Consider the following 144,179-nt stretch of genomic DNA (forward strand, 5'->3'; position numbering starts at 1 on the left):
CTTTTCTGGAGTTGTTCTATTCTGTTGCGAAAACTTGTTCTCACAATATTTTCTGTTGTTCTATTCTGCACTTTCTTGACTGATGCATCAGGAGTTATTCTATTCTGTTGTGAAAACTTGAAATTTCTGGGATGAATATGCTTGTTGAAAGCTTGAAACTATGAAATATGAATAATGTTGTTCTGTTGATTTGTTCTGTGTTGAATATGCTTGTTGAAAAATGGATGAATTTGTAGCTGTTATGACTAATGTTTTTATGTTGTCTGTTCTGTTATGAATATGCTTGTGGCCTTGTGCTGTGAATTTAACTATTTAAGAGGTTGCTGTGAATTTAACTATTTAAGCCTTTAAAGTTGCTGTCTTGCTGAATAGGGAATAGGAATTAGGGAATTTAGGATTGCTATTTTTTATTTTTTATTTATATAGGACCGGGTCAACCGGTTCAACCAGTAATCCAGCGGTTGAACCAATAACCCAGTGACCCAGTGACCTGACCGGTTCGATTATCGGTTCGGTTCTGACAACTATGCTAACTGCATCCTCCTGTGCCAGATCTAGCATTCCAAACTCCAAAGCGCCGTTTCAATCTCATCGAGCTCCAGAGCGCCCCTCACCTCCGTCCACCGCCTCGCCGTCGTTCCTTCGAACAGCCACCGTCTGCGCGCTCACTTCCCCTCCATCGCGCAGCAGCCATCGCAACCTTTGAAGCCTCCCTCGCGCAGCAGCCATCGCAAACTTCGAAGCCACCGTCTACTCTACCACTCTTGCATGCTCTGTCTCCCTCGGTGTCTCTCGGTGTCTCTGTCTCCGTTGGTCACTCGGTGTCTCTGTCTCTGTCTCTCGGTGTCCCTGTCCCTCTCCGCAACCACAGTGTCTTGCATGTTCTCTAGGTATAGTGTGAACTGATATAGTGATATAGTGTGAAGTGTGAACTGATATAGTGATATAGTGATTGAATAATTGATTGAATAATTGTTTGCCTGTTTCAACTGAACTAAGTTACTGATTCAGAACTGTGAACTTTGTATTGTTATTGGATTGGATTGTATTGTTATTGGAATGGATTGTTATTGCCTGTTTGCCTATTTCAATTGAATAATTGGATTGGATTGTATTGTTATTGGATTGCTGGTAATGTTTAGGTATGTATTGTTATTGTATTGTTATTGGATTGCTGGTAATGTGTAGGTATGAATGAATAATTATTGTTAGTTAATTATTGTTGTTCCCCCTCTTCTTCAGGATCTGCTCTGCTCTGTTCTAGGCTTCTAGATTTCTTTGTTATTGGAATTTGATTTTATTTCTGGTTAGGATTGGTGATCTGAATCTTTTATTTGAAAATTATTTTTTGGTTCTTTGATTTTCAAGTTGCTTGCTGCTTCAATTTGAGGGGATTCTGAATTTTGGTTTAAACTGTGATTGAAGGTTCTTTGGTTTGGGTATTCTTCACTTTCCTGGAAGCTTAGTTTTTAATTCGTTGAGATCAAATTATTGTTTTCAACCTTGGTGATTTTTCGATATTCTTTTTGGTTGCTTTCTTTTTAAATGTTTCAATTGGTGTTATTGTGTTGTTGCTGTGATTTAAATGTTCTTTTTGATTCTTTCTTTTTCTCGAATGCCCAGTCAATGCTTGATTGATTGGCTTTGCTCACTGATTATATTTGATGATAAATATTAGATTTATAACTCTATCACTGCTTTATTGTCTGTTTGTATAGTTAAATTTTATTAAAGTTTCTTGAATTTGCACTATGTTACTGATTCAAAGTTTTTTGAGTTCTGTTCATTGTTTGGTTGCACCGTCCCTGCTCTCGATCTCTGCCGACTTGCTGCCCCTCCTCTATGCTGGATTTTTTTTTGTTTCAGCTGTTGTGTTTTTGTTTCAGGTCCTGTTGTGTTTGTTGTGCAATACTATCAATTTGTTTTACTTTTTTGACTCAGCTACATTAAGACAATATTTTCTATCTTTAACTTGTGCAGTCTATATTTATATTAGACTATAATTATGTTTTAATGTGTTTATTTTTTATTTTATTATAAAACGGTTTTTTCGGTTCAACCAGTTGAACCAGCGAATCAGTAACTAGAGCGGTTCGATGACCGGTTCGGTTTTCAGAACCTTGCGCCGCAGACCTCAATACCTTTCCCTACTCTGAACTCTCAACCCTCGTCTTCCACTCTCCTCTGCCATCCTCCAGAGTCCAGACTGCAGCAGCCACGAAGGAGCCTTTCTCCGCCTTATCCCCTCCTTCTCCCTCTCCCTTTCTCGTACCCGCTCTCTCTCCGTCGTCTCCCACACAGTGAAACAACAACAGGAATATTCACCTGTTGTCCATCGACTACGCCTTTCGGCCTGATCTTAGGCCCTGACTCACCCTCCGTGGACGAACCTTGCGGAGGAACCCTTAGGTTTTTGAGGCATTGGATTCTCACCAACATTTGCGTTACTCAAGCCGACATTCTCGCTTCCGCTTCGTCCACCACTGCTCGCGCGGGTCCTTTCCTCTAAGGCGGAACGCTCCCCTACCGATTCATTTTTACATCCCACAGCTTCGGCAGATCGCTTAGCCCCGTTCATCTTCGGCGCAAGAGCGCTCGATCAGTGAGCTATTACGCACTCTTTCAAGGGACAAAGTTCTAGCACCATGCCAAATGTGCCCGAAAAAGAAGAGCAAACGAAGCATGTCCAAAAGTAAACTAACCCCTTGGACTGCTACGAAAAACACCATCTGATTTCAAAGTGGCACGATCTAATTCAAAAATTTCACCCAATTGAGCACGTCTAGCATATTTTTTCACAGTAGCGGGAGTCAGTTATCGTACCAGCAGCCACCGTGTCGCCTTCCGTGAAGCACAGCGCAGCGCAATCCAGCCGCCGTGTCGTCCGTGACGCAGGTTTATTCTTGATTTTCTTCCTGAGTTTTCATTCTCTATCTGCCATTTTTTTTCCTTTTCTATTTTTGTTATAATTTTCTTCTGGTTTAGTATTCTTATTGATTCTAATTTGGGATGAACACTTGATTGGCTTGTTCTTGATTCTATGGCTGAGTTGTTGATTCTGATTTTGTTTTTTAATTCTGAATTTTTTGTTCTGTTTGATTTAGGGTAATTCTTGTTTGAGTACTGCTAGGGAGCCAATGGCCTATGCATACAATATGTACAATGAGCTAAATTTTTGGTCAATGAATAAAATGAACATAACCCATACTATCCAGAATAACCATCTGGATACCTAGGGATAATAAACATCTTATGTCATAAAACCACTCATCCAAAAAGCTTAAGCTGATTTTGGGGTTCACCAAGGATCAAATTCTTGACCTTTTGGATCTAGAACTCTAATACCATGTCATGAAACCACTCATTTCAAAAGCGTAACCTGATAGAATAATGTAACACTAATGGTCATATCTCTGATACTTTCTAAACCTCAATTGTACACATTGTACGCTTAGGCCATTGGCTCCCTATACTTTCTCTAACTTGAATTCTACTGGGTTTCATCCGAACAGGTTCGAATCCCTCTGTCTCTGATTTTCAATCTTCACTTCCTTTTCTCCAAATTAGGGTTAGGGTTTTACAATTTCCCACTATCAACAATCCAAGACACTCGATTGAACTCAGCAGCAACTAAAATGGAAGAGCAATCAGTAGTAAACGGCATCGTTTCAGGTTCAAGCAGTTCCAGAACGACACAGGAGCTTGCAATGGAAGGCCAGAAGTACCTCGAAGAAACCATAGAGTACGCTTTTCAGATCCTATCTTCCATGAACGACGAGCTCTGCAACCCCGTTTTGTGGTCCATTGCTTCTCCGTCTGCAGCTTCCTCAGCTTCCCCGCTTCACCATAACAACGGTCCTTCTTCTCACTCTTCCAACGGTGGTGCCGGAGATGCTGCCTCCGATAACTCCAACCACCATGCTGAGAGTGGTGCCGTTGGTGGAGGAGCTGGCGCTGGTGGCGCACTCGAAGAGGCAAGGTTTCGCTATAAGAACGCTATTGCTTCTCTTCGAAACGTTCTCGAAGCAATTCCCAATTCTCAAAAGGTACATTTTTTTTTTTGTTTTCAGAATTTGAAGACAAACCATTTTTATGTATGTGACAGTTGCATATAAATTAAACTCTTGTTTATTCCATATATTTTAATTTTTGGCACATGCATGGTTTGGATAGGGATTAAGATTTTAGAACTGTCAGAATACTATGGTAATTGTTGTTCATAGAGTACTGAAAATGATCCATCTGGCTGAAGGATTAACGAATGATTATCTCAAGTAAAGTGGTTAGTTAATTCTAAGTGTATGAAATATTCATATGATATCAAGTTAGTTAATCATTGAGTGGTTTCAAATATTTTCTCACAAGAGTTTCAAACTTATGCATTCATGTGTTTTATATATAATTTGTTCCATGACTATGATAAACAATGGTGTGATAGTGATCTTACTAAAGGATAAAACAACAGAACCATAGTTGTAGAACTATAATATATCACCTTCACTGAACTTGTTTCTTGTATATTATCATGTCATCTGCCGCAATTTGAACCATGCAGTGTGAAATGAAGTTTAAAGGATATTGGCATGCAAACTTGCATATTCTTTATTGTGAACTTTACAACTTTTTGTCTAGGGATGTCTTTTTCTCTTTTCCCATCAAACTAAATAGGTCGGTATTACAGGCAAAATCATTTGACACTGGTTCAACTGATAGTCCAATGGAATTGGATGATATGGAAATTGAGAAATTGGAGGAGCGAGCCTCTTCTCTAAGAAAGGTAAGTTGCAGCGAAGTTTTTATACGTTTCTATAAACTTTGATCTATTTTTATGATAAATATTTCAACTCCTGAACATTGAAATTGTCACTTTGGGGGATCCATGTTATGTCAGCTAAGTTTACTGGAAGCTATTTTATTCTTCTAGGGGCTTGCCAATCTAACTGGTTAATACTGCTGAAACAACTTAATTGGGTTATTAAATTTAGCTTGCTGAAACAAGCTATTTTGTTTTTCAAATTATATTTATTGTGTTTAACATTTGAATATCTGTTCGTTAATATAGGAGCTTGCCAACAAGAACATGCACCTAAAGATACTTATTGATCAACTGCGTGATCTTCTCTCTGATATATCAACGTGGCAAAGTCCTTATTCAACCTGAAGATTAGGATGAACTCTTAAATTTGAGGGTAGTATCATGAAATGAAAACCTGAGTTCAGAGTACAGTAAATGCTAATTATGCCTCTTGATATTCTAACACTTGAAGTTGCATAGTGATCACAAAAAAAATAAGAGAAAGAGAGTGTTTCTGCTCAAAGGAAGAAGAAGAAGAAGGAAGGAAAAAAGAAAAAAAAAAAACTGTCCACGATCTATTTCTGTCTCCGCTTCTGCCGTTACCTCCATCGATTTTGGTCCCTAAAATAAAAACGATTTTAAAACTAAGTTAAATTTTAAGGACAATTTTATATGCAAAAAAAGGTTGGAGACAAAAATTTTTGGTATATACCATAAGAGCCAAAATTGTATTTAATCCTAATTTATCTATGCTATATATATTTAAAATTAAAAATGTACATATTGTATATATCTATATATTTAATTATATATCATATTCTATACTTATATGTTTAGATAAATATATATTATATGATCGTATAACTTTTACATTTATATAAAAAAATATATTTTGTATTTTGTGTTGTAAACATGTATAGAATATATTTACGTAAATATAAATACATATTTACACGATATTCAGTGGATCATCAATCTTTCAGCAGTTAAAGTGAGACACCTTACACAATATTTTGTACAAGTGTGTTAGACTCTAAACCCTAAATCCAAAAAAAATCATGAAATAATAGTATAAATTTCCAATGAAGTGCTGAGCCAGATTTATCAGCAAATAATATTAATCCAAACAAGAGTAATCTATGACATTTTATGTACTTCTTAATGGCAATTCGATTATTTAAGTATAATCCGTCTTTTAAATTTCAAATCATTTTGATATAATTTTCTCTATAATTATTGGTCTTCGGTGCAACTCTAAAATAATTAATCAAATTGTTCACAAATCTCAAATTAAATTGTATTAATTAATTTAGTAACGTTGTTTAATTAAATTATGAGTGAATACCCAACTTAATTCTTAATAATTACTTCGAAAGGATTATAAAGTCTTTAACAAAAAAATATCCAATCCGGCTCCTGAATTTATTTTTATAGGATTGATTAGTCTTTGTAAAAAAAAAAAAAAGAACACTGACACAATAGCTAATCAATTCCATAAAAGTAAAGCTCAGGAATCGAGTTAGATATTTTTTTTGTTAAAGATCTCATTGTCTTTTGAAATAATTGTTAGGGACTGTTTAAGATTTTTTTCTTAAATTATTAAACACTAACGCTAAACAAAAGCTAATAAATATTCTCTCTACTATGTATTATCAATAAAATTAACCAATAAACTCAGTACTAATTACTATTATGTTTAAACAAATACATTTAATAAATTTATAGAATTAATCTACTCATTATGCAAATGTTAACTTTATTCTGCACCCACAAAATATTATTTTTAATATAAACTAACTAACTAACTAACTATATATATATATATATATATATATATATATATATATATATATATATAACTAATTTTATATCTACCTAAAATATTATTTTAATACTACCATTTAATCTATAAACATCATTAAATATACAAAATTACTATATTAATATTTAAATTAAGAAAAAATAAAATAAATACTTACATAATATAATTGATTGAAATAGTTAATAATGTAGAATTCAGGATAATCAATTTCTTTAATTTTTTTTTTAGAAATTGTGAAATTTTGGTTAATAAAATGGTGGTTTATAAAGGTACTTGCTGTGCAAAAGATGAAAAAGGGAATAAAACTACGAAAGTAAAAGTTTAGTTCAGCATTGAGGAGGGATACAAGAAAGAGAAGAGAAGCCTCTCACCGATCAGAACGGCTGCATGTACGACACGTGTTGTGCACCTTAAAACTGAGGGTCCGATTTTAGTGTGCTCCTCTCCACCGTCCGATTTTTTCTGCTTTTCACTTTGTCTGTCTGATTGGTCTAAGCCACAAAATCGAGGCTAAATTTTATGGTTCAAATCTCTACTATTCAATTTTTGTAAATTTAAATTTGGTCGGTGGATTGACTTAAATTTAACCCTCCGATTTGAGTCAATATCGAGCCTCCGATTTGTGGCATCCCTAAATTAGATAGTCCAATTTGTTGCTAGCTATCATCCAAAATTTCATACCCCTGATAAAACAAAATGAGCCAATAACAATAGATAGCACTACAGTTTTCTTAATATGTAATTAAAAAGCGGGTGAAGATACCGAAACAAATAAAATTAAGAAAATTATATGGTACAGATCTAAATCTGTATAGATTTAAAGATTTAAAGATATAGCAAAATCTAAATCACACATCCTAAAGTTACACTTTTCACTCAAAACCGTAATTTTTCACAAAGAAAAATGTCACCTAATGGAAAAAAGTAAATTAGAAGATTTAAGAGAAGAAATAATTAAGTTATCAAAATTAATAGATCAAAAATTAATGATTTTAACTAATGTTAATTGTAATGACACCGAATTCCTAAAATCAATACAAAATGATTTTTCTCAAAATCTTTATTTTACTATAAGTTTTATTGAAGGACTTCAAAAACCTGAAAAAAACTTATTTTTCACACGGAATTTCAAAAAAATGTTACCATGGAAATGATTCCCCACATCTTTATCATACCTTCAACCCACAATTAAATTCTATAGTAGATATGCTTGAAGAAATATTAGTATCCATAAAATTTCAAAGAAATAAGAAAAAAGAGAATCCCAAAGAAGAAAAATTTCAAAATATAATTAACATAACAAATTTAAAAGTAAAACCACCACTAAAATTATGAATATTGAAGAAAAATTAGAAGAAGTTACAATGCTTTTTAAACAATTAAAAATGGCTCAAGAAAATAATGTTATGGAACAAGGATTTCAAATAGAAGAAGAATTAGTAAATTCTGAAAATATAGAAAATGAAGAACACATCCTAGATTACTCAAGTGACGAAGAACCAGCAATTCCAATACAAGTAAAAAATGAAGCTGGAACATCTAAGGATAATCAATCTCAATTTAAATGGAAACATGTTTTGATAATTATGCCTTTAAAAAAGGCTTTATAAATAAAGATTCAAAATATACAAAAATACCATCAAAATACATCCCTAAAATCCAGGAAATGGAAGGAGATAGAATGCTCAATTTAGACTGTAAAAAGAATGAAAAAGAAATTTTCGAAAACTGGTTGAATTCCTTCTTATTAGAAGCCTTTACTAATCCAAAACTTAGTGAATTGTCTGGAAGAGACATTTGAAATTACATAGGGTTTCATACTAAAGGAACTATAAGAGATTATATGACATCAATAGAAAACCAAATAATAGAAGAATTAGAAACAAAAACATCAGCTTATGATAAGATATTATATAGAATGATGATTCTATATAAAGAATTTTTTGGAAAAAATATTATAGATCATAGATAAGAAGTTTATAATAAAGAATATCAAGAAGCAAAAAATCATTTAGCTAATATTCAGATATATGATTTATGTAATGTGGAGTCTTATATATGTGAATATAGAATACATTATTACAAATTAAAAGAAGAAGATAAAAATCATTATCTTAGTATGTATATAACAAAACTTCCATATCCTACTAATGAATTTATAATGGGAAGATTTATAAGAGAAATAAATAGAGGAACAATTGAAAATAATTTTGGTGGAGTAACCTCTGCAATAAGAGAGGAAATAAAAGAACGTTGTATGCAAGAAGCAACTCAAAAAAGATTTGCAAATATAATTAGAATTTGCTGTCAGGATAATGAGGAGATACCTCAAAAATATGGTCTTAATAAAAATTTTCAAAGAAAAAGAAAATATCAATTTAGAAAAAGAAAATACTATCCAAACTGGAGAAAAAAGAGATATTTTAGAAAGGAAAATAACAATAAAAATAAAAGACAAAAAAATAACTATTGCCCGAATAAAAAAGAAAATTGTAAATGTTGGTATTGCCAAGAAGAAGGACACTATGCAAATGAATGCCCGAAAAAGAAGGATAAAAAGGATCTTACTAAACAAATAGAAATTGCTAAGTCTTGTTTCATGGAACCATTAGAAGAATCTGATGACAACTTAGACTATATTTTTGAATATGTCTCGGAAACAGACTCAGAGACTGAGTAATAATGCTACATTTATTACTATAAAAATAACAGAAAAGTTTATAAATGTTTTCATAGATTCTGGAGCAACACAATGCTTTGCTAGTTCAAATATAAAACTTGATTGGAAAAAATTAAAGAAACCATTAAGAGTTAGAATAGCTGACAAATCAATACATAAAATTGACCAAAAAGCAGAGATGGTTAAAATTTTTATTCAAAATTATAGGTTCATTGTTCCATCAATATATATGTTAGATTCTGGAATGGATTTTATCGTAGGAAATAACTTTTTAAAGCTATATCATCCATTCATTCAAGAATTAACATATATAGTTTTAAAAGCTCCACACGATTCTTCAATAAATCAAAAATCAAAACGAATAAAAATACCGACTACTACTATAGATAAGATCTTAAAATTTAAAATATTCTCTATATTAGAGACATGTTATTTAAATCTATACTTTCAGATAAATATCCCAAAAAATAATCTTGAAATAAAGATAGAAGAACTTTTGGATGAAATTTGTGCTGAAAATCCTTTCGATATTAAAAATACAAATAACGAATTAGTAAGTATTAAATTAAAAGATCCTACAAAAGAGATAAATGTTCCAAATAAAATTCCTTATTCCGCAAGAGATAGAGAAGAATTTTCATTAGAATGTAGAGATCTGTTGGAAAAAGGAATTATAAGATTAAGTAAAAGTCCTCATGCGGCTCCAGCCTTTTATGTCGAAAACAATAATGAAATTAAAAGGGAAAAACAAAGAATGGTTATTAACTATAAGAAGATGAATGAAGCAACTATTGGTGATGCTCACAAACTTCCAAGAAAAGATTCTATTTTAGAAAAAATCAAAGGAGCAACTTGGTTTTCATCTCTTGATGCAAAATCAGGGTATTGACAACTTCGTTTAGACGAAGAAACAAAGAAATTAACTGCTTTTACTTGCCCAACAAAAGAATCAACAAGTGTATTGCTCTATGAATGGAATGTATTACCATTCGGATTAAAACAAGCCCCAGGTATTTATCAAAGATTTATGGAAGAAAATCTAAAAGAGTTAAATGAATTTGTTTTAGTGTACATTGATGATATACTAATTTTTACAAAACAGGATAAAGAAGATCATCTTCAAAAATTATTAATAGTTTTAGAAAGATGTAAAGAAAAAGGATTAGTTCTTAGCAAAAAGAAAGCAAGAATAGCAAAACAAGAAATAGAGTTTCTTGGGTTAATTCTATCCACTCAAGGAAAGCTGAAACTGCAGCCAAATGTCCTAGAAAAGGTAAATTTATTTCCTAATAAAATAGAAGATAGAAAACAATTACAAAGATTTTTAGGGTGTATAAATAATATTTCTGATCAAGGATTTTTAAAGAACATAACAGAATACACTAAAAGCTTATTTCCAAAAATAAGTACTAAAAAAGAATGGAAATGGGATGAAAAAGACAGTATGCAAATTCAAAGGATTAAAGAATTATGTGAAAAACTTCCAGAACTTTATATTCCAGAAGAAAATGACTACTTAATAGTAGAAACAGATGCTTCAGACATAACTTGGTCAGGATGTCTAAAAGCTAATAAAACTATAAAAAGTTTGGAACAAGAAAAAGAATCACTAGATTCTAAATATTCCTCAAAGGAATTACTTTGCAGGTATATTTCAGGGACTTTTACTCCAACAGAACAGAGATATACCACTCATGAAAAGGAAACTCTAGCAGCCATTAAATCTCTTAAGAAATGGAAAATTGATTTACTACCCAGAGAATTTACATTAAGGACAGATTCAAGTTACCTAACAGGTTTCATACGATATAATTTAAAAGTTGATTATAATCATGGACGATTGGTAAGATGGCAATTATTTTTGTTACAATATCCAATAAAAATTGAATATATTAAGGGTGACAAAAATGTTATTGCAGATACATTAACAAGAGAATAGAGTTTGTCTACAACGCATTAGATCAAGAAATTCAGAAATACGAACAAGAACTCGAAAAATACAAGCATTGTCAGCAAATAAGGACACAGATCCAATCCCTCAAGAAGGCCATCGAAGCAATGAAATCAACACAACAACCAAAAACATCAGAGTTCAGCCAGCTAAGCGTGGTGGACAAATCAGGTGAAGAAAAAATTCCAGAAAATAAAACAATTGCTGAAATTATCAAAAAATCCACCCAAGATAAAAAATATTATGTAATTTATAATGGCCCCATGAAAGGAGTATATGATGCATGGGAAAAAGCAGCACCATTTACACATCAATCAAGGATAATTCATAAAGGAGGGTTTTTAACACTGGAAGAAGCAAATGAATCTTTCAGGGAATATGAAGCTTTTCATCCAGAGCAAACCCTAAAAAGAGCAGATAAAGCTCCAATTCAAACCCAGAGAACAGGAATAATAAGAAACATTCCTACAAGGGCTGAAATCAAGGAAAAGAAAAGGGTCTGTAGATCAAATCTCAGAGAAACCCTTAACATAGTCCTAAATTGGACTGAAGAAAAAAGGGCAATCTTGGGATATTATCCTATTGCCAAAGAACAGTTAACAAAGCTGGTTATATTTTCAGAAGCTTCCCCATCTGACACCTATCAGTTTTTCCAGTATGGATTAATTGATACAATTTTAATTTTTAATGATTTGAAAATTATTAGTGAGTTTCCTGCAGGATTCGTTGATGCAGTAAAGAGATTTAAAAATATGATTGACAACGTAAATCCAAGGGATATATCCCTAAAATTTACGAACAGTCAACCTATTTTTAATGAAGAAGAAGAATGCTTGGTTCCAGCACACCAAGTAATATTCATGTCCGTCTTTCCAGGAAATTTTCAACCAATTGATCAAGTTCAAGATTTAACAATCTACAGTCATGAAGGAAGACTAGCCAGCATACTAGCAAGGGTCTTCGAAAGAACTCAAAAGATAACAAAGGAATCTCACACAAGAATCAATTATAAAAGCAGAAATACTTTGCTTGTGTCCAGTAAAAGGAATGAAATTGAAGAAAGAGAGATGAGACTCTTAGTGGAATTTGAATCAGCATTCTACAACTTATCTGGACTCTTAGAAAAGCTCCCTGAAGGGATAAAGAGGAATCTCTGCTATTTGATAAAAGACAGAGAAGACACCAAGTGCCAGCTATGTGTCTCAGAGTTATCTGAAGAAAGCAATAATGAAACGGAATCAGCCCACATGATAAAGGAAGAAGACAACGCATCTGAAGGTCACATGATGAAAGAGGAGGATAGCACATTTGAAGTATCTCTCAACATTATTGCATAGTGACATAAGCGCTTAGGTCATAGAGCACCAACAATGTAGCTGGTGCAAGATAATAAACAATGACGTAAGCAATGACGTCATAAGAAGGGTAAGGATGGGAATTGTCCATCAGACCCAACCATTATAAATAGGTTACTTAGGCAATTGAAGAGAGCATCAAACAATAGAAAGCAGAAAGCTAAGAGTACTCATATGCTAGGAGAGCAAGGAGGAAGCGGCCGAGGCGATTCTATAGTTTGAAGAAGAATTCTCTTAGGAAAAACCAATTCTAAACTCCCCTCTGGAGTTAGTATCTACAATCTCCCCTCTGGAGATAAAAATATCTTATGTAAAATATTCTAAATAAAGGAAGTTTTTTCCAGAAAGGTACGCCTTTATCTTAATCTCATAGTTATGAATTATTTAGAAAGTTTAGAATTAACGGAAGAATCTGATTATTATAGATTATCTGCCTTATTAGATAATGAAAAACAGGCTGTTCTAAAAACAGAATTAAATCTCAAATCAAATGAAAATTTTAATAAACAAAATCTTTTAAAAGAAGTTTTTAATAGAAAAAATATAATATACTATGGAAAAATTCAACTTGAAGCCCCTATAAAGATAAAATCTGCCAATGGAGAACTTGAAATAGCTTTGATAAATGATGAAGAATTGAGTAAACAGATTGAGAAAATTAAGGATCAACAAAAAAGATCTAAAATTGGATGGATTCATATTAGTACTATACAAGTCTTAATCAAATCTACATATATGAAAGGAATTAATTCACCAATAAGCTTAGCAATCTGTGACAAAAGAATTACTGATGACTCAATAGATCAAATAATTGGAATTGTTCATGGAAACTTGGCAAACGTAAATGTTAAATTCAATGCCCATCTTGGATATGCTATACCTTTATCAACTGAAAATCTTGGAAGATCTATAAGTTTGGCTTATAAATTTCACAGAAAGAATCTAATGGAACAAGACGATGAACCATTTTCAATTACATATGCAATAAATTATGCTTTAACAAATAGCCATCATAGTATAATATTTAAAAACAGAGAAAGAATTTATGTCGATGAATTATTTCAGAAAATTGTAAAAACAGAAATACCAAAATATAAAGCTTTTGAAAACCCAGTTCTTTTACTAAAAGAACCAATCAGGAAAATTAGTTTCATCGAATTTTCAAATAAGAGAATCCAAAATTAATAGCCCTTTAAGTTTATCCAAGTTAAAGATTAAAGAAGAAAATTCTGAAATAAAAGAATTAACAAAAAAGGTCAAAAAATTAAATGAAACCCTAAACACTAAGTTATGACAATAAATAAAGAGAAAATATATGTAACCTATCAAGACAAGAAACAAGAGCTCTTTGCAAGAGAAAATCGGTTGAATTATTTACAGTTTTCTAAAATAAATCAAAGAACATTTGAAGCTCTAAAAATAATCTATGACAAATTGAAAGGAGAAGTTAAAGAGTTAGAAAAATTAATAGAATCTCTAGAAAATAGTGATGAATCGATGATAGAATTTGTAGAAATTCTAAGATAAATAATGAAGTATACAAAGATTGAAAGACCAGAAAACAAAATAAAAAGAAAAAGGGCAAAAAAATTAAAAAGTAAAATAAAGGAGTATAAAAGGGAATTAAATAATCTTCAGTTCGAAATTAATGACCTTATAATAAAAAGGATAGAAATAAGAACAAATATAAACAAGTTGGAGCTAAACTTAAAAAATTTATAAATGCCTGGAACACCAAATTATGACTTAAAAGAATTAAAGCTATTGAAAAAAAAAATGGAGAATGAAGTTGAAAATTTAAAAAGATATTTAGAAACAACAGAAAGTGTAGAACTAAAAGAAGTTTTGGAGGATTTGAAAAATTATATTAAAGAAAAAGACAAACAGATAAAAGATTTTATATACAATAATCAATGCAAAAAAGAATATTATAAACTAAAACAAGATTGAAAAACTATAAAAATGAAATCAGAATTAGTAATAGTAGAAATGCTCAATACTTTTGATTATGAAATTACAAATTATAAAGTACCACCAACCAAATCTATACAAATTATAAACTTATTCGAAGCAAAATATGAAGAGTTAATAATTTTGAAAAAGAAATTATATTTTAAAAAATTGGTATCAGAGCCAAGTTAACGATTAAGGGTAACACTTTTTCTTTAAGCAACACTTTTAGTGATACACTTTTAGATCAATAAAAAACAAAAATCTGTAAATCTGTATCAAAACACATCTGTACACTAGATGGACCCATAAAATTAATGTATTTGTCTATTTGATATTCTAGATATCTAATAACTAAATAACCATGTTATATGTACACAAAAATCAACTACTAAAATTAGTTATTAGTATAAAATATATATTAAAATATAAATACATATTAAAAATAAATTAAATCATACATATATTTATACATAAATATATTAGTGATTAATTTTAGTGTACAACAGTATTTTTTTTTAACTGGATGACTTTTACACTATCATTTCAATTTCTTTGACAATTGAAAAAATGCATCCGGGCATTGTAATATCAGAGCGCATGTGGTGTAGTGGTATCATAGTACCCTCCCACGGTACTGACCGGGGTTCGATTCCACGGATGCTTATTTTTTCTAACAGTTTTCCTTTTTAAAATAAAAAATTTGTGCACAAGTTTATGTAATAAATTAAAAATATATTTTTATTTATTATATTAAAATATTTTTTAAATAAAAAGATTTTTTTTAAAATTATAAATTATAGTTTTTAACAAAAAATTTTAATAATTTTATTTTTATTTTTAAAAAATTGTTAAAATACGCTACTGAAATAAATATTTTTTTAACAAATTAATGGCACTTAATCATTTAATGTAATATAATGACGATGACAGGATTTCTTCTTGTTCTTGGTGTCTTTATGTAACAGGTTTATGAGACAATGACCATGAACGATGACTTAGTAATACTTTTCTTTTTCGAATTAAAACTTCAAAAGACGTTTACACTATGTTTGGATCAATGGAAATTAGAAGAAAAGAAAACTGAAGGAAGGAAAATTGAAGGAAAATGGAATTTTCCCTTGATTGGATCAGAGAAATTGGATGGAAAAGAAAAATAGTAACGTAGCCCCACATCCAAGTTTTCTTTCCCCAACTTGCGAAGAAAACTGAGGGTTTCAAAGTAAAAGCAAAATTACTAACATGCCCATTATTAAAATTAAAAACAAAATTTATAATATTGAATAAAAAATAAAAAAATAAATTTAAAAAATATTATTGTTTATAATAATAATACATTAAAATTCTAAAATATAATTAAAAACACTTTTTTTATTAAAAAAATAATTTAAATATATTAATATATTATCATTTACATATAATATATATAAGGGTATTAATGTAATTTTATACTATTATAATTTTTTTCTTTTTACTTTTCTTTTCATTTAAACAAAAAAAAAATTTCTTTCTATTTTCTTTCCATCTATTTTCTCTTAATCCAAACAATATACAAATAACTTTACTTTTCTTTCTATTTTCTTTCCACTCATTTTCTTTCCTCCCATTTTCTTTCCTTCCACTTTCTTTTCTATATCCAAACAAAGCATTAATGATCCACAATAGGGGGACACTTATCATTTATTTCGGAAAAAGGTACTAATAAGTAATGAAAAAAGTTTGATAACAAAAATTATTTAATTATAATTAGTTAAAATTTTTTATAATTTATTTTATTTAGATCATTTAAAAACAATTTTATTTTTTATTCCACTTTTTTATTATTTTATTTATCATATTTTTATCAAATTTACTTATTAATGATATTAATTATAAAATAATATTCTTTTAAATTATCATTCTTATAATCAATACTTAATATTCCTTTTTATAATTTAATTTTTATATATAAGAATACAATAAAAATTAATAATAATTATAATTAAGAACGGTAATTATAATATCAATTATATTAAATAATTGCAATTAATTCTTTGTCCGATATGGTATTTATCATCAATTATTAGAGATACGAAACATAAAACCTACCCTAATATATACCTTATGTTAATTCAATCATCTTCATTCAAAAATCACAAGAATAACATCGTTACAAGCACAACAGTGTATAAGCAGACCTATGTAATGTTATGGGGGCACTTGCCCCCACTCTTATTTTTTTAAATATATATAATTATATATAATATATCCCCATTTTAAATTTTAAATGATTCCACTACAAATAAATTTATCCCAATTATTTAAAGTCTCAAACCTATTTTATTTTTTTATCATCTTGACTATTAGTTAACTTAATCAAATTTAGTCTTCTTCCATTTTCAAATTCCAGCCGTCACCACTCCTTTATTCTTTTAAACCCTTTTCTTAGTTTTATATTTTTAACTTTTTTTTATTTCTTTTTTAGTGGTCATCTCCTCTTCATCAAAAGGTAAATTTTAAATTCTCTATTTTTTTATAACTCTTTATGACTTTATGTATCTTTCAATTGTATTGTTTCTCTTTTTCATATTTTCAATTGCAAATTTTAATTCAAACAATTATAATTTAGGTATTAATCTAATTTTTTATTCTCTTCATGAATTTATATATTTTATTTTATCCTCAATTTAGTGATCCTTATTATTTATTTGTTTATCTTTCGTTCTATTTTATTATATGTAACTATGTTGTTTATAAATTTCTAAAGTCAATTAATCAATGTACTAATTTAGAATATATATTTTTTTATTTTTAGAAATATTAATAGAAAAATATTTCAAAAAATATCTTTCGTTTTATTTTATTATATGTAATTTTTGGTTTTTTTTTATATTTGAAGAATTAATGTGTATTTTTATTTTTTTAAATTTAAATTAATATATCTTTTGATAGTAATGTAAATTATTTTGCCCCCACAACATAAATTTTTTGGGTTCGTCACTGTGTATAAGCCAAGAAATTTTACAAGAAATTGTCTTTATCATTGTAATTTGTATGGCAATTGATTTCGACCTTAATACAGTTCATATGACAGAAGGTGCTGAAGAATTTGAATAACAGACGGACTCACTCGACGAAATTGTTGTCAGTCAATCAATTTCTAAAAATATAGAAAACTACACTAGTTCTGATGAGGTATGGTAATAACCCAGATTATTTTTTATGTATTTTTTAGTACTTTGGTTATATGCTTAACATTTTTTTTATCATTATTTGTTTGCTATTTATGTAAAGAAAAATAAATATTTATTATTTTTGTTATATTTTTTAATTTTTAAAAATAGTTATATCATGTTGATTTCTAAAATAAGAAGTATTTTTTAGTATTTAATTTTTTTTTGGTAATTAGTATTTAAATCTTTTAATTTTACTCACTATTTTTTTTTTAGTTAAATAGAAAAAATAAACAAATAAGACAACAGGAAAGAAAGACTAAGTACTATAGTTTATTAGTCTAAAATCCTGTCGATTATGGCCTTTTTGTTTATGTTGTTTATTTATTTTTTTTTTTTGGCATATGTGGACGAAGGAAATAATATTTATTTAAATAAATATTTATGTTGTTTTTGATATAATTAATCATACTTTTAATTTCTTTTTCTTATGATTAATTAGTTATCAAATTATAGATTTTTTTATTTTAATTTGCTTAATAACAATAATTTTTTTTAGAAAATTCAAAATAAATAAATATATAAAAATTATTTTATCATGATCAGCCATTAATCCATAAAAAAATTATAAAATTTTTATATTATATTTTTAAAAGATTGGAACATTTTATTTTATTTATCGACAAATTTTTATTAGACAAAAAAAAATTAAAATAGACATATCATGTTTTTATGTTTATATATAAATTATTATTTCTATTGTTATTATTATTTCAACCACCAGCATAATTATACAATGTTCGCTGTATCGAGTATGACACTGATTGTATCTTCAGTTATACTTATATTATACTATTTAGTGAACTGCCAATTTTGACATTTTAGTTATATGCATAACATTTGTGTAAAGTTCATGCTTTATGCAATCAATAAGTTCATACGAATAACATCCATAATTACACAAAGTTAACATCCACGTTAACATACATAATAAAACGAAATTAGCACCTAAAATTACAATAGTGTATTTTATTTGTTATACTCGATAGTGAAATTAGTCACTTTTGTATAGTTAACTATTAGGTAGAGTTTCATTTGTTTTTTTTCTTTTTTTTTTCAAGTCATAAACCAAGCTATTGGTGACGAGAAGTTAGAGCCCGAGAAGGGAATGTGCTTCGGTACATTAGAAGATACGCGTGCATATTATTACCGATATGCGGCTAGGACTTATTTTGTCATCAAAATAAGAACCACCGGCTGAGAGACTAGAAACGGTGAGAGGGTAGTTGTTAATTAGGCTTTGCTTTGTAACAGAGATGAATACCGCACATCCCGTGTAAAAACAACCAAGAGAAGAAAAATAGTAGCCTCAACAAACTACAAAGCCCAAAGCCCATTGCTATTTGGCATTAGATAAGATGACAGGACAGTGGAGGATTTCGTGGGTAGAGGTATCCCACTCACACCCGCTTAATCCGAAGCTATCTGTAATGTTCTCAACAAACCGTCAGCTAAGTATGCATGTGAAGGACCTAATATAGCAAAACGACCAAGCTGACATTAAACCGAGTAAGACATACTAGGCACTAGCCAATGTCGCCGGTGGCCCTGCCAACCTCACCTTTACGGAGAAGGATGTTAGAAATTACATTAGTCATCACTTACGCATTTCCGAGGATGAGACGGATCCAAAAGAGTTACTTAAGCACTTCTCATGGATGAAGGAGCTCAATCCAAACTTTTTCTTTGAAATAGATGTGGACGAAAACCATAGCATTAGAAATGTGTTTTAGGCCGATGCTCGGTGTAGAGCTGCATGGGAATATTTTGGTGATGCCGTGACGTTTGACACTACTTACAAGACTAATAGGTACCAAATTATTATTTTTTTGTTCGACTTAATTAGATTTTTTTTAGCTAAGGCATTTGGAGTTTACACATGTTTTTATATTTCCATTGTTTAGGTACGACATGCCATTCGGGTCTTTTGTAGGTGTCAACCACTATGGTGTAAAACTCACAAAATTAGTAAACAATTAGCTAATAATTTAATTACTAATTAAAAAAATTAGAAAATAGAATTTTATAGTTTAATAAGGTAGATCTAATTAAAATAAGAATTTTGACACTAATTTTAAAGAATTTGGCTCAAAATTGGATCGAACAGGCCAAATCGAATAAATCGGGCCCTTATTGGGCCCAAGCCCGACTCCACTCCACTTAATTAAATGGACACAGCCCATTCTCTCCTCCATACGTGCATGAAACGCTGAAACATTTCAGCAGGGGAGGAAGAACACTCTTCCATTTCCAAAACCCTCATTCAATATTTGATCTCACATAACTTCTCGCTCCGAGCTCCGAGCTTCGATCGTCACACCGTTTGCGGCCATGTGACCGCAGCATCAAGCTCTACAAAATCCAGTCATTTTTTAGGTATGAAATCTGCTTTTTAGTTTCAGTTTCTTCCTCCCTAAATTTTGAAAATGATGAACAAAAATATTAAAAATTGTTTAATTTCGGTGTTTAGGTTTGAATTAACTTGCGGGTATTGTCGGGTTTAGCTCACTGGAGTTGTGGGTCAGGTAAGCACCCTCAAACCCTTTTGAAATGTTGAGTTAGTGAGTTTTACATTGATTGTGGTGGTAATTGTGTTGTTAGATTAAAATTGGTTGTTGATTGGAGTCGATTTGAGGATTTAGAAGCTTGTGATCAAGCTTTGGAGGCTGGGTTTTGCTTGAAGAGGTGCTGGAATTTCAAAGCTTGGGTGGTGGTATATAAGAGAGGTGTTCCGGGGTTATCGGAAAATTTGCCAAAGTATGATTTTGGTTTCTCGTAACTAAAATATAATGTCTTGTGAAAATATAGGCTAGATAACCATAAGATAGGTTGAAGCATGTAGGTATGATTAGTGGTTAGTGACCTAAAAGTAAATATTGCGTTATCTTGAATTTGGGTGATGAATGATGGTATTGGTGATTTGTGTTGCATGATTTTGGGTTGTTGGAAATGTTGAGAATTGACTTTAAGTGTGTGTTGAACAATGACAATTATGATGTTATGTTAATGGTAATGATGGTGATGTATTTTGTAGTATATTGTGTTGGATTGAATGTGAATTGGTTTAGTTGGTTGTCATTTGGTATGAGGAAGTTGATGGTGTTGATGATGTATATATATGTATATGTGGGTTGTTGGTATGGATTATAGTGTGGTTGAGAATGAATTATTGGGTGGAAGTGATTATAGTTGTAAATTGGTTTGATGTGGTTTGGTAAGTTTTAAAATGGTTGGAATTGAAACGTTGTGAAAATGAAAGTTTAGAAACCCTTGTGAATTTTTGTGAAAAACTTGATTTTAACGAACTTTGGCGGTCCATAACTGGAGCCTCAAATTTTGGATTGAAATGAAATTTATTTCAAATAAAAGATGGTATTAAGAAATTTAAAATGGTATAAGTTTTATGGAAAACGGAATTTTGTAGAGGAAGTTATGGACGTCGAAAATTGGGTACAAAAACTGAATTTTCTTAAGTTACAGCAACATGTATTTTGTGATTTTAAACATGATTTGAACTTCTAAACCTCTATTTTCACTCTTTTAGCCCCTAAACCTCAATTGTATGTTAAATGGTGAGTATAAAGTAGGGAGAAGTAGTAACTTGGAGATGAAAAAAGTTTGAGAGGTGGTAAATTACGAATGAGAAGGGTGTAATGTGATATGTAAATGATGAATCTGGTCTTAGTAAATGATTTTAAATGATTATGAATGAATAAGTTATAATGAATTTGATTATGACGTTGCTTTGAGCTTGAAATGGCAAGGTTCGTGGTGGTTTACCGCTTGCCCAGTGTTGAAATGTTATGTGGGGGTTCGTGGTGATTTACCACCCACATGTGTGTGTTGTTTTCCAATTGAATATCTTGCGAGGTTCGTGGTGGTGTACCGCTCGCAATGACGGGGTTCGTGGTGGTATACCGCCCGTCAGGTGGGGTTCATGGTGGTGTACTGCCCACCAATTTTCAAGAAGACAATACCTGGGTTAGCTACCAGATGTGTCGGATTCTGGCAAAGTAACTAACGCGTGAACTCACGCCAATAGAAAAGGCATGCATCATATGCATTTGAGTGGCTTGTTTGGTTTTGCGTTCTTGGGTTGCGTAATTAATATTCATGCTTAACTGCTATATGTCCTATTTGTTGTAATTATAAACTACTTGTGTTTTTTCTGTATGCATTGTTTGTCTGTGTATTGGTGTTTCAGAGGATTGGAGAAAAGGCGATGATCTTAGGGACTTAGGTTAGAACTGTGATAAAAATCAGGAATCCTTAAACTTAGTACCTCTCCTTAATTTATGGTTTTAGATTTCATTTTTAGGTTTGAATCTTTTGTCTGAAGTTCTAGGATTGCCTTCGACTTTTCCGGACCTTATATGTTAGTTATGTGGGCACCATTACCATGTTGAGAACTTTCGGTTCTCATCCCATACATATTTTGTGATTTTCAGATGCAGGACGTGAGGCACCTCGCTGAGGCATGCTGGAAGCTTCTAATAGCAGAGATCCTTATTTTTGGGGCTTTATTTTGGGTATATGTATATATGTAGATACTTTTATCCCTACTGCTCATGTATTTGATGTATTAACTTTCTCTTAGAGGTTGTTTTGGAGAAATAGGTTCTGTAACTCTGTATCTTGGGCATATTTTGGGTTCCTTTATCTATATGTGTGTGTGTGTGTGTGTGTGTGTGTGTGTGTGTGTGTGTGTGTGTGTGTGTGCTTGCTCAAGCTGGTTTATCTTCGCGAGCCGAGTCTTGAGCTTTGATATTTGTACCTTAGAACTCTCTTCCGGTTATATCTCTATTAGCTTCTCTTATCTTGTTCGTTTATCGTTCACGTGTCGTGGATGTTACACTTTTTGTTTTACCGTTTTCGATTTTAACTTTCTTCAAAGGCTCATAGTTATAAATCTTTTTCATTATATTGTATGTATAAGTCCTTTCTTTAGAAGTCGTAGCGCCTCACCACCTCTGTTTTACATCCTAGATGTAAAGCTCTGTGTGGTAGGGTGTTACACATGGGATGTCTACGCTTCTAAAATTATATAAATAATTAGTTACTCTATACATGGTAAAACTTTATATATGATTAAAAAGATGCAAAATCTAAAAAATATTTATACTAGACTACTATTAAAAAGACGCATGTTAGAGCAATAAAATTTTGTAACAAAACTGAAAAATCATTGAATTGCCTTTTTTTTGGAAGGATTTTCATCAAATTTAGCAGGTGATGCATGACTAGTCGGTATGTCGGTCTCATTTTCATCTACCGTGGGAGCTTCTTTACGAGTCTTTCTATTAGACTTTCTTTTTTTCTAATGCATCCTCTCTTTGATACAAGTTTATGTTTTTTCGGTAATCCAGACATCTTCCCAATTAAATTTAAAAGCCTCTACAGTGGATAAAGTATAATTTTTATTTTCATTAGAGCTTAAAAGAAGTGATTTGATTAACATATCTTTCACACTTATCACTATTAAAAGATTATATATCTATCATATGCCTCACCGAGTGAGATGTGCTTTCCGCTTCATCTATCTTCTTCAAATCAGCAAGCGACCAGTCTCTGATCCACAGTTCTCTCCCATTATATCTTCCTAAATCTCCATTCTTGTTAGCATGGAGATATATAATCTGAAAGTTATGGTAATTGCTATAAACAACGTATACTATAGAATAACAAACAACAAATCAAAGGTTAAGGATATACGGCTCACCAGTAATGCGAACATACATCCATCTACTGTCTTCTTTCCTACATCCTGAAATCTCAGAACTCCCTCAATTATAAAATCATAAATGTACCTCGCCTAATATATCTTCCTTGGGTTCGATACATCAATAACAGCCTGTATATGTATGTCTGAAACAGTGGCTTTCGGCGAGGAAAAGAACAAACACTTCGCTATCAACATGATGAACTGTCTCCGGAAGTTGATTCTATCAGCATCAGACTGCATCGAGCATGTGATAACATCCCTTTTTAAATATGCTTGTTTCTTTCCTGTGAAGCTGTTAACAAGTTGGTGCTCTGCTGGTGTTTCTGGAATTTTGAAACTATTCCCTGCCAAATACAAAATTAGTCGATGCAGTCCAAATCTTTAATGGCTAATTTTACCGAAAACATATACTCAACAAGATTATTGTGGATAATTTTTTTTCCTTTTTTCTCTATTTTATTTGGAAAATTGCTTAGCACAGTTCGGTAGTCCAAAACACCGCGCAATGGATTGAACCAATATGAAAATTTTTCTTGTTCCGATGATCAAAGACTTCTCATCCTGACTATATGATGATGCTAATGCCACCATTATATCTTGGTTGACAGCCCATTCAGGCACATATTGCAGCCAGCCAAATCCCACGTTCTGCACCTCTATTATTTTCTCTCTGCTCGTGTCTGAACCTAATTGCTTCATAACTGAAATCACGCAACATGGCAAACACCTAGATACCAGTGTTTTCTACACAAACATTCATAATCAGCACAAAGTGATAACGAAGGAGAATGTTAGTTTTAACATTTACTATTAAAACACAATATCCCGAATTTATAGTTAATTCACCGCAAACCATTCAACTTACCTTTTTTGGTCCACCAATTTTTATTTTGCGGTCCTCTTTCGAGAGTGTTATTCTTATGTGTCTCTTTTATGGTCCTGGTATGAGCCATGCATATTTCTTGTTTTTTGAACACCTGTTCACAAGCTTAAATAACCCACTTAAATTAATCATAACATACCAACATGTTTATCAATAGCATAGTACGCTAACAACTTTGCTTAGTATAACATCTATGATTGAAACATATCTTGCTCTATCATTATACTATCACAATGGCCCCTCAAAATACCATTTACATGTCCAACTTTTTTAGAGTTTACTGTTAATCTCTATAAAATTTTAAATTCGATACCCACCTGAACTAACAACTTTGCTTGCAAATAACTTTGAACAAAAGTATGATATCAAGAGTTTGCATATGAAACTATAATCATCCCTCATATCCCATTATCTATTTCTACTGCGATTGTTGTGAGAACCACACTAATTAAGTTAGTTCAATATAAAAGTATGATTATTTACTACGTATCCATCATTCTCATAATCATTTCACTAAAGTAACTAATCAAAATTGAGTGAATTAATTTGTTTAAGTATATACCACTATTTAAATAGTCATATATGCATGTATGTTCAGTTCTTAGCAGACACCAATTATGTAGGAATGTGTACTAATCCATGCAAAATTCCAACGCAATTTTTACAAAGATAAAGCAATTCACACTAAAAAATATCAAGGCATATAATATCTCTATTGCATCCGTATCTAGAAGTATTTTTTTTCTTTACATGAATAAAAACAAAAATCTAAAAAAAATAATTTGCCACTAACCTTAAGTACTCCTAATGTACTCCCACTATCGTTAACTACCATAATCAGTCAACTATTAAAAGATACATAATCTAAGTGACAAACATGAAAAAATACTTTATTAATAGTTTTTGTCTGTATAATAGTAGAATTGACAAAGAGAAAAAATGAAGGGTACCTGAAGTAACTAGAATGAAAGCGATTTCATTCTTACTCTATTCTTTCACCTCAACTTTATCATCTAGAGACACAATCGCTGCTTTTTCAGTGGAGACGTTCGACGTATGGAGGCAACCTGAACAAAATGGCTACTTTACATTTGTCACACAGTTAATAACTTAAAAGAAAGCACAACATCAGGCACGCAAAATAGCAAATCAATCCACGGTTGAACAGATAAAAAATTAGTGAAATCCTAAAAATCATGGATGTTTATCAAAATGAAAAAAAAATATTTTTTTGATGCCTTCCCTTCATCTCTATCACAAAATGCCATCTTTGCAAGTTTTTTCCTTTTTCCAAACTCATCAACGTGAGATGAAGACCAAAACCTTCATTGTTAACATCAAATCCAACCGCATGCAACAACTGATAATGGAGCCCCAATATGCCAATTAATCGAAACATGAAACTATATAACATACCTATAAGAGTCGGAGACAAGGCTATGTGATGCTCGGCTTTTTTACAGTGGACACCTTCGAAGTATGGAGGTAACTTAAATGAAATGGCTGCTTCATAATTGTCATATTATTAACTACTTGAAAGAAATCACACCACCAAGTACGCAAAATAGTAATTCAAACCATGGTTGAACAGATAAAAAATCAGGGAACCATAACACACTAGACAAATCATGGCTGCTTGTGAAAATGAAAAAAAAAAAATTTTAATGCCTTCCATTCATTTCTACCCCCAAAACGCCATCTTTACAAGCTTTTCCCTTTTTCCAAATTCATCATCGTGAGATAAAAATCAAAACTTTCATCATTAACATTGACTCTAGCCACATGCAACAATAGATAATGAAACCCGAGTATGCCAATTAATCGAAACATGAAACTAGATAACAGACCTATAGGAGTCGGAGATAACGCTATGCGATGCTCCGACGACGAAGCTGCTGGGTTTCCTCCTCTCTACGTTTTTTCGTTTTTCTCGGTTGTGGGGTTATGGATCGAATGAAATGGGGAGAAAAGTCTTGATCTTTCACTCGGGTTAATTTCATAGTATTTTTGGATGTTAATCAACTGCACATGAATTATATTTTAATTGATATAAATGTAGATGAGAGATTTTTAAAGATTTGACTAAGAGGAAACTGAAATTAATTTTAAAAATAAAATTAATTACTTCAGGTATGGAGAAGAAGGTTGAGTGATAAGTATGTTATTGATAAACAGGTGTACTCCACTCGTTTATCATGAGACTCGCATTTATTCTGTACTATATTTATATTATACATTATTTTTTGGCTACCTAACACTTCTCGTAGTAATACATTCCCAACGACTTAAATTAAATCATATGTTTTAAAACTTCAAAACATTAATATTTAATGATATATATTTGTGACTAAAGTTTATATATATATATATATATATATATATATATATATATATATATATATAAGTATCAATATTTTCAAATTTTATTAAGAATTTTCTAAAAAAATTATGTAATATGGTTACTTTTATTTTTTTGTCATATATTTAATATATTCTCTAATTTATATGAAGATAAACATTTTTTTTCTATTTCTATAAAGATGTCTTTATGTAAAGATAGTATTACGAATTGTTAGATGATTCAGTCAAATATATTAAGTCAAATATAAAAATTATCTAATATTACCAAACATTGTATTCAGTCAAATATATTAAGTCATATAACACCCTTTCTAAATTTGGTATTCCCTCACAATTTACTAATATTACCAAACATTGTATTTTCTTCTCTCAACTCTCTATCAATTTGAATGGTCAGAGAACAACTAATTTCTTCCCTTCGAAATACATCAGGCATCGGGATGCAATCTCCTTTTATATTTTTGTTATTTGTATAGATAAATTATCTCACTTGATTTTTAAGGCAGTTGATGATGGTATTAGACTCCTATCAAAGCTGGTAGAAATGGACCTCAAATCTCATATTTAATGTTTGCTGACGATTTAATTTTGTTCCTGGAAACTTCTTCGTAGCAAATGAGTAAAGTCTTAAAGATTTTTGATAAATTTTGTGAAGCCTTTGGACATATGAATAATACCACAAAGACTAATATTTATTTCTCTTAGAATGTCTCTGATTAGTAAAGGCAGAACATTAGAGATATCAGTAATATTTATTTCGCATATTTTTTGCAGGTCACGACCTATGGCAAAAGAGCAAAGCAACCATCCTCCTCCCCTCACTCAAGCCGAACTACTGGCCATCAACGAATCCCTGTGAACAGAGAATAAAAAAATGGTCGATTTATTACATCAGAAGCAAAACAGGCAAAGTAAGGGAGGAGAACATAGGAACACTAAGAACAAAGATGATCAAGACAAACACACATCGAAAGCCAATCCTATAATATCAACCTCTACAAAAATGATAATTAAGAAAACCAATCCTTTTTCGAAAGATATCATGGACTTTCAGATGTCCAAAAATTTCACCCTACCAGTAACACTAAAGTCTTATGAAGGAATAGGCGATCCCAACATACATGTCACTAAATTTTACATGATGATGTTCATGAATAGTGCATCCGATCCAATTATCTGTCAAATATTTCTTACTTTTTTAGATGGTGCTGCCTTGATCTGATTTTCTAATTTACCTGTAAGTTTTGTATCAAGCTTTGATGAGTTGCCGATCTTTTTTGTCAATAATTTTGCTGCATCAAAGATTTATGTGCACGACTCGAATTACCTCAGCACCATAAAGCAAATTCAACATGAGAGTCTTAAAGACTACATGACGAGGTTCGCCAAGGCAATCATGAAAATACCTAATCTCAACCTGGAAGCCCACCTGCATGCCTTGAAGAGTGGACTCTACCCTAGAAATTTCTAGGAGACCATAGTTGTCACGAAGCCAAAGATGTTGGCCGAATTCCGGAAAAAGGCGACAAGCCAGATTAAAATAGAAGAGTTCCGACAAATTTGGAAAGCAAAGAGGCTTAACCCTAATAGAGAGGAGGAAAAGAAGAACAAGTACCTAAGCAACAAAACGAATAAAAAACCATTCAAACTAACACCAAAGTTTCACACGCACACCCCTTTCAATACTAAAAAAGAGGACATCATCAAAGACATCCTACACTCTAAGCTGATCAAACCACCAAACAAAGCAGGGACATACCAGGACCAACGATACATGGACAAGTCCATGTACTGCACTTTCCCTAAAAAATATGGACACACCACAGATGACTGTGCTATAGCAAAATACATACTTAAGAAGCTAGCTCGGCAAGGCATGCTAGACAAATATATTGACAGTCGAGGATAAAGACAAAATACAGAGGACATTGGCCAACATTCTAAATCAAACGACAATCATAGAGATAAAGGGAAGAAGGTAGATGATAACCCTAATCCACCTTGCCAAATTATAAACTGTATCTTTGGTGGTTTTTGCAAGTGGCGAAAGCACCAACTCAGCAAGGAAAATATCCTACAAAACCATGATGTCAGTCACTAACCGATCCGACCTATACCACCCACACAGACGACCAGACGTCACATTCAGTTCTTCAGACTACAAAGCAAGTGACAAAAACCTGGACGACCCTGTAGTCATATCATTACAAGTCGGCGAGCCACTAGTGAAAAAAGTTCTAATGGACCTAGGGAGTAGCGCCGACGTGCTGTTTTACTCCACGTACCGAAAAATGAAACTAAGTGACAAAGCTTTTCAACTATCTTCAGAGGAACTAGTAGGTTTCTCAGGTGAGTGCATTCTAATGTTTAGTAAATGTTTAGTTGTAGACTGCAAAAGCCCATATAACATTGAGTAATTATCCTAATTGTAGAACCCTAGATATTCAATGTTTAGTTGTAAACTGCGAAAGCCCATATAACATCATTCTAGGCAGACCTTCTTTAAATGATTTTTGTGCTATTATTTCCACTTTACATTTGTGTGTTAAGTTTTATTCACAAGACAATAAAATCATCACCACTCATGGCGATAAAAAAGAAGCCAGACAATGCTATAATGCAAGCCTAAAAGCAAATTCTTTAAGACAAGCCAACCAGCAATACGTACAGGCAGTCTATAACTCAGAAAGTATGCCAGCCTTGGCCGGCCTGGATCCATGGGCCAACCAGCAAGACCGAACTATGCCCACAGACAACTTAACAAAAATAAAACTGACAATCAATAATGACAAATATACCTATATCGGAGATTTTTTACAGGGGCAAGAAAAAGAATACCTTAGCAAATTACTGAAGCAAAACATTGACCTATTTGCCTGGACCCCGGCAGATATGTCAAGCATTAACCCAAATGTCCTCTGCCACAGATTTGCCATCAACCCATCCATCTGACCTATAGCTCAAAAAAATACCACCTCGGTACGCACAAGAGGGAAACCTCCTTAGAAGAGACTCAGAAACTACTCAATGTTGGATTTATAAAAGAACTCAGATTCACAACCTGGTTAGCAAATGTGATCATGGTTAAAAAACACAATGGTAAATGGAGGATGTGTGTGGACTACACTAATCTCAACAAGGGATGTCCAAAAGACGCATATCCTCTCCCGTGTATTAACAAATTAGTTGATAGCTCATCTGGTTTTAAATGTCTAAGTTTTATGGATACTTATTCTGGCTTTAACCAAATACTTATATATTCGGCTGACCAGGATAAGACCATTTTTATTACTGACCATGGTAACTTTTGTTATAAGGTTATGTCGTTCGGACTCAAAAATGCAGGTGTAACTTACCAAAGGCTAACTGACAAAATTTTTGCTAACCAAATCGGACGAAATATAGAAGTATATGTCGATGAAATGGTAGCAAAGACAAATTCTAAGAACAATCGCATCAACGACCTAAAGGAAATCTACTAACAACTCCGAATATACACATGAAACTTAACGTGTGCTTTTGGAGTGTACTGTAAAAAATTCTTCGGTTTCATGTTAACCTGCTGAGGTATAGAGGCCAATCTAAAATAATGCCAACCTATATTGAAAATAAGGAGCCTCAAGTCAATCAAAGAAGTTCAACAACTTATTGGATGTTTCTATCATGTTTCCTACCTCGAATAGTAGACCATTTATACCATTTCTTTAAAACATTAAGAAAGCAAAAGCATATGGTCAGAAGAATGTGAACAATCATTCACCGAACTCAAGGCCATACTATCTTCACCACCAATTCTCCAGAAATCAGAACTTGGTAAACCCCTTTATCTATATTTATCTGTCACTAACTATGCTATTAGCTCTATTTTAATAACAGAGATAAGTAAGCAACAATAGCCATTATACCTCGTCAACAGATCTTTACAAAATGTCGAACTCGGGTACTCAAGGCTAGAACAATTAGCCCTGGCTCTTGTCACAATAGCGAGACGTCTGCGATACTATTTTCAAAGACACACCATCATAGTTCGGACAATGCACCCCCTTAGACAAATCCTAACACGACTTGAGCTTGCTGGATGATTAATATTGTCTATAAAGCTCTCATAATATGACATCTAATATCAAGTACGAGGAGCTATCAAGTCACATAGCAGAACTCACACTCGATAAACTCGCATCATGTGAGGAGGTATGGATGTCAGACGTCGACAGAGCTTCAAACATAAAAGGCTCTTGAGCTGGAATATTACTTGAAAATGGCAAAGAAATGACCATAGAACAATCTCTACAATTCACTTTTCATGCCAGCAATAACCAAGCAGAATATGAAGCACTTATAGCTGGTCTCAGATTAGCTAATACTCTTGGAATAACACACATCAATGTTAAATGTGATTCCTTATTGGTCGTACAACAAGTAACAGGTAATTTCCAGGTAAGAGATACATTATTAGAAAAATATAATTCTATTGTCAACAATCTCACCACTTGTTTTCTGAAATTTGAAATCTCCCACATACCTTGAGAGCAAAACAGCCAAACTAATGTTCTATCTAAACTAGCAACTACCAGAAGTATAATCCATCAGCCGAGCTTATCACAATTAACACTGGATGAACCCAGTGTCATGCTAACAAGTGTGATGAGTATTTTACAGGAATAAGATTGACGAAGACAATTCATGTAATATCTACAAATAGCAAGCATACCTGAGAGCATCCAAGACGAGAGGCAATTCAAATGAAGATCTAACTTCTATACCATGATCGGAACCGAGTTATATAGACGAGGTTTTACAAGACTATTATTAAAATGTCTAAACACAGAAGACACCAACCTAGCCATGGACGAAGGCCATGAAGGTGGTTATGGCACACACATAGGAGGAATGAGCCTGACCTCTAAAATACTAAGAGCAGGGTACTATTGACTTACACTACAAATAGACTGCATGAACAAGGCAAATATTAGGATCATTGCTAACGACATGCACCAATCATTCACAACCCAGTCGAGTAATTGCACACATCAGAGGTAAGCTGGTCCTTCAGTAAGTGGGCCTAGATATCCTCAATCCTTTTCCACCACCTCTAGGTCAAGTTAAATTCTTAATTGTCGCTATAGGTTATACCTTTAACAAAAATTAATTCTGAAAAAATGATATCTTTTGTGTGGAAACACATACTATGTTGATTTGGTATACCTCACTACATTATAACTGACAACGGCAGACAATTTATAGATAAAAAATTCACAATTTTTTTTACAAAATTTTAGAATCATTAATCAATTTTCATCTGTAGAACACCCATAAACTAATGATTTAGCTGAGACTGCCAATAAGGTCATATTGCAGGCACTTAAAAAAACTCAAAAATTCTAAAGGACAATGGACCGAGCTCATGCCAGAAGCCCTGTGGAGCTATAACACGACAGAACAATCATCAACAAAAGAGACTCCTTTCCGACTAGTATATGGTTGTGATGCCATATTACCAGTTGAAGTATCTCTCCAGTCTAGTCGAACTTAAAGCATCAAGGACGAAGAAAATACAGAGCTAAGAGCAACCAAACTCAACCTAATCAAAGTAAACCGTGACAAAGCGTTAATCCAACAACACACAACTCAACTTGCTATAGTTCAGAAATACAACAAGAGAATTAAACTAAGGTCATTCCAAGAAGGAGACCTCGTTCTGAGAAAAACAAAAGAAGCACGCAAACCATCAGGACATGGAAAACTAAGCTCCAATTGGGAAGGCCTTTTTCGAGTATCAAAGGTCCTCGGCCAAGGAGCATACGAAATTCAAACATTAGAAGGTAGTAACCTTTCAAGTACTTGGAATATCTCGTCTCTAAAACTCTACTATAGCTAAGTCTATAAGTCGAGACTGGTGATGTATTCTTTTTCCTACTACTAGGTTTTGCCCCTAAGTTGGGTTTTGCTGGAGAGATTTTAACAAGGCACACTCCCTACATCTTCAAAATGTGAAAGTTCTTCTCATTTTTTAACAATATAATTCCTTATTCAAGCAAAGCTCTTTACATGGAAAATTCATTAACCGATTTATATCAACACCCAACATCCCACGATGTCTTCGAATAGTACAAACTTTTGCATAAGAATCGATCAACCACTTTCATATTCCTAAACTTACACAAATAGTTACCAATATCATGAACGATAATCACAAACATATAACAAGTTTATATATGCAAACGCATTCGCAACAAATTACCAACACAATTATTCAAAATACAAAACAAATTTTTTCAAACACATACCAAACGTTGGGCTACATAATACTTTCTTACGTTTAAAAATCCAAGCTAAGTACAAGCAAATTAATAATTAAATAGTATTTTGGTTGAGTTATACTCAAGCCATCAGTTCTCCAAAACACCAACACAAGCAAAATAAAAATAACATAATACCATTACTAGTCATATTCTTTTACAATCTGCCTTCATGGTGCATCAGGATTCTCGCCCTCCCCCTCCTTATATTGATCCTCATCTTCTATCAATTCTCCATTAACCACAACCTTGCATGAGTCCATAACAGTCAAGTCCATCCGGAGCCAGAAACTTCACTTGCTCCACAGCAGCACAGCTCTCTCAAAATCAGCAACGAACATCTCAAGACCATGATCCTCTTTCCGGGTCTCCAGCTCCTTTTTCTCGATCCCTAGCACAACTATCCTAGCTTACAAACTAACTTTCTCCTTCTCCAACTTTATAACCTTTCCATCAACTTCACTTATCTTCTCTTCCAACACCTTAACCTTCTCCAGCACTTCTCAAAACTTATTACTTTTCTTCAAATTCTCTTACATCACCTGATTTATGCTAGCTTTGTCAAAGTCATCACTCGCATGCTTTAGCTTTTGAGTTTGATTAATTGACATTAGTCGCGCTCCCATTACCTACAGAATCAATCAAAACAACATATATAAAAAAAACCAACAAATACAAAACATATACCAGTCAATATTTTTTACTTTGACTGTAAGTACTGCATAACACCAATATCGCCAACGTCATGGACAAACTTAACATCGGTCGGACTCTATCCATACTCATCAGACACTAACACGAAAGGGAAGTGGTCATTCTATATCTATGTAAGGTCTTCGTTATCCTTGTATCCATGTAGTATCCTTTGGTTCTCAGTAAATTTCTTCACCTGCTCCAAATCAGTTTCTTTCTTGCCAAACTTGTTCTTGATCAAATCAATCACCTTGTTTTTATCAACTCTTTCCCTTTTATAATTCACCCTTTTGATAGGAGAAGGCTGATTAACTTCAATCCCTTCGTCAGCCTTCACATGACTGGTTGACCCCTCCTTCTCCACATTCTTTGTTTTAAAAAAAGCGCGCAAGCTACTCGAAGTGATCTTTGGCACCTTTTTCACCTACAACAAAAAACAAAAACCATAAGCAACCATATAAGTACACTGAAACTATTGTTACTAAACAAAAACCCATGCCAATTTACCTAAATATTCAATCACTGCATGTTTATCATTTTTTCACTCAAACTACTCAAAAATAATCAGTAAACTACTTGTCAAAATGTTATTCACCAAAAACTCAACAATCATCTCATTCATATACTCCATCCTCTCCATACCGAGAATATGCCTCGGAATAGGATACCAATATAATGAAAATTTCTCCTTCAAATTCTCATCCACATAAAAAGAAAAATCATTTTCACATGACCTCACTTTCGTATACATAATTTTGAAACCTTTAAACGACAACCTATACAAACAAAATATAGCTCGGTTAGGTATACTAGCTAAGTTCAACCAACACTCCCTTTTCACACCCTTAGCCTGGAACAGTGCAAAGAATGCCTCTAACAAAGATTCTACTTTTAAATATTCTATCAAAATTTCAAACCCTCTCACAAACGCCCAAGAATTAGGATACAGCTGAGATGACACACACCTCAATTGCATCAAAACTCCATGTTCAAACTCAAAAAAAGGAAATCTAACCCGTAGTTTAACAAAAAATACAACTATACATAAAGAAAAACTTAAACCCTCCACCCCTATAGTATACAGGATCAGTAGAAGAGCAGTGCAAAAACTCAACTTTTACAACTTCACCCTCTCTAACCCAACTTTCATGATCACCTAATTGAGCAATGCTATTTTTATCACCAAACACAGAAACTCAACTCTTAACAGACTCCGCAACCCACGTGAATGGGTTATCCGATTTTCAAACAAACACCTCTTCAACAACTTTATCACCTTCTTCGCTCACATTCTCCTTCTTTTTTCCCTTTGCCTTCTTTTTTACTTTCTTCTCCACCTTCTCCATCACCACCTCGCTCTTTACTTTTTTCTGTTTCTTCACCATTTCAAATAAATACGAAAATAATATCATATACAGAAAAAAAATCCACTAACATCTTTCATTGATCTCTAATGACCTTTTAAAAATCACAATAAACCAAAAATGCGAAGCCAAAATTGCAACCTATGCCACGATTATCATACAAAATTCACTCAATCCTATAATCGAAGAACGAAAAGAAAATCTTTTAATATTCCAACCAAATCCACACCGTCAATCATGGTATGAAACACGCAACTGGTCATCAAAACCTTGGTAACTGTAAAGGTCAAGTGAAGGCATTCATTACACACGTCCCTTCTATTACATATTTTTAGTATTTTTTAAATAAAATTTATAATTTCTTTCCCCTCTTACATTTATTTACTTCAAACCACAAAACAACGAAATTTTTATTACAACAGTTGAGTTCAGGGACTCTACTATCTCGATTTCAAGCTATAAATCGGAAGTTCAACCTGTTTACATAAAAAATACCACAGGTTAAATTTGGAGGCTGTGATTCATTAGCTATAACTTGACTCAATCAAATTTATACTTCGGAATCAAAGTCAAATAAATAAATACGTGATCAAAAGCAAGCAACAGATGATGAAAATCTCTCCCAATAAGTCATTAAAAAACAGTTACACAAAAGAAATTGACTTACAAATCTTCAACCGTCTGAGAGATACCAAAAAACCCTGCAACTTAACAAATTTATAAATACATTTACTCCTGACATGAAAAAGGTATATTATTCACTATGAGTAATATCTATATCATCTTGTATTCATTTTAATTTGAATATTGAAGTATTTTTATAAGTATTTATTATCGCCGTTCTTAAATGAGTTGACATATACTTTATCTCTTCCAAAGAAAAACTAGTTTAAGCATTGAGTAGAACGAATTATACTTTAGAATCAACTACTCACGCAAAAACAGATGGTATATGAGATATTTTCAACCATCAATGTCTTTTTCTTTGGGCTATGAATGTGGTCCTCTATATTTACGAAAAGTTTCTGATGGCCTAATACTTTGGTAAATATATAAGCTACAGGCTCATATAATGCTAAAAAGCAAAATGTTAATTAACATTTTAAAGACACTTATTTATTAATAATTTAAAAAATATTTTTTACGAAATTCGATAACATTTATATATTTATTATTACTAGAACTTAAAAAAATTATATAAGAATGTACTATTTTCAAATTTTTAACAAGTGAATTTAACAAAAATTCGCATAAAATATAGGAATAGATGGGTGGTATTCTCTTGTTGCTAGTTCTTACCAACGCACATAAAAGGCCAAATATTTTAATATGTGACTAGCCAGTGAACCACGTGTACCTACATGACCCAAAAAATAAGGAAAAAAAAAAGAAAAGAAAAATGTGTAGTAGGTTTGGCAATGCTAACTACTACTTGTTGCTTTATATAAATGTATACATACATATACGGACTTAATTTGAGAAAGATAGAGAGATAAAAAGATGAATGATTTCCCTTCAATTCCTAGCTTCCTAATGTTTCTTGCTCAAGTGAGTATTCCAATTTCCAACCACAGAGGCATGCAAGTATTGCACTGAGGATTGAGATGCTCACATGAGCAAGCAGTGTTAGAAGGTGGGAGATATATATGTATATTATCCGCCAACAATTCTTAAGGTATTTCTTTTAACATTTACAAACATGTGTATGAGATTTTCCTCCATATAATTATATATTAAAATGGCTTAAACTCATAAGGAAATAAGTTTATTAAGAGATATGTTATATCCGCTGAGAATCATTAAGAATTAAGAGGTGTAATTTGTGAGTCTGGTTAACTGTTGGTTGATAATAGTTATACTAGATTAGTTATTATGATTAATATATGTAACAGATCTTAATTGACTAGAGATGCATTCTACATAACTAAACTATATAAGCTTTGCAGAGACACCAACAAATAAAAAGGCTAAGCTTTGCATATATATATGATAGATTGTTGACAAAACGATAAATTTAGAATATGAAAAATGGAAAATAAATAAAAACAACTCAACGCACGTGTATCTTTTATAAAATGCTATTTAAGTGAAAAAAATGTATAAGATTAAAATTGCTGCAAATAAAATTATTATGAGTAGAAGTATAGAAGTATACATTAACATTATTATTAGAATGTTATATTTACTTGAAACACAAGGACATTTTGTTTGAGTTGTAGTATTTTTGTGTCAAATACATCTTGAACACACTTGAAAATAAAATATAATAAATAAAATAAAGTATTTTTTTGTATCTATTTATATATCTTAATGAAAATAAAATAAAATAAATTTTGCTAAACACACTTGAATACACCAAAAAACAATTAGGTGTTGCATTGGCTTGTTTAATATTATTCTTGATTGATATATTTAAAATGAATTTAGAAATAATATGTATTATTAATATTAATATAAATAGTTATTTTAATTTAAATAATTTATATAATTAAAAAAGACAAACAAATATTTAAAAACTTAATTTAATGAGTGTTCCTATATCTAACAAAAATTTAAAATTAATGTCCTAGCTAGTGTATTCCTATGTTATATATATATATATATATATATATATATATATATATATATATATATATATATCATATTTCCATGCCAATGAGTTACAACTTAAAAAGGACATAGTCTTCCTATACTCACTTAAAAAATTGCGAGTTCGAATTTCTCTATCTTCAGTAAAAAAAAAATTATACATCATATATTATGTCCATATCAATTATGTCCATATCAATGCATCATAGGTTATATCATATATCATATTATGCCATTATTAAAAAAAAGTTTTAATCCCAACTTCAATTTTGTGTGTTGAAATTGGTTTTGGAGTTTAATAGGATTTGATTAATTAACATTTTGACCGAGTTGGTCAGTTGGATTACATTTGTTACTCTGAATACTCTGAATACACCAAAATGAACTAACTTCTTCTAAAATATTAAAATAATATAGTTTACCCTAGGGCTGCACACGAATCCGATCGATTAGATACAACCTAAAATTATATTTGATCCGCACTGCACTCATCGAATCGGATTGGATATGATATCTGCATTTTTTTAGGCTGAATCCGATCCGATTCGATCCATAAGTATGCGGATCGGATCGGATCGGATATCGGATATATCCGCATAATTCAAAAAAATTATTTTAAGATTTTGTTTGACTGTTTTTACAAAAAATATCCAGAAAATTTATTTTTCACCTCTTTAAATCTATTTACTTCTAAAATATTATCAATAAAAGTTGTCTTGAATAATAAAAACAAAATAATAATACAAGGTTTAAGTTTAATTACTCTAAGTTGAAGTACAACATAAAAAATTAAAAACAAGATATCATAAAATAACACACTAAAATTCATATCACATTAGGGTTTATTTTCTTAAAATATGCTATTTATATGAGATGTGCGGATATGCGGATTTGCAAATCGAATTCGCAGATATCACTGCCAAATCCACAATCCGATCCTACTATAGTGCGGATCGAATCTGATGATTCTGCGGATCGAATAATATCCGCAAAATTAAGATCAGATGCGGATAATTACTACAGATATGCATATATTATCCAATCCATGTGCACCCCTAGTTCACACTTAACAAAAGTTATAAAATCAATAATAGTTGATTAAACATCACTTTTTCACTCTATAGGTCTCCCTGTTACTTTAAAAATTTTATCATATTACCATAAATAAATTTGATTATTTATCTATTATTAATTATTTTGAGGTATAAATTTTTATTTCAATATATATATATATATATATATATATATATATATATATATATGTACACATAAAAATACATACAATAAATTATTTAATATTTAATTTTTAATATATATATATATATAATAATTTTTTATATAAATTTATACATATTAATCCACATTTTTTAACTAAATAATTATTTACTAAAATAATCAAATATGTCATAGTAAAATAATTAAATTTGTAATAGAAAAATAATTAAATTTATTACAGTAATATAATAAAAAATTTATGAAGTTTCAAATACATATTTTTATACATAATATGATTCGCAATTTTTTTTACACTGTAATATAATTGTAATGATTTTCATAAGCTTTAAATTTTCTGGGCATTTTTGTGGTCTGCCGTTTGTGTTCTTTTATCTATGTATGTTCCTATCTTGTTATCATATTTTTTTTTTGTCATTATTATCATTATTTCTTTCTTCATTTATGTGACAAAAAAATTCTTTCTTTATTCGGTCATCTTATTGTACACTATTTTGGTGGATTAGTAATACATGAACAGATTTATACTGAGCCCTATGCAGAGAATTCGCCATCTATTCAAAAATGAATGATATGAAAATTAGCTCAAACAAATGAATAATTAATTCAATTTACTTCTGTCTAAAAAGGAAATCAAGAATTTAAACTCAATAAAAAATAAAATTCACAAAAATGAAATACGCGATAAGATGATTTCGATTTAATTTTTGATAGGAATATAAACTTTTGTACATAATTTTCTCATGGAAAAGCCATTATTAGAGGTCGGTGATTCGGGGGAATTTTTTATTTTTATAAATTAAATAAATGTAATAATTATCAAAATAAATAATTTTAAAAATATTTATCAAAATAAATAACTCCGCCTATGTTACACTTGCGGTACATAGCCGGTCCCAAGTCCGGATAAAGGAGGAGGGTTGTGTTAGGTCTTCGGCAACCAACGTAAAAATATAGCCGAACCCCCCATGACATGAATCAAAGACATTATTGCGCTAAAGTTAGGTCGTTACCCGGAAGTAACGCGCCGTATGGCTCGAGTACGGTGTCAAAGCAAGAGCCGCTGCATCGGTGCCCGGATGTAGTGTTAAATGAGCAAGGGTTCTCGCGTTTTCGTGAACGGACGAGGGTAAATAAGCTAGTTCACAAAGGAAAAGGTAAAGGTCGAAGCGACAAAAGGTTGAGATTTGGGACATGGAACATAGGCACTCTAACAGGAAAGTCCATGGAGGTGGTGGATACCATGACAAGGAGAAAGATTAACATTATGTGCCTACAAGAAACGAAATGGGTTGGTGCAAAGGCTAGGGAGTTGGATTCTTCTGGTTTCAAACTTTGGTATACAGGAAAGGTGAAGAATAGGAATGGAGTTGGAATAATTGTGGATAAGCAGTGGAAGAAGGACGTAGTTGATGTCAAGAGGGTGGGAGATCGGATCATCTCTATCAAACTTGTGGTGGAGGGAGGTGCTTTTCATGTGATTAGCGCCTATGCACCGCAAGTGGGTTCGAACGAACAACACAAGATAAGGTTTTGGGAGGATCTAGAGAGTTTAGTTCAAGGCATATCTTTGGGAGATAAGATTTTCTTAGGAGGAGATTTAAATGGCCATGTTGGGAGAGAAGTGACTGGATATGGGAGTATTCACGGAGGCCATGGTTTCGGGGTGATCAATGCTGAGGGTAAAACTATTTTGGACTTTTCCTCAACTTTTGATCTTCTCATCGCAAATACATGTTTTAAAAAGAGAGACGAACATCTTATAACCTATAAGAGTGGCATGACAAGCTCTCAAATCGACTTCTTCTTGTTGAGGAGAGTCGACCGGAAATTTTGCATTAACTGTAAAATTATCCCGGGAGAGAGTTTGACAACACAACATAGGGTGCTCGTCATGGATTTTCGCGTTGAGCAAAAGTTGAGGAAAAGACATTATACGAAGAACCCAAGGACGAGGTGGTGGCGGATGAAAGGTGAGGAACAAAGAAGCTTCCTAAGACGGGTAGGAGAAGAGGCAAGGTGGGATGGGAATGGAAGCGCGGAAGAGATGTGGAGGGAGATGGCAGAAGTTATTAGAAGAACAGCAAAAGAAAGTTTTGGTGAATCTAAAGGAATAGGACCAAGAGACAAGGAGTCCTGGTGGTGGAATGCGAGTATACAAGAAAAGATAAAGATAAAAAGAGAATGCTTTAAAGAGTGGTCTTTATGCCGCAATGCAAATAACTGGGAAAAATATAAGGCGGCTAAGAAAGAGACAAAAGTGGCTGTAAGTGAAGCAAGAACAAGAGCATATGAGGGTCTCTACCAGTCTTTGGACACGAAAGAAGGAGAAAAAGGTATATATAGAATTGCAAAGAGCCGAGAAAGAAGAACGAGAGATTTGGATCAGGTTAAGTGCATAAAGGATAAGGATGGAGAGGTGTTGGCTCAAGAGGAGAAGATTAATGAAAGGTGGAAGAGCTACTTCTACGAGTTATTTAATGAGGGACAGAAGACTCTTCCGAGCCTTGGTCGATTATGCACACAAGGGAAGAAGATCAAAACTTGGACTACTATCGAAGGATTCGAGACTTCGAGGTAAAAGAGACTCTAAAGCAGATGAAAAATGGCAGGGCAGTAGGACCTGATAATATCCCGATTGAGGTTTGGAAGGGTCTTGGAGGAAAAGGCATCAACTGGTTAACCAAGCTTTTTAATGAGATTTTAAGGTCAAAGAAGATGCCTGATGAGTGGAGAAAGAGCACCTTGGTACCTATCTACAAGAATAAGGGGGATATACAAAGTTGCGGAAATTATAGAGGGATTAAGCTTATGAGTCATACTATGAAGTTATGGGAAAGGGTGATAGAACGGAGGTTGAGAAAAGAGACACAAGTAACAGAGAACCAATTTGGATTTATGCCAGGCAGATCTACCACTGAAGCGATATACCTATTAAGAAGGATGATGGAGAGGTATCGTAGTAATAAAAGGGATCTACACATGGTGTTTATTGATTTGGAAAAAGCATATGATAGGGTACCAAGAGAGGTCTTATGGAAGGTTTTAGAAAAGAGGAGAGTAAGGATCGCATATATTCGGGCAATTAAAGACATGTATGATGGGGCCACAACTAGTGTGAAGACTCAAGGTGGTGTGACAGAGGAATTCCCTATTGGTATAGGATTACACCAGGGATCATCCTTAAGTCCATACCTTTTCACATTAGTCTTGGAAGTACTCACAGAGCACATCCAAGAGCCTGTGCCATGGTGCATGCTTTTTGCCGATGATATCGTCCTTATGGGAGAGTCAAGGGAAGACCTAAATAAGAAGTTGGAGTTATGGAGAGAAGCTCTAGAAGTGTATGGTCTGTGCATAAGCCGTAGCAAGACGGAATATATGGAATGTAAGTTCAGTCTGAGAAGGGAAAACTCCAATATAGAGGTGAAAATTGGAGAGAACACCTTACGAAAAGTTAAAAGTTTTAAGTATCTTGGGTGCATCATACAGGATAATGGAGAGATTGAACATGATGTAAATCATAGGATCCAAGCAGGTTGGTCAAAATGGCGGAGTGCATCTGGTTTTATATGCGACAAAAAAGTGCCTTTAAAACTTAAAGGTAAATTCTATCGCACCGCTATAAGACCGGCTATGTTGTATGGTACGGAGTGTTGGGCGGCTAAAGGAGAGCACGAACATAAGCTGAGTGTGGCAGAGATGAAGATGTTGAGATGGATGAGTGGTCACACGCGATTGGATAAAATAAGGAATGAAGATATAAGGGAGAGAGTTGGAGTAGCACCCATTGTGGAAAAGATGGTTGAATCGCGTCTTAGGTGGTTTGGACATGTGAGAAGAAGACCGATAGAACATCCAGTCAAGATGGTGGATGAGATGGAAGATGGACAAAGGGCGAAAGGCAGAGGAAGACCTAAGAAGACCATCCATGAGGTGGTCAAACGAGATCTACATGTAAACGGTCTCTCTGTAGACATGATACATGACAGAGCACAATGGCGTCGTTTGATTCATGTAGCCGACCCCACTTAGTGGGATAAGGGTTTGTTGTTGTTGTTGTTGTATTTATCAAAATAAATATTCTTCTTTTATCTCGTTTACACTGTAAATAAGATAATTTTGCATGTATTTTATTTACAGGATAAACAAGATAAGAGAAATATGCAACATGTGTATACATGTATTTTTAAAAAAAATTTGAAAATAATAAAAATATTAATAATATCAATGATTCAAACTTTTTGTAGACCGTTAGTATATAAAAAGATAGGTAGAAGATATTAAAATGGATAAGTTTGATTAATTAGTATTCAAAAAGTTGATGGGACAGTGGGAAGAAAATTGAAACCATTCTCTCGAGAGATAACCGTTTCAATTTTCTTTCTACTCTCTCCTAAGCAAATGGTTATTTTTATTTTTTAAATTAAAATCAATCCAATTGGATTATAATTTAATCAAAAAAATTTTAAAATAGATATGTTTGATCTAAAAAAAGAGTACATACAAAAATTTTAGATTAAATTATGATCCAATTGGATTTATTTAAATTTGAAAAATAAAAATAACTGTTTACCAATTGTTAAGAGAGATTGATGGGATAGTAGGAAAGAAATTGAAACTGTTATCCATTTTTTAGTACTAACTGATTAAATTTATCCATTTTATCCCTCCTACCTATTTTTTAGGGTAAATCACAATAATAAATCAAGGGGAGCAAAATTTTACACAAATCTAGCCAAACCAAAATTTGCTTCGTGAATCCACCAATGCACATTTATATGTAGTTCTAACCAACTTGGTTCGAACTCCATTTCTACACTTCTAATTATACACAAACACATGCACACACTAATTCGAACCTATTTGGTTCGAATTATACACAACACACACTAATTCGAACCAGCTTGGTTCGAATTACACACATAGTAATTTCTATGCTGTTAAAAAATTAATAATTTATTAAAAAAATTTTATTAAAAAATTAATAATTTAAAAATTAAAAAATATATATTTTATTTCATACATTAAAAAAAGCTAACAAAATATTTAATTACGAGACTTCTTTAAAATATTTGTGATCTATCAATTCGAATTCCATACAATACTCTTTTGTCCATTTTTAATAGCTCATGAATATTTTTTAATAAATTTATTTAAATTATACTACAAAAAATATTTTATTCTATGCAAAACAATTTTAAAAAATGGCTTAAAAAATGTTAGGAGTACTATACAAATTTGTAATGTTCTAATAACTTAGGTAAATACATACATGTACTCAAATTTTAAATAAAATACTCAACATAGTCAATAATAATTTAGAAATGAAAGAAAATATTTTATTCCATACAAAATAATTAAAAAATATATTTTATTCTAATACAAATTTTTTTTTTTAAAAAATGGCTTAAAAAATATTATGAGTACTATAAAAGTTTGTAATATTCTAGTGATTTAGATAAATACATAATAAAAATATTTTTTTTAAGATCTAAATTATTATTGACTATGTAGAGTATTTCTATAATGACCTAAGTTAATTATATATTACAAATTTTTATAGTACTCCTAAATTATATGGTGATTTGAATCACCATATATTATAAATTCGTAAAAATTTGTAATATCCTAATGACTTAGAATATTTTTTATAGTATTCATAACATTTTTAAAGGAGAGGAAAAAGAAAGAGAAAAAAAGAGCGAGCATCCTCCTTTACCTCCTTTACTTGTTTATTTTTTTATGATTTTTTATATGTGATGTCATTTACACTATTGTTCATCTATCATCTCGTGAAAGCTATATACAGCAATGTTTGGAAGTAATGTTACTTGAATAAAATTGTAGAGATGAGTAGGAACATGAGCTGTGGATCTCTCCATCTAAGCTCGTCAAGCTAGATGATAATAGATGATGATATAGATCTTCTACTAAGTACTAACTAATATATAATGGAGAGTTAATGCTCTTAAGTACATCAGTAAGAGTGTTTCAATTCCAAACAAGACTCGATTACTTTTAAATTAAGATGCGCAATGTTTGAATTTTAAGCAATAAAGCATAGTCGGTGGCCATATCAAAAACACTTTAACTGGTGGATACACGTGTCAGCCCCAACGACGCAGCCGTAAGATAACATGTTAAGCGCGAAGCAGCTGATAGCTCTCTCTCGCTCTGCGTTGGCGCGTGCATGAGTTCTTCCCTTTCTCTCTCTTACACATCGCAATCTTCCTCTATTTCCGTCAACTCCATAGCTTCTTCGGTGCTCTCTCACCCCTTTCTTCAATACTCACTTAAGGTTTTATCTTCTAAGCTTTAGGTTCTTCACATAACCCCCTCAAAAACCTAAAACCTCTTCAGTGGAATTAGAATCAGATATTTCTGTTAGGGTTTTCAACTTCCAATCCGCATCCATGGGAGACTGGCAACCCCTTCTCCAATCCATTTTCATCGGTCTCATTTTTTCTTACCTTCTTGCCAAGCTCATCTCCGTTGTTGTCTCCTTCAACAACGACAACCTAACCGTCACGCGCGCCTCCGCCGAAGAAGATGACGGCAATCCTATACGGACCGCCACGGGACCCGACCGAGGCGGCGGCGTCTCCGAAGCAAGTAACAATCGCTTTGAGCAGGAGTCTGTCATGGCGGAGCAGGGAAGTGTGAGGGCCGAGAGTTTGGACGGCGACGACGACTACGACGATGACGATTGGGAAGGTGTGGAGACCACCGAACTCGACGAGGCGTTCAGCGCCGCCACAGCGTTCGTGGCTGCCGCCGCCGCCGATCGGTTGTCGCAGAAGGTGTCGAGCGACGTGCAGCTACAGCTCTATGGGCTGTACAAGATCGCCACTGAAGGTCCCTGTAGCACGCCGCAGCCTTCGGCGTTGAAGATGACAGCACGTGCCAAATGGTATTCATTGCGTTCAATATATGATTGCAACTACTTTGTCATAAATAGTTGAGGGAAAAACAAAGTGAAAGGGAAGAGCTTTAACATTTGCTTACTTTTTTGTACGGTAATTATGCATACTTGGAATCTTGTGTGTTGTTCCATCTGTATGTCAGTATTGAGATTGGTGATTATGGAGATGATTAGGTTGTTAAACTTATAAATGGATTGGCTGTAGTTGCAGTTTGTTTGCACGTTAGACTTGAGGCCTAAAACTATAGAAAAAACAGTGAAATAACTGTTTTGTTCCATCTCCATCTATAGGCATTAGTTATGTTGAAGTGTTTAAATTGAGAGCTCATTGGCGCTTGGAATTATTAATTGTTCAGGGTTATTGTTGGCTTGTTTAAGCTGTTATTTTTGGTGTCTGAAAATTAGGCTCTTAGGTGCTAACCGTGTTTTACTTTCTTATTGTTGAAGGCAAGCGTGGCAGAAATTGGGAGCTATGCCTCCTGAGGATGCAATGCAGAAGTACATTGATATTGTGACAGAGCTATATCCTTCTTGGCTTGATGGTTCATCTTTGGTGAGCTAGTATGCTGTTTCTTGCGCTATAGTTGTGGATTGATCACTAGTTGTTTCACCAAAAAGAAGCCCCCCTTGTCATGTCCCTTACTGATTCCCATTGTTCCTGTGACAGCGGAGCAAGAGTTACGGTGGTGGTGGCTCTAGTTCAGAGGCTAAGGGACCGATGGGGCCAGTATTTAGCACTTATGTATATGAAGAGGAATATGGCAGTGACTTGTAAGATTCCTAGAAATCAATTTATTTTGAGTTGTAGTGTAAATGTCTAGACTCTAGATAGCAATTTGTCTATAATTTGTTCTATATGCATTTATGTATATGCTGTTAAATTTTATTATGTGAATGTCGCATTGGTGTCTGTCCAAAATTACGGTGATGGGATATCTTCTATGGTAGCTCTTTATGGTTTTTACTTTGGTGGTCTTTCTTTTTTGTATTTGGTCCTTCAAGGTTTACTCTCAAGCTCATTGTTTGGTTCTGATGCTAATCCTGATTCATAGCTATAAGGTTATCCTTCTCTTAGTAGTCATGTTTATATTGAAGGATTATTTGTTAAGGTTTTGTTGTGGTCCTTGGCAATTCGCACCTCTTATAATATGTTTTTTCTGTTTCTTTTTTGTAAATTAAATTAAAAAAAAAAGCTCCATTCTAGGTTGATATTATCTCAACTGCAACTAACAACCTTTTATGACTTTGATGGTTCCTTCCTTTACAGGACAATGGATGCCATTCATGGATTTGCTAGAGAAGGAGATATGGCTAATCTGCTCAAGTGTATAGAAAGTGGTATTTCAGTGAATTTGAAGGGTGAGTTACTTCTTAGTTGTTTGCTTTTAGGGTGTGCTGTAAGTTGTGAATGGTTATTTATTTCTTTATTTTAATTTTTTGGTTTTAAAAGGGACCAAGTTCCTTAAGGACACCATGTTATCAGCATGAATAGAGAAGTACCATCACGGATTTAGTGCAACATCAATCTAAATTTTTGTGGCACTTGCTTGACAAGCCTAACATGGGCATATGTATGGCCTAAAAATTGTTTGACAACTAAGGTAGGTGCTATGTTTTTGTAAAGAAGCCTAAGTATCTGGCTTTAAGACCCCGTTGAAGATAGATAGTTGACTGGTAACTTATGTGTCACACATGAATAAATCTTGTTGGACTACATCTAAGTCATTAAAATTGTCTGAAATAAAAGATTCTGCCCTGCTACATAACTGAATAATGAATAATCATTTCTGTTTTTCAACCTATATTGTTAGCAATGAGTATAGTGAGGGAAGTAGCTTTAATCACACTGCTATTGTTCCTACCTTCTACATACATTTTCTTGACGATCAATAATGTAGCATTAATAAGTCACCGTTTATTTTATGAAAATGCACTATTGCATGGCAAGGCAGGTAGCTACATTCACACTACTAATGAGCATTGTAGAATCTATTTCTTGAATTGTTGATCTCGTTAGAAACTTTTTATACTTCAAGTCCATATACAGAAAGAGAAGTTGAATGATCTTTCTGAAATGGCTGCAGACAGTGAGGGCCGGACACCATTACATTGGGCCGTGGACCGTGGCCACCGTAATGTCACAGAGCTGCTGCTTGAGAGGAATGCTGATGTGAATTGCAAGGTAGGTATCCATAGACACATGTATGAACCTAACTCTTAGGAATAATAGCTACCATCAAGCTTAGTTGGCATCGCCTTAACTTTGAAGAATGAAAACACAACAGAACCTTAATTGTATTTTGAACATGGCATTATTGCTTACTGTTTAATCTCAAATATTAGCTTAGTCTTTTGAAGACGTTTTTCTGATGCATCTTTTAATTATCCACACTGCTCTCAAGTTGGCTCCCTTTTGTTGATGCTCTGTATGTTTTCTTTTTGGAAGGATAATGAGGGACAAACTCCGTTGCATTACGCTGTTATGTGTGATAGAGAAGCAATAGCTGAGTATTTAGTGAAGCATAATGCAGACACAAATTTAAAGGATAATGATGGCAGTTCCCCGCATGACATCTGTGAGTCAAACTGGTCGTGTTTGCAGCAACTGGGGGAACCAAATTGATTGTTAGTTTGGTTCTTGGTGCTTTTGGCTAATATACTATAACCTTACCCAAATCCCTTTTGGGGATGTACGTGTCTATATTAACTCAATTTTTCTTTTCCTTCTTCCTTTTAGTATATATACACCCTTTTAGACCCGCCAATATACTGCTTAGGTAATGGTTAATCAAGTGTATGTGTTTTATTATTGCTTCATCTGATTAACACCTGATTGGTCCCTTCTATTGACGAGGACTCCTTATTTTGCCCTTATTTACTTATATTTGATGGAGAATTATAATATTCATCAAAAGTATAGAGTAACAAGGAAATGAATCACTCCTAAGTACTAACTAAGATTCGTTATTGTTATGCTATCCCTTTATCTACCCCCTTCTTCCCTTAATCTTATTCTACTGAATTTATGATACAAATTTACATGGTGGTTTGTTTGCTTTCTTCTCTTTCTTCGCCAAATGCAGAAACATGCATGGTGAAGAAGAGCTGTTACTGCTTTCATACGAGCTTGATGACTCAATTCTTTGACAGATCTCTAAAATGCTAGAAAATGGATGCTCCTTAGTCCTTAAGTATATCCTTTCATAAGTATTAATTATTATTTTTTTTGGGGGGGTTAGTAATTTTTGTCACTCTATCTATTACATCTGACATATATTGACCTTACCAAATTATAACTCAATATCTCGACTGTTCATTTTATGATGCGGGAAACAGTAAACTAATTTGATTTGTTTAGTTTCAGAACATATACACAGATCACGTGTAATATCAAATTCGCACGATAAACGAATCTGATCCAGCTAACCCCAATCTACAGTGGTAGTCGTGGACTGTTAGTTTCTTGGAATGACGCATGTTATATTTATCTTAATAACCATTGGCCCTTCCAATTCCCAAACCCTCCTGCATAATCATTCTCGTGTGTGTGTGTTAGATAATAATAATAATAAAAGCTCAATCTAGTTGAGTGCTGAGTAGTCCACTAAGCTGAAGGGATAAGAAATTCTGGCCATGGATGAGTATTGTCATTGATGATCATAGACTTACGAGACCAGAAAAGCTATTTTGCTATGAAGTATGAACATACTAGGTTGGCTTGCTCCAACCTCCAATAATGATAATAGAAAAAAAAGAATAAAAGAGAACAATGATACTAATAATTTATTAAATTCAATTCAAACGCGGGCCCGTCGCCCGGGCAAAAGACACCGCCTTTACGCGCTGTACTCTAATCATTTTTATTTATTTATCTTATTTTTAAATAAATAAATAATTTCTAATGACTAATTTCTTTTTTACTATTTTTTTATTATGTGCACTGGCACCTCTTAAAAAGATTTCTATATTTTGAATTAACATGCTATTTTTAAGGTATGCAAGAAATAAGAAAAATGACATGAATTTTTAATTCGAATCTATCAATTCAATCGCTTTGCGATTGTAATTTGCAACCGCTGTTGCAAGCTATTTGGGTTGTTTGAAGCTCACTGCTCTCTTACTCTGTCACTCTCTCTTCTCTCTCTCTCCCCCTTCCCCCTCTCCCTCCCTCTCTTCCCATCAGATCTCTTTTCCATCCAAATTTCACCCATATCAGGTAACTTTTCATCTGATTTATCCTTTTTATTTCTCAATTATTTTTTTGTTTACGCATAATAGATATATTCGATTAGGTTTGACTTTTTCCTTTTCACAATTTATTCAATTATTAACCATTTTCGGTTTCTGTTTCGGTGCTTCGATACGTTTGGACTGTTGTTGTTTGATTGGATTATGATCGATTTGAATCCGTTCTTGTATCGATTAGAATTTCGATCTGTTGTTTTTTATCTTGTCGGTGTGTGAATCTGTGACGGGTCTTGGTTTTGAAATTGTGGCACTTTGGATTTGGGGATTGGTTGTTGGGTTGAGATAATAGGGCATTAGCGAGTTGGCTGAGTCAACTAGGTTTTTGGACCACAACGTCTCTGTATCCTGTACGCAGTTTGATTATTACTTTCCCCCCCTTTTTCATCAACATGTAGAATCAATAAAATAAATTTTTAAATACATGTGGTCTACGATAAAAATCCCAGAAATTTTGATCTATCGGTTCAAAGAATTTTTTTATAATCGAAATACATTTGGGGATTACTTCTGTTTTGGAAATTCAATATATTTATTGTTCCTGAATCGTTCTGGCAGTCATTTCCCTTTTGGCAATACTGCTGGAGTATACGATCTGAAATTGGACAATAATTTTATAAACAATTATTTTTTGCTTTGAAGGACTCTTTGGCCTTTGCCTTGACTTTTCTTTTGGTTGGCTGTTTCACGTTGAAAACTTACGAGCCAAGTTTTTTTTATGCCATTAGGTATAGCATGGCAATGGAAGTTACCCAGGTACTTCTGAATGCTCAATCCATTGATGGGACTGTACGGAAGCAATCCGAAGAAAGTCTGCGGCAATTTCAGGAGCAAAACCTTCCTGGTTTCTTGGTCTCACTCTCTGGAGAGTTAGCAAATGATGATAAACCAGTTGATAGCCGAAAGTTGGCAGGATTGATTCTAAAAAACGCACTGGATGCCAAGGATGAAAACAGGAAACGGGAGCTGGTTCACAGATGGTTGTCATTGGATCCTGCGGTGAAGACCCAAGTCAAGTCATGTTTGCTGCAAACACTCTCTTCTCTTGCAGCTGATGCTCGATCGACTGCAACTCAAGTTATTGCCAAAATTGCTGGAATTGAGCTTCCTCAGAAACAGTGGCCTGAACTGATAGGTTCACTCTTATCAAATATTCATCAAGTACCATCTCATGTCAAGCAAGCCACTTTGGAGACTCTTGGCTACTTATGCGAGGAAGTCTCTCCGCAGGTTGTTGATCAAGATCAGGTAAATAAAATCCTCACTGCTGTAGTCCAAGGTATGAATGCATCTGAAGGGAACAATGATGTTAGGCTTGCCTCTACTAGGGCATTATATAATGCCCTTGGATTTGCTCAAGCTAATTTTAGCAATGATATGGAACGTGACTATATCATGAGAGTTGTCTGTGAAGCAACTATGTCTCCTGAGCCGAGAATACGACAGGCTTCCTTCGAGTGTTTGGTCTCAATTGCAGCCATGTATTATGAGAAATTGGCTCCCTACATCCAGGATATATATAACATCACAGCAAAGGCTATTAGGGGTGATGACGAACCGGTTGCTCTTCAAGCCATTGAGTTTTGGAGTACAATTTGTGATGAGGAAACTGATATCTTGGAAGACTATGTAGGTGAATCCAGTGGGGACTCTGATATACCTTGTTTTTATTTTATTAAGCAAGCTCTACCTGCACTCATCCCGCTGCTGCTGGAAACATTACTCAAACAAGAAGAGGATCAGGATCTGGATGAAGGTGCCTGGAATATTGCGATGGCTGGTGGTACGTGCCTGGGTTTAGTTGCTCGTACTGTTGGAGATGATATTGTGCCACTGGTAATGCCGTTCATTGAGGAGAATATTACAAAACCAGATTGGAGACAGAGGGAGGCAGCCTCATATGCGTTTGGCTCTATCTTGGAGGGGCCTTCCCCAGACAAGTTAGCACCTCTAGTTAATCATGCTTTACCTTTTATGCTTAGTGCTTTAGTAAAGGATCCAAGTAACCATGTGAAGGACACCACTGCCTGGACCTTGGGACGAATGTTCGAATTTCTTCACAATTCAATTGTTGGTACACCAATTATTAATGAAGGAAATTGCCAACAGATTATTACAGTTCTCCTTCAGAGCATGAAGGATGTTCCCAATGTTGCTGAGAAAGCCTGTGGTGCTCTGTATTTTCTTGCCCAGGGTTATGAAGATGTGGGACCAACATCTCCTATAACTCCCTTTTTTCAGGAAATTGTTCAATCCCTTCTAGCTGTTACCCATAGAGAGGATGCTACAGAATCATGATTAAGAACTGCAGCATATGAAACATTGAATGAAGTAGTAAGATGTTCAACAGATGAAACAGCTCCATTAGTGTTACAGCTAGTTACGGTCATCATGATGGAGCTGCATAAATGTCTTGAGGCACAAAATCTTTCATCTGATGAAAGAGAAAAGCAGAGTGAACTGATTGGCCTACTTTGTGGTTGCTTGCAAGTAATTATTCAGAAGCTAGGGTCTTCAGAGCCCACCAAATATGTCTTCCTGCAGTATGCTGATCAGATAATGGGGCTTTTCTACAGGGTTTTTGCTTGCAGAAACGCCACAGCACATGAAGAAGCCATGCTAGCCATTGGAGCCCTTGCCTATGCTATAGGCGCTGATTTTGCCAAATACATGCCTGAATTTTACAGGTTTCTGGAGATGGACCTTCAGAATTTTGAGGATTATCAAGTTTGTGCCGTCACTGTTGGTGTGGTGGGGGACTTGTGCAGGGCATTGGAAGATAAAATACTGCCTTACTGTGATGGGATTATGACACAGCTTCTGAAGAATTTGTCAAGTGATAATTTGCACCGTTCTGTGAAGCCCCCATTGTTCTCTTGCATTGGTGATATAGCTCTTGCAATAGGAGAAAACTTTAATAAATACTTGATGTATGCAATGAACACACTGCAGCTTGCCTCAGAGTTGTATGCCCACACATCAGGTTTTGATGATGAAATGACGGAGTACATTAATTCTTTAAGAAATGGAATATTAGAGGCATATTCTGGGATTTTCCAAGGGTTCAAGAATTCATCAAAAACCCAGCTCTTGATTCCTTATGCACCTCACATCCTCCAATTCTTGGATAGCATATACATGGAAAAAGACATGTAAGAAAGTGAAAAATGTTACCTTACTTGAGTGTTTTTGCTTTTTTTAATACAATAACCAGTTTTAATGGCTTTCGTTGCCTTCACTATGCAGGGATGAAGTGGTTATGAAAACAGCAATTGGAGTCCTTGGAGATCTGGCTGATACGCTAGGAAGCAATGCAGGTTCTTTAATTCAGCAGTCTTTGTCAAGCAAAGAATTTTTAGATGAATGTTTGACCTCAGAAGATCATTTGATTAAAGAATCTGCTGAGTGGGCCAAGTTGGCTATCAATCGTGCTATATCTGTTTGAGGTTCATCTGAGTTGCATATTCTTTTCCGTAAACTACCTGCATGCATTTGGGTGTCAAAATCGGTCTTGGGGGATTGCATGAGTCAAGTTGTCACCATGGTCAGACAACAGAAGGTATCAGTTTGAAACTCTTCAAGTTGTCACTAACACTTGCATCATCACCAATGCATCACTGACTTTTGCATGAGCACCATCGAGTCCAGTTTGGTCAAGAGGAAGAAGGTAGCAATGAGTTTGCAAATGCGGGTGTGGGTCTTCATGGGACACATAATTGGTTGCATGGCCGAGGGGAGGCGGTAACTGATCCATGATTGAAAAATTAAGATACCCTTTGATGCTGAGTCTGAAGTTGGTCTTATTAGAAGATAAACCCATTATAGCCTGACAATGGTTTTCCCATAAACTAGCCATGGGTTGTTAGAATGGTGGAATTCACAGGGTTGAACTGGTTTTTATCAATACCACCAAAGTGCCTTGTTTCAAAAGAATCTCTTCCTTTTTCTGACTTCTAACACTGCATCTAGTTTTTTTTTTTTTTTTCCTCTTTAAGAGACATCATCCCATTGTGTATAATTGTCCTGGTATGTCTGTCTGTCATCCATATCATTTTTTCTCCCTCCATACTTGTTTTTGCTATGATCGGGGTTTGTTATTGTTTAGAGGGTGGGATAGAATACATCCTCCTCGCATTGTGCATTTTTTTGCTCTTTTAATGTCAGTTGGTATTGTTAGGTCATAATTCATCCCGCATTCATGAAATCATCAAACTTTTCAATTTATTTCTTGTGTTAGCTTTTGAAATGCGTATGTAATCATATGTTGGCTATACCTATGATTAGTTTAAAAGATCGTCATGTTTTCTGATGACGACCATAGAGTTGTGGATTCCTTTTTCTTTTATTGGAAGACAGTGGTATGGGTTTAGCCCTCTGTGTATCCGTTATTCTCTGTTACATACAAGTTTGGGGATTTTCTTGCAATTGGCAATTTGCCATATTTCCTGTATATCTTATTTTTTTGTTTGGGGGTAAGAATTTTTGTTACCAAGTTACAATCGTTCAAATGATGTTTGATTTTGAAAACAGGATAATCAACTGTTGTAAAACCTGAAAAATAATTATAATTATTATGCATATGTTGTCTTCTGAGTATAGAGGCAAAATAAAATATAATAAATAGTAAATATATATGGATACTTTTTTTGGGGTAAAAATCCGGGGCCTAAGCCCAATATGTAATGGATACTTTCACCTAATGGAAAGAGCGTTAGGTTTGTTCTCTATTTAATAAAACTGCTGACACTAGCATTCTTCAAATTTTCCAAAGACCATTATTCATGCCAATATTTTGGTGCACATGTGCTATTAATACTTTTCTTTTCTCCCGAAAAAGCCCTCCTCTGTATTGGCCATCATGATCATCATCTTTACTTTTTTTTTTAGGCAGGGGACTAAGGGGATTAACCAACGATTATGAAGAGAGGAAAGTGTGTAACTTTTTTAGAGAAAAGCAAGTGTTTTATTATAAAATACCAGAATACGTAAATCTTAAACTGTATAGCTGAAAAAATGTCGTGTGTAAGTTTATAACCAGTTTTTAGGTGACATCGGTATACTTTATCTAATAATACCAGAACTATGGTATAAACTAGGTAATATTAGCGATTCCTAATTATATCTGGTGATTATTAGGAGAAAATGCACATGCAACACACCAAACAAAATATAACAACCAAATCTTAATTGTTTTGCTTCCCCAGTGATATGGTCCGAATTACAAATCCCCTAAAAAGGTTCAGTAACTAATCAAGCGATCATATTATGTGATAGAAGAATGTTAGAACTTAGAACAGTAAAGGAAGCTATATTTGTCTCATGAGACCCCTGAAAAGCCATCTTATTCTGATGCATTGTGTTAGTCACTTCAAAGAAGAAAATCATAGGTTAGGTTTTCCCATATATATAATTCAGGAATTAGGTTCCTCTAAAAAAAATCAATTATATAAGTGATTATGTATGTAATTATATATATTTAAAGTTGAACATGTTAGTTTTTTTTATCAATTACTTAATTTTTAAAGTATATTTTATATTTACAAGAGCCACACCCATAATTTGTATGTTTATGGAGAAGGGATCAAATGTGAGTTGTGAGTAACTTTTGTTTCTTTTAAATTAGTTCAGAGAAAGTGCTAGTGAGCTTTTATGATCTGACTGCCACCAATGTATATATCTCATAAAGCAGTGGCTTGGATGTGAATGATACACTCCCATTCTCCATTTTTGTTTTTTCAATTCCTTCCTTGTCAATTCTCTCTTATTTCTTCTTCTTCTTATTTGTTTATTAATTAATTTATTTTTCATATATTAATCAGTGTCGTATGTATTGTGGACTTGTTAATTGAAATTTTAGAACCTTTGACTACTATATTATATGTTATGCACAACTGTACATATATTTTCTAGCAATATTATATAGTGTGGGAAAATAAAAGGGAATACAAAAACAAAACATATAGATATAGTGAGCATCCAAAATAAATAGTATCTCCACATAGAGAATATATTTCTATCTATGAAGTGAGTTGTGACCAAATGCAGTTTTCTCTCTCTATCTCTCGTTGGCTTTCATAGAACAGTGTCACACACAAATATGATATTATATACTTGCATTGGTGGTGATAATAAAAAAATAAAAAATGTTATTTGTATACTAATATCAACTACTAAAATTAGCTATTATGTATTTATATATAAATATATATATTATTTAATTTATTTTAAATGTATATTTTATATTCTAACATATATTTTATATTAATAACTGATTTTGATAACTAATTTTAGTGTACATCTAGTATGGTTGTAAGAAAATAATACTCATCATGCAACAATACACGAATAAAATTGCCAACCTTAAGATCTGTGGCCACATACCGACACTTCATTCTCACAAATTCTATCATGAGAATTGAACCCCTTTAATAAAATCATAATATATTCAAGAATACTATGAGTTTGGTTTTTGGTATATTCCGTTTATTGTCATGAGATTAATTAGTATAAGGGCTTACGGAGACTGCACAAGTTGCATAAGATAGAGGGCAGGTTAAAAGGCCAAATCACAATTTCTAAATTTTTTAAAATCTATGTTAAACAAGATGCCATGAAAAATATTCCTTTGGACCATTGAAGACAAAACCAAGATATGCACATAAAGGGCAAATATCAAAGTTGCATTTGCCATGTGAGGAAATACCTACTTATGAGATTAGGTAAATTATATATATCTTGCTGATACTTTTATGAAAATTTTATAATTATTTTTATATGAAGATTTTTTTTATCATTGAATAATGAATTATAGTGTTTAATTTTGTCGTGTTATAAAAGCGTTAACTTTATTTGATAATGTTATTCTTTTAAAATTGTTATTTTTTTCTTCTATAAATCACACTTTTAAAGTGTGGCTAAACAAATATTTTTATGAGAAAATTTTAAAAATATCTTCATTAGAATGGATGTCTAGTTGTATATTTATGGGGGCACTATTAGTTGAAAATTAGGTACAGCTCTTATGACAACTATAATAAATGCATATTTAATTTGCATCAAATAATAGAATTTGGATTATCTAAAATGAGAAAGTAAATAAAGTAATAAAGTGAGAAGGTTAATCAACATTAAATTTATAACTTCTATAAGATATATATTATACTATCTTAATTTAAGAATGATTAACTTCACTTTATTACTTTACAAATTTTTTCATTTTAGAGGATCTTAATCTCAAATAACATGATAATCAAAAGCTTCCATGACTTGCATTTCCAACAACATGAATTTGTATTGCCAAAAGCAGATACAAAAGGCAAAGGGTCCCTTATGGCCATTATTACCAACATTTTTAATTGTCTCGTAGAAGATGATTAACTTGCTCTAATGAAGGATTAAACTATTAAAGATGTTCCCCTATAAAATCATGATTCTTTTTGGTAGTGCACATAGACGCACTAAGGGGAATTTCCGCAATGTATTTGAATTAATCGGTTGTAGCCCACTCTCTATGTCTGTCTCCATCCATTGACTAAAGTCGAAATAATAAGAGGACCAAAAGCCACCATTTTGCACTCATCTCTAAAGTGGTTATTGTTGGTACCACGGAAAAAGAATTCAAATCCACCACAATGTTTTACCTCCTAATTCCCATCTCAATATGGAGTAACGAATTGTGTATTGAAACGAAATTTGTTAACTATGCCACATGGTATCAACAAGGAATTAAAATGAAAGTTGACTTGGGAAATTAAAAAGGTGGACAAAGCTATAAGTGGTTAATTATATATGATATGATTTTGTGCCATGCAGGGAAAAATGTAAGTATTGTCCACATGCAAACAATTTTGCTGTTTAGAATGAATTATTTAATATACAAGGAAAGTCATATTCAAAAATGAATAGTGAAGTTGACTTATAAGCCTAAAAAAAGTTATTGCATTTCATGATAACAATGTTGCTATTTGGTGGGGTACACCATGACAATGCAACACCTCTCCTAAGTCCTAACACCAACTTTAAAAGGGGGGTTTGCACTTCCTTTCATTCATGCCAAGGCACGTATAGGCTTCGCTTTTGGAACCTCATTTTTACTTATCACTTGCCATGCCTCTCATCAACCTCAAGCCTTTCCTTCTACTTCTTCTCTTCCTCTCCATTCCATTCTCTTCAGGTTAGCAACTTCATTATATTCTCTAACTCTGCGGTTTGTTTACAGTAACAGGACATTCAGATAGGAACATAGAATCGTATTTAATAGATAAGACATGAAAATAGACATTATGTCTAAAAATATTGATTTAGTATATTTTATGTTCATTTTAATAGAAAAGACACAAAGACGGGCACAACTTATTTTTTATTTTTTTTATCGTATTAATTTTTCATAATTATATTTTTTATTATTATATTTTTTTCTCAAAATTTTTGAATAAATAAAATGAGAATAAATAAAATTTTCATAATTTGTTCTACTTTATCACCAAACAAAATATAAAAACACTAAATTTTATGTATTTGTCTTTTATGTCTTGTCCTGGTTTCAAAAATAAACGCAGTTCAATATCTTCTATCACATCTCAACAGTGAATTTTACTATATTAATTTACCGGTTATTAGACTCATTTTTTCACTTTAAAGAAACTTGATCAACAATAATATAATATTGTTTAATCTATGTAATCGATTTTATTCAGAGATATTCCTTCTTTCAGGTTTGGTTGAAGGCTTTAGGGATAACATGTATCCTACTCATCATGTACTTTACAAGGTATTCTATTATCTCTTCTATCTCTCTTATTTGAGTTATTTATAAATGGAAAATGTTTTAATTTATTTAGAGTCGTTAAAAAAATTATCAGAATTGCTTAAAAAAATGTAACAAAAACACTCTAACTAAACTTTTTTGAAAATCATTCATAACTTGTGCCAAATTATTCGAAAGCTGTGTAGAAGTGTTATTTTCAATAATGTCATAATGAAGAATAAATTAAACCGTTTGAGTTAGAAACTTAGAATACTGGAGATAAAATATCTCCATAAAGTAAATATAGAGGATATGCTTGGAATTTAATAATGCTAATTATATAATAAAAAATTGAAAAACTTGTATTATGTTTGATGTTTAGATAGTGTTGATCTTTTAACTAATTAGTAAGTGCTTTTTCATTACGAAGGATGGTGGCATGAAGATGAAATCAAGGAAACTGTTTTCCCATGAATTTGTGTTGGATTACGATGAAGCAGGAGCAAATCCAAAGCACACAAAGAAGCCTGGCAAGGGCCCTTGAATAATAATGAATATGATACTTTTTTTAGTACAACCCTAATGATCACATATAATATATAATAATAAAAGTTATGATAATAATCCTATAGCCCTTATTTCAAAATGTTTTGTTAATGTATAATGAGACATATGATATATTTATTATAGACCCCGGGACTACTACTTGTGTGAATTTAGTGACTTACTATGAGACAATAAAGTTTTTGATATCTTATTATATGTGTAATTGGACCATATATGTTGCATATTTATGGACCATTAAGTGCTGTGGTAGTAATTAAGTTGAAAGAAAAAGAATAGTCTTGCCATTTATTAACTTGCAATAAACCATGCCTAAGTTTATCTCCCTTTTCACAAATTAAATAGAAAACCAATAAAATTTAGGGTCTATTGGGATAGATTTATAAGTATTTTTTTAATTTTAAATTTATAAAAATGTATAATATTAATGTTTGGTATAATTTTTAATACCAAATTGTAACTTTCTAAAAAATTATTTAAATGTTTATAAAAAAGTTAAAAAAAATGACTTCTTTCATAACAAAAAATTTTTTAGGCCCAATTTGGATAAATAATTTAATTAAGCTCCTTTTAAAAAAATAGCTTAAATAATAAATGATTATATTAAAAGTAACTTATTGTTGTGATAAGCATGGATGAATGCCCATTTAATGAATTGTGACTTCCTTCACAATTTGGGCAACCTTTTCGATAAAGAATTTGGTTTTATCAAGAGAAGACCATATTTAATTACCTTTGAAAGCACAACTTTTATGTGCCTATGAATAAGAGTATGATATGAAGCAATTGACATACAGCAATAAACAATCAATAACAACGTTTTCTCTCTTATATTCTCTCTTTTTTTTTTATTTTACAAATATTTTAAATACTTATTTCTCTTACTCTTTATATATAATATTAGTAAATATATTAATCATCTCTATTATATTGAGATAGTAATTGTGATGAATATTGTTATCTAATTATACTTCCTTATTTTATATTATCTCTTCCTTATTTATTTTTTATTTGGTTATTTTACAACACGTTATCAGTACGAAACTCTAACGAAATTTTAGGAAGACTACAGGTAACAAATTTTTATTATGTCGAAACTCTCTCATCTTAAATATAATGCTTTTGATATATTTGGAAATAATTATTTATCATGAATATAGATGCTGAAATCCATCTTGATTCAATGGATCGTGGAGATACCATTGAGGTCGAAAATAATACATCCCAAAAGGATATAGCCAAAGCCATGATTTTCCTTCGTCGTCATCTTGACGTATGATTGAAAAATGAATATCCCACATTAAAAGATCCTGTAGATATGTGGAAAGACCTTGAAGAAAGATACAATCATCAAAAGACGGTGATACCTCCTCAAGCCCGATATGTTAGAAAAAAAACTTTCTCGACCTTCCATGCCTCGAATGTGCTCCTGCAGTAGAAATCGAGAAAAATGATTTAAAAAATTTTGAACTAATCTCTTGCTTTCTTGTTGCTGAACGCAACAATGAGTTGCTCTTAACAAATCATGAAGTGCGCCCAACTGGTGCCGCCCCATTTCCTGAAGTAAATGTGGTAAATCATTACCCCAGAAGAGGTAAATGGTAAAGTTTTAGTAGCGAGAAAAATTATGGAAGGAAAAGAAATTATGTTCACAAAAAAAGATCTCATAAGAAGTGGGATAAAAAAAGAAACAACGGGCAAAGTATATCAATTGAGGATAAATACTTCCGTTGTGGTGGAAAAGGCCATTGGTCACGTACCCCAAGGCACCTAGTTGATCTTTATCAAGCATCCTTGAAAAAGGATGACAAAGAAAAGGAAACAAATTTTGTTTCAAATGATAAAAATTCTACCACTCATTATAATGTATCTAATTTCTTTGAGGATCCTAAAGGAAATATTGACTATTTGATCAATGATGGAATAGTTTAATATGTGTGTTTATTAAGTATTCATGTGAATAATTTTACTGTGCATGTACTTCTACTCATTTTATTATTATTATCATTTGTTTTTGAAGAAAAATGGCAAGGACATATTCTGAAGATATTTGCCTTGCAGATAGTGCAAATTCGCACACTATTCTTAAAAGTACTATATATTTTACCCATCTTGTGCCAAAAGAAGAATATGTTAATACTATTATTGGCTCAGGCAATGTGATAGAAGGCTCCGGAAGAGCTACAATTTTATTTTCTGGAGGAACAAAATTTGTAATAAATAATGCACTATTATCTACCAAGTCTCTGAGGAACTTGTTGAGTTTCAAAGATATTCGCATAAATGGTCAAATGGATATCATATTGAAACAATGAATGAGGGAAATCATGAGTATTTATGTATCACAACTCATGATTTAAATAAAAATGTTATATTAAAAAAGTTACCCTCAGTTTCATCTGGGTTGTATTATACCAAGATTAGTGCAATTGAATCACATGCCATTGTAAACCAGAAGTTTACTAGCCCAAATGAATTTATAACTTGGCATGATAGATTGGGTCATCTGAAAACAACCATGATGAGGAGAATTATTGAAAATCCTCGTGAACATTCACTAAAGAACCAGAAGATTCTTAAAACTAGTTAATTTTGTTGTGCTGCATGTTCTCAGGGAAAGTTAATTTTAAGGCCATCACCAGTAAAGATTGGATTTGAGTCCTTGAATTCCTAGAAAGGATTCAATGTGATATATGTGGACCTATTCATCCACCATGTGGATCTTTTAGATATTTTATGGTCCTGATAGACGCATCTTCGAGATGGTCATATGTGTGCTTATTATCTTCTCGCAACCTGGCGTTTGCGAGATTACTGGCTCAAATTATTCGATTAAAAGCACAATTTCCAGAAAATCCAATCAAAGCAATTCGTCTTGATAATGCTTGTGAATTTACTTCCCAAACTTTTGATGCTTATTGTATGGCTAATGGAATAAGTGTTGAACATCCAGTAGCTTATGTTCACACACAAAATGGGTTAGCAGAATCACTTATTAATCGCCTCCAATTAATTACTAGACCCTTACTTATGAGAAAAAATCCCCCAACCTCGGTTTGGGGGCATGCTATTTTACATGCCGCAGAACTTATTCGTTTGAGGCTAACGAGTTACCATCAGTTCTCTCCTATGCAATTAGCTTTTGGCCAGCAGCCAAATATTTCCCATTTAAGAATATTTGGGTGTGCGATATATGTTCCCATTGCACCACCTAGTCGTACCAAAATGGGACCCCAAAAAAAATTGAGGATATATGTTGGATATGATTCTCCCTCTATAGTGAGGTATCTTGAGATACAAACTGGAGATATATTTAAAGCCCGGTTTGCGGATTGTCATTTTGATGAATCAAAATTTTTAACATTAGGGGGAGAGAATAAGCTTCCTGAAAAGGAACTTAATTGGAATGCATCATCGTTGATGCATTTAGATCCTCGATCAGGGTAATGAGAACTAGAAGTTCAAAAGATTATACATTTGCAAATAATAGCAAATGAATTTTCTTGATGCATTTTCTGATACAAAGAGGATAACTAAATCTTATATACCAGCGGAAAATACCTCAATTCGAATTGATGTCCCAGTAGAACAAGTAGCCACTGAAGCAAATTCACGCCAGAAGCGTGGCAGGCCTATCGGTTCCAAAGACAAAAATCCTCGAAAAAGACATAGTAGAGACACCTGCAGTTGTCCAAAATTCTGATATAGTTTTAACGCCAGAAGACGTTCAGGTACTTGAAAATTGTGAAAATGACGAGATCTCAATAAATTATGTCTTTACAAGAAAGAAATGAAACAGAAATAAGACAATTGTCAATGAAATATTTGCATATAATGTGGCATTGAATATCATGCATGAAAGTAAGGATCTTGAGCCAAGATCAGTCGAAGAATGTCGACAAAGGAATGATTAGCCAAAATGGAAAGAAGCCATGAAGGCTGAGTTAGACTTACTTGCAAAACTGAAGTCTTTGGACCTGTAGTCCGTACACTAGAAGATGTAAAACCTGTTGGATACCGGTGGGTATTTGTGAGAAAACGAAATGAGAAAAATAAAGTTGTGCGCTACAAAGCCCGACTTGTGGCACAAGGGTTTTCTCAAAAGCCTGTTATAGATTACGAAGAAACGTATTCCCCTATAGTGGATGCGATAACATTGCGTTATTTGGTCAGTTTATCTACATATCATAAACTGCATATGCATTTAATGGATGTGGTAACAGCCTATTTATACGGCTCATTATATCGGAATATCTATATGAAAGTCCCTGAAGGACTAAAGGTGTCTAAACTATCCAATGAATATTCGCAGGGGTTATACTCAGTTAAATTGCAAAGATCTTTATATGGTCTGAAGCAATCTGGACGAATGTGGTATAATCGTCTTACTGAGTATCTGGCCAGAAATGGATTCAAGAATGATGATATCTGTCCATGTGTTTTTCTAAAGAAATTTGCATCTGGATTCATTATAATTGCTGTGTACGTTGATGATTTAAATATCATTGGAACTCTTGAAGAGATTCCAACAATTATAAAAACTCTAAAAGAAGAGTTTGAAATGAAAGATCTTAGAAAGACTAAATTTTGTCTCGCCCTGCAGATTAAGCATATAAAAAAATGGAATCTTTATTCATCAAACAACATACACAGAGAAGATCTTGAAAAGATTTTATATGGATAAGTCACATCTCTTGAGTACCCCAATGATCGTAAGATCTTTGGATGTGGAAAAGGATCAATTCCGTCCTAAGGAATAGAATGAAGATATCCTTGGTCCTAAAGTACCATATCTTAGTGCTATTGGCGCACTAATGTATCTTGCTAATAATACACGACCTGATATATCATTTGCTGTGAATTTACTAGCAAGATATAGTTCCTCTCCAACCAAAAGACATTGGAGTGGAATCAAACAGATCTTTCGATATCTTCATGGAACGGTTGATATGGGATTGTTTTATCCCTATGGATCCAAGTCACAATTAGTTGGCTATGCAGATGCTGGATATTTGTCTGATCCACATAAAGGGAGATCTCAAACAGGATACCTATTCACATATGGTGGTACAGCTATATCATAGAGGTCCACAAAACAGATGATTTCAGCAACATCCTCTAATCATGCTGAAATACTAGCGATACATAAAGCTAGTCGCGAGTGTTTTTGGCTAAGGAGTGTGATCCAATATATTCTGTCATCATGTGGACTGATTGATCATAAGATAGCTCCAACTGTCCTGTTTGAAGATAATACAGCATGCATTGCTCAACTTAAAGGCGGATACATCAAAGGTGATAGAACAAAGCATATTTCTCCCAAATTCTTCTTCACTCATGGTCTTCAAAATCAAGGGACAATTGATATCCGACAGATCCGCTCAAGTGATAATCTGGCAGATTTATTCACAAAGTCACTCCCAAAATCCTCCTTTGAAAGATTGGTACATGAGATTGGGATGCGCCGATTTCGAGACATCAACTGATGTCGACAAAAGGGGGAGACTGTACTCTTTTTTCCTTGGTCAGGTTTTTTTTCCCATTGGATTTTTCTTGACAAGGTTTTTAATGAGGCAGTCCCCATCATTAAAGGATATTGTACTCTTTTTCCTTCACTAAGATTTTTTCCCATTGGGTTTTTCTTTAGTAAGATTTTAACGAGGCAATAATCCTAAATAGTCATTCAAGGGGGAGTGTTATGATAAGCATGGGTGAATGCCCATTTAATGAATTGTGACTTCCTTCACAATTTGGGTTGCCAACCTTTTCGATAAAGAATTTAGTTTTATCAAGAGAAGACCATATTTAATTACCTTTGAAAGCACAACTTTTATGTGCCTATAAATAAGAGTATGATATGAAGCAATTGACACATAGCAATAAACAATCAATAACAAGGTTTTCTCACTCTATTATATTCTCTCTCTTTCTTTATTTTACAAGTATTTTAAATACTTCTTTCTCTTACTCTTTATATATAATATTAGTAAATATATTAATCATCTCTATTATATTGAGATAGTAATTGTAGTGAATATTGTTATCTAATTATACTTCCTTATTTTATATTACCTCTTCCTTATTTATTTTTTATTTGGTTATTTTACAACACTTATAAATAAGTTATTTTTTGTTTAGATTTTTAATTCTAAAAATGCTTATTTTATAGAAATATGATAAAAAGTAGTAGTATTATAAGGGAAGTAATTTTTTTTAACTTGTCTTTAAACTCCTAAATAACTTTTTAGAAAGCTGCAATTTGTTTTTGAAAATTGCACTAGACATTAATACTACTACTTTTCATAAGTTAAAAGATCAAAAAAGTTACTTTTAAAGCTTTCCAAACAAGCCCTAATACTTTTCTCTTAAAATAAGTATTTTTAGAACTAAAAAATCAAATACAAAATAACTTATTTATAAATTACTTTTAATATAGACATTTATTGTTTAAACTATTTTTTCGAAAAGAATTTAATTAAATTATTTATTCAAATTAGACCTTAATCTAAATCCACATTTTTCTACTAATGAAACTTGTTCACTCACACTCACTACATTCAATATCAACGAGCATTAATATCAGTTAAACTTAGCTTCTGATGTGCCAAATTATTCAGGTCTTTTGGGTATTAATTACACACAAGAAACAGGTTTGATACCAAAATCTAAAGGTACAAATATTATTATTATTTTGTAGGTTAACTTTTGGTGCTTGCCTAACATAGTGAAAGTTGGATCCATTATGCATACATGTGCTGGTAGAGAATTTTAAACGTCAAAGCAGGCTATGTATCTTTTGACCCGACTTAAACCGAATTAGTTAAAGAATAACTACGTATATACAAAAGAAAAAAGTTGAGGGCAATCCATGCTTTGAAATAAAATTCTTAATTTTAGGAATAAAACATTGATTTAACCCCTTAAGATAAAAGAAAAGACAAATCCTTAGTGTCCTAAAACAAGTAGATTCTATCTCTGTGTATATACATGATTATCACTGGTATTTTATTTTTTTATCTTTTGTGAATCTATAATGAAAGCTGAGACGAAAACCAAATTCCAATGGACACAATACCAATGGTAGCAAGGGCTTGAAGCAGCTCCAATACCATATTTTGTTGCTGCACTGCCACATTCTCCCAATCTGTCTTCCTGCAATCATCAACTTTTATTTTCACAAACACCAATCATCACAACTTTGTTACCAAATAATAATCAAATACGTACCCTAAATCAGCAATTATAATGCTCACATTATCCTGTGTTCTACGGTCCTGCAGTGTATATATATACTCACGCATTACAAAAACTAAACATTTCCATCAAAAGTATATTTTTTGTCTCTGGAGTTTGCGATTTTTTTCAAAAATACCCCTAACGTTTTCGATTCATTCAATTTTGTTCCTAACATTTTAGATGGAGTTAATATTCAGGTATAATTTTGATGCAAATAAAAAATATTAGGAACAAAATCGAATGCAATTAAAACGTTAGGGGTGTTTTTGAAAAAATTCACAAACGTTCAGGACAAAAAACATACTTTACTCTCATAATTTCATGACATCTGCTAAACACTTACCATAGCTGCTTGTGCAAGTGCTTCACAGGCTACCTGAAACAAGAAAGGAAATAAATAAATAAATATTACGTGTTTTCAAAAGTACCTGATCTTTTAAAAACTGTAAGCACAAGTATATAGTCATTTTTATTTACCAAACATAAAATGAGAAACTTGTACTTTTAAAAAACACAAACACCTTCTCGAAAAGTTTTACCAAACCAAACCTTATTGTACTGATATGAAATACCTGAATGTTTCCATGCTTTTGTAACTGTTCCCTCACAAAGGAAACTGCATCTGAGCTGCAATGTAGGAAGAATGTGAAGGTAAATTTTGTGATCTTGCAAGAAAGAAAAATGGTAGAGAAATGAGTCTAGGTATCGTTCAATGGACCTGCTCATATAATCCCATAAGCCATCTGATGCTAATACTATAAACTCAGCATCTGAGCCAAGATCTACTTGATAAATATCAGGATATGCAACAACTAAATCATTGTTGAGCCGTACCCTGGATGATAAAAACATATCATATGTTAGAACCATTCTTACTTAAGGCATACGGAATTGGAAGAACAGAACTTTGTAGCAACATACCGAGAAATAAACTTTTCTGACCATCGTCCTTCTTGAACTCCTTTTTGTAGCATCCTTTTTCACAGCAAAAGGTAGATGAACCTTAGGAAAAAATAAATAGCATTGAGCTGTTTGTACTAGTAGCAATAATGAAGAGATTAGGAGTGTACTCATTCTTCTTTGTTTTGTATCTTAAGTCCCCGAATGCACGAGATACAGCAATGTCTCCACAAATTCTACCATTCACAATCTATAGATAACATAGTTTTTGAGTTATCAAACCATGAATTGGAATTCAAAGTTGTCACAATTCATCTAAAGTTGTAAATTGAGGAATAAGGAAAACACACCCATCCACCTGCTTCTCTGATTCTTTTGATTTCTTGAAGAGAAGCCTTGTTGCTCCCATATGGTCTGTGAGGACTAGTAACCATTTCTGCTTTTCCAGCTCTAGATAGAACCTATAAAACCAATATGGGACACTTCAAATTAACAGCATACTCTGTATCCAAAACTTATTGTAAGATTGATAATACATACCACAGATGAGTCGCCAATGTGTGAAACGAGCAGCGTATCGTCCCCTATGAACACTGCAGTTGCTGTTGCGCCCGATTCGTCCTCCTCTCCCTTCATTTCAAGCCTTTAAAAAATGAAATACTGTCTAAACCTTCAATTGAATCATACCAATATGGAAACCAATTCAATTGTAGACTAGTTTATTGGGTTTACCATTTTAACAACTTGGCATCAGCTTTGGCAAATGCTTGCTCTAATGCTTCTTTAGTGGCTTTGAAATCTTTCTCAACCAATACTAACCCACCTTGTAAGGCTTCAAGACACTCCTTGTAGAGCTCATCCCTATGGTTTGCACTTGCCACATCAAATCAACAAATCAGATTATGCAAAGAAACCAATCACATATCCTTAAATGAATCAACATTGAAGGTGCAATAGACCTGAGGAACTCAACAGAAGAGAAGCCTCCATGGCCATCAAAAACAGCAGCAAAAGAGAATCCATGAAGGCCATCAGGGCGAACAATGATATCATCCTCCATCTCTTCCCTTAAACCCTGCAAAGCTATGGATCCCCATCTTACACCAGGAGCCTCAGCTAAAGATGAAGGTGCATCAATGGCAATGGCAGAGTAGCACCTGCTTGTGCATGTAACAGCAGCAAAGGGGTTTCTGTGGTTGGAGGAGAAGCGGCTATGGAGCTTGCCCAAGAGGAATCTTTGTATATATGAGCTTGATAAGGCCATTACCTACCTGCTGCTACCACAGTGCACAAGGGTTCAGAGAATCTTCAAACTGAAACTGAAAGCAAGGGTGGATAAGTGAGTTAATAGGAGCCTCTAACTGCTTTAACGGATTGGATTCTCTTCTTGTATGAGATGATATTCTCCACAAGGATTTTGGACCATTAATTAACCTACAAACTCACGTCATGTGCCCAAGTTTGATTGGTCAAACTTGATACTTAACACTATTTGTCTACACAATGCATGGTTCTGCCTCACTTCATATCAGATAAGGTTTCCTTTCTACTAATTACTCAACCTATCAACATGCTGCTGCTTCTTTCATCTTTCACAAATTACTATATTTGAGTAATATATATGAATTACTACTTTTCTTAATGCTATGCTCGGTTGGAAGCAAAGAAATAGAGAGAAAGAAAATAGAAAGGAAAAAAATTGAATAAATTTTTATTTGTTTAGATGTGTTTGGATGAAAGAAAAATAAGAAAAAAAGAAATGTTATAAAAAAGATAATTTTACCCTTTGTATTATAAAATATATTAAAAAAAAGTAAAGAGGTAATATAGAAAGTGTAGAGAGAAAATAGTTTTCTCTCATTTTCCTTAGATTGTTAGAGAGAAAATAAATTAGTGGTCCCACCAATATTTTTCCATTCCTTTTCTTTCCTCCTCTATCTCTCTCTTCAACCAAACAACGAAAAATAATCATTTTCATTCTTATTTCCTTCCTTTCCTTTTCTTTCCTTCTATTTTTCTTTCAAACAAACATAGCATAAAAGAATCCCGCTAGGAAGTCAATAGAGTATCTATACAATGTGTACAATTGGCTGTTTATTTGGCCCAATATAAGTTAAAAAATGAACATTCAGGATAAAATACTACTAATTTCTCAAATACAATACACCCATACTATGCAAAGATAATAAACATCTGATATCCTACTGAATCGAACATGCCTAAACTTCTATTATACACATTGTACATATACTCTATTGGCTCCCTAATCCCTATACTTTCTCTTTATATAAATACAAACTACAATTGCTAATGATCTATTGATGAGTGCCAAAATACCTTCTCAACATAGACTAACATCAACTCTGTCAATAGTCAAGTTAATTAGAGATTTAATTTATCACCCTACCGTTTTATGATATAAGCAAAATCAACATTTGATCTAAAGCAAAACTACTGCCCAATCTGCAACACTTCATAACATAACCATTTGTGCTCAACAATAGTCCAAAAATCAGCATTTACATCTTTGCTAAAATAAAATGCATTTTTACACCCTAAACATGACCTGAAAATCCCACCATACTTTGCAAAGTGGGTAACAACAACCACAACAAAACAAACACTTACATTTCTGATGGCGTGTCGTGTCATTTTTGCTAATCCACAAATACATGAAAAAGTTCCAAGGAGCTCTTGGTTCTGTTAAGGAATCAAATTTCAACTATTTGTATTAAAAGTAATTCATATTCTTAAATAGCTATATATATTATTTCAATTAACCTTAAAATATAAACAGAATTAATCACCCTAAATTCTAAGCACAACTACAATATAACTAGCATTAAGTGTCCTACAAGTGGCATTTTCATAATGATATATTTACTTCAAACTTTTAACTAGTAACTAATCCTTTAAAAATGAGGAGAATGAGTTTTTTTTTTTTATAATATATACCAGATTTTGTATTGACGTTCAATGGCTCTCAATTTTCATGAAACAAGAATAATCAAAGTTATTGTAATATGTTGGGACTAAAAATATAAAAATGCTACTAGCAAATAAAAAATCAATCATTGAAACAGTCATTAAGTTTTTGTATATAAATATATTGAAGTTTTTGCGTAAATTGTCTCTGTCTATTATCATTAACTTCTACTAGCAATATGACTTACATTCATTCTCTATTATAATAACAGTATTATTTCCATTATAATCTATATGAATTACAAACTCCAATTTCAAAGAGACTCATATTCTTCTAAATCATTTAAGCTACTCCAAGATTAATAATTCACTTAAGTGCTAATTCAATCTAGTTAAGAAAAAATAAGTACACTCTAACTCAATATATTTTCGAAATTAAAATACTCAATCAAAAATTAAATAGTTTTTGTATGCACTATTCTCTTTAGCTTTTATATTTCTTAAATTAAATTTAAATCTAGACATAAAAGAAGCAAAAACACACTCAAATAACAAAAAAAATAAAAAGTTGTTTGTATGATCTCTAATATACACGAAAATAGTTGCTTCTATCTTAGATGAAATCTTGTATAGAGCTTGATATCTTCTCTTTAATATTGGAATGATTCCTCAATTCATCAAATAGCCGATGCATCATTTATGAGTTTATTCCGTTAATATTAAAATAGAATCTTTATCTTGATAATGTGCAACAACTATCCAAACATTCATAATAATATATTTTCAGGTTTGGTTTAATATCTTCAATGATATTCCTCTTGATAATGCTGATTTGTATAGTCCCATCTTACTAGTTCGGTCATCCCTGATTGATTCCTATATTACTTATTATAATAGTTAGTTAATTATGTTTGTCATCATAAGATACCAAATTAAATATTATCCCAACATATATAAATTAGAGTTTAATTTTGATGAATTGTCTATGTAAAATAATTTTATACGTGTATTCAATTATACGATGTCACATCAGTAAAAATAATTACCTTTCACATTAATCACGTAAATAATCATCCAAAAGAACGAATGTAATTACACAATTATATAATTTGCACTATCAATACATTAAAATTAAACTCATATAAATTATTTACAAAAGTAATAATATTACTCTTATTTTCAATAATATTATTTCTAACATAAAAGAATTGTATTTTATATGAATTTATAAAAAAAATAGTGAGATTATTAAAACAAAAATAACATTATTATCATTTATTATTTAACTCATCTTTAATATATATTTTATTTTTAGATATACTACACATCCAAGTAATATTGCTATCCAAGTCCAATTAAGTAGACCCAACACTAACAAAAATCACTTTCATTAAAAAGAGCGTGATCACACGCGGCACATCATTCTTCCAACTAAGTCATTTACGTTCACGTGCGGGGCTTTACGTTATCGTCGTCGTTGTCGTCTTTCTCTTCTTCGCGTTCCTCCTCCGCCTTCTCCTCCTTCTCTTTCTCCTTCTCTTTCTCCTTTGCGTATTTTTTCCTCATCGTCATTCTTTTGTTACTGCTGTTATTATAGTAGAAGGTGAGGAGAAAGAGTTTTAAATTGTGCAGGGCAACGATTCCAAATGCACCTTAATTCACTCAGAAATGAACCGAAATTACATAACAATTGCAACACAATTAATTGAGAAATGAATCGAAATTTACCATAATGATTGCGACACATAAAATTAGTTTAAAAATAAGCACACAAACAAGACTGAATCATGAACAAAAATATATCTAAAATCAATTTTGGATCAGACAACATCATTAATATGTTTCTTTTTTTTTGTTTGATGTTTTCTTCTCTTTTTCTTGATTTTATTCCTCTTAATGAGTAAATAAAAAAATTTGAGAAAATAAAATAAGAAAGTGAAAATGAAGAAGAAAAAGATAAAAAAAGGAAGAAGATAGAAGAAGCAGTAAAAGATGAGGAGAAAGAGTTTTAAATTGTGCAGGACAACGAGTCCAAATGCACCTTAATTCACTCAGAAACGAATCAAAATTACATAACAATTGTGACACAATTAACTCAGAAATAAACCGAAATTACATAATGATTGCGATACACAAACTCAATTGGAAAACAAGCATACAAACTAGACTGAATCATGAGCAAAAATACATTCAAAATTAATTTTGGATCACACAACGTCATTAATGTTTCTTCTTTTTTGTTTGATATTTTTTTTCTCTTTTTCTTGATTTTATTCCACCTATGAGAGTGAAACAAGAAGAACTATAAGAAAATGAAAAAAAAAAGAAGATGATGAAGAAGAAAAAGATGAAAAAGAAGAAGAAGAAGCAACAGAAGATAAAAAGGAAGCGGAGAAAGAGTTTTGAATTGTGCAGGATAACGAGTTCAAATGCACCTTAATTCACTCAGAAATAGATCGAAAAGTGAAATTACATAAGGTGAGGAGAAAGAGTTTTGAATTGTGCAGGATAACGATTCCAAATGCACCTTAATTCACTGAGAAATGAACCGAAATTACATAATGGATTGTAACACAATTAATTTAGAAATGAACCCAAATTACATAATAATTGTAATACAATTAATTGAGAAATAAATCGAAATTTACCATAATGATCTTACGATGGTATTGAGGGTTTAAAGAAAAAAGAAAGAATAATTAGGAGGTAGAAAGAATAAGAGGAGATTGGAAAATGTTTTTTTTCTCTGATACATTTTGATTTACAACAATTCTTCTAATTTATATATAGCTAGGGATCTATTTATGGAAATATTCTAAATTGATAACATTAATTTTTCCTAATATTTCTCGTGATCCTAAAATATCTCCTTGATTTGATTCAATCTTCTAACACTCTCCCTCAAGATGAGTAGTGGGGTCACCAATGCTCAACTTGCTGAGAACTTCGGCCAAAATTCTGCCTGAGACTGCTTTCATAAGGACATCTGCCAATTGGTCTTCTGATCTGACAAAAGGGAGTTCCACAGTACCTTCTTCAATTTTTTTCTTTGATAAAGTGCCGATCTATCTCAACATGTTTAGTTTTATCATATTGTATAGGATTCTCTGAGATGCTTATTGCTGTTTTATTGTCACATTTTAATTTACTTGGCAATTGAGGTGAAAACACAATTTCAGATATGAGTTTCTTAATCCAAAGGATTTCAGTTATGCCCTTAGCAATTTCTCGAAATTCTGCTTCAGCACTTAAGAGGGCAACAACCTTCTATTTCTTACTTCTCCAAGCGACTAAGTTACCTCCCACCAATGTAAAGTAGCTTGATGTAGATCTTCTATCATTTGGGTTACCGGCCCAATCAGCATCTGTGTATACTTCAATGTTAAGGTGCCCATTTCTTTTGAACCAGATCCCACTTCCTGGAGTTCCTTTCAAGTACCTGACTATTCTCATGACAGCTTCCATATGATTCTCCTGTGGTTGGTGCATAAATTGGCTAACTACCCCTAATGCATAGGCTATATCTGGTCGGGTGTGTGATAAATAGATTAGTTTGCCAACCAAGCGTTGGTACCGCTCCTTATCTACCAATTTAGAGTCTTCCTCTAGTCTCAAGCCATGATTAACTTGCATAGGAGTGTCTGCAGGTTTACAGTCAACCATTCCTGTCTCTGCAAGGAGGTCTAGGATGTATTTCCTCTGAGAGATAAAGATTTCTTTATTGGAGCGTAGAACTTCTATTCCCAAAAAGTGCTTTAATCCATCCAAGTCCTTCATTTCAAATTCTGTGAAGAGATTCCTCCTTAGCCTTGCAATTTCTTCATTGTCACTCCCTGTTATGATCATATCATCCACATAAATTACTAGGCATGTTATTAAATCTCCTCTCCTTTTCAGGAATAAGGTGTGATTTGAGTTATTCTGCTTGTACCTGTATTTCTTCATGGCAACCATGAACCTTCCAAACTAAGCCCGCGGTGATTGTTTCAAGCCATAGAGAGCCTTCTTCAATCTACACACTTCATTCTTCTCAAATCCTTTAGAGAATCCTGGTGGAGCTTCCATATATACCTCTTCTTTCAACTCTCCATGAAAGAAAGCATTTTTTACATCAAATTGGTGGAGAGACCGATCTTCATTTGCGGCTACTAAGAAGAGGACTCTGTGGTATCAATTTTTGCTACTGGTGAGAAGGTTTCTGAATAATCAATGCCATAAGTTTGTGTGTACCCTTTGGCGACCAGCCTTGCCTTGTAACGTTCTACAGTGCCATCTATCTTGTATTTAATGGTGAATACCCATCGACACCTAACTAGTTTCTTCCCGGCCGATAGAATACATTTTTCCCAGGTTTTGTTCTTCTTCAGGGCTTCCATTTCTGTCTGCATAGCTTCTTGCCATTCAGTCCTTTTACTTGCTTCTTGGACCGTTTTGGGGATGTCTTCAGTTAGGAAGATGCTAGAAAAGGCCTTTGCAACCTCTGTCGCTCCTTCTCTAGTTGTCTTTATTGGGTACTTTGAGTTGCGGGAGACATGTTCTGGAGAGTATTGGTTGGGTAGAACACCTCTGTTTCTTCTTGGAGGAAGTATAAAGGGTTCTCATTCTGATTCTTCAAGTTCCAGAGCTATACTGTCATTGTTAGCAGCTTCATTAAAGTATGGAGTAAATTATTAGAGTGGGATTCACTTACCTCTTGTATAATATTCTCAGAAAGAGTTTCACTGGTTGTGTGTATTGAGTGATTTTTTCATTGAGTAAGGTATGCTCGATGACTCCATCTACTCGCTCTGTTTGAACAGTTTCGAGGCAACAAAGGTTATCTAGCCAACTTGGCGATCTACTAAATTCTTCCTCCTGAACGCCATGATGGCGACGGTAGTAAAATTCAGGCTCTAAGAAATCACAATCCATTGTTACATGAATACAACGAGTGACAGGATTGTAGCATTGATGTCCCTTTTGGTGTGTAGCATACCCAACAAAGACACACTTTTCTGCACAAGGTTCGAGTTTATTCCTATTTGTTTTTGGGATATGGACGAACACAGAGCACCCAAAAACTCGAGGTGGCAAGGTAAGAATGGGGGGAATCTTAGTCTGAGTGGCCAAGATTTGAAGGGGTGTTTTGTTGCCGAGGGCCTGAGTGGGTAGGCAATTGAGAAGGTAGGCTGAGGTTGCAACAGCTTCAGGCCAAAAAGAACTTGACATTTGTGCATAGAAAAGCATGGCTCGAGTCATCTCAAGATTTTTACGATTTTTTCTCTCGGTGACACCATTTTGTTGGGGGGTATTTGGACAGGATGTTTGGTGGATAAGCTCATTCTTTTGGAAGAAGTCTTTCATTGATTGATTTATGAATTCCTCACCATTATTTGACTGGAGTATTTGAATTTTTTTATTGAATTGGGTATGAATCAGTTGGTAAAAATCAAAGAACCAATCAGGAACTTTAGATTTATGTTTCAGAAAATATATCCAAGTCATGCAAGAAAAATCATCCACAAATAATACAAAATATTGAAAGGGATTATTTTGGGACTTCGGTGCGGGACTCCACACATCAGAATGGATAAGAGAAAAGTTAGAATTGACTCTTGTATTGCTTGGAGAAAAAGTAACTGTATGATTTTTTGCACGAATACAAGTCTCACATTTAATAGTTTCAGCGTTTTTCAAAAAAAAAAAACTAGGAAATAAAATCTTAAGGTACCCAAATGAGGGGTGTCCCAAACGTCTGTGCCATAACCAAAGTTGCCTGATAACTGTTCCGTGAGCAAGCATGGCATGTCCCTGGTGTGCTACCTCATCAACGTAGTAAAGTCCATCTCTCTCAGTACCACGCCCAATGATCTCCTTCGTAAGAATGTCTTGCAAAAGACAGAAATTGGAATACATAAGTACCACACAATTTAACTCCTTGGTTACTTGGCTAACAGATAATAGTTTAGAAGACAAATCAGGAACATAGAGGCATTTTTCTAATTTTAAATTTTTTGAAAAAACAATAGAGCCTCCCCCCTTTAACTTCAATTAAATCGCCACTAGCAGTCTCAATGTGGGCCTTTAAGGGCTTGGTCAAACTGTCAAAATTCTTGAGTTCATAGGTCATGGTGTCAGTGGCCCCACAATCAAAGATCCACTCTTTTGATTTTTTTTATAGGACCTTGGTTATGGGCCCCATTCCCAGCAATTAAACCAATGCCATTATATGACCTATCTTGGTAGAGTCCATTACTGCCCTCTTTTTCTCTCTTACCTTGTTGCGTTGGAGCCACCGAAGCCTTACCGTGCTGTGTCCTGCGGTTTTCTCCTTCTTCTTCTCCGGTGTCACTGTTGCTGGTAACCTCCGGGAAGCCCACGGCGGTGGCCCCTCTCCCTTGACCGGATTTGTTCTTTGATTTCTTGTGATTATCCTCCCACCATTCTAGATATCCTACGATTCTGAAGCATGTTTTCTTGGTGTGTTTGTTCATTCCGCAGTGGGTACAGTAAATATAGCTTTTGTCTTCTCTCTCTTTCTCCCGCGATGATGACCACCGTCCAACAGTGTTTGAGCGACCACGCCCTTGACCGCCTTAATCGGTTCTATTTTTCGCAGCAAGGCCTGTCCCAATCTCTCCTTGTGATGCCTCTCCTACGCCATCGGTGGTAGGCTTTAGAATCTGAAGTCGAGCCGCCTCCCTCCGGATAGTGGCGTAGGCAGATTCTACTGAAGGAGCAGGTTCTTGTTTTAATAGATCTCTTCTAACAGTGTCAAATTTGTCATCTACACCAGTTAGAAATTGGTATAGTCTCTCTTCCTGTTTTAATCGATTGAAAGTTGTAATATCTTCTGGGAATTTCATGGGATTTGGTTGTTTTCTGTCTATTGCCATCCAAAATGACTTGTAGTTTGTTCCATAAATCTTGTAGGGTACCTTGTCCTTGTTTTCGCGTGTTTGCTTGTTGATGCAGGTCGTAGATTTGTATCGGATCCATCCCGCTTCCGTATGTGGTTGCCAAGCCATCCCACAAAGCTTTTGCCGTTGGAAATTGAGAGACATTATTCATTAGGCTTACTTTGATGTTCTGGATGATCCAAGTAAAAACGGTCTGGTCTCCTTGCTTCCATTGTTCATATGTCGGTTCTGTTTCTGCTGGTGCTGGGGGTATCCCTGTCAGGTGAGCCTTCTTTCCTCTCCCACCGATTACTTTTCTTATTAGGGTTACCCACAGAGGATAATTATCCCCATTCAATTGGAAACCAATTGATAGATTGTCAGAGTTGTTTTGTGAAGATTGCATTTCAAGGCTGCTCTGCAGCAACTTTGCGATCTGCAGCGTCAGCTCATCGGGTTTGTTTAAATTATTGCCAGTATTAACACTGGTATCTTTGTCAGATGTTGACATTTTGTTTTGGCTAATTTGGCTGAGAGAGTATAGAAACAATGATCCAAATCTGAGTTCCTAGGACCTAACACAGTTCTGATACCATCTTACGATGGTATCGAGGGTTTAAGGGAAAAAGAAAGAATAATTAGAAGGTAGAAAGAATAAGAGGAGATTGAGAAATGTTATTTTTTCTCTGATACATTTTTATTTACAACAATTCCTTTAATTTATAGATAGCTAGGGATCTATTTATTGAAATATTCTAAATTGATAACATTGATTTTTCCTAATATTTCTCGTGATCCTAAAATATCTCCATGATTTGATTCAATCTTCTAACAAATGATTACGACACATAAACTTAGTTTAAAAATAAGCACACAAATAAGACTGAATCATGAACAAAAATATATCTAAAATTAATTTTGGAATAGACAACGTCATTAATATATTTCTTCTTTTTTTTGTTTGATGTTTTCTTCTTTTTTTCTTGATTTTATTCCTCTCAGTGAGTAAATAAAAAGTTGAGAAAATAAAACAAGAAAGTAAAAATGAAAAAGAAAAAGATGAAAAAGAAGAAGATAGAAGAGCAGTAGAAGATGAGGAGAAAGAGGAGAAAGAGTTTTGAATTGTGCAGGACAACGAGTCCAAATGCACCTTGATTCACTCAGAAACGAATTGAAATTACATAATAATAATTGTGACACAATTAACTCAGAAATAAACCGAAATTACATAATGATTGCGACACATAAACTCAATTCGAAAACAAGCACACAAACAAGATTGAATCATGAACAAAAATACATTCAAAATTAATTTGGATCAGCCAATATTATTAATATATTTTTTCTTTTTTGTTCGATATTTTTTCTCTTTTTCTTGATTCATTCCTCTGAAGAGAATAAAACAAGAACTATAAGAAAATAAAAAAAAGATAAAATAAAGAAGAAAAACATGAAAAAGAAGAAGAAGAAGCAGCAGCAGAAGATAAGAAGAGAAAGATTTTTGAATTGTGCAGAATAATGAGTTCAAATGCACCTTTATTCACTCATAAATGCACCGAAAAGCCAAATTACATAACAATTGCGACATAATTAACTAAGAAATGAACCGAAATTATATAATGATTGCGACACATAAACTCAGTTCGAAAATAAGCACACAAACAAGACTGAATCGTGAAAAAAACACATTTAAAATCAATTTTAAATCAGATAACATTATCAACATGACAAAAATTCAACAATAACAATAACAATAACGACGATAATATGAACTGTGAAAATTAGTAAAGCTAATTTTAGAAAATAAATAAATAAATAATAACTAAATAAAATGAAAGGTAATAAACAATCCTAGTTTATAACCTTAGAATTTTAATGGTTGAAAAAAGAGAAGAATTATATACCTCTAATTGACGGATGGTTCATATTGAAGAGACTCACCTATAAATTGAGTTTTTCTTTAATCCATTTCAATCAAGTCATTAAGATAGAATAACATAATATTTCTTTGAGTAGTTTTCTCCTATATATGTAGAGAGAAGTATGTTCTTCTTTTGTCAAGAGAGAGTGTTATTGTAGTCTCCTTGTGATCGAGAGAAGTTGTAATTCTCAAAGAAAGTTATTGTTTCTATATTTTATACAAATTTCTAATTTTTCATCGCTATATTTTATTGTATCATTGGTCTGATACCTAACAAAAACGATGAAGATAACGAAAAAAAGAACATACATCCGCAAATTTGAAAGAAGAGTAAGAAGAAGAATTTGCCGTGAAAAGTAGAAAGTTGTTTACATTTAAAAGTCAGTTACGGATAGACATGGATGGAGAGGAGGTTATAACAACTTAGTTGGACTTCGTTAGTGAAATGCGTAATGTTATTGTTTTATATTAATAATAGATTTAAAAGCTCAGTTTTAGGATGTGTTTGACAAACGTATTACAGAGGATAAAAGTGGGTTTAAGTTCATTAAGAGCAGAAGTGATTTTGGATCCTAACAACCAGTTCACTTGAAGTAAGGCTTGTTGCCGGTTATTATTGGTTTTCTCCATAAGATTTTTTAAATATTTTAATTTTTTATTATTTTTAGTACTTCCCTTCATATTTTAATTTTTTATTATAATTTTATTATAATATGAATTATTGATCTTATTAAAAAGGACAAAGTAAATAAAAAACTGATCATATATAATAATACAATCATAAGTAATAAAATTTTACAGTCTAAAACAATACTAAATAAAAGAATACTAAAAGTACTAAAAAATTATAGAATATTTTTTTGTTTGATATTATAAAATTTTTCATTGTAATTCTTGTGTATGATTTATTATTCTAATTTTTTATAATATGTATTATTGTTTCTATAGAAATGATAAATTAAATAAAAAAATTAACCATAAATAATAATAAAAGTATAACTAATAAAAAATTAGAACCTGTAATACAATTAAAATTATTGAGAGTACTTAAAAAGAGCACTAAAATATGTTATTTTATATGTTATTTTTAATTTAATAAATAACTATTAATTTTTATTAAAAAATACTTAAAAAGTTCTCAATTTTTATATTATTTTTAATTTAATAAATAAATATTAAATTATAATAATAAAAAATTATAACATACTAAAATAGAGTATTATAAAAAATATTATATAAAAAATATACTAAAAAATATAAAAAAAATTAAATACACTTAAAAAATAATATTATATTTTTTAGTAATTAACTAATTATATATCCAAAATTAATTTTAATTAATATTGTCCAAATAATATTTATTTTATCAAAATCAATTTTAGTATAAAATTATCAAGCATAAATTATGTTAACATAAATTCACTTTTATCCAAAATTAATTCTACAAAATCATTCTTATTCAAACTCTAATTTGATAAACTCCAATCCAAATATACTTAAGGCCCATTTGGGAAGTTTTAAAAGTAATTTGTTTGAACTTTTAACTTATAAAAAGTAGTAGTATTAATTAGGGGTGGCAAAACGGATTGAGTCCGTCGGGCCGATCCGCTAAATCCGCTAAAAAAGGCGGGTCGGGTTTGGATTTGGAGCCCGCCAAATTAAAAAATCCACCAAACACACACCGCCAAATTGGCGGGTTTTGGCGGGGCGGGCCGGTCTGCCGGGCCGAAGATTTTTATTTTTTTTTTATTAAATAAAAGAGTGATTACTATTATAAAATTAATAATTATATAATTTTTAAACACTTTTTTTATTTTTTATTTTTATTCTTCTTTTAGTTGTTAACTTTATTTATTTTATTTTACAATTTTGTATATATGCTCAAATTATATGACTTATTTTTTAAAATAAAGATGATTCTATTGACAAATATTATTTTAAGTAATTTGATTGAAGTTAAAAATAAAAAAATTATATTATAATTTGACTATTTTTTATTTGTATTTGATTTTTTAATTATTATTTTTTTGTTAATTTTAATGAATTTTATTTTAAAAAAAAAAGTCAAGCGGGTTAGTCCGCCAATCCGCTATAAAGCGAGGCGGACTAGCATTTTGAACCCATTTTAATTGGCGGGGCAGGCCAGTCCGCCCGTTTATAGGGGCGGGCCTAGGCGGGGCAGGTTGGGGCGAGCCAACCCGCTTTGCCACCCCTAGTATTAATGTCTGGTGTAATTTTTAAAATCAAATTGCTACTTTCTAAGAAGCCATTTAAAAACTTATAAAAAATTAAAAAAATGACTTTTTTTATAATATTATTATTTTTAATCATATTTCTATAAAATAAATATTTTAAAATTAAAAATTTAAATATAAAATAACTTATTTATAAATTATTTTTTAGAACGAGTTGAATTAAAATGGCATAGTATTTAGTTACAAAGTTGAATGGAAGGATACGTAGGAAGTATTAAGTGTATAGTGTAGTTGACAGCAAAAGCATACGGCACATAATTATAAGCGTATAAATATAGAGAGAGATACACAACACAAGAGTACATTAAATACATACATAGACCCAACCCCACTCTTCTTTCTTCGTTCCTCAGCTCTGCTATCTGCAATTTCAATTAAACTAAACATACTTACTTGCAACTTCCCTTTCACTGCGACACACCCTTTTCTCTTTCTTTTTAGGGTTTCACACATCACTTCAAAATCGAATCGGAACTCATACATAACAAAAACAACTAGTTAATTTCAATTCTATGTTTCAACATCCAAACGCACGCAACATAATGCTTGGATTGAAAGGAAACCCAGCGTTATAACTTCAAAAATCCCCAAACGAACGGATTTTCACTCGGAACTCGAATCCAGGTTCTAAAACCTTCATGGATAGGTCTAGATCTAAGAGGAACTACTACTATGACCAGGACTATGATTCTGACACCCTCGCTAGGATCAGGCCCCGCTATAACCACCACTATAACAACGTTCCAGTTCACCGCCACCGCGGAGGAGGAGGTGGTGGTGGCGGCGGCGGCGGCGGAGGACGCCAGTTTAAGACTCAGGACTCGCCGTTGACGGTTACCACCAGCTACCGCATTCTGTGCCACGATTTGAAGGCCGGCGGCGTCATCGGGAAGTCTGGCAGCATAATAAAGTCCATACGGCAGCACACCGGCGCCTGGATCAACGTCCACGAGCTGATCCCCGGTGACGAGGAGCGGATCATCGAGATTTCCGACACTCGCCGCCGCGACCCTGAGGGGAGAATGCCGTCGTTTTCGCCGGCGCAGGAGGCGCTCCTCATGATCCACGACAGGATCCTGGAGAGCGACGCTGCGTTCGGGGTCGGAGAGGAGGATGAGGAGTACGGCCTCCCTGGCGGAGGAGGCGGAAGAGGTGGTGGTGGTGGCGGGAACAGTCGAGTGGCCTCGAGATTGGTGGTATCGAGAATGCATGTAGGGTGTTTGTTGGGAAAAGGAGGGAAGATTATTGAACAAATGAGGATGGAAACAAAGACACAAATTAGGATACTCCCTAGAGATCACAATCTACCCCGTTGTGTTTCCATGGCAGAAGAGATTGTTCAGGTGCAAATTGCAACCAACAAAAGTAGAATTACCTTTGGTGATTGTTTGAATTGCATGCATGCTGAGAAAAAAGAACACACCTACTTTTTTATTTTCATTGGTGGTGAAAGAATGCCAGCACCATTGTGGAGTATGGAGTAATGGACTATGGGGAAAAACTATGTTTTTTTGCCATTTACTCTTATATATACTCAGTGGTTGTTATACTTTTGGACAACCAATTAAAATTGCTGAACTGAAGACAATGAATATGGCTTTTTCTAACGTTTCAGGATTCCTTTAACTTCTTTTTCCCTTAAATACCCGGTGTTTCATAAATTAAATGAAGTAGAATTTGAGCTAACAATCATTAGTTGATTTAACTTGTGAATCAGTAGCATTTGAAGCTTCTTCATTTCCTTTTCAGCTGAAGAGCTGGAAAGGTGGAACAATTTTCAGCTTCAAAAGCATTCTGGCTTTGAATTGGTGGTTTGGAGTACATTTTTTTTTGTTTTGGATTATTGATTTGTTTTATGATGTATGCCTGAAATTTATTGCATATATCAGTAACTGATTTTGATTTGATGGTGGATCTTGTGCTTCTTTAGTTGAACTTATTTAGATCAAATATGACATTATTTGTCGGATTTTCCTCAAATTTAATCCACCAAGTGTGGAAGACTGCTAGCGGTTGCTTTATCATGCTCTCAATGGTTCTCTTTTTCTGGTTTTGGAGCCCCTAAACTTTGTTATTATAGTGAAGTTATGGAAATGCATGGTCACTCCAAATATGTGGTGTGTTTCCCTGCAACTTTTACCCATTCAAAGATTATTTAAACTGAAAATTAATAATTGTATGATATGCGGTGCAGGTAGTAGGTGACGTAAATGCTGTGAAGAATGCTATAGTAATTATATCATCGCGGTTAAGGGAGAGCCAGCATCGTGACCGTGGTCATTTCCATGGACGTGCACATTCGCCTGAGCGATTTTTCTCTCCCGACGATGATTATGTTCCTCACATGACTGGTGGATCTCGTAGATCAGCTGTAGATGGAGCTAATTTTGGTTCACGAATGTCTAACACCAATGCCAGAAACAATAACCAACCCCAATTGGGTAATTACGGAATGGAGCCAGGGCCTGCTCCCATGGTTGATGAAGCACAGCCCCTGTATGGAGAGGAGCTTGTTTTCCGTATACTTTGTCCAGTTGAGAAAGTTGATCGCATTATTGGGGAATCAGATGGAATTGTAGAGTTCCTTCAAAATGAAGTTGGGGTAGATGTAAAGGTGGCCGAACCTATTGGTGGTTCAGATGAACAGATAATAATCATTACTTCAGAGGAGGTACTTGCTTTCTCTTTTTGTCTGTGTCCCTTTTGTAGTGTATTGAGTGTAACAACTGCAATATCTCTTAGATCACTTCTTCAAGCTATAAGTGTCATAGAGGCAATTTTCTTCCTGCTTAAGTAGTTGCAACTTAAACTCTTCCAAAAGCTGTTCAACGTGTTTTTCAGATGGATATAATTCTAACTGTTCTCATTATGTACTTAAGGGTCCTGATGATGAGCTGTTCCCAGCACAGGAAGCCTTGTTGCATATACAAACTCGTATTGTTGATCTTGTTCTAGATAAGGACAATACTATAACCACCAGGCTCGTCGTCCCATCTAGCGATATTGAATGCATAGATGGAAAAGAGGCCTCACTATCAGAAATAAGGAGGTTGACCGGTGCAAACATTCAGATTCTGCCTAGAGAAGAATTACCTCTTTGTGTTGCAAGAACTGATGAGCTAGTACAGGTTATTCATTGGACCTACTACTACTTTAAATATAACTACAGCAAATTTCTTTTGCTAAATGTGGTCTTGAGTAGGAAAATGATAGATGTTGAACTTCAAAATGCCGATGGATATTATAATAGTTATTGAAAACCAATGGGTGTAGGGTTTTAATTGGCTACTTTCTATTAGGAATTTTCCAGTAAATAGTAGATAGGATTAAAAACTTTACCATCCTCAAGGCCAAAGTGAAGACCAAACATTTAATTTCTTCTTCGTACATTCATATTGTTTCCTTTATTGTCTCTGCAGATTGTAGGAGAGATAAAGGCAGCACGAGATGCTGTTGTTGAGGTGACATCAAGATTAAGAAGTTACTTTTATAAGGACTTCTTTTCAAGAGATACAATGCCACCGTTGACCTCCTTATCGGGCATTGAGGCATCTTCTTCTAATAATATGGCTTCAGCTACTGAAGCTCCTGCAGCCTATCAGAATGTGCTAACTGCACCAGGACCCTTTCCATCAAAGGTATTCTTTTGATGCAATTCCAAGAAATGTCATTTTACCTTAATTATGGTCCGTTTTGCTTGACATTTTATCTTAAATATTGTCTATTTTGCTAATCTGCCATTTAATGGACTGGTTTTGGGGAGAATTTTTTACCCATGTCAAGATATATTTCTTATCTACATTGAAAATCACGTTTAAGCATATAATATATTATGGAAATTTATATCTCAGTAGTTTTTCCTCCCCGTTCATTATTCTTTGTCATAAAAGAAGGATTTTGCCTGTTATCGTTAAGTGATCATATGAACCTGCCACATACTATCCAATGACTAATGATCTAGTGGTTTCTTGAAAAATAAGTCAATACTATGTTGCAATGGCTATATATATGCAGTTTCCTATCTCAAATGTTGTCTACAGCTTAGGGAACCGAGTCTTATATAAGTAGTGACTGCTTGGGACAAATTATAGAGAATTTTGTTTTTTATTTGAATTAAAAATAAGTTTTTCTCTTGTTTCTTTTTGGAAGGAATCTGGAGGGTCTAGCACCGAGGCAGGAAAGCAGAAAGAGACTGACCGCCGCGAAGACGTGCCGAGTGGTTTAAATAGGTAAGTGGTCCACTGGTCCCTTTCATGAAATGTTGTGTCTTACTTTTTTCAACATGTCATCCTGTTTTCTTTCTCCCCTTGTCAATATCTCATCCCATTTCCCATTTTGTATGTGTTTAGGATTACTGTGCCTCTTGTCACAAGGAGTACACTTGAAGTTGTTCTACCAGAGTATGCAGTTCCCAAGCTTATAGCAAAATCCAAAAGCAAGCTTGTTCAAATAAGTGAGGTATATGTGATTATTAGATCTTACAGCCCCTCACCTTAATATTTGAAGTGGAAAGTGCTAAAACTAACATGAATCGTAAAAATTGCCCTACTGTAATGTGAGTTCTGTTTTTTCTGTCCATGATGATCCCCCTATGAGTTCTTTCTAGACCATATTTTTGTCATGCGAATAATCTTTGGGAAATTTTGGTACTTTATTCTATTTTTTTCATGTTCGAGCTTCAAGAATGACCAATAAAATAGGAGATAATTGTTTTTTAGTATTGCATTAGATTGTGGAAATTATCATTATATGTCTGTATTTTTATTTTGGAAATTAAAGTCATGCATTTTCACTTATGTTTTCATGGGAGCAGTTGTCAGGAGCCAACGTAACGCTTGTAGAGGATAGACCAGATGCGACACAGAAGATTATTCAGATATCCGGTACTCCAGAGCAGGCAGAGAGAGCGCAGAGCTTGCTCCAGGGATTTATTTTGAGCAGTAAGTCTTATATATCTTGGTTCTTAACCACCCCCCAATTCCCAGTATATCTTAAATGCAAATTTGAACTGACATTTATCTTTTCTGGATCTTTTCACAGCACAAGAAGACGGCCCTTGAGTGATGCACATATTGAGAATTTGGCTAAAGATTATGGCATTGCCATTACTTGTGTGCCTGGGGCATTGGCATCTTGTTCCATGCACTGATTGGTTTTCCATATAGCAAGAGTTAGGAATTTTGAATGCGAGAGAAGCATTCCAATGTAAATGTTGTACTGGGCGAGCTTATTCATTACTTGTTACTATTACTTTCAGCAAAGTGCAGGGAGCAATTGTTGGCGGCTACCCTGGATTGTGTTTTTCCTGGTTGATAACGCGAGTTTTATGAGTAAGCAATGCAATGGAAAGTTTTTCCACAAATGAAAACATAGGCTTTCATCTATTTTATTTATTTATTTATTTTCCCTCTAAAACCACATGGCTTCCACTAAAAGTACATTCCCATAGCCAGCTTCAACATATGGCTACATCCAATGGACATTGACAAATCATTGTATGTAACTAATAAAAATTATTTCTTCAAATAATTACTACTCTATTCAAAGTTTCAAACACCGACTAACTCTTTATAAAGATTGCTTTTTGATAATGGCTTCAATTAGATTTCTTATCATAACTCAAACTTTCAAAGTATAAATTTTCAAGAAAAAGGCCAAAATCATTTTATATTAAAACCATTTTTCAAAGTGTGACCTATAAATATATATATATTTTTTTGGTCTAACGTTAGCTTGAAATCATTCATTGTCGATTTTGTTAAATTTATTCATAACTTATCCGTTTTTTTTTTTTTTTGGCCAGGTGGGTTAGACAACAACTTTCAATTTTACGCATCATAAATTTATATTACCATTCAACCAAAGTTCCAGCTGCTAACTTATCCTTTGATCAAGTTTTTTTTATCCCCCTTTTTTTTCAACTTAACTACTCACAATGACCCAAAAAGGGTGGTGAGGGTAAGGGACCAAACAACATTTCATCAGCTACATGGATAATAAAAAACCTAATCTAAAACACTACAAGCTAAAATGACATTGGTCACAATCCATTTCACAAAAGCACACCTATTCTCGCAAATGAGTTATAACTCAAATGACATAGTCTTCCAATACTCATACAGAGATTATGAGTTCGAGTAATCTGTTCACGAATAACAGGTTCATCAGAAATGATACATAAACTAAGAAATTTTCATCCAAAAAGCTATTAACCTCTTAACCTGGAAGGCTTCCCGTGTTATAATACCTCTTAAAAAATTGTACCGGATCAGAGACAGTCGCTCAGCATTAACCATCTACTTCAGCTAACTGATTCCTGATTTGGAATACATTGACAGCGTCCACCAAACCGTGCTGCTCTTTCTTAGCATTATCCGTTTCGTTGTGCTGCTGAATGCCAACACCAGCTTTCACTTTCTACTCTACAATGTCAGCTTCAGCTTCGTTTCTTGCTCCGTCCCCCTCTTTCGCTCCATTCAGGTTCCCTATCTCTCTCTTTCTTTCTTTCAATTGCTACAATTTCTGAAAATCCTCATCTAGTTTCCTTTGTTATCTATTATTAGGGGTTGCAAAGAGGTTCCACGTATGTTTTCAGTGTCTAACAAAAAGGAGAATCGCACTTCAAAGCTTTACATTATACCCATCACCACTGTTACTCGCTTTTGTGCCTCAACAGCTTCACTTGAGTCCTTGCACTTTGCTGACACTAATGCTAATCAAAATCACAGGTAAGAAGCGGTTTTCTTCCATCGATATATAGCTACAAGTACCTTGACTCTGCAAGTTGTGTTCCGCAGAATAAACGAATTTGAGAATGAGTTGAACGAGTTCTTTGATGAAGTGAAAACAATGATTAGAATGGGAAAAAGAGATGATGCTCTTGACCTACTTAATGCCGGCTCTAAAGGCATTCAAGAAGCTGCAATTCTGGATGTCTTAGCGCTGGGTTATGTGGCTGTTGGAGACCTAGAAACTGTTGCTTCTCTGTTGAATGTGGTATCAATTTTCCTATTTCTGAGTATTTGTTTTTACTTTCGATTTTGTCAAATTTATCATGGTTTTAGTCTTGGAAGATTATGTTTGACGTGTTACGTGCTCAAGTAGTGTTCTTGTAACTATATCTCTTTGTAATTGTATACTTATAGTTGCCAATAATTGTTTGTTCCATATATCTGTTGAAGTCATATTTCAATGGTGAAAGGCATACATTTGCATACTTATTTTAGTTGTAGTTCCCTGTAGAATCTTATAGTGTTTCACTCCCTTTTCTATGTGGTGTCCGTTCTTATATTTTCATTATTGCTAGATGAGAAAAGTGATTGACAATTTGAAGGATGACACACAACATCTAGATTTGATACTTACGCATATGGGAAGTATGTATTCAACATTGAGCAAGTTTGGAAAATCACTGGACACGTATCAAAGGGCTTTCAACATTATGGAAAGGACCTATGGTGAGTGGATGTTCCAGCTAGCAATGTTAGCTTTATTTTCTAATTAATTGTCTCTTTGGTTTCACTAAAAACTAGATCTATTTTCTTGAAACATTTTTATTTGTGCGTGTCCAGTTATAGTTACCAAAAAAAATTTCCATCTAAGATGCAGTTGATGTTCAAAGTTTCAAAATTCTGGTTTTCTCAATTTCATCTCTTCTTTTAGGTAACGACAGCCCTTTTCTTGTCACACCCTATTTGGCTATGGCAAAGGTTCTTGGTTCAACTGGAAAAGCAACAAAAGCCATAGAGAAATACCAGTGTGCAATAACTATTTTGGAGTCTAAGAGAGGTGCTGAAAGTAAGGATTTGGTTGTACCTTTACTTGGTCTTGGCAATCTTTTACTGAAAGAAAGAAGAGTCAACGATGCAGAAACTCATTTTACTAGGTTGAGCTGACTCCTTTTTTCTAATAAGAAAAATATCTCCCTTTCTGATTCAATGCATTAATGGCTCTGCTTTCTTGCACATTTACCTTTGTTTATGCTGTTTTCTAGGGTTCTCGACATATACACAAAGTCATATGGACAAAATGATGGAAGAATTGGATTGGCCATGAGTTCCCTTGCCCAAGTTAAGTGTGCTCAAGGTAACTGTACATTTTCACTTACACAACTTCATTTTTGTTTGCATATTCCTCTTTGCTTTATCTAGTTCTTTCTCTGCTTTGCTTTGTTGTGCTGCTGCTTCTTTTTTCGTGCTCACGCATGTTTGTGTTCTTTTTTCATTTGGTGGTTGTATCATTTAACACGAATGTTGGTTACAAGCTCTTTCATGCATGAGTTTTTTTTTCTAAATAAATAAATAAATGGTGTCCAAGTAGAGAATTCTCATCATCTTTCTGCTTTTCTTTTTTGGCTACAATATTTAGGCACTGATTGATATGAAATATGATTTGCAGGGAAGTCAGATGAAGCAATCAATTTGTATGAACATGCACTTCATGTCATGAAAGATTCCAATTACTTGTCGCCAGATGACAGCATCATGGAAAAGATGAGGGTAGATCTTGCTGAGTTGCTTCATGCTGTCGGGAGGTAAACTTCTCTTACAACCTTGGTAATTTGAATGGAAGATTTAAGTAATTCTTTTGGCATTCAAATAACAAATTCTAATTTTTATCTCATATTAAAAAAAAAGAAAACATTAAGTAAAATCAAATACTAAGAATTGATGGTAACTTGGCACTCACTGTGGTGTCTATTACTTTACTTTAAGAGCACAAGAAGGCAGAGAATTATTAGAGGAATGCTTATTAATCACAGAGAGGCACAAAGGAAAAGGTCACCCCGGCTTAGTGACACACATGATAAATCTTGCAACTTCATATTCCCAATCGAAGAATTATGCAGAGGCCGAGCACTTGTTGAGAAGAGTTTGGAAATAATGATAAAGCAGAAAGGAAGCGATGACCAGTTCGTCAGCTTTCCAATGTTGCAACTTGCAGTTACGCTTCACCATTTGAAACAAGATGAAGAAGCTGAGAAACTGGCACTGGATGCTTTGCGCATCCGTGAGAAGGCATTTGGAGAAGATTCTCTTCCAGTTGGTATGTTTGCCCTTTCCTTTCCATAATTCCTGTTACATTTTGCCGTGAGAATATGAATCAAATTCTTATTTTAACATGATATTATGCATGGCAGGGGAGGCTTTGGACTGTTTGGTGTCTATTCAAACTCAAGTTGGTAAAGATGAGAGCGAGTTAGTTGTGCTACTTAGAAGGATTCTAGGTATACAAGAGAGAGAATTTGGATACGAGAGTGAGGAAGTTTTGGTTACAGTGAAAAAGATTGTATTCTTGTTGGATAAACTAGGGAGAAGAGATGAAATGCTTCCCTTGCAGAGGAGGTTGTCTCTGCTTAGAAAGAAGTATAAGCAGATGATTCATCACTGAGGGACTATAATATGTGCCTCCTTGGTGCCGTCTTTGTGAGCTTAAATGGCAACCTAAATGGTTTAAAAAGTTAATACAAATAGAAATAGAAAGTCGACCAATCAGATTGGTTATGATAGTAAACTGTTTTTTGTTTAGGAACTGTGAAATGAGTACATGAGGAAAATATTGAGAGGACCTGCGCTGTCGCTGTGGCCCATATCTCTCTCAAATTGCAAGGGATAAATGAAAATAATGGGTAACTAGCTGAATAAGATGTCTAAAAGGGATAAAAAGAATGTTTAATTTCCATATATTGTTACATAAATAATCTATATGAATTATTCTTTTCCTTTAAAATAATTATCACTTTGATTTTGTCATGATAAAGGACAAGAAACACAGAGAAGTGGAAAACGAAATACAATCCACATCCATCCCAAAGGTGTCACTGGAAAGACAATCTTCTTCGGCATGGCACAAGGATTTTTTTATTTAAATGAATTAAATAATGTTTTATTTACTGATATAAATAATTGTAAAAATTATGGTAAATGAGATATATAAAGATAAATTTTTAATTGGTATAAAAAGACGTGTAATTCTTGTCATTAGACACATATATTTCATATTTTTTTTTTCTGTTTTTCTTTCAAAAAATACAAAAAAAATGTTAAATAATAGCGGATATATGGTTGTTGATGTGTATCGCAATTGTCGTATTTAATACTGCTGCACACTTAAGGAGATATATACGTGTCAAACACACTTACGTATCTCGTATACGGCGTAAAAACTTACCTGTAATGGAGATAAGTAATTCCACCCATTTTTGCAATAATTTTTAAAAGTATTTACTCTAGTAAATAAAACGCAATGCCACAATGGTGTACACATTCTAAGAAGATACAAGAGAAAATAATTAGATACTCTAGTGAGCGGAGATCAAATGCAGCATTCTAAGAAGGAAGAACCAACAAGAAACCAAAACGAAAGTTGTGTGACTCCCAACAAGTTCAACTATTTCACTGAAAAACCCTAGCCATCTACCTCAGGAGCTTCCCTCTTCGTCTCCAACCCCTGTTCGCTCTCACCAATCACAACAGAAATGGCTGCCACAGCACCAGCAGAAGCTGGGTCCCAATGGCCATTCAGCTGGTCTCTCTCTCTCTCTCTCTCTCTTCTCTCTCTCTGAAAAATTTGGTATTTTTTTAATCTTCTATTTGCATTGTTTTATATGCTATCCATGAATATTATCACTCCCAAGTTTTTGTCTTCTTTTGTTTACCTTATTTCTTGTGTGGTCTTGTTGGTATCTGATCCCTTATTTGTGAATTATGTGCAAGTGGCTACCGTGTTATTTGAATACGAACTCAGCAACTTCTGATAAATATTTGGAGAATCAATGATGAACACTTTGATAAGCTAATCTACCAAATTTGTTTCTTAGTAACTGTTCATGACCATTACAGTGACCTAGAAGTTGATTTTGGACATGAACAAAATGCTGCTATCGTATGCGCAGCCTTAGCTGTTGATAAGGAGGTCAATTGTTTCTTCAAGCTATCAAATTTCCATTCTTTTACCCAAAAATTTCTCATTGGGTTTCTAATTTGATTTCATGTCTACTGCAGTTGCAACCAGACAAGGTGAAACGACTCATGGCAGTGTCTCATGGAAAGCTTTCAGTGTGAGTCTCTTCTCTACCCTCTATGCTATTATTATGATCTGCATGACTTGTGCATCCTTTCCTGTTCAACTGAAACAATTCTTGTTCCGCTAATGTTCTAAAAGTAAGTGATAGTGTTGGTAAACGATTACTTCGGTTTAATTATTGTTTAGATGAGTTGTTATTGATTAGTTAGACATATATGTGATTAGCTAATAGTTTCTTACTACTTAAGCCACATCTTAAGCTTGTACCAAATCTCAATTTCTCAACGGTTTCATTTCTCACCTACCTGCCATGTGATCCAACACAAGTACAATGTTTCGCGAACGCGGACCGAACATACCTTTGTAATCAATCTCCAGTCATCAGTTATGGTGATGAAATTATCATGAGTTGATGTGATGAGAATGCCTAAGAAAGTAAACTTTTTTCTGTAATTAGTTAATTCAGCTTAAAGGGTTCTGCAGAATATCTAATGGTACTTTTTTTTTTCCTATGTTCCATTCAGGCACTTTGAGGCAACGGAAGCAAGATTTCTTCGGGCATCTTTTAGTGCTTTTGTAGATGTCCTTACACTGGCCACAAAAACGATTGAAGAATTTGGTCAAGGAATGGAATTGTGACATTTACTTTTCTTATTCTTAAAGAATGTATTGCTACTCCAACCATTATATATAATCCTATTAGGTTTCTCATAGTATATTTGTATGTGTTTGCATTTTCACTTTCATATACTTTTATAGGATTCTGTTCCAAGATTGTGTAACCAAGTTTTACTCATTCATGTGGCAAAATTGATATTCTCCCACCAACAAATTTATGACTTCCATCCAACTTGTAAAAAGAGGAATGTTGCTTATTGCTTTAAATGGCATTTAGGAAGAAAATTGAAGTAGCTTTTTGGATAATTGGCATGAACAATATTATTTGACAAGGAAAAATAGATACCAAAATCAAGTAGATTAGAAAATTTTTTTGATATTACTGTAGATTAATTAAAAGCCATGTTATTTGCTCAAATTTGAGAAACATATGTAGCCTTACCCTGCAAACCGAAAAGTCGAAAAGAGAAACCAAATTTACTTGATTATATAGAATGTTTCACCATTAAAAATAAAATATCAACAATGAAACTATCATGCAAGACCATTTTGGAGACTATATAATAACAATAACAACCGTATAATACTTCTTAAGTGACAAAGTGAAACCTATTGGATCAAATGGACGAAATACTATAATGCAAAATTGACTTGTTTCCAAGCTTTCATGACATCTTTTCTCTTTCCCTTTGCTTCTAGATTTTTAGTGCATCAATACTCATCTAAGTATGTATATAGCATGTCATCCTTCTTAGACTTGCGCCTGCTTAGCAATGCCTTCAGAAGACGTTTACTTTTACTGGGGTATTGTTCAACTTCTTTGCCATTGTCTCTTTCGGCTGGCAATCGCATTGAAGCTGATTTCCGTGGCTCGGATGGGTACTGGAAGAAACATAAATGGAGATGCGGTTGAAGAAACTATAGAATTTGTTCATATTGTACCGAGCAAACAACTCGCATTTATGTCATTAATCTAATTGAAATTGATAAAGAAACAATGTTAAACTTACCCTTTGTCTTGCATTGGAAGGATTTGGTGTGGTTGGTCTAGCAGGGTTTGGAGTAGTTGGTCTACTGCTCTTTGGTGTTGTAGGCCTACTTGACCGTGACCCGGTGCGTAAAAGTGGGAATCTATGCGGTGAAACAGAACGCTTATCTACATTACATGTAAAACAACTATGAATTCGGGTAACAACAAAACCTAACCTATATCTTCGCCATTGTTTGGACATGAAAAAGAAATAACAATTTGAAAGACAATAATAACATGAACTCTAGTATATTTATATTATAAGATCTGTGTGTATACCAACCTAAAACTTTTCTTGGCATGGTTGAGGTGAATGAAAAACCTCCAGGTCTCTGAGTTTGGACAGAAGGTGATGGTGAACGCCCTCTACTGCGTCAAAATGAAGAATTATGTCAAGATACTTATCCTAGTAAAAGGCCAATTTAATGTGACAACGGCATGCAGCATTTGTAGTTACCTAGCTGTAGATGTTGGTGTTTCTCTAATTGTAGCTCGAACAGCTTTTGGGACACAAATAGAGTGAAAGGAATATAAGTTTATATTTTTAAGGTTAGCCCGAAGATGATTGATATTGAAAAGCAGAAGATACCACTCTTGAAGTGAAGCCAGTCATCTTCGTCGTCTAGGTTGCACCCAACATAGGACGATTTTGTCTGGTTCGCGCCATGCATGGTCTCCCCAGCTGAACTTACAAATGAAAGGAATGTGAGAATACTTCCTAATAAGTGATAGGAAGAAAGTATAATGGAAGTGGAGAAAGTAACAAGTTAAGTAAGATGACAGTTTTCAGAAGAATGCAGCATATACTTGCCTGGTAGAATATAACGCTTGTGATATTTTGGAGTACTGATCACCAACGACTGTTGGGTACGCCCCTCGTGATCCATATAATCTTGGCACGTCCTCATTCTCTAATGTACCATGTTATGCACCAAGAAGAAAATGTTAACCGTCTTCACAAAATTTCACAATAATCAACTTCAATGATATCGAGACAGCGCTCCTCAAAAACAACTTTATATGAAAAATTATGCAAATAACAACATACTGGCGAAGCAAGTTTCTAACTCAAAAAGTCATTTGTAATAGACAGATAATTATCAGCCATGCAAAGATTCCCTATGGGCACCACTATCAGATTTTAGCCATTGATCACAATAACTGAATATAGCTCCACTAATTTTTATACTGCTACCATTATCTGATGCGATAAACATACATTAATCTCTAAAAGTGATACAAGAAACAAAACCAAGCCTTATCTTGCTAGATACTAGACTAGAATGATGGATATGACATTATCTGGATATAAATGCTTAATGCTAATAAAATACTATACTGCTAAACATCTGAAATTCTCGTAAGATTAACATCTAAATGCAAACTTCTATTCTACATGAATCGATACAAACACTTGTATCAATAATGAAGGATGTCAATTTAGAGTATCCAGAAGCGTTAAAAGAGGACCCCAACATGAATTTCTAAGTTTTTTCACTTCCTAGTAACCATATATTTTATGACTCATCCTGGATCCTATAAATAAAGGAGAAAAGAATATATGAAATGATTCTAACTATGCCTAAAAACATATTTATTCTCAGCACCTCAAAGCAACAAACCCATGTTGATGCCTCCAATAATCTAAGATAAAGATAAATGAATTTTCCACTGTCACAGCAATTAGTTTGAGCTTTCCTTTAATGGACTGAAGCAAAGTGGAGATCACTAAGTATACCTGCTCAATACAAGATACACGTAGCTCTGCTCCGGAAACTTCAACAACCTTCTCTTCCAACAAGTCATTCACTTTATATGTCACAGAACCTAAATGATCCACAGTATTCACAAGAGCTTTAATCGCATAATCCTTTAATGTCTCTACCACTCTGCAACCACAACACGAAAAGAGAAAACAAAATAAAGATGGGAATAAGGGATATAATACTACCATCATACATATATAACAGCACGCAGCAAGTAACTCACATTTGTTTTTGGTCATCATTGGTGTATGAAAGTTCAAAATACTCGGCAGCTGAGTATAACTGTGATCTGAGATTTTTCAAATCCTAGGAACAGTGATGAAAATATGAGACATAGTTAGCAAACAAAATCATATAATAAAAGCAAGAGATGCATTATGCAAATAGGCGCTAGCCATGACGGAGGTATGGTCGAGGAACAAACTTCGCCACATAAAAGGGCATTACACATGACCAAAGTACCTTGAGACTATCATCAAAGATCAAGCTCTGCTGCATAAAAATCTCATCATCAGTTGAAGCTTCTTGAGACACAGGCTGTACCGCAGAAGTGGTGATCTTCCCCATGAATGAAAATAATAGAAGCAAGAACACCTTATCCATAAGAAAGAAAATGAATAACAGTTAATTTGAATTCATGGTGGCAGAGTGATGAGGATTAAAGAAAAAATGAAAATAAAGCACTGCCAAAAGAAAAAAAAAAAAAAGAATATCAAAACCAAGATTGGTAACCTTTTAGAAGAAGATTGTTGAGAAAACTTCAAGCCCTTGATAGATAACATACACTGACAAAAAAATAAAAAATAAAAAGACAGTAATTAGAAGAGGGATAAAGTAGGAGACAAACTCATCCCTAACAACTAATAAGATACCTAAAGCTGATTATCTAACATAATTGCTGTCTGGAAAAAAGTATATACCATAATTCAAAAACAGAGCTTTAACAACAAAATCAGTAGCATATAACATAACACTATACACTATGAGAGACAATTCCAATTTCCACACTATACAAGACAACAAATTGAACTGAACAGCACAAAATTCCATCACTTTGTCTGAATCTTCACATATACTCAATTTCCACATCAAAATTCAAATTGACACTCAAAAAGCAAAGCCCACCCAAATACTTAAAAACATCAAAAGTTCAAAATTTTAACCCCATCAAGCCCACAAGTTGCTAACTTTAAGCAGAAAAATAACAAATTGAGTAAATGGTATTAAAGGAAAATGCAGAAACAAACCTGGTAACAGCTCTTTTTTCTTCAGTTTGCAGTGGTTAGAGTGTGAAACCCACATCCCATTTGAAACGAAAATGTCAAACAAAAAACAAAGACACACACTTACCAACTAAAAACCAAAACGGTTTGGTGTTTGAGTTATTGACCAAAACGCAGCAGTGTAAAAGGGACAGCTCAAAAATTTTCCAACTTAAACAGTTAAGTGGGTGGAAGGAGAAGAAAGCACTCGGAATATTGGCAGCGGAATCCGGAATAATTTCTTCTCTTTTATTTTCTTTTTTTCATTCTATTTAAATGAATTATCATAATTTTAACAAACAAACAAAACAGAGTATAAATCCCACCTTCTAAAATTAAAGTTTATAAAAGTATTTATTAGAATATTTATCTATTGTATCAACCATTTTCTATTCATTTGTATATAATTTTTAAGTGTGTAATATTATTTAGATTTAAAATCTAACTGAAATCAGGTGTCTTAATTTTATACAACTCTATAGATAGAATGGAATAAAATATTTGTTAGAGAAGAAAATAGTACTCCAAACAGCTTTGGGAAGTAGGAAGAAATTGGTCAGTGATGGTGGCCACTTCTCTCTCATCATGGCCCCATTTTTTTATTTTTTTAAATATGACTAATTTGGAATAGCATGTAAAGGAGTTATTAGTAAACCCAAGGATTTACTTTTTTTTTTTTTTTTACCTTTATGGGGTTTTCTGACTTCTTCTATTTGTCCAAACTGTACGAGATTATTACAAGTTTAATTTAAATACGTGATTAAAGAATCTTAAAGTCTAATCCTAAACATAATTACACCTTACCTCTACAACTTCATTTGACAAAATCTCGTCTAATTCAAAGATTCCAACAGCTAATGATTTCTTCATTAACTTGTGATTATTTTAAAGATGAATTTGAGAATCCAGAAGCATAAAATATTTAACGACATTGACACTTGAGGGGCATTTATACTAATTTTGATAGAACTATTGGAATGGGCCCCTTGCCCACTAATGTTTTCTTTTGTCCCAAAAATGATTTTGAATGCAGGCCCAAGTCTGTAAATTTTGGATCCAACTTGGGTTTCTCATATTGTATCTCCATCGTCTATTTTCTTGTCATACTTTTTCTAGGTACTATACTACTAGTTAGCTAGGTACTATACTTTTCCCCATCTGCAATAATTACAAACCAAATTAAAAAAGAGAATGGTTCATGTGTATGAAACTAATAAGACACACAATTAATTATGGATAGAGAGTTAAGGCCAGAAAATTGAAAAGATGAGAATTGTTGAAACTTGAAAAACATATATAATGAAATGGCAATGCTGAAATGTGTTGGAGAAAGGAGAAGGAAATTAGGGGTGGAAAAAGGCCAGCGGCCTGCTAGGGGCCTGCAGTCTGGCCTGTGTTTGGCCTAATCTGGTCTGACCTGTTATAAAATAGGTACAGGCCCAGGTTCTTTTAAAAGCCTTAATACATTAATAGGCCAGGCCTAGGCTTACTAATTAGCCTTATAGGCTTGGCAGGTCTGCCTGGGCCTGTTAAAATATAATTAAATATATAAATAATTATTTATTATTAATAAAATTATGAGATATTTTAAATTTATTATATTTTATTATAAATATTTTTGTATATTTTAAATATGTTAGAAGTTTAAAATTTTTTATAAATATTAAATATATGACATATTATATATAACAATTTTTATTAAAAAATAATTGTTTTAAATAATATTTTTATTTTTGTAAAAAAATTATCAGGCCTTTTAACAGGCTTCAGGCCAGGTCAGGCTTAATAACAGGTCAGGCCTAATACTTTATAAAGAGCCTATAACAGGCTGCAGGCCAGGCTCAAGCCAATCAACTGTATAACAGGCCAGCCTGCCCTGACCTGTTTCCACCCCTAAAGGAAATACATGGAACGTTGGTCCCTTCATGTCCAGCAGATACTATGATGTGATATTTGCAGAGTGATATAAAATATAAAAAAATTTTAAGTGTACCGAGAATATTGGTGTTTCAATTATTTTAATCGTTGATTTTAATTAATATATTATATATATTTTTTATAATTTAGATCAACAGTTAGAATAATTGGAATATCATATTTTTAGTACACTTAAAACTCTTCTAAAATATGAGCTAGATTGTGATTTATTGATTATAGTTAGTTTTACATAATGATTGATGCTAGGTAGCCAAAAAATAATTATAATATAAAAATATTACATAAAAATTCTTATTTTCTTGAAAAGCAAGTGACATACACTTCCTTATTACTTATCTTCCTTATCACCTACTATTTTGTTGCATGTTTGAAGTCATTAATGTTCTTTCCAAAATAAATCCAGTTTCTTCCAAATCAAATCCCTAACATCTTTCAATCACATTATTATCCATTAAAATGCAATAATTCTCTGCAAAAAAATATAAAAATTAAATTAAAATATTTTAACAACTTCTACTATACAACTTATATTTTACATATAGACTATTAAAAAATAAAATATAAAATATAAAATATAAACAAAAATTAAAAAATAATTTTTAAAAAATAATTATTAACTCGTCATATTAAAATCAATAAATAAGCATACATATCAATATTAAATAAAAATATTAAAGTAATTAAAATCATGGTCTATTAGTGCACATATGAAATAATTTAAAAAATACAATAAAACGTATAGTTTAAAATTTGATAATATTAATTATAAAAATTTATTAATTATAAACATTATAAGTATGAAATTATAAATATTATGAATACAAATTATGGATGTTATGTGTATAAATTTATAGATGTTATGTGTAAATTTATCAATTGAATAAATTAATTTAAGAATTTGATATTTTTTTAAATTCAGTTATGATAAAATTTAAAAAACATGTGTTAACTTTATATTTACATATGTAATAACTAAAAAATGACGTGTATGGATATAATATCTAATAAACATGAATTTAATTTTTAGATGGTAGTTGTATGTAATTATGGATGTTATGTATATGTACGTATAAATGTTATGTGTATGAACTTAGTTAGTATACAATATAATTATAAATGCATATAAAAGCACAAAAAAAATTAAATCAGTTTATTACCATACCTCATCAAAGCTAGTGTGATTTTTCATATTCTCGAGAATTAGTTGACTGACAACAACCTCGTCGGGTGAGTCCGTCTGTTGTTCAAATTCTTCATCAGCACATTCTACCATAAGTACCGTATTAAGGTCGAATTCAAAAGCCATACTATTTGCAACGAAACGCAACTTCTTGTAAAATTTCTTGACTTATACACTATTCTACTTGCAATGGTATTATAGTCATGATTTTTGAATGATCATAATTAAATTAATGGAAAGTATATATTACAAAGAATCAAGTGCAAGTAAATGCCTTAACGGAAACAAAGAATTAATGATTTTTTCGTATTTCCATTGATTGATATTAAATATCTTAAGAGAAACAAAGAATCAAGTGTAATTAACTCAATTAATATATATTATCATTACTGTGCATTATTATTATTATTATTATTATTATTATTATTATTATTATTAATATTTAATGTATTCTTAAATATAAAAATTAAATTATAAAAGGAATATTAAGTATTGATTACAAGAATGTCTACCAGTAAGGAATATAATATTATAATTAATATCATTAATAAGTAGAATTGATAAGAATGTGATAAGTGGAATGATAAGAGAATGAGATAAAAAATAAAACTATTATTAAGTGATAATAAATAAAGTAAATTATAGAAACTTTTGGCTAATTATGGTTGAAAATTTTTTGTTATCAAACTTTTTGCAAAATATGAGGATTACTTATCGGAAAAATATAGGTAGATAATAAAAATATTAAATAATGTGAATAATAAATATATTAGATGTTCAATTCATTAGGTGTGCGGATGGTTATCCTAATATTAAGATTTAGATAAGTAATTCGGGATATACTCTACTTTTACTTTATTGGACCAATTTTAAAATATTATTCATATTGTTCATAAAATTTATTGTCAAAATCTTTAGTTATTTGCGTGTTTTTAGTCTGTTATAGATCATTTTTTGGAAAGCACTTTTTAATTTAGATATGGAAGGAGAAATGGTATAGGACACAGTTATAGAATGTATGGGTGCTTTACGCAGTTGTGGTGTCAAGAGTAAATCGGACCGTCCGATTTGTGTTTAAAAAATTTAAAAAAATTGCATTACACAAATCGGACCGTCTGATTTGTAATTTAAACAATTAAAAAAATTAATATTAAAATCGGACTATTCAATTTTTATTTTTAAAATAAAATTTTTTTTAAAAATACAAATCGGATCCTCCGATTTTTTTTCCCACACAAATCGGACCATCCGATGGTCCGATTTGTGTTTAAAATTTTTTTAACAAAGAAATCAGACCGTCCAATTTCTTCACTTTATGGTTCAAAAAAAATTATCCACATTCATATTTCGCACCACCCACCTCCATACTACATATCCAAAAAAATTAGTCGTAAATGTGTGGGGCTAACACAACAAAATAATAAGAAGAATTATTACAAAAACACTATGAATAATAATAATAATAATAATAATAATAATAATAATAATAATAATAATAATAATAATAATAATAATAATAATAATAATAATATTTTCAAACATTTTTTCACCGTTTCCCCACTTTTTTCTAAATAAGTTTTTGACACTGCCAAATATACCTCTTTCCACCCATCCAACTTTTTATTCATCTTTAATTTATGTCAATCATTTAATTATTTCTACAAGGTATATTTCATTCTTTATATATATTTTATATTATTCAGTTAGTGTGAATAATAAAAAATATTATATTTTTACTGTTGAGTATTTAATTTCTTATATTAAATACAATTAAAAGTCTATATGTTTAATTTTGTATTTTTTAAATTAAATTATTCATGATTGATGTTATTAATAAATATTTTGAGTTGTTAATTTGAGCTCATTTTTGTATTTTTTTTTATTATTGTTATAATAGTAATTCTTGAGCTCATGTTTTTTGTTGAATAAAAAACTCTCATATTTTTTATCGACTATTTTTATTATTCTCCAGCTCAAATTTATTATCATGATAAGTTTCATCAAATTTTTTAAGCCAACCCCATTTTTTATTCAAAAAATTGAGCTGAAAAATTATTATTATATTTAATTTTATTAAAACTGAAAACACTCTTACTTGTTTATTATTATTAAAACGAAATTATAATATTAAACAATCGTAATATTAAAACAAAAATTATTATTTATTAGGGTTAAGTATGATTTTGGTCTCCAATGTAGGGGCTGAAAATTTTTTTCGTCTCTCGTCTTTTTTTCGCTCTAAAATGATCCCCAAGGTTTCAGTTTGTTTTAAAATGGTCATTCGAACCAAAATGCCTATATCCCTTCTTCCTCAAAATCATGCCACCACCACCACCACCAGAACCAGAACCACCACCACCACCACTACCCACCCACTGCCACTCCATCACCATCTCCATCACACCAACCAAAACTCAGAAAATCAGCATCATCATTGTCATCCTCATCAGAACTCATATCCAAAACTCAGATCCAGAACAAAAACTCAACTCAGAAAATCATCATAAAAAATCCAGAACTCAACTCAGATAAACAAAAACTCAGATCCAGAATCAGCAACAACAATACTCCAAATTCAAATTTCAGCAACAACAATATTCCACAACAAATTTCACAAAAAATTCAGAAATTTCACAAAAAAATTCATTTTACGGAATTCACAGAAGAAGAAGAAGCGGCGGGCGGCGGTGGGTGCTGCGGTGGAAAGAAGAAGAAGAAGAAGAAGTGGGGGCGGCGGTGGGTGTGGCGGCGGGAGGAAGAAGAAGAAGAAGAAGAAGTGGCGAGCGGGGGTGGCGGTGCAGCGGCGATGCGGCGGCATGGGTCCCCTTTTTCTCCCCCCTCCCCGCTTCTGGATCCCCCTTTCTTTCTTTTTTTCTTTTATTTATTTATTTATTTTATATTTATTTTATTTATAATTTTTTTAATAAAGGATAATTTGGTAATAAAAAAAATATAATTCGTAAAAAAGACGATTTTAAAACAAATTGAAATTTTGGGGACTATTTTAGAACGAAAAAAAGACAAGGGACGAAAAAAATTTTCAGCCCCTACATTGGGGACCAAAATCATAATTAACCCTATTTATTATTATTAACAAATGTTATAGCAATAAACATGACGTTAATATTTTAAACATTATTATTATTATTATTATTATTATTATTATTATTATTTACAAAATCATAATATTAAACAAACCAGAATAAAAATGTCATATTTTCTAAAAATATTTGACCTAACTCTACAAATACTTAAATTTGTTAGGCTTAATTCTACAAACAATCTACATCTAAAAGCATAAATCAAAATTTTAAATTTTATCTTAAAACTCACGTATCGTTATTTCTATGTAAACTGTAACTTCAAAATCGTTAGAATATTCGATAAGTTTGACTAAGTGATCATTTAATAGTTCTTAACGGTTAATTTCACATAAACATAACTACTTTAAACTCTTTTCTTGTAATAAATATATTATTACTTAGAATTTTTATCAGTCACTGTCATTTCCATAATTTGGGAGGTTTCGTAAGTATTTATGATTATAAAGTTTCGAGTAAGCTAATATTATAGTGATGAATAAGTTAGTATTCTTCCGCTGTTGAAGCGATGTAACGTTTGTGACTTTGTTATATATAATTTTAGGTTTATGGTTGTATGGAAAGTGTTATGGTGAGGATGGTAAATTTTTTTAGCATGTGAGAAAAGAAAGTGGACGTCCTCTAATAGAGATACCTGTTAGAGTTGTCTTGGTTAGAAGAGACAGGTCTTACTAGAGGTTCAGGTAGTGTAGGTGTTGTGAGTCAATTTGATGTTTACTGATGCAAGATTAGATTAATAGTAATGGTGAAAAATACAATTACATAAAATACAATTACATAAAAATACAATTACATACAATTATCAATCTAGAAGAATACAATTACACTAATCTTTGTTTAATATTTTTTTTAATATAAAAAATATTAAATTAGAAACTAATAAAACATAAAATAATAATAAATTACATAGATTTAAGAAATACGTAATTTCCATGAGTCCAATATGCATGTTTACTTTGAAATAGAAAAGTAATGTTTTGAATGCATGGTGGAAATTGGAATAAATAACACATGGTATTGTACCTGGTAGTGAGGGACTTAAACCGGTGGATTTATTTTAACACTTAACCATGATCAACTTCCGAACTTCATACACTGATTTATTCTCTCTTTTCAAAAATAAAATTTGTTCCTCCACGTTAGGCCCAACCCACCCTTACAACCAAAAATAGCCATGAACTACAAAAACATAACTATGATTAATATAACCCAACTCACCTAAATCACTGCAGCGGGACAGCTTTTGTCTGTGCGTGTACCCCCATGATGCTGAAATACAAGGCCTTCAGCACGTACGGTAGCAACGGCCATGATAAAAAAGAAAAGAAAAGTAAAGTATAGTGGATGGAAGGAAAGAGCAAAGCTTGAAGTAGCAGCGTACCGTACCGTAGTCCGTACCGTACGGTACATAGTATGCATCTCCTGTGTCCCTCCAAATACAGAAAATTGGCTATCTCAACTCACAGCAGACAACCTCAGACGACAAAGCCTGCTACTGTGCTACATACACAACACAACCATTAAACGACAATGTTATTCTTATTACGTTAAATTAAACCTGCAGATAGCTGCAATAATAACGATCCTCATTCTTCAACTTCCAAGGTGTGTGCCGCCTGGCCTTGGGAATGAACGTAACTCCCTAATCAAGTATTCAAGTGGATTTCATTTATTTTCCACTAATAATGTACGGCTAATTATTAATGCATTTACACACGAATTTTATTATTGCTTCGGCACGGACAAAAAAGGAATAAACTTGGATAAGGTGGGATAAGGAATTTACTGGGGGTAAATTTGTCACCACACAAAATTTGACTAGGTTCAATTCTATTCTATACCCAAACTACTCATTCAACTATATATATATATATATTTTTCGCATATTTTCCAACACTCACTCACTCCGTCACTCTTCTCATCTTCTAATTGCTTATGGAGTTCTTTAATAACGAACTCGATTCTTTCTCTAACGACATCGACAAGTAAGTCATCATCGATAACATGTTTTCTGTTACAAACATGCTTCATGCTTTCAAGAAACCGTTTTTCTACTAACCATTTAATTTGCAGAATAATGGGGATTTCACCTATGGATGATTTCGACGATTGGGCGCCATTGTTAACCTACAAAAGCACGCAGAAGCTTTTCTTGACCGACTTGCCAGAAGTGGATAACGACTTCGACGACCTTCCACCTTTGGACGATTTCAAGAAAGAGCGCGAGGAAGAGGATCAAGAACACAAGCAGTTACTACAACTTGTTCCGAGTAGTAGTACGATTAAGAACAAGAAGAGTGAGTTGGAATACGATGAGATTAAGAAACACTTCCATTTGCCAATCACAGAAGCTGCTAGTAAGATGAACATTGGTTTGACATTGTTGAAGAGAAGGTGCAGAGAACTCAGCATCAAGCGTTGGCCTCATAGGAAAATCAAGAGCTTGCATTTACTCATACAAACTCTCAAGGTATATATTATAATTAAGTTTTGGCGCTTCATATCATTTACCAAATCTCAATGATTATTTTACTTTGAATGTAGGAGACAGGTTTGGACAATGAAGTTGAAATGTTGGAGGAAGAAATAAACATGTTGAAGCAAGTTCCAGAGACGGAAATCACACAAGAGACCAAGAAACTAAGGCAGGCTTATTTTAAAGCCAATTACAAAAGGAGGAAACTTTTGGCCTCTAACTCTTCTTGATCATCATCATCACTTAGCTAAGCTACTAATCTTTCTATGTTCATATTCCATCTGATCAAAGCAACAGTTATTAGATATTAACATAGTTTAACTGTTTAGTGCTTGTTGCAATGGTTGTATTTTGGTTAGAAGATGCGAGGATGTTTCCTCCTCTCCTTCACTAACACGTCTCCGTTGCTATGTTGATCACGTTTTTACCAAATATATATGCAGAACCTGCAAAAGCTCAGTGAGCTAAATCAAGAAAGTAGAAACAATCAACTTTACTTGGTCAATGGCGTCAATGCATAATATGGTTGGTTCATAATAAGTAAAGTATGAAACATGCTATTTTCATCGAGCGGGAGCGAATTGGGGAGAGTAAAAATTGGACCTTTAAGAATTAAGTTTACAGATTCCGTGCAGTACCATTATTTATGGTATTTGAAAATTGGAAATTTTTCTTAAGAAATATACTGAATTTAAAACATTCAATTCAATGCATGTTTCAAAGTTTAATATAATTTTTTGTGACTTATTTAATAATATAATTATGAATAGAATGACTAACATACATACAGATATTGGAAATTAAGTTAGACAAATATATTATTATTATTATTTGATGGTTTTAGTAGTTAAGAGAAAGGGGGTTGAATCTTAGCTCTTTTTTTATTTAATAACAACACTTTTTGGTCTTTGAAATAATTTTTGAAGATTTTTTTTTTGTCTTAATGTTGAATGTATTTTTAATACAATTGGGTTTGCAATAATTTTCTCTTCTTTTCCGTCCAATAACAAAATTTGCACCAACAAAATTATTAATTAAACAAGTATGAATTAATATCAAATTAATAATAATTATATTAATAATGTTTAGTCATCACTAATATTAATTTAGAGTTTTCCAAACTCATCAATCTCCTCCTTGATAACAAACATTATTAAAAAATTAAAATGGAAAAAAGTAAAGATTTGAGTATAGAGTACTCCCTTTTGAATACTTGGATTCCTTTCTTTCTAATTGTTACATGGCTCCCCCTTAATGTATGCTATTTTACCAAGGGAAGCTCTACCTATAACTTTTAAAATCAAGCTTAAGGCAACTATGTTATTCAACATGTAAAATTTTATAATGTTAAATGGCTTGATTTATGAGTAGAATTGGAGTGATAAACAAAACTCATTTGTTATCAAAAATTGATTTTCTACTCAAACAACAAAGCAACTGAGTACATATCAACCAAAAATATTTTGATGTTTCAAGAAGTTGCTATTCAATCTATTCAAAAATATTTTTCAATCAATATATCAGAGCAAAATGATCAGAACATGAAAAATATTTTTTTTAATCAAGCATGATCTTCTCAAAACATGGCATCTCAAAACATGGCAGCAATCAGAATTTTCAAAAATAAAATATTCTTAATCCAAAATAGCAAACATATTCACCAAGGTAAATCAAATATATTCCTAATCCAAAACATATTTACCAAGGTAAATCAGATGCATCCATGAGATAAATCACAAATCAAAATACATATATCTAATCCAAAATACAGAGCACAAGCATCACCACAATCAGTAGTTGAAACAAGGGTGATGAAACAAGGGTGATTATAAATCCACAAAGGATTTCATCCCCTGTTTTCTTAATTTCAATCTTTCAGTCATTTTTCTGTGAAAATTAGTAAAGCTAATTTTAAAAAATATATAAATAAATAATAACTAAATAAAATGAGAGGTAATAAACAATCTTAGTTTATAACCTTAGAATTTTAGTGGTTGAAAAAGAGAATAATTATATACCTCTAATTGACGGATGGTTCATATTGAAGAGACTCACCTATAAATTGAGTTTTTCTTTAATTCATTTCAATCAAGTCATCCAAAGAGAATAACATAATATTTCTTTGAGTAGTTTTCTTCTATATATATAGAGAGAAGTGTGTTCTCTTTTTGTCAAGAGAGAGTGTTATTGTAGTCTCCTTGTGAGAGAGAGAAGTTGTAATTCTCAAAGAAAGTTATTCAATTGTTTCCATATTTTATACAAATTTCTAATTTTTCATCTCTATATTTTGCTGTGTCATTTGTCTGGTAACTAACAGTGGTATCAGAGCCAAAGGTTGCTGATTAATATATTTTTTTCTCCGCTGCGAGTTACCGTCTAAAAAAAAATGGCAGCAAAGTATGAAATTCCGAAATTCAGTGGGAGTAATTTTTCCATATGGAAATTGAAGATAAAAGCCATTATGAGAAAAGACAATTGCGTGACAGCAATTGAAGGTAGACCCACTGGAATTACAGATGAAAAATGGAAGGAGATGGACAACAATGCTGTTGCAAACTTACACTTGGCACTACCTGATTCAGTTTTATCAAGTGTAGCAGAGAAAAAGACAGTAAAGAAAATTTGGGATACTCTCACCAAATTATATGAAGTCAAGTCACTTCACAACAAGATATTCTTGAAGAGAAGACTTTATACTCTTCGAATGAGTGAATCCACATTGGCAACGGATCACATCAATAATCTAAATACGCTATTTTCCCAACTCTCATCGTTGGAATATACCATAGCGAAAAACGAACGTACAGAGCTCTTACTTCAAAGTCTACCAGATTCATATGATCAGCTTATCATTAACTTAACTAATAATGTTTTGACTGATTATCTTTCTTTTGATGACATGGCTGCTGCGGTTCTTGAAGAAGAATCTAGGCGCAAGAATAAGGAAGATAGATTAGAAAGCTCAAAACAAGCAGAGGCTTTGTTGATGACAGGAGGGAGATCAATGGAGCGTGGTTTCAGTGGGAGTCAAAGTAGACCAAAGTCACAAAGTAAGAAGCAGGTCAAATGCTACAATTGTGGTAAGAGAGGGCACTTCAAGAAAGATTGTTGGAATAAGAAGAGTATAGAGAAGGTTCCAGAAGGATCAAGTTCTCAAGGATGTGTTGCAAGTACCTCTGATGATGGAGAAAATCCTGTATGGCGAAGCAACAATTGGTTCTAAAGGCAGTAAACAGCTCACTGATGTTTGGATTGTTGATTCAGGAGCAACATGGCACATGACTCCTCATCGTGATTGGTTTTGTACATATGAACCTGTCTTGGAAGGATCTGTGTTTATGGGAAACGATCATGCCTTAGAAATTGTTGGAATGGATACTGTCAAAATAAAAATGTTTGATGGTTCTATTCGTTCACTTCAAGGGGTAAGACATGTGAAAGGCTTGAAGAAGAATTTGTTGTCGATTGGGAAATTGGATGAACTTGGTTGTAAGACCCATATTGAAGGTGGGATCTTAAAAGTTGTTAAAGGAGCTCTTGTGGTAATAAAAGCAGAAAAGATTGCAGCAAATCTATACATGCTTATGGGAGATACTTTGCAAGAGGCAGAGGCATCAGTTGCTTCAACAAGCCAAGAAGAAATGATGATGATATGGCATTGCAAACTAGGCCACATGTCAGAACGAGGCTTGAAGATTCTTGTAGAACGTAATCTCATTCCCGGGCTCAAATCGGTAAACTTACCATTTTGTAAGCACTGCGTTACAAGCAAACAACATAGATTGACGTTTGGTAGATCAACTGCTCGGAGCAAGCACATATTGGAGTTGATTCATTCTGATGTGTGGGAATCGCCGGAGATGTCCCTAGGAGGAGCAAAATATCTTGTATCATTTATTGATGATTACTCTAGGAGGCTATGGGTGTACCCGATCAAGAAAAAGTCAGACGTGTTTGCGATGTTCAAAGATTTCAAAGCAAAGTTAGAACTTGAATCTGGAAAGAAGATCAAGTGTTTAAGGACAGATAATGGAGGAGAATATGTTGATGGTGATTTTCTAACATTTTGCAAGCAAGCAGGTATTCAACGACAATTCACAGTTGCATATACGCCTCAGCAAAATGGTGTAGCAGAGCGAATGAATAGGATTCTCCTAGAAAGAGCACGAGCTATGTTGCAAACTGCAGGTTTAGCCAAGTCTTTTTGGGCAGAAGCTGTTAAAACCGCCTGTTATGTGATAAATCAGTCACCATCAACTGCAATTGGGTTAAAGACACCAATGGAGATGTGGCAAGGTAAGCCACCTAATTATTCTTCTTTACATATATTTGGTTGTCCTGTGTACGTGATGTACAATTCCCAAGAAAGAACAAAGCTAGACCCAAAGTCTAGAAAATGTATATTCTTGGGTTATGCTGACGGTGTTAAGGGGTATCACCTGTGGGATCCCACTGCCCGCAAGGTAGTTGTCAGTAGAGATGTGATATTTGCAGAAGATGAATTGCAAAAAGAACAAGAAAATGACAGCACTATTAAAGAGATAACCACTGTTCAAATAGATGAAAAATGCAGAGAAGGTGATCTTTCTGAAGCAGAACCACAGCACGAAGAACAAGAAGCAGAGGCTAATGACATAGAAGTTCGTCGATCCACTCGACAAAGAAGAACACCATCATGGCACTCAAATTATGTTTTGACAAACCATGATGCATATTGTCTTTTGACAGAAGATAGAGAGCCAACAACTTTTATGGAGGCTATGCGCAATCCAGACGCTTCCATGTGGATGACAGCAATGCAAGAAGAAATTGAGGCATTACATAGGAACCATACCTGGAAACTTGTTGAACGTCCAGCAGGTCGGAAAGCCATCGGTAACAAATGGGTTTACAAGGTCAAACGAGATAGTAATGAATAGGTGGAACGATATCGTGCAAGATTGGTTGTCAAGGGATATGCTCAGAAAGAAGGTATTGACTTCAATGAAATATTTTCTCCGGTGGTGAGACTAACTACTATTAGAGTAGTTTTGGCTATGTGTGCTGCATTTGATTTACATCTAGAGCAATTAGATGTAAAGACTGCTTTTCTTCATGGAGAACTTGAAGAAGAGATATATATGCTCCAACCAGAAAGTTTTGAAGAACAAGGAAAAGAAAACTTGGTTTGCAGGTTAACTAAATCTCTGTACGGTCTAATGCAGGCGCCAAGGTGTTGGTACAAGAGATTTGATTCTTTCATTATTAGCCTTGGATACAATAGACTTAGTTCAGATCATTGTACTTATTACAAGAGGTCTGGTGATAATGATTTCATCATTCTACTGTTGTATGTGGATGACATGTTGGTGGTAGGTCCCAACAAAGATCAAATCCAAGAATTGAAGGCACAGTTGGCTAGGGAGTTTGATATGAAAGACTTGGGACCAGCAAACAAGATTTTAGGGATGCAAATTCACCGAGACAAAAAAGATAGGAAGATTTGGCTATCGCAAAAGAATTATTTGAAGAAAATCTTGCAACGCTTCAATATGCAAGAATGTAAGCCAATTTCAACCCCACTTCCTACGAATTTCAAATTATCCTCAAGTATGTGCCCTAGTAGTGAAGCAGAGAGGATGGAAATGTCTCGAGTACCGTATGCATCAGCGGTGGGAAGCCTTATGTATGCCATGATCTGTACAAGGCCAGATATTGCTCAAGCAGTTGCGGTGGTAAGTCGATTTATGGCAGATCCGGGTAAAGAGCATTGGAATGTTGTTAAGAGGATCTTGAGATACATCAAAGGAACCTCAAATGTTGCATTATGTTTTGGAGGATCAGAATTCATTGTCAATGGATATGTCGACTCAGACTTTGCAGGTGATCTTGATAAACGAAAATCTACTACAGGCTATGTGTTTACACTTGCAGGAGGAGCTGTGAGCTGGCTATCTAAATTACAGACTGTTGTAGCTTTATCTACTACAGAAGCTGAATATATGGCAGCTACACAAGCATGCAAGGAAGCTATTTGGATCCAAAGGTTGATAGAAGAACTCGGGCACAAACAACAGAAGATTTCTGTGTATTGTGATAGTCAGAGTGCCTTGCACATTGCAAGGAATCCTGCCTTTCATTCAAGAACAAAACACATTGGAGTACAATATCACTTTGTTCGGGAAGTAGTAGAAGAAGGAAGTGTTGATATGCAGAAGATTCACACTAAAGATAACCTAGCAGATGCCATGACAAAACCAATCAACACAAAAAAGTTTGAATGGTGTAGATCCTCATACGGCCTATGGAATACATGAGCAACATGAATTTTGAAAATTTATCAAAATTAGCTTTAAGTGGGAGATTGTGAAAATTAGTAAAGCTAATTTTAGAAAATATATAAATAAATAATAACTAAATAAAATGAGAGGTAATAAACAATCTTAGTTTATAACCTTAGAATTTTAGTGGTTGAAAAAGAGAATAATTATATACCTCTAATTGACGGATGGTTCATATTGAAGAGACTCACCTATAAATTGAGTTTTTCTTTAATTCATTTCAATCAAGTCATCCAAAGAGAATAACATAATATTTCTTTGAGTAGTTTTCTTCTATATATATAGAGAGAAGTGTGTTCTCCTTTTGTCAAGAGAGAGTGTTATTGTAGTCTCCTTGTGAGAGAGAGAAGTTGTAATTCTCAAAGAAAGTTATTCAATTGTTTCCATATTTTATACAAATTTCTAATTTTTCATCTCTATATTTTACTGTGTCATTTGTCTGGTACCTAACATTTTCCCCCTTTTGTAATCAAAGAGGCACCTACAAAAAATAGCATTGGAAGCAAAATATCCAAAATATAACAAAAATACCAAGTGTTTATCACAGTATCAGATTGAGCCGAAACTAGCCAAATATCAACAAAAGAAAAAAATACAGTGATTAATCATCAGATAAATTGTACTCAGAGCCATCTGCATTATGATCACTGGCAGTATCCATCTCCTCCTCAAAATTCTGCAGCATTAGATCCACCCTGTCTTTGCACTTGACCCAAGTCCTTTCATTTTCATAGGCTAATTTGTGGGCTTTCTTGTATGATTTCACCATTAGCTTTGACATGTTGCAGAACTTTGTGAGAATTTCTTTGATCAATTCTGTTGTCTTGGAAGACTCAAGCCGACTTTCAAACTCACTGTTCGAGAGGACTGACTTCTTCCCTTTGGATCCCTTCGTAGCTCCTCCTCCTTTAATCATTGAGACCTTATTCTCTATATATAGCTTCATTGGTTAAATCAACTTTAAAATATTCAAAGATATCGGTGAGAAACATGCCATAAGGTAGATGTGCCTTTTTGGTACTCTTAACAGATTTCCACGTGTCTTATCATAAGATAACTGAAAGAGATAGGAGAAGAAGTAACAAGAGCAAAGAGTACAATAGAGTCAGAAACAGTTACTCTGTTATGTGAACCACTCTGAGGAGTAAGAATATGGGTGATGATTCGGTGCAGCAGCGAGTTCTCAGGATCGAGGGCCTTATGAGTGGGGATAGAGCCATCCAAGCCAGGTAAGTTTGCAAAAATTTGTTGCAGGGCAATCTGGTGAGTCACTCCAACCTGAGAATCCCATTTGTCAGACATGTATGCTCGTGGTCCCTCATCAATGTACCCCAAGGCGGCACTTATGATTTCTGAGTTCAAAGTCATATACACACGCTTTACATAGGAGTGTATGGTGCCATCAATCAGTCTTATATTAGCATAGAATTCTCGCACCAACCTTGGGTAAACCAGTTTTTGAATGTGGAGCAGAGGGGTCCATTTCAGATTGTCAAACAGAGGAGTAAGATTGATTCCTTTAGCAGCCAGTGAGTCAAGATTTACTAAGTGTGAGGCACAAAGATGACGCCTTTCCAACACTTCCTTGTGGAACTCATAGGAGGCACACGAGTTGAATCTAGATGGATCATAGTGTGAATGCGGTTTGTTGAATTTGTTCTTGAAGTCCAGTGATTCCAAGTTGGCCAGTTTTGTTGTGTTGTGTAACACGAAACTTTTCTTCTTTTGTGAGCTTCGGCCAGGGGTGGTCTTCTTTGGTGGTGATGGCGGTGGTGATGGTGTAGGTGAGGTGTGGGACTCTTCTTCCTCTTCCATGGTTGGCTCCTTCTTCTTTCCAGATTTTCTTCTTCTAGAGGTTTTCTGGGCTATTACCTTCGCGCGCATGGTCTCGGTTTGTTTGGATGGAGGTGAGTGAAAAGATGAAGAAGTAGAATGAATGTGTATATGAGTGTGGGTTTGAGGAGTGGAAGGTTTTTAGGAGAGGCGAATTCGTTCATTCTTTCTTGGAGCAGTTTTCTTTTTCATGATAATGAAAATGGAGAAGTGGAAGGGGAAAGATGAAGAGAGAACCGAATGGAGTAGAGGGACGCATTAAATGTTGAGTGGTAAGAGAAATGGAGGGAGTTTAATGACCATTAATGAGCGGTTATTAACCAAGGGAGGTTTCCTTTTATTTGAAATTAAAAACTGAAAAGTTGTTTCCTAGAATCAAAAGATGAGAAGAGAGAAAAGATTTGATTTGACAATGATCTTCTTTCAACAATATTTGATGAGACAACAAAAAGGAATTGTGATTTACACAAAGAGAAACTAACAAAACGGTCAGAGTGGGGTCAAAGACATTTGGTGGGGCCCAAAAAGATTAATGTCTGCGCAGTCTCCCCCTTGATGATAGCCCGTTCAACACATCCTGAAATTTGTCTCCTGCTTTCCTACGAGACAAAATTAAATAGAGTAAAAAAAATTCACAAGTTATCAATAGAGCTTAAGTCTATCATTCCCAAGCTTTTTCTCAAAGTGCAGAATCTGTCTTCACAGAGGGATTTTGTAAAAATGTCAACAAGTTAGTCTTCAGATTTTACAAATTGAATATCAATAGTACCCTTTTGCACATTGATGGTTTCAGTGGCTAAGAGAAGGGGGGTTGAATCTTAGCCCCTTTTTGCTTGGTAACACTTGCTGGACTTAGAAGAAACTTTTCTGTTTTTAGCTCGTCCCTAGCCACGAGACATTTTCATTTTGTCTCGTCACTTGACACGAGACATTTTTTATTTTTCATCTGAACAGTAAAAAACAGAATTGAAGTTGTAAGAGAGAGAGAAGATTACACCCAGATATATCCTGGTTCAGCTGCTAAGTGCAATACAGCCTACATCCAGTCTCCATCACAACAATGATGGAATTTCACTATAATCATCCAGATTACAACTTGTAAAGTACTAACCCAACTTACAAGGGGATTCCCACAGAATCATGAAACACAACATAGATGAACAAAGGAAGTCTAAGACATCTATGGCTTTTTCTTTTAATTTTGCACTCTCTGCCTTTTTCCGCTCTATGGCTTTTTCTTACAAACCTTACTGTTTGCCTTTTTCCATGAGACTCAAGACATGACAAAATTAAACAGAAAAATACTAAACAGAAAACATTGAAGGAGAAGAAGAACTGCTAGCTTAGGTAGCTCTGAGAACTTTGTGCCTTGCACTCTCAAATCTTACTCCTTGAATCAAACCATGACTGTTCACCCCTTTTATAGAGAAGTGAAGCCTTCACAGTTGAAACACAAACCCGAGCTCAGCTTCTTTTCCTTCACAACAAAACCGGTTCGGCCACAAAGAGAGAAGAGGTAACTCATGCAAAAACCAACATGCAAATACCTCTAGTCCTTCCTTGGTCATCACTCTTCATCAATCCGAGCTCTCCATCCTTGGCTTGCTCTCCAAGATGAATTTCTGGCCCTTGATGCTTCATGATGATGATGACTTCATCTGCTTCAATCTCTGCCTTCAACCATCACTTCGCCACTCTAGCTACTCCCTGTGGTGGTTGAGCAGAATCAAAGACAAGCCATGCCTCTAAGATCTTCCTTGCTGGCCGAATCTTCATCCTTTCCTTTTTGAGCATGAAAAGATCAAGATATCCTCACCAAATCTAACCATATTTGGTGAGTATTTTAGCTACAGCTCATTTTTATTTTAGTATGTTTTCTTGCCATCATTAGCTTGATGGTCTTGATGCATGCTTTCCTTTCTTTTTGGTAGCTCCAAGTAGCTTCCATGGCTTCCTGTGTAATAACCGAAGAAAGAAGAAGAAAGAGATGAGAGAGAAGAGAGAAAATATTCAATGGATTTGAACAATAATCAATGAACAAAGAGAGAGAATAAAAGTGAATTCAAGTTTCCCACTTCCCTTTGTTGAGTAGCGTGTAGTGTCATAATAGCCATCAAATCAATCTTCTCTTTCTTTCTTATGTTTCCAATGCATTAATTAAATTTGAAATCCTTCAAAATAATGAAGTGGAATCCGTTGGAAGCATTTAGACATCTCATTTGCTTCATGGATTCGAATAAGGCATGGAAACATTCATCAACATTGGGCTTGGTAGCAATAGATTTCATTTTGGCCCAATATCATTTTCCTTTCAGACCATGCATGCTAAACACATTGGGCTTGTGTCATTATTTAAATTTCTGGCCCAATAGTAACATTTGCTTTCCTGATGAAATTTGGAACATGCACAAAGCAAATGGAAAGCATGTAACACACTTGGGCTTAGAGCAATCAAAATCATTTGGGCCCAAGTAACATTAAATCAGCCATATTCATCATATATTATTAAAACCAAAGGCTGAATGTATTTTGGGCTTGCACCAGAAAATTGTTTTCGGCCCAATATAAAACCTGCATCACAAAATTATCATATGATTAATTAAGATTGAACTAATAATTTTGCAATTAAATATTTTAATATTGTTTGTTCATCATCTAAATTAAATTAGAGTTTTCCAAACTCATCACACATGTTCTCTATTAAAGTGATATTAATCTCAATGTGCTTGGTTCTTGAGTGCAAAACATGATTTTTTGAAATGTTTATAGCACTCATATTGTCACAAAACAATGGTATACTATTGATTTTTAATTTGTAATCTTCTAATTGAGTTTTTAACTAAATTAATTGTGAACAACAAGCGGAGGCAGAGATATATTCAGCTTCGGCTGTGGATAGAGCTACTGTGGGTTGCTTTTTGCTTGACCACATGTTGAGGGAGCTTTCAAGGAAGCAACACATGCCGGATGTGCTCGTTCTATCCACCCTATCTCCCGCATAATCTGCATCACAAAACCCTACTGCACAAAAATTATCAGATTTTGGATACCATAAGCCATAATCACTAGTTTCCTTAATGTATCTAATGATGCGCTTAACAGCTGAAAGATGAGATTCTTTTGGGTGAGATTGAAATCTTGAACATACACCCACACTTTGGACAATATCTGGTCTAGAGGAGGTAAGGTACATGAGTGAACCTATCATTCCTCTATACCTTGTTTCATCCACATCTTTCCCATTATCATCCTTTTCAAGTTTAGCGTTAGGATGCATTGGTGTTCCCATCGGTTTAGAATTTTCTAGGCCAAATTTTTTGATTAGTTCTAGTACATACTTTTTTTGGTGAATAAAGGTGCCACTAGGAGTTTGTTTAGTTTGGAGACTAAGAAAGAAAGTTAGCTCTCCCATTAAACTCATTTCAAACTCACTAGTTATGAGTTTTCCAAACTCTTCACACAAAGATTCATTGGACGATCCAAATACAATGTCATCTACATAAACTTGAACTAAGAGAATATCATCATTAGATGCTTTAATAAATAAAGTAGTATCTGTGGTACCCCTTTGAAATTGATTTTCTAGCAAGAAGGCACTAAGTCTTTCATACCAAGCTCTTGGAGCTTGTCTAAGGCCATAAAGAGCCTTAGAGAGTTTGAAAACATGGTTTGGAAATTCTTTATCTTCAAAACTGGGGGGTTGTGCCACAAACACTTCTCTATCAATAAAGCCATTAAGGAAAGCACATTTGACATCCATTTGAAACATTTTAAAACTCTTATGGGCAGCATAGGTAAGAAGCAACCTAATTACTTCCATTCTTGCTATCGGAGCAAAAGACTCATCAAAATCTACACCATCTTCTTGATCGTAACCTTGGGCCACTAATCTAGCCTTGTTACGAACAACTTTTTCATCCTCACCTAATTTATTTTTGAAAACCCACTTAGTACCTGTTACCTTCTTACCATCCGAATGAGGTACTAGTGTCCAAACTTCATTATTGTCAAATTGAGCGAGCTCTTCTTGCATGGCTTTGACCCATGATGGATCTTCAAGAGCTTGTTTTACATTGTTGGACTCCATTTGTGACAAGAGGGCAAAATTGCTTGGTTCAGATAGCCTTTTTGTTGAGGATCTTGTTGTTACACCTTGAGAGGGATCACCAATGATAAAGTCATGAGGATAACCCCTCATGGACTTCCATTCTCTTAGCTTTCAGAGTGGTGTTAAGCTTTGATGAGCTTTTGTGGGTTACTCTGTTCCAAATTCTCTTGCTGGCTCAGGAGACAAAATGAAAATATCTCTTCCATTATGACGAGACAAAACTGGACGGACAGATTCTTCATTTTGAACAGATTTGGAATTTTTTTCATTGGTTTCTTTATTGACAGCATCTTCACCATCTGAATCATTATCTATCACAGCATTGGGAATTAAATTAGAATCACAAAATGATACATGTATGGATTCCTCTATGGTTCTATGCTCTTTGAGGTAAATTCTATAAGCTTTGCTAGTGGTGGAGTATCCAACAAACATTCCTTCATATGATTTTGGATCAAATTTACCAAGATTTTCTTTGTTATTAAGCGCAAAACATTTGTATCCAAAAACATGAAAATACTTAAGATTAGGAGGGGTTCATTTCCATAGCTCATAAAGAGTTTTCTTCAACCCTTTTCTAATTATGGTCCTATTCAAAATATAACAAGCTGTATTCACAGCTTCAGCACATAGAAATTTTGGACCCTCATTTTCACACAACATAGCCCTAGTCATCTCTTGAAGGCTTCTATTCCTTCTTTCAACAACCCCATTTTGTTGCGGTGTTCTAAGGCATGAAAAATTATGAGTAATTCCAAAATCATCACATAATTTTTCAAAGTCTTGGTTTTCAAATTCCTTTCCGTGATCACTTCTCAAATGGGCAACTTTTAAATCTTTCTCATTTTGAATTCTTTTGCAAAGGGTTGAAAAGGCATGAAAAGCATCATTTTTATGAGCAAGAAAAAGTATCCAACCGAATCTAGAGTAATCATCCACCACCACTAAGCTATAGTGTTTACCTTCTAAACTTTGAGTTCTTATTGGTCCAAAAAGGTCAATGTGTAACATCTCTAATGGCCTCTTGGTTGAAATTCCATCTTTTGCTTTAAAAGAATATTTTACTTGTTTGCCTAATTGACAAGCATCACAAGTAAGATCCTTATCAAATTTAATATTTGGGATTCCTCTTACCAACTTTTTTTTAGCTAGCTTAGAAATTTGGTACATGCTAGCATGACCCAATTTCTTATGCCATAGCCATTTTTCAGATTCAAGAGAGGTAAAACATGTTACTTTTTGATCCTTCAAGTCCTCAAGAGTTAATCCATACACGTTATTACACCTTTTAGCTTCAAACAAAATATCCCCAGATTTTTTACATACAACCAAACACACAAATTTTCTAAAAACAACTTCAAAACCAAGATCACACAATTGACTAACACTAAGTAAAGTATGTTTCAAACCATCAACAAGAAGAACATCATTTATGCAAGAAGAAAAACTTTTACTAACTTTTTCAATGGCCACTATTTTTCCTTTACCATCATCACCGAAAGTGACAAACCCTCCATCATATTCATCAAGCTTTATGAAGAAGGTTACCTTTCCAGTCATATGCCTAGAACATCCGCTGTCCATATACCACATATTGTCATTACGCTTGGATGCTAGGCAAACCTACAAAATGAGCTCAAGTGACCTTAGGTATCCAAATCTTCTTGGATCCTTTCACGTTAAACCATCTCCTATGTCCCAAGCCATTGTAGTAAAAAACTACTTTGTAAACTTTGTCACCAATCATTCTTTCACCAAAAAAATATTAAATGGAAAAGTGGCCATTTCAGTTGCATAGTCTACAAAATCTTGGAGTTGCAGTTTTGTTAAAGCTTGTTGGGTTTTGAAACCTTGTATCATTTGAAGATGAAGCTATGTTTTCAAAATAAGATTTTTCAACAGATTTAAAATTCTTGTGAAACCCCAAGCTAGCTTTATCATACAGTGGTTTTTGACTAGTCAATATTTGATTTAGATTTTCAAAACTTTGAGTAAACTTGGCTAAGTCATTTTCAAGATTTTTAATCTTTTTCATCAACTCGTCACTTTCATAGCTTCTAAGTTGGACTTTTAACTGCTTATTTTCTTCGACAAGGTCACAAGCAGTTTCGGCCTCCCTTAGCTTTTCTTTGAGAAAACCGTTTTCAGCTTGATTTGTTGTTCAAGATCTTGGTTATCAAGCAAGAAGCATCTTATTTTTTCAGAAAGGTGGTCTATCATAAGATGGAGATCTTCAGTGTTAGGGTTGTGAAAGACTACCTAATCAATGTGATCTGCCATGAGACATGGTTGTGACTTGGTCTCGGATTCTTTATCATCGTCTGAGTCATTTTCGAAGTCCTCCCATGAAGCCATGTTCCTTTTTCTTTCTTCATTTTGGCTTCTCTTCCTTCTTTAACTTAGGGCAATCAGATTTGAAATGCCCAGTTTCTTTGCAGTTGTAACATGTCACTTTACTGAAGTCTTTCTTTTGTTTTCTTGAGCTGCTTCCTTTGCCTCTCTCTTTGAATTTCACCATTTTCCTGAATTTTTTGGCAAACAACACAAACTCATTTTTAGATGAATTATCACTGGATTCATCATCCAGGGGGTTAGTCATAGAAGAAAAAGTAATTTCTTTTTTTTAATCTTTTTTTAAATAAGTGTTTTCAAAAGCAAGTAAATTTCCTCTCAAGTCATCACATGTCATAGAATCTAAACTATTGCTCTCAGAAATAATTAATGCTTTAGTTTTCCACTCTTTTGTGAGACATCTCAAAACTCTCCTCACAAGCACAGAATCAGGATACGTAATTTTCATAGCATCTAAGCCAACAATGATGATGTTGAATCTTTCGAACAGTTCATCAATAGATTATCCTCCCTTCATTGCAAACATTTTATACTCTCAGTTCAACATATCTGTCCGGGTCTTCTGCACTATGGTGGTTCTTACATGTGTGATTTAAAGTTTGTCCCATATTTTCTTTGCCGTTGTGCATCGCGATACCCGTCGGTATTTCTCGAAGCTGATAGAACAGTTGAGCAAGTTGACAACCTTGGCATTGAGCTCCACCTTCTTTCTGTCTTCTTCGGTCCAGCTTGCTTCAGGTTTGAGAGAGACTACTCTTTCAGCACTTGTGGTGGTTGAAAATTGAGGACCTTCCAAGATAATCTTCCAAAGTCTGTAATCCACAGCTTGCACAAATATCTTCATTCTCTCCTTCCAATAGGTGTAGTTTTTTCCATTGAAAAGGGGAGGTCTGTTGCTTGACTGTCCTTCTGTCAGGTTGTAGGACACCAGATTAGAATCACTGTTTTCTGCTATCTGGATCTTTTCTCCAAGCTGCAAAGCTTGATCTCTTTGAGACCAAGCTCGAGTTAAACCCCAAAATAGTCTCTGAGATTGGCGTTTTGCACTAAAATTGTCCCTGAGATTGAAAAAAATGCACCATATTAGTCCCTGACCTATTTTTAATTAATGACGTGATGACATGGCATAATGACGTGGACTGTAAGTGACACGTGTCACTTCATGATTTGGCCACGTGTAATGGTATGATGATGTGGTGACCAGTGATACGTGGCATGCTGACGTGGATGGTTGTGCCACGTGTCGCAACAATATTCTTCCACGTGTCATTCATTATGCCATCGTTGTATATGCACCAAATTAGTCCCTCACTTTGCATTAAGTGACTCATTTTAGTCCCTAAAATTGAATGTCGTGTACCAAACTAGTCCCTTCACCAGTTTTTTCTCATTTTTTCTATAAATTCAAAATTCTCAATATTTTTTTACATTAATTTTAATTCTATTTTTTCACATGTTCTTCAAATAAAAGTGTTTTTATAAAATATTTTTTCTCTTGCGAATACCCTAATCGCCGACTTGGAGTTGACGTGAAGGCTTTTCAAACACCTTCACTACCATCTCCGACCTCTTTCAATACTTTTATAAAATATTTTTTTCTTGCAGATACCTCTAATAGCCGCCGTCTTGGAGTTGACGTGAAGGCATTTCAAGCTTCCCTCATTACCATCTCTGACCTCTTTCGTCTAGACTGCAGAGGTCAAAGGTGGTTGTGAGGGTGTTTGAAGTTCCTTCAATCTAGCTCATTTATACATAACAAAAATGTGTAATTCATAAGAAAAAAATATTTATTTTAATTATTAATTTCTTGTTAAAAACACATTTTTTTTAAAATGTGTCTAATCAATCATATAATTATTTTTTTATAATAACATACTTATATATTACAAAATTTACCAATGTTAAATTATTAAAAAAATTATATAATTAAAACTAAAATCTTAAAAATTTTTATAAAAGCACTTGTATTTAAATGATATATGAAAAAATAGAATTGAAATTAGTGTATCCAAGATATTAAAATTTTAAATTTAAAAAAAATGAGAAAAAATTGGTGAAGGGACTAGTTTGGTGCACGACATTCAATTTCAGGGACTAAAATGAGTCACTTAATGCAAAGTGAGGGACTAATTTGGTGCATATACAACGATGGTATAATGGATGACACGTGGCATAACCAGACACGTGGCCAAATAACATTGTGACACGTGGCACAACCATCCACGTCAGTATGCCATGTGTCACTGGTCACTACATCATCATACCATTTCACGTGGCCAAATTATGAAGTGACACGTGTCACTTACAGTCCACATCACCATGCCATGTCATCACGTCGTTAATGAAAAATAGGTCAGGGACTAATATGATGCATTTTTTTCAATCTTAGGGACGTAATTTGTGCAATTGGTATCTCAGGGATGATTTTAGTGCAAAACGCCAATCTCAGGGACCATTTTTTTGTTTAACTCACCAAGTTCTGATACCAATTGATGGTTTCGGTGACTAAGAGAATGTTGGTTGAATCTTAGCCCCTTTTTCACTTAATAACACTTGTTGGTCTTTGAAACAACTTCTGAAAACTTTTTTATTTTTGTCTCAATACTGAATGTATTTTTAATACAATTGGGCTTGCAATAATTTTCTCTTCTTTTCGGCCTAATAGCAAAATCTGCACCAACAAAATTATTAATTAAACAAGTATGAATTAAGATCGTATTAATAATAATTATATTAATAATGTTTAGTCATCACTAATATTAACTTAGAGTTTTTCAAACTTATTATTATTATTATTATTATTGAATAAATTAAAAAAACTAATTAATAAATATTAGGGGTGGCAACACTACCCGAACCCGCGGGTACCCACCCCGCACCGGGGCAGGTTTTAACGGGGCGGGTTCTTGGGCGGGGCGGGGCGGGGTCGGGTTTAGGTTGAACCCGCCCCTACCCGCCCCGGTATATATAATAGATATATAAATATATATTTTTAATATATAATATATGTAAGATATATATAAAATAATTAGTAAAATGATTAATAATATTGTATCATATTTAAATTTTTACTTTAATTTATGTTATGTATATAAATAATAGTTATATAATTTTTAAAATTTTATTTTATTTTTGGATTTAATAATTATAGAGGCGGGTAGGGGCGGGGCGGGTACCCGCAGGGACGGGTTAGGGTTTAACATTTTACTACCCGCGGGTAGAGGCGGGGCGGGTTCGATGCGGGTTTTCGTTGAGCGGGGCGGGATCGGGTAGAGCAAAAACCCGCCCCTACCCGCCCCATTGCCACCCCTAATAAATATTGTTAATTTTGCATCTAACTTTATCTATTATGCAAAATTTCTGTTTATATAATTTATTTCTTATTATATCTAGATTAAATCTCATTAATAATTCTTTTTATAGATAAATTTTTTTTATTAATTGTATTTTAAATTTTCAATTATATGTCAGAACTAATTTTTTTTTATCTAAAGTTAATGTAAAAAAAATATATTCACATCAAGTTATCTAGACTCTACTAGACTCTAGAGTCATTATAATAAGATTTTTGGCCAATAACATGTTATTAATAATCTTTTCTAAAAGTTTAAGTTGTATAAATATAATTAGATAATTTTAATAAGAATAATACTACATATTAAAAATTTTTTTAATCAACTTTAATTAAGTTAGTATAACATAATAAAAAAAATTATGACTAGCATTATTTCTAGTTTTATTGTTTAATTTGATTAAACTTGATTCATAAAAAAAGTTGGATAAATAATATTACTTTTTTTAAATTAATAAAATTATATAATAGTCTTAGATGAACATTAATAAATTTTATTTATTAAATTATATATATAAATAATGCATATAAAAATTTGACCATTGAAGTAGATAATTTAGTATTTTTACTTGAATGCTTACAACAACAACAACAACAACAAAGCCTTATCCCACTAAGTGGGGTCGGCTACATGAATCAAACGACGCCATTGTGCTCTGTCATGTATCATGTCTACAGAGAGGCCGTTTACATGTAGATCTCGTTTGACCACCTCATGGATGGTCTTCTTAGGTCTTCCTCTGCCTTTCGCCCTTTGTCCATCTTCCATCTCATCCACCCTCCTGACTGGATGTTTTATCGGTCTTCTTCTCACATGTCCAAACCACCTGAGACGCGATTCAACCATCTTTTCCACAATGGGTGCTACTCCAACTCTCTCCCTTATATCTTCATTCCTTATTTTATCCAATCGCGTGTGACCACTCATCCATCTCAACATCTTCATCTCTGCCACACTCAGCTTATGTTCGTGCTCTCCTTTAGCCGCCCAACACTCCGTACCATACAGCATAGCCGGTCTTATAGCGGTGCGATAGAATTTACCTTTAAGTTTTAAAGGCACTTTTTTGTCGCATATAAAACCAGATGCATTCCGCCATTTTGACCAACCTGCTTGGATCCTATGATTTACATCATGTTCAATCTCTCCATTATCCTGTATCATGTTCAAGCATTTTTTTACTTGAATGCTTAAAGAATATTTTATCATTTTGTAGTAAAATTGAAATTTTAGCCTTGTTAAAACTCAAATTAAAATTATAATGTATACTATAATCAAACATGATTAAATCTGCAAAAATTTTAAGTAGGGTTTTATAATTATTTTAATTTAAATTAAGTAAAATAAGGAATGAAATAATAATAAATAATAGTAAATAATGAATTAATAATTAATTTTGTTTTGAAACAAAATACTAATTATAAGAAGAAAACTAATCCTTTAAGAATCTTAATTAAAAGCCGCTCTAAATATATTGGCTAAATAGATAAATATATAACAATCAAGGAATAATAATCATATTCTAATAAAATTAACAATTTTTTATTAAAAAAAATTAAATATATGCCTTTAAATTACGGCTTAAAATACAGTTTTTTATTTTAATTTTTTAGGATTATTTTTGTTAGGCCTATAATCTATCCTAATATTATTATTATTGTCGTAACATTGACAATAATAATAATAATAATAATAATAATAATAATAATAATAATAATAATAATAATGACAAAAAAAAGTTGCAAAAAGGATATATCAAAATTTGTCCTATTTACTAAATTTTACTATTTACAAACTGATCCTTAAACTTTTGACTATTTTCATTTATTTCTTGGGCCATCAAGATCCAGATTATACTTTCTTCTCCTAAGAAAGCTCCTTCATCGAGTAGCATGTAAATTTATGTTTGATGCATCAAGCATAAGAATCTTAGTAAACATATGTGGTATTATAATGTTTAAGATAAAGTATAGTATATAATTTGTATACCCTTTCATTATTTAGTATAGCACAGAAACAGTTTCCGGTATGTTATAAATTTAGTGTCAAATATATTGTTTTCACATCGTCAGAAATCAAACATCGTCAGAAATCGATACTTTAGATGGAAATAAAATAATAAAGTAAATACGTAATATAATTTAAATCATGAAAACTAATGGAAATTTTAGAATTTATTCACTTCTACAATATTATGATACTAAAATTATGTGAGGTTATATAATTCAACCAGAGATAAAGACTTGCATGCAACAATGTGTATTAGACCTTAATGTCAACAAACTTATATATACTAACTAGTGTATCTAGATTCTTTTGAATTTAAGTTTTTAATATTATAGAAAAAATATTTTTTATATATTATAGAATTTAGCTATTTTATACCCACCACACTTTGAGATTAATAATAAAAAATTTTATTTTTTTATATATTTAATGCATTAAAAATATTTAAAAAATAATTTTTCATTAATTTTAATAAAATATTTTTTATGATATTCTTAAAATATACTCTTAAAAAATATGCTGACAAAATCTTATATTACATTATAACAAAAAGTATTTTAGGAAAAAAAATTAAATATCAGTCCTTTTTATATTTTTATTATATATACCGTATAGATATGAGTAATGTTTGTCAAAAAATAGAGCATGTCCATGAAAATGCAAAATTTACATTATTGACACTAATGAAATACTAAATATTTTACTAAAATATAATATAACAAAATTATAAATTTGGATAACCACTTTATTTTGATCAAATTTTTAATGAGATATAAAATAGTAATTAGTGATGCTGCTTTATTTTAACTCAAATCTCTCCTAAAGAAATGTTAAATAGATAATCACTCTACTAAAATTAAATTTTTAACATAGAAATATAAAATAATAATTTGTGATACTCCACCAAAACTAAATTCTAATATACATCCAAAATACAAAGACCAAATAGTGTAATTACTCAATCCAAAATACAAAGAGAGGATATCAAAAAAATACAAATCAATATTCTCTAATCAAAAGAGTGACTAGTAACTTAGTATACAAAACAAATGTGGAGACACAACACAAAAAAAATCTTATAATTTTTTCTTTAACATTCACTAACTACATTTTATAACTCTTGCACTACAATAAAGTAGTCAGATTTATCGATGAATTTATCAAAAAATACGTCGATAACTTGTTTATCTTTGAATTTAGTGTTGGAATAAATCTAACAGTATAAATTTCGCTGACAATTATTTACTGATATATTTAGTGGTGGATATAACTTTTAATTGCGAAATTTTAGAGCTTGTTACTATCAGATTTTTTTTTTATAAATCTCACAGTAAATTTATATTTTAATTTTTTTCTAAAATTTATTTAAAAATTTAATATATAATTTTAAATATTTAAATTTAATAATTTTTAAACTAACAAAATTCAAAATTTTATAATTTCTTATAATAATTTGTCTATAATTTTTAGTTGAAAGTTTACAAACAAATTTAAATACCAAAGTTTATTATTTAAAAAAAAAGAATTCAATTAAGTAGAAAAATCATATTTAAAATGCACCAATTAACTAACTAACAATTAACTAATTTATCGTCTACAACATCAACTATATATTGCCATAAATTAAGGTAATACAATAGCCAAATCTAATACTAATTCATAATCAATAAAAATGTCAACTATTATTAATATTAATCATCTGAGATAATTTTAAAAGTCAAAAAATAAATAAGTTCTCTTAGTTACTCAAACTTTAATAGTAGTTCTTCAATTAAGTTTGATAAAACTTAATTTGTCAAGTTATTATTTTGTAAAAATCTTAAACAACTAAAGAGAGTTCAATAAAAAAAACAAAAAATAAAAAAGATAAAAGAATTACAGAGATAATAAATTCATAATCAATAATAAACAGTAAAATTGAAGAAAATTAAAGTATGAAAGATAAACTAAAAAGAAGAATATGAAAAAAAGATAAGATGGAGTTTTCTTTTCTAAAAAACCTAACCTAAAAAGTACAATAATAGTAAAAGAAAACTACTAAAACTAAAGTTGAAACAAGGAACAGAATAAACTTACCAGATGTGAATTGTCATCGCTAAAAATTTGCTGAGATCTAAAAAACAGAAGTAAATAATCACAAGTGAGAACCTAACGGTTTCTAATAGGATTTTGAAATCAAATATATAGAACTACATAACGAGACACTGGCTCTAAATATCTTAAGTCACAACTCTAAATCTCCAAACCTAGAAGCCAATTTAAACCATTAGCGTGACTTACCTTTTTATTAAATTTAACTTTCACTCGTTGATCTAACTTTTTTCCTTTTTTTAAATTCGATTCTTTTTCTTTCTTGCCATAATCTAGATTGAAACTTAGGGGTATCACTAAGATTCAACATGTCCTCTGTCTCTGTTACCTCCCCACACTCGATAAACACAAGCAATTTAAACAATAACAAGCACAATAATTCATAAATAAGTCATGTAGAACAAGTAGCATATATTCAATCAAATAGACAAATCCAAAAATAGTTCTAACCATAACACATCAAATTACAAGGATAGTGCAAACTAACCACAACATAAAATTAACATTAACGTCATTGAAATTCAAAATTTTAACAAATAATTTACATCAAATATCAAGCAACAGTAATAATACCAGTACTATTATTTGTATAAATTTTAGAATAATTATTATCTAAATACCTAATCGCTGAAATAGATAACCTTTTCAATTCAAAATTCTTTAACATTCTAAATGAATGATATCTAAATTACAAAGCAGTCGCAAAATGATAAAAATTATAAAAGAAACAGTGAAGAATTTACTTGAATGGAGAAATGAAGCATCCACAGGAGGAAGAACCAAAGGTAGAGGTGGACTTGAATGGTGGTTCAAAAAAGGGGATTAGGGCAAAAAAGGGGTTAGAATTTTTATTAAAAAAAATGAAAACAGAATAGAATAAAAAGAGGGATAAAGACAACCTATCTGGACGACAGAGGAGAGACATAGCTCCGGCGACAGAGAGGCGATAGTGGCAGCTCTTCCAACGGTGGTGGAGACAGATGGAAAAATTTCGCTTGAGGCAATGAAACATGATTCAAACAACTTGACACAAATTTTAGAGAAGAATGGAGGTGGGTTGCACTGGCGGAGGGTGGTCAGAGGGGCTGTCAGAAGATGTTGTAGGGGAGAGAGAATAGAGAGGAGAATGGGGGAGAGAGAATGGTGTTCTCAAAAGTGAGGGAGATGGCTGCACATTTTGAATTTAGGTTAGATTTATCGGAGGATAAATTTCACGTTTATCTCGACGCCAATTTTTCTTATTTTTTCTCTAATTATTACCGACGAATTTACTGTCGAAATATCAAATCCGACGATAGCTTTTGTATTCGACAAATTTATTGCCAAATCTGCTAGTAAATTCACTGGTAAACTTGCCGCTAATATTCGATGCTAGATCCGACAAAATTTAACATTTTTCTTGTAGCGTTAACAATATAATATTTATAAATTTAAGGTCAAATTACTATTAGACCCAAAAATACATCCAACCAAACGACTTGCAAATAAGTTGTCGTAAATGATCATAATATAAAAATTAGTTAACATTTTCGATTATAATATAACATGATACTTGTAATTAGACACTTGTAATTTGGTTCATGATGATTCTACTATGTTCTTCAATTTGATATTTGTGCAATTTATCCGCATTCATTTCTAACACATAGGTAGATCAAAATTGATTTTGACTTTTTTATAATGTTAGGTTAGGTAATTAATTTTTTTCGATTAACATCAATCAATCTTTTAAAATTATTTAATTTAATTTAAAATTTAAACATATATTATAATTTATAAATTTTAAATTCTAAATTCTAAATTATAAATCTAAATATAAAATTGACTCATATTAACCTACTAAAAATTAATTTCCTATATTTTTAATTGGGTGATCTTTGAGTTCTGCAGATAGTATATGCTACTAGTAATAAAACTCTAAGTCTCTAACATCACTTCTTGATATAAACAAAAAAGGGAAAGAAATTGAAATTCAGTTTACATGAGTGGTGTTTCAAGGGTTTTTTAAGTTTTGACATGCCACTTTGCATATATTAATAAAGGAATGTTAATGGGAATTTATTATTGAGTATATTAGCACAGAGGCACTGTAATGTCTGTATTTGCGGCGGTGCAATCACTGGATTTTAATGCCAACAAGTTTCTTAACTACAATACACTACTACATAATGCTATATAGCCACCACTTTATACATATCATTCTTTTTAACATGCATTCATGTAACTACTGTATCAATAATCAATTGGTCCATAAAATATCGTACCCTATAAATATGTACCCCATTATTATATTATGTGTGTAGGTTGTTACATGTTAGAGACACATGTCGTTGAAAATAGTTTCTAGATCAGTACATGTCATTGTTAAGGGTTATATTAATAATTAGTTATGACTCTGTACAGTTGAATTAGTATTTGAAGCGTGCAAATTAAACTAATCCAGGCAGTGCAAGAATTTCTAAGAGAAATTAACGCTGTATTTGCGTCTTAATCTTCTACTTCACTCTGATTAAAAATAGGTAAAAATTCAGGTGCAGTCAATTTCACGTGAAATTGATAACTGAGAGTCGTTAGATAATTTGACTGATTTGATTAATTTTTTATCTAAAAATTCTCAGTTATTAACTTCAGGTGAAATCGACTGGACGTGAGTTTTTACTTAAAAAGTATTGGTTCCATTTCTAACTTGTACTATATGTAGCTTGCTAGTTAGCTTTGACTATGCTATTTAATTATTTATTTATTTGATTTGTTTGCATTCGTGTGTTTTTTCTACACACATTAATTAAAATGAGCAAACGTCAAACATGTACCATCTCAACATGGAGTCTCCTATAATATACATAATTATCTTTCATTATAAACAAGTTTTGTGTTTAGTTTTAGTCGTGTGTTTGTTTCAAAGAATTTTACTTTTTTAGGAATTGTTTATTTTATAAAATTATATTATTGTCATGTTTGTTTAAAATATTTTAGTCTAGTTTGTAGAAATAATTTCTTATTCAAAATATAAAATTTTATTCTTATTCAAACAGATGGGTATTCGATATTTCCATATCAAAGGAATGAAAATTAAAATATAAAAAGTACTATTATATATTACCTCCCTAAATTATATATTTCTTATAAAAAAATCTCCTCATTTTATTGATATTGAGACTGTTTTAGAAATTTAAAATTTATTTTTGGGAATATGCATAATGAAACAAATGTATCACTAAATAAACAAACATTTTATAATATCGAATATAAAATTATTTCAGAGAACAATGAAATATATATTATTAGTCTTGAAATAAAACATTCCAAGGTTATTAGCATAGGAAAAAATAATTATTTTAAAATGTTTATTTTCGACATTTAATAATTGTGTTAATAAATCATTTAAAAACATCTTTGACATCATTAATTATAAAAAAAGATCTAAAGCCACTTTTTACGAATTCCTAATTATTGAAAAAAAAAATATATTGACAATATTAATATTAATTTTCGGCTATTTTTGTTAATGAAAATTAGTGTTAATAGTAAGGATGACCACATCAAAAGAAATTGATATACATATATATGGAATAATTGACTTGCGTAACCGTAAAGAACAAGTATTTTTTAAAACAATTAAAGGATATACAGATTTTTACTGTACAAATTAAAATCACATGTTGATGCAATAAGAAAACAACTACTGCACCTTATGTCTCTTTATAATTAGACAGTCAAATACATATATTTGCATTGATTTTTACATCTATAATAATATATATTTTGCTAAGCAAAATAGCATAATAAAGATAAATGTAGTAATAATAACAATAGTAATAATTAAGAGAACCACGGTGACATGTAAAAGGTCAATTAAAGATAAACTCAATATTAATAAGCTCGTTTTCTTTGTTTTTCTTGCTTGCGTTTCCATGGGACCATTTGCTTAAAGCTTTCATAAATGCTTGCCTGCAGTTATAAATAAAATTAAATACTAAATGTTACAAGCTAATTCATAATATATATAGTATCTGTGATTAAGATATATCAAAACCTAACCTAATCAATTTTAATCAATAAAGTAATTTATTACACTACTATCCAGTCGGTGCAATTTCCTCTGTAGCAATGAATTGAAAGTCCGGCTTTTGGGCACCAGAAAATATAGATGCTTTATCAGCCTCATGTATTTTCTTTATGAACAAATTAAAATTAAGAAAAAATGTCAATCATAAGTGTAAAGTGTATGACTATAATAATTAACCTTTTTTTTTTTATAATATTAAACTATGCTGGTTAGTTGTAGCCACCCCCCTAAACAATATGACCAAATGCAAAGACATATTTTTTGTCAAAAGTTAACTTTATGATTTCGGCCCCTGGAAATGACTAGTAACAAACAAAAAATAGCTATTTAATAAATATTAAATAAAATAAATTTTGATTTTTTTTCTATAATATTATCGTTCTACTACCCATGCCCCCCATATGTGTTTTTATAATGCATACATAACTAATTGTATTCTGAATTATTTATGCCACGAAATAATTTTATAATTTACAACTAAAATTATAATATATCTAAGTGAAAATTGAAGAGTAAGAAAATGAAATGATTAATTACCCAAAAATGTGAGTTTGTGTTGGGGTGGTTGTTAGAGAGGCTCAAGTAGCGGCGTGGGAATTTAACCTTCTTATTATGATGAGGAGGGAAAAAGTCGAAAGTGCCCTCGGGATGATGGTGGGGGATGTTGGTGGAAGTGGGAAACCTTGCAGACCCAAAAGTGGAAAAAGAATTGTGAGTGTCGCGGGGAGTTCTGTAGGAAGTGGTGAAGGACATGGCCCGGCCCACGTAAGGCCCAGCCAAGACGGTGGTGGGAGAAGGCACGTCCATGCTGGACACTTTGTTGTTGGAGTTGGAGTACTCTAAAAACAACAACCTCGGAGGAAGCTCCAACGATCTGTTGCTATCCTTTTCGTTTGTGTCCACGTGGCAAGGCTGCCTAGGCTTACCGGGTGCTTCCTCCCACTTGAAAGGCACGGACACTGGCGCCGTGTGCGGCGGAGGAGGGGGAGAGTCCGGCGGTGTGGTTGGGCGGGAGGAGATGAGCATGGACAACCTTGAGTGTGGTGATGACTCCATCTTTCACTTTATGGCAACCAAGTCAAGTGGGTTTCTGTGCTTTTATAGAGATGCAAAATTAATGATAGGGACACAAGTATATTATTCTTATCTTTCTTTTTTCGGTTATGCTATGGTTACACTAAAATTAACTATTAGTATAAAATATATGTTAAAAATAAATTAAATTATACATATATTTATATACAAATATATTAATAATTGATTTTAGTATATAACTAATAATTTTATCTTTTTTTTAAGGTCACATTAGGAAAATAAATAGACCAATTTAATATTCATTAAAAATATTGAATTAGTTTGAATTCTCTATGATTAAATTTTTTATTATAAAAAGAATGATAATTTATTCTTAGCAAAGCTACTATATTTATATATTACCAGTCAATTATGTTATATGATAGTAAATTTTTAGTACTTGGGTAATTATTTATATCATCCTTGCATTTAATTAATTAACAATTATCTAAAAAGAACATATAGAAAAGGACTAGATGGTTATAGTTATACAAATAGTAATAAGATTGTTTTTGTTTTAATTTTTTATAGAGGTGAAGACTCTGAAAAGTCTGTAAAGGTGGTGAGATAAATTTGAGTTTGGTATGGTTTTATTATTATGACTTTGGTGGTTGCAATTGCGAAAAGGAAAGAAAGTGTTCACTCTCTCTGCCCCTATTTCAAGGTAACAGTGACTCCCTCACTTATTATTGATTTCATTCGTTTGGTAAATTTAATTAAATAATAATCATTTCTTATTTCCTACGGTTCTATATTGATTATTAAGATTATGATCTTGTGTAAATTTAAAATGATTGATGATAACTTGGATGTGGAAGCAAATTAAGAGTAATAATAATAAAAATTGATTGATCTTAATCCTCAACGGTTTTATTCACACATTTTCGATCGCTCTAAATAAGTTATTAATGTTCGTAAACGAAAAAGCACCTTCCTAGCACCCACTGTATTTGTATGTTTTTATTTTATTTATGGTACGCTATTGACATGTCGAATTGATGAAGAAAATGAATGCAACAACATGCATACGCACATGTATTCCAAATTTCCAATTACTTCTTAATAATTAGCAGCTGCGCATAATCTAAAAGATAATAACATGTACACAACGTGCGAAATTCAATTTAGTACTTTCAAAGTTATAATTGATTTGTAGTAATATACTATAATCAAAGCAAGAAGCTAATATAGTATATATTAGTACAAAAATTCGACATTGTAAATAACTCGATCATAGTGGAACGGAATATCATTTCATCCTTACAAATAATTGAATCCATGGTATGCAATGGGTTATTTTATGAGAATATTAGCAGTTTAGCACAACAGTTTAACTTATTAGTCAAATTTTTTTATGACTAAGTTAGAATCATAGTTTAAAAGATAAGAAAAAGTTAGATCGTGAGAAGAGTAAGACATCTTGCAAAATTTATTCTTGTAATTTATAAATAACAAAAATTATAGAAATAAAAAGAGACTTCAATCTGAACATTATACTACCATATAAAATTCTGCAAAATTTAGTTACACTAACACCAAAAAAATTAATAAAATACAAATGCATATGAATATCTGGAGTCAATCTTTTTTTATTTATTTTATTTGTTTTCTTTATTTTTCCTTTTATTTCTAATTCATTTTGTTACTTTGAATTTTTTTTCAAGTACTTTAATTTCTTTTTTTATTTTTAAACTTCGATTCACTTATTGTTTCATTTACGCTTTTTATTCATTTTATTTATTTTTCTTGTTATTTTTATCTTTGCGTTATTTTATTTTCTTCAAGCATTTTACTTTTAAGTTTTTATTTTGTTAATTATCTATTTTAAGCTTTGTTTATTCTCTTGCATTGTAATTTGTCACAAATATTTTAACATAAGTCATTTGATATCAACTCTAAGTAACTTTTGAGTCAAACCCATTTTTTTTTTAAATATCATATCTGTTTTTTAAACTGAAATCTTGATGTAATATTGATTTGATACCCATATTGAGGTTACCAAAAATTAAGATATATAGTGTTCATTTATTTTATTATTCCCTTGCATTGCCTCGACAATTATTTGTTAAAGAGTTGAGTTGACAATGATGATAGTAGTTAAATAAGATGTATTAGATATTCATATGTTTTTTTCTGTGTTTTAGAATATTTTTTTAAACTCATTATTATTAAGAAGTGAATTTAAAAGTATATAAAAAATTAATTTTGATTATTATTTCGGATTCTAAAAAAATTCTAAAAAATATGGTATAAAAATTATATATAGCAGATTTTCATCAATTGACATAATAGTATAATATCTAATATATAATTTATTTTAAGAGTTTAATGACTATATTATAATCATTATTTTCTCTTAAAAGAGAAGGTTATAATATTTATTATATTTTTATTTTAAAAAATGTGTCTCAACATATAATACTACAACAAATCATCAAACAACTTATGAGAAGAGAATTTATTTTTTTTTAAATTAATTAATCTAAAAGGTAATTTATAGTCTAGTAATAATATAAGAAAATGACATCATAACATCGTAATTTCATAAAATATGCACTATTTTAAATATGTGCATTTAAGAATGATTTTTAATTTATTGTCTTTCACGATTCATATTAATTTAAAAGTTAGAGTTATTACAGGTACAACTTCCTATCATAAAATTATTGAATTCGAGACATTGAAAACTCAAAAATTTATTTAGATAACTTCTCCATTTGGCAAAAGTAAACACACTTTAGAATAATCTAATAATTTTAAATTTTTAAATTAGTAATTTTATGACACGTAGCCAGATCTTATAAGATAAAAACAAAAAAATATAAAATAAATAAAACATTTGCATATTCAAGTAATTTCTTGACAAAATTTAAGAGAGCTAGTGACTTCATGAATGTGCATAATCAAACACTCGACATTTGAGATTCTGGAAAAGAATGGAAAATTTTGTGGCGGTGGGGTGGTGGTGAATCAGAGTTACCAATGATGGTAGAGGGTATATTTTAGATAAAAACACTTAAAAACTTTTTATAAGAAAAATACTTAACATTGAAGTTAACCTTGACATTTAAAAAAAAAAAATCAAAGAGAGAATATTTTAATCTTGTAAACGAAGAAAGTGCCTATATGTTATAAATAGAAGAAAAGAAAGTATGTATTTTATAAATAATAAAAAAAAGAATGTTATTTTTCTGTATATAATATAAATTTTTTTATAAATTAATAGTTTTAATTAGTTAATATATATATATATATATATAAAGATTTTCCTTTTTAAACGTGGCTGACGCAAAAAGAAGCTACAATTAGTCGATAGAATGCTAGTGTCAACCAAAAAAGCATATGGCTTTATGATTAATTAAATAAAAAAAGATGAGATAAATACTGAATGAACAAAGATATATAAATGATTGAAAGAAAGAGTTGAAATGATTAAACACTGAATATTTGTAAAGGAATTCAGAAATCGTTATGGTTGTCCTTTGATATTATTTTTGAGGTCATTTTTTCAATTATTCAAATACAGAGAGAGAAAATACTTATTAATAAATGAACATTATTAAGACTAAGAGACTTGTCTTTATCTAATAATATAAAGGAGAATTAGAGTCCTAGACAAAACTCCAGTCAAAAAACTAAAAAGAAAACTAAAGGTGAAGGATAATATAATGGAAATTTGGTGCACTAATACTAGGCACTTTATTTTTTTTTTCCTTTTATTGTTTACTAGTAGTATTATTTTTCGGCTTTTAGAACATGGTGGAAGATATTGTATAATCCTAAATAAACACGACAATGTAAGAAATTAGAAAGTAGAGAGATTCGTTAATTTTTATTGCTAGTTGCTCTCATCATGATATGCTTTTCATGAGATTAACATTTATAATTTGTTAATTTTTTCCTTTTGTGTCCACTAGTATTAGCTTTTCCTAATAATCAAGTTACCAATTTTATTTGTTCACTGCTACTAATCATCACTGTATCTATGAGCTCCTAATTAAATTAGATATTTCAATAGCTGACACTATTTATGAATAATAATTTATCAAACTCAAAGAAAAAAAAAATTATTAGAATGATGATAAGATGATACATAAGGGAATTTTTTTTTCTTAAATAAGTCATGCATTAAGCCATTAACCATTGCCAATTTCTTCATCATATGGTGAAAAAATAAATAAATAAATTAAAATGACTGAAAGTTTATTCACCTAACTCAGATCGAGTAATTTATCAAAAGAAAAACGTGGGGAAAAAAAAATTGGAAGAAAAAAGGTAGGTTGATACAAACTAATAAAAACGTAAAAACCCACTTGTTAGTTTTAAGAATAGATGGATTTGCATTGTGTTTTTGTGGTGTTGGGTTTAGTGTCTTGTTTTGGGAATTAAAGTGGAAGGTAGGCCTAATGAGATGGTTTAGTGTCTATTTATATGCTACATTAGTTCATATATTATACCAAAAAGAAAGAAGAAAATTATAGCTCAGGATTATGTACCAAATAAAATATTATTCTTACATTAAAATTAGTTATTAAAATCAATGACCAATATATTTATAAAATACATATGTGATTTAATTTATTTTCAATGTGTATTTATATTTTAACATATATTTTATACTAATAACTGACTTTAGTAACTAATACATAAAATATCCATGTGATAACTAAATGCTTTTTTTGCTCTTAATTCTTAAAGTAATTGCATAAAAGTGGCATTTTCAAAGTTGTAACAGAACCAAATTTTTTATCTTGTTCCTTTGAAGATTCTTTAATAAGGAAAAGAATTTGGTAATTCAATAAAAATATCAAAAATGCTATATGTGTATTAAAAATTAATCACCAAACATTAGAAAATATACTAAGAATATGTTGTCTTTTTATTTTAATTATTTATATTTTAATAAAACTTAATGATTATCCTAATACTTATACACAACTTAAAAAATATTTAATTTAAAATGAAAGAACTACTGTCAATATTATATAAAGTAAAAAAATAACTGGAAGGAACGGTTGTAGAGCTTCTAATCCATAATGGCGGCAAAAAGAGAAAATATTAAGGAGGACAGAAGAAAAAAGTGTTTGCTAGCGAATCAATTTTTTCTTAATAATTCACCCAATACATGAAATGGATTGGATCAACAAAAATAAAGGATTCCACAATGTCTAGTCTTAGGTCACTGGTGATGGAAGCGAAAAAGGGCTTATAAGCTAAAGCAATCATATAACTACTCCAATAAAACTTATCAAATAAACATTATACTACTTATTTATGCTAACAGATACAACAATATACACTTAATAATGCATTATACAATAAGATAATTCTATAATATAAATTTTATTGTAACTTAATCATACCATTAAATTATTTTAAAATATCATGTATCATGTTAATATGGATGCATTAAAATTATTCCCCAATGTGGAAAAGCTTTTGCTTATAGCCATGTTACCTCACCTTACCTTGATTTATAATGGTGGGTCCATGACTTCCTTGAAATTTCAATTCCATTAGAACTGTGTGATTTGCATATATATACACATACACATTGATGATGTTATTAACTGTAGTAATCACTAAACAGTATGCTAATATTTTCTTTTACTATAGCTCTGAGAAAACTTATTGGATAAATAATGTATAAAAAGATGTTTAACTTTGCAATTCTATCTCCTGAAAGATGTGATTCCATCACAAGCAAGTGTTCCCTCAAGGTCACCAATGATTCTTGATGTGCGAACTTCTAGACCCCTTTGAACTTCTTGGAACAGGTTCTTGATGCTGTCAGCAAAGCGCTTCATGTCAATGCCAGCACTCTTCTCCATCTCCTCTGCCACCCCACCATACCCAGAAACAATCTTTGATTGGATTTCCATCAGCTTTTGTCCTGTTGCAACTATGTACCTTTGTAACTGAAATGTCTCCTCTAGAAACTCTTCTAGTGTTGATCTTGCACCACCATTCATCTCTCCACGCCTTGCATATATGTCATTCTCATGCTGAAAATTAAGGTGCCAATTTCAAATGGTTATCATTGGACACTAGAATATAGTTTGAAGTTCATTGGGACATGTTGAGTATATTTTCATAGGACTAATGTTTCAAAACTCAAAAACTAATAAAACTAACATAGAAATGGTGCTTACCATCCTTTTGCAAAGATCATCAGTCTTTTCTTGGAGGGACTGGTATCTTCCAACTTGTTTATTTAGCAAAGCAGTCAAGGACAGATATGCCTTCATACCACCTCTGCTCTCATCACTGGTTTCTGATTTTTCATCACTTGCCTGGATTCCGGCCAACCTTTCGACAAGAACAAGTTGCTGCTTCAGCCTCTTGATCTTGTAAGAAACACCAAGAGCATGGAGATCCATCTTCCATGGGGATTTTGTCTTATTAGATGGCTGGCTGGTAGATGCTATCTTTTCAGCACCATCAACTTCTATTTGATTAGGATTTGGACTTTGGTTCTGCATAATGCTACTACTACCCTCCATAGAAATATCTTTTTCTACTTCAATTTCATTGTTTTGAGACTGCACTACTGAATTAGCATCATTATTGAATTGATCAGGTTCCACAGGGTGCACTTCCTTTTCACAATCCACTTCAATCAAAGTTTCCACAATTTCTTGTTCTTTCTCACCTGATTTTCTCTTCACAACCTTGACTTTAGAGCAGACAGCATCTTGTTGCACTGGTTCTGAAGGCTGTGGATGCAAATTTGAGTTGTTATTTCTCATACAGTTGAATGACCTCATTTGTGAGGAAAATTTCTCTTTCAGTGAAGCAAGTTCGTCTTCTCTCTCCAACACTAAGGTCTCCAATCTCATCTTGTCATGTCTCAGCTGTGTAACATCCTTCACCAGCCCCTCCAAATGTGACTGAAGCTGCTTTGTTTCTAGTTCCATTCTCAACAACTGCCAGCGAAACGCCTCTAGCTTCTCATCTTTCATTCTCATTTGTTCTGCAAAAGCATCCAGCTCCAAATGGTGCCTTTGTTCAATCAGAGCCGCGTATCTTTCTGCTTCGGCTCGCATCCAATCGTCCAATCGCTTAGCATTAGCAGGAACGGCTACAGAGTAAATAGGAGAAAAGGGTAAATACAAAAAGAACTTTGTACATTAACCATACAGAGACAAAATAAACACAAACACATGTTTGGAGAATTCAATCTTACACAAGCCTTCAGTTCTTTGTGGCAAATATTTATCAGCAAAGTGTGGAAAAGAATCTGATTCCTTTGCAATCTGTGATGATCCTGTTGAACTATGCTGGCCAACTCTAGGAGCAGGGAAAACATCCATCCTTGAACTCAAGTTCACCAACATGCTCTTCAAGGAATGTCTCTCATGTTTCCCTTCTGAAACTGCTTTCCACCTTTCAGATTCTTGCTCAGCATGCTTCCTCCTAGCCTTTGACAATTTAACCTCCTTTAACAGCATTTGCTTCTCCGCTGTATCAAGCTTTGATTTCCTCAACATTGCTGACAAAATCTTGTCTTTCTGCTCCAAATCCTTATGTAGCCTTGCAATCTCAATAGACAAGTTTTGGGCCACCAATTCTGACTCCTCCTTCTTCTCCAAGACTGAACCGAGCTCCTGCTTTGCAGCCTCCAACTGCTTCATGGCACGGCCAAGCTCTGCTTCTAGCTGCCGTTGGTTTGACACCAGCTCAATGAAGGCAGTTTTGTGCTTCCTGAGATCAGAGGAGTGTTCCTGAGCTTCAAGCTTAACAGATTCTCTCAATTCTTCTGCTTCCCTTTCAGCCTTTGCAAGATTTTCCTCCAACTCCTTCCTCTTCTGCTCCCCTTCTTGAATCACTTTGTCCCTGGACTCCAGCAAATCCTCCATTTCCTTCAATTTCTGGCTCATTTCAGAGACAGCCTCATCCTTTTTCTTTTCAAACACTCTCAGCTCATTCATCAGAGCCCCAATGTGCTGCCGAAGTTTCCGCCTTTCATGCAACCAACTCTGCTCCTGTGCAGCAAAGATCCCCACAACTTTCTCATTGGCCTTTGCATCCTCATGCCTCATCTTCTTGAGATTCTCAATCTCCCTCTCAGCATTACTGAGCTTGAAGAGAATCTTGCTATATTCTTTCCCAGCCGGCACCCCTTTCTGAACCTTCCACACAATCAACCCAAGCAGCTGTGCACTCCCTTGGAGTATGCTGTCACGGATTTCACTCCATTTTTCAACCTCAACATGTGGTTTTGTGAGTGCTTGGAGTGCAAAAAACGCACAAGAAACACCAAAATACATAGGATACATAATATCAGTGTCACTCTTCTTGTCATACCCAAATCTGTTATCCAAGACAGAGAATCCCTTATCCTCTGCCATTACTATAATGGGGTTTTGGTTCTCCTTTGCCTCTCTGCAACTGTGAAAAGAAAAAAACCAATAAGAAAACAACTATAATTAATGAAACTGAGTCCCACATTACATTAAAACTCACATGATTTCTGGCCATAGATAGATCCCAATTGATTCAATAATGATAGACATATTTGACAGTACAATAATTGAGTTTAAAACAGCAGATGCCTAATGAAAATGATGGGAGACATTAGTGTATGTCTAAAGCAATAGTTTCCTTAACACAGGATTCAAGAATGATCTTACTTACATATTTTCTCCCCTTCTGAAACTGCAACTAGGCCTGGAAAAAGTACTTGAATGGATCAGTTAAGTCCACAAGTCACACCAAATAGCAAAACTCATGTAACTGATGTGAAGGGGATCATATTAGATGTCCACAAAATGCAGAAAAGATTGTTATAAACACGTGTAGTCGTGCACATTCTGTAGAACAGGTGGGGTGCACTCTACCAAGAATAGAGAAGAAAAAAAGGCTATTAAGTTTTGGTTCCCTGGTTCTAAGTGATTGTACAGGCCCTATTAGCCCCACACATGATCCTTCTTTAATTCTTCTTTTTTATATTTCCTTTCTTCTTCTCCTACCACCAACCTTTGTACTACTCAACACTCTTATTTTCTTTGTGGCTCAAGCATTAACCATTTAGCAAGCAAAAGCACTAGATTCCTGGGAGCTTGTCACCATTACTGACAAGAGAGAGAAGCTGATCACCAAAAAGAAGAATAATAAATATCTTTTGAGTCAATTTGGCTATACAATATCATATAATTTCAGTTGCTTACCTGTATCATCACTAGAATATACTACTCTTCATTTTTTATATATAAAATGCAAGTCATCTTTCAACGTGAAAAACCAAGTTTTAATTGGATCCTAACATAAATTATTAAGGTCACATAAAAGTATGCGACGGCATAAAATTTCCAAGGTTCAAATTTCAATAAAATGGGTTAAAAGATTGTAAAATATATTATAATTCTCACGCTATCTCTCAATCTGAATAGACTAAGAACTAATTTATTGCAAATCAAATTTCTATCGAGTCTGCTATTGGCCAATGAATCACTACATACATAAATCAAAACTCAAACTCCCCACGACTATTTGAACGAGTGAGCTCACCACTCGACCATGTCAAAATAGTTGTAAGAATATAGTTATAATAGACTTCAAGTTTAAACACAAGATATAATGAGAATAGATGTGAGACATTGCATGAGATCAGTTACATAAGTGTATCTTTCTGTTTTGTTAATTTTGTATTATACGCACATAAGTTAGGGACAATAACCGGTTGCTTTGCAACTTGGTATACCCATTTAGACAAATAGGTCACTTTCATGATTCGGCAGCTTAGTGTAACAAAATAAATATAAACAACCCAATTAAATAACTCACTCCCTACTGGACCACGTTATCTTGCTCTTAGATTAATATTCACGATTACCATAGAAAAATAATTGTATCCATATAAACAAATACAAGAAAAAACCAAATTTAAATTCGAAACAATAATAATACTCTTGTGGTATCTAATATGCCACCGTGTTAGCTATTCTTGTAGGACAAAGCATGTCTTGCAGTTAAGAACAAACATTTCTGTATGTGTTTGCAATTTTCAAGCAATATAATGTCTTATACATTAAGGTGTAAAATACTGAATATGATACATGCCCCATCTACCAATGATTCTAGAATCTCTTACAATTTAATTTGGTGGAACCTGTTCATGAAAAGCTATACAGCATCAAACTAAATTATGGCTTGTAGCATAAAATAAATTAAGAGATACTCTCATGAGTGCAACTCACTTCATTAAGATACATTTGAAAATCTTAAAGAGACATTATTATTTGAATATACCCATTCAATATCGATGAGGGATCAAATTTTATTTTCAAATAAAATAAAATTTAAGAATATTTAAGAATTTTCAAACCTCAGGGGACATGGAACAGATTTTTCCACCTCTTGCTCTTCTTCTTTCCCGTGGTCCCACGCTAGTAGTTGAGCTTTCTTTCATATATAACATAAAATTATTAAGGGGAAAAATATTGAAATAAAATATTATTTTTTCTTTTTGCCTAATACAACTTGTGCATGCAGAACCCTTAAATAGATTTCAGATCCGCAATAGATTAGTTCTTGATCTGTCGGGTTAGGAGATAGTGTGGGTAACTAAAAAAAAAACTTATACTAAACCAAACCGAGTATTTTTAATTTATTCTAAGTCCATATCGAGTTTTGGATTTATTTAAATAAAATTTATAAAAATCCTAAAATTATGCAATTTCTCTAATTGAATCTGATTATATTTACTAGTTGTTTGCTTTATTAATAAGTAGTGATTCAAAACTATGATTTACCTTCTTTCTTCGTTGGTGTTTTTTTTTGTCGTGCTTCTTTGCTGGTTTAAAACCACAATTAAAAAAAAAAACTCATGCAACCAAATTTAATTTAGGAGAATTGTATGATTTTAATATTTTTTGGTTTCTAATCATTAACAAACGAAACAAATACACACGCAACCCCCAAAAAAGGGAGAAAAACTTCCAAAGAATATGAATATATAAAGGAAAAGTATACGTAACCAACAATATTTTTGAACAATGTATAAATTAATAGAGTTAAAAGAGTAAATTAATCTTAAATTTAATTAGTAGCATTAAATTAGAGTATAGTAT

General features: G+C 32.7%; 13 protein-coding genes and 1 pseudogene across 32 annotated transcripts in view; 8 read left to right on the forward strand and 6 right to left on the reverse strand.

Moving 5' to 3' along the window:
* The window catches only part of LOC112705886 (mediator of RNA polymerase II transcription subunit 30), a 6,183-nt gene extending 558 nt beyond the window's left edge, over positions 1-5,625 (forward strand). The window contains exons 2-5 of one of the 4 annotated variants that reach the window (XM_025756894.3): positions 553-890; positions 3,568-4,046; positions 4,682-4,777; positions 5,063-5,625. In XM_025756894.3, coding sequence (XP_025612679.1) covers positions 3,636-4,046; positions 4,682-4,777; positions 5,063-5,161 — 606 coding nt within the window. In that variant the 5' untranslated portion in view covers positions 553-890; positions 3,568-3,635 and the 3' untranslated portion in view covers positions 5,162-5,625. Of the gene's footprint in view, positions 1-552; positions 891-2,757; positions 2,896-3,512; positions 4,047-4,681; positions 4,778-5,062 lie in introns of those variants that run through there. The other 3 variants (XM_025756892.3, XM_025756893.3, XM_072200509.1) reach the window with 3 other exon arrangements.
* Positions 5,626-44,774: 39,149 nt separating this feature from the next.
* Positions 44,775-48,812, forward strand: LOC112705889 (acyl-CoA-binding domain-containing protein 1). The gene is made up of 6 exons (XM_025756895.3): positions 44,775-45,822; positions 46,282-46,387; positions 46,502-46,605; positions 47,102-47,193; positions 47,919-48,016; positions 48,281-48,812. The coding sequence occupies exons 1-6, from the start codon at positions 45,326-45,328 to the stop codon at positions 48,455-48,457; spliced, it is 1,074 nt and encodes a 357-aa protein (XP_025612680.1). The 5' UTR covers positions 44,775-45,325; the 3' UTR covers positions 48,458-48,812.
* A 931-nt stretch (positions 48,813-49,743) lies between these two features.
* On the forward strand, positions 49,744-54,504 carry LOC112705888 (importin subunit beta-1-like; annotated as a pseudogene).
* Positions 54,505-58,115: 3,611 nt separating this feature from the next.
* On the forward strand, positions 58,116-59,582 carry LOC112708319 (uncharacterized). Its single transcript, XM_025760497.2, has 3 exons — positions 58,116-58,252; positions 58,794-58,849; positions 59,256-59,582. The coding sequence occupies exons 1-3, from the start codon at positions 58,186-58,188 to the stop codon at positions 59,367-59,369; spliced, it is 237 nt and encodes a 78-aa protein (XP_025616282.1). The 5' UTR covers positions 58,116-58,185; the 3' UTR covers positions 59,370-59,582.
* Positions 59,583-66,244: 6,662 nt separating this feature from the next.
* Positions 66,245-69,310, reverse strand: LOC112705890 (protein phosphatase 2C 57). Of its 9 annotated transcripts, none has more exons than XM_025756899.3 (11): positions 68,485-69,310; positions 68,258-68,386; positions 68,066-68,168; positions 67,876-67,986; positions 67,696-67,775; positions 67,547-67,600; positions 67,344-67,460; positions 67,198-67,252; positions 66,969-67,001; positions 66,617-66,663; positions 66,245-66,541 (listed from the first exon to the last, which is right to left on the reverse strand). In XM_025756899.3, the coding sequence occupies exons 1-11, from the start codon at positions 68,787-68,789 to the stop codon at positions 66,418-66,420; spliced, it is 1,158 nt and encodes a 385-aa protein (XP_025612684.1). In that variant the 5' UTR covers positions 68,790-69,310; the 3' UTR covers positions 66,245-66,417. The 9 variants fall into 9 exon arrangements, with proteins under 9 accessions (XP_025612684.1, XP_025612682.1, XP_072056615.1 ...); XM_025756897.3 differs by having other exon boundaries at positions 68,258-68,398; positions 68,485-69,160; XM_072200514.1 differs by lacking the exon at positions 66,617-66,663 and having other exon boundaries at positions 68,485-69,242.
* A 4,407-nt stretch (positions 69,311-73,717) lies between these two features.
* On the reverse strand, positions 73,718-76,923 carry LOC140174641 (uncharacterized mitochondrial protein AtMg00810-like). Its single transcript, XM_072200124.1, has 2 exons — positions 76,707-76,923; positions 73,718-74,283 (listed from the first exon to the last, which is right to left on the reverse strand). Exons 1-2 carry the CDS (start codon positions 76,921-76,923, stop codon positions 73,718-73,720), a joined length of 783 nt encoding a protein of 260 aa, XP_072056225.1.
* Positions 76,924-77,025: 102 nt separating this feature from the next.
* Positions 77,026-77,839, reverse strand: LOC140174642 (uncharacterized). The gene is made up of 2 exons (XM_072200125.1): positions 77,368-77,839; positions 77,026-77,315 (listed from the first exon to the last, which is right to left on the reverse strand). The coding sequence occupies exons 1-2, from the start codon at positions 77,837-77,839 to the stop codon at positions 77,026-77,028; spliced, it is 762 nt and encodes a 253-aa protein (XP_072056226.1).
* A 3,953-nt stretch (positions 77,840-81,792) lies between these two features.
* LOC112705891 (RNA-binding KH domain-containing protein RCF3) lies at positions 81,793-86,872 on the forward strand. 2 transcript variants are annotated; one of them, XM_025756900.2, is made up of 8 exons: positions 81,793-82,847; positions 83,699-84,175; positions 84,384-84,632; positions 84,924-85,142; positions 85,654-85,733; positions 85,854-85,962; positions 86,318-86,444; positions 86,545-86,872. In XM_025756900.2, the coding sequence occupies exons 1-8, from the start codon at positions 82,143-82,145 to the stop codon at positions 86,562-86,564; spliced, it is 1,986 nt and encodes a 661-aa protein (XP_025612685.1). In that variant the 5' UTR covers positions 81,793-82,142; the 3' UTR covers positions 86,565-86,872. The 2 variants fall into 2 exon arrangements, with proteins under 2 accessions (XP_025612685.1, XP_025612686.1); XM_025756901.3 differs by lacking the exons at positions 83,699-84,175; positions 84,384-84,632; positions 84,924-85,142; ... (2 more) ...; positions 86,318-86,444; positions 86,545-86,872 and adding an exon at positions 83,254-83,447 and having other exon boundaries at positions 81,806-82,847.
* An 861-nt stretch (positions 86,873-87,733) lies between these two features.
* LOC112705892 (uncharacterized) lies at positions 87,734-91,017 on the forward strand. Its single transcript, XM_029288273.2, is given in 10 exon segments — positions 87,734-87,984; positions 88,068-88,232; positions 88,302-88,500; positions 88,811-88,961; positions 89,167-89,389; positions 89,498-89,589; positions 89,902-90,037; positions 90,219-90,370; positions 90,373-90,549; positions 90,644-91,017. Coding segments are annotated over 10 exon segments (1,632 nt in total). The 5' UTR covers positions 87,734-87,898; the 3' UTR covers positions 90,895-91,017.
* Positions 91,018-91,651: 634 nt separating this feature from the next.
* On the forward strand, positions 91,652-93,361 carry LOC112705893 (uncharacterized). The gene is made up of 4 exons (XM_025756903.3): positions 91,652-92,031; positions 92,346-92,418; positions 92,508-92,563; positions 93,054-93,361. The coding sequence occupies exons 1-4, from the start codon at positions 91,982-91,984 to the stop codon at positions 93,166-93,168; spliced, it is 294 nt and encodes a 97-aa protein (XP_025612688.1). The 5' UTR covers positions 91,652-91,981; the 3' UTR covers positions 93,169-93,361.
* A 253-nt stretch (positions 93,362-93,614) lies between these two features.
* Positions 93,615-97,824, reverse strand: LOC112705894 (protein ABIL2). Of its 5 annotated transcripts, none has more exons than XM_025756908.3 (11): positions 97,191-97,762; positions 96,676-96,728; positions 96,406-96,537; positions 96,167-96,249; positions 95,916-96,066; positions 94,989-95,088; positions 94,767-94,859; positions 94,635-94,677; positions 94,461-94,543; positions 94,158-94,303; positions 93,615-94,029 (listed from the first exon to the last, which is right to left on the reverse strand). In XM_025756908.3, exons 3-11 carry the CDS (start codon positions 96,508-96,510, stop codon positions 93,859-93,861), a joined length of 975 nt encoding a protein of 324 aa, XP_025612693.1. In that variant the 5' UTR covers positions 96,511-96,537; positions 96,676-96,728; positions 97,191-97,762; the 3' UTR covers positions 93,615-93,858. The 5 variants fall into 5 exon arrangements, with proteins under 5 accessions (XP_025612693.1, XP_025612689.1, XP_025612692.1 ...); XM_025756904.3 differs by having other exon boundaries at positions 94,461-94,546; XM_025756907.3 differs by having other exon boundaries at positions 94,461-94,546; positions 97,294-97,452.
* A 7,496-nt stretch (positions 97,825-105,320) lies between these two features.
* LOC112708320 (protein RKD4-like) lies at positions 105,321-106,460 on the forward strand. The gene is made up of 3 exons (XM_025760498.3): positions 105,321-105,409; positions 105,498-105,894; positions 105,969-106,460. Exons 1-3 carry the CDS (start codon positions 105,360-105,362, stop codon positions 106,128-106,130), a joined length of 609 nt encoding a protein of 202 aa, XP_025616283.1. The 5' UTR covers positions 105,321-105,359; the 3' UTR covers positions 106,131-106,460.
* A 25,290-nt stretch (positions 106,461-131,750) lies between these two features.
* LOC112705896 (uncharacterized) lies at positions 131,751-133,119 on the reverse strand. The gene is made up of 2 exons (XM_025756910.2): positions 132,571-133,119; positions 131,751-131,915 (listed from the first exon to the last, which is right to left on the reverse strand). Exons 1-2 carry the CDS (start codon positions 133,087-133,089, stop codon positions 131,838-131,840), a joined length of 597 nt encoding a protein of 198 aa, XP_025612695.1. The 5' UTR covers positions 133,090-133,119; the 3' UTR covers positions 131,751-131,837.
* A 5,416-nt stretch (positions 133,120-138,535) lies between these two features.
* On the reverse strand, positions 138,536-143,492 carry LOC112705897 (uncharacterized). 4 transcript variants are annotated; one of them, XM_072200518.1, is made up of 5 exons: positions 143,435-143,492; positions 141,745-142,198; positions 140,294-141,498; positions 139,260-140,188; positions 138,536-139,112 (listed from the first exon to the last, which is right to left on the reverse strand). In XM_072200518.1, the coding sequence occupies exons 3-5, from the start codon at positions 141,456-141,458 to the stop codon at positions 138,780-138,782; spliced, it is 2,427 nt and encodes an 808-aa protein (XP_072056619.1). In that variant the 5' UTR covers positions 141,459-141,498; positions 141,745-142,198; positions 143,435-143,492; the 3' UTR covers positions 138,536-138,779. The 4 variants fall into 4 exon arrangements, with proteins under 4 accessions (XP_072056619.1, XP_072056618.1, XP_025612697.1 ...); XM_072200517.1 differs by lacking the exon at positions 143,435-143,492 and adding an exon at positions 142,278-142,656; XM_025756912.3 differs by lacking the exon at positions 143,435-143,492 and having other exon boundaries at positions 141,745-142,770.
* Between the last annotated feature and the right edge of the window lie 687 nt (positions 143,493-144,179).

This window comes from Arachis hypogaea, chromosome 8 (assembly GCF_003086295.3).
Source record: "Arachis hypogaea cultivar Tifrunner chromosome 8, arahy.Tifrunner.gnm2.J5K5, whole genome shotgun sequence".
Lineage (NCBI taxonomy): Eukaryota > Viridiplantae > Streptophyta > Magnoliopsida > Fabales > Fabaceae > Arachis > Arachis hypogaea.

Bases quoted from the DNA above. Each gene is read 5' to 3' on its own strand.
- LOC112705897 (XM_072200516.1), bottom strand. From the start codon at position 141,623: ATGTCTATCATTATTGAATCAATTGGGATCTATCTATGGCCAGAAATC. The intron at 141,499-141,573 runs GTGAGTTTTAAT...TTCTTTTCACAG, and splicing joins TATCTATGGCCAGAAATCAT to TTGCAGAGAGGCAAAGGAGA. The intron at 140,189-140,293 runs GTAAGATTGAAT...TTTACTCTGTAG, and splicing joins ACAAAGAACTGAAGGCTTGT to CCGTTCCTGCTAATGCTAAG.
- LOC140174641 (XM_072200124.1), bottom strand. From the start codon at position 76,923: ATGAACAAACACACCAAGAAAACATGCTTCAGAATCGTAGGATATCTA. The intron at 74,284-76,706 runs GTAAGAGAGAAA...TGATCATAACAG, and splicing joins GGTGGCTCCAACGCAACAAG to GGAGTGACAATGAAGAAATT.
- LOC112705890 (XM_072200510.1), bottom strand. From the start codon at position 68,789: ATGGCCTTATCAAGCTCATATATACAAAGATTCCTCTTGGGCAAGCTC. The intron at 68,399-68,484 runs GTCTATTGCACC...TGATGTGGCAAG, and splicing joins TCTTCTGTTGAGTTCCTCAG to TGCAAACCATAGGGATGAGC. The intron at 67,461-67,546 runs GTATGTTGCTAC...TTTATCATCCAG, and splicing joins TCAGAAAAGTTTATTTCTCG to GGTACGGCTCAACAATGATT.
- LOC140174642 (XM_072200125.1), bottom strand. From the start codon at position 77,839: ATGTCAACATCTGACAAAGATACCAGTGTTAATACTGGCAATAATTTA. The intron at 77,316-77,367 runs GTACCCTACAAG...GGATGGCAATAG, and splicing joins CACGCGAAAACAAGGACAAG to ACAGAAAACAACCAAATCCC.
- LOC112705889 (XM_025756895.3), top strand. From the start codon at position 45,326: ATGGGAGACTGGCAACCCCTTCTCCAATCCATTTTCATCGGTCTCATT. The intron at 45,823-46,281 runs GTATTCATTGCG...TTATTGTTGAAG, and splicing joins ATGACAGCACGTGCCAAATG to GCAAGCGTGGCAGAAATTGG. The intron at 48,017-48,280 runs GTAGGTATCCAT...TCTTTTTGGAAG, and splicing joins ATGCTGATGTGAATTGCAAG to GATAATGAGGGACAAACTCC.
- LOC112705891 (XM_025756900.2), top strand. From the start codon at position 82,143: ATGGATAGGTCTAGATCTAAGAGGAACTACTACTATGACCAGGACTAT. The intron at 85,143-85,653 runs GTATTCTTTTGA...TCTTTTTGGAAG, and splicing joins CAGGACCCTTTCCATCAAAG to GAATCTGGAGGGTCTAGCAC. The intron at 85,734-85,853 runs GTAAGTGGTCCA...GTATGTGTTTAG, and splicing joins GTGCCGAGTGGTTTAAATAG to GATTACTGTGCCTCTTGTCA.
- LOC112705893 (XM_025756903.3), top strand. From the start codon at position 91,982: ATGGCTGCCACAGCACCAGCAGAAGCTGGGTCCCAATGGCCATTCAGC. The intron at 92,419-92,507 runs GTCAATTGTTTC...TGTCTACTGCAG, and splicing joins CCTTAGCTGTTGATAAGGAG to TTGCAACCAGACAAGGTGAA. The intron at 92,564-93,053 runs GTGAGTCTCTTC...TGTTCCATTCAG, and splicing joins TCTCATGGAAAGCTTTCAGT to GCACTTTGAGGCAACGGAAG.
- LOC112708320 (XM_025760498.3), top strand. From the start codon at position 105,360: ATGGAGTTCTTTAATAACGAACTCGATTCTTTCTCTAACGACATCGAC. The intron at 105,410-105,497 runs GTAAGTCATCAT...TTTAATTTGCAG, and splicing joins TTCTCTAACGACATCGACAA to AATAATGGGGATTTCACCTA. The intron at 105,895-105,968 runs GTATATATTATA...CTTTGAATGTAG, and splicing joins TACTCATACAAACTCTCAAG to GAGACAGGTTTGGACAATGA.
- LOC112705894 (XM_025756905.3), bottom strand. From the start codon at position 96,510: ATGGGGAAGATCACCACTTCTGCGGTACAGCCTGTGTCTCAAGAAGCT. The intron at 96,250-96,405 runs GTACTTTGGTCA...CACTGTTCCTAG, and splicing joins TCTTTGATGATAGTCTCAAG to GATTTGAAAAATCTCAGATC. The intron at 94,304-94,460 runs GTTGGTATACAC...CATGTAATGTAG, and splicing joins CATGCCAAGAAAAGTTTTAG to ATAAGCGTTCTGTTTCACCG.
- LOC112705896 (XM_025756910.2), bottom strand. From the start codon at position 133,089: ATGGAGTCATCACCACACTCAAGGTTGTCCATGCTCATCTCCTCCCGC. The intron at 131,916-132,570 runs GTAATTAATCAT...TTATAACTGCAG, and splicing joins ACACAAACTCACATTTTTGG to GCAAGCATTTATGAAAGCTT.
- LOC112708319 (XM_025760497.2), top strand. From the start codon at position 58,186: ATGCCTCTCATCAACCTCAAGCCTTTCCTTCTACTTCTTCTCTTCCTC. The intron at 58,253-58,793 runs GTTAGCAACTTC...TCCTTCTTTCAG, and splicing joins CTCCATTCCATTCTCTTCAG to GTTTGGTTGAAGGCTTTAGG. The intron at 58,850-59,255 runs GTATTCTATTAT...TTCATTACGAAG, and splicing joins CTCATCATGTACTTTACAAG to GATGGTGGCATGAAGATGAA.